Below are 144,179 nucleotides of genomic sequence, written 5' to 3'. Positions count from 1 at the left end.
TCACGTGATGGACTAGACCCAAACTAATAGACGTAGCATGTTGATCGTGTCATTTTGTTGCTACTGTTTTCTGCGTGTCAAGTATTTGTTCCTATGACCATGAGATCATATAACTCACTAACACCGGAGGAATACTTTGTGTGTATCAAACATCGCAACGTAACTGGGTGACTATAAAGATGCTCTACAGGTATCTCCGAAGGTGTTCGTTGAGTTAGTATGGATCAAGACTGGGATTTGTCACTCCGTGTGACGGAGAGGTATCTCGGGGCCCACTCGGTAATACAACATCACACACAAGCCTTGCAAGCAATGTGACTTAGTGTAAGTTACGGGATCTTGTATTACGGAACGAGTAAAGAGACTTGCCGGTAAACGAGATTGAAATAGGTATGCGGATACCGACGATCGAATCTCGGGCAAGTAACATACCGAAGGACAAAGGGAATGACATACGGGATTATATGAATCCTTGGCACTGAGGTTCAAACGATAATATCTTCGTAGAATATGTAGGATCCAATATGGGCATCCAGGTCCCGCTATTGGATATTGACCGAGGAGTCTCTCGGGTCATGTCTACATAGTTCTCGAACTCGTAGGGTCTGCACACTTAAGGTTCGACGTTGTTTTATGCGTATTTGAGTTATATGGTTGGTTACCGAATGTTATTCGGAGTCCCGGATGAGATCACGGACGTCACGAGGGTTTCCGGAATGGTCCGGAAACGAAGATTGATATATAGGATGACCTCATTTGATTACCGGAAGGTTTTCGGAGTTACCGGGAATGTACCGGGAATGACGAATGGGTTCCGGGAGTTTACCGGGGGGGGGGGGGGGGCAACCCACCCCGGGGAAGCCCATAGGCCTTGAGGGTGGCGCACCAGCCCTTAGTGGGCTGGTGGGACAGCCCAAAAGGGCCCTATGCGCATTGGAAGAAAAATCAAAGAGAAAAAAAAGGAGGAGGTGGGAAAGGAAAGAGGGACTCCACCCACCAAACCAAGTAGGACTCGGTTTGAGGGGGAGTCCTTCCCCCCTTTGGCTCGGCCGACCCCCTTGGGGCTCCTTGAGCCCCAAGGCAAGGCTCCCCCTCTCCCAACTATATATACGGAGGTTTTAGGGCTGAGTTGAGACGACTTTTTCACGGCAGCCTGACCACATACCTCCACGGTTATTCCTCTAGATCGCGTTTCAGCGGAGCTCGGGCGGAGCCCTGCTGAGACAAGGTCATCACCAACCTCCGGAGCGCCGTCACGCTGCCGGAGAACTCTTCTACCTCTCCGTCTCTCTTGCTGGATCAACAAGGCCGAGATCATCGTCGAGTTGTACGTGTGCTGAACGCGGAGGTGCCGTCCGTTCGGTACTAGATCGTGGGACTGTTCGCGGGATTGTTCGAGGGGCGGATCGAGGGACGTGAGGACGTTCCACTACATCAACCGCGTCCACTAACGCTTCTGCTGTACGGTCTACAAGGGTACGTAGATCACACATCCCCTCACGTAGATGGACATCACCATGATAGGTCTTCGTGCGCGTAGGAATTTTTTTGTTTCCCATGCGACGTTCCCCAACAGTGGCATCATGAGCTAGGTTCATGCGTAGATGTCTTCTCGAGTAGAACACAAAAGTTTTTGTGGGCGGTGATGTGCGTTTTGCTGCCCTCCTTAGTCTTTTCTTGATTCCGCGGTATTGTTGGATTGAAGCGGCTTGGACCGACATTACTCGTACGCTTACGAGAGACTGGTTTCATCGCTACGAGTAACCCCGTTGCTCAAAGATGACTGGCAAGTGTCGGTTTCTCCAACTTTAGTTGAATTGGATTTGACCGAGGAGGTCCTTGGATGAGGTTAAATAGCAACTCATATATCTCCGTTGTGGTGTTTGCGTAAGTAAGATGCGATCCTACTAGATACCCATGGTCACCACGTAAAACATGCAACAACAAAATTAGAGGACGTCTAACTTGTTTTTGCAGGGTATGCTTGTGATGTGATATGGCCAACGATTTGATGTGATATATTGGATGTATGAGATGATCATGTTGTAATAGATAATATCGACTTGCACGTCTATGGTACGGCAACCGGCAGGAGCCATAGGGTTGTCTTTATACTAATGTTTGTGCTTGCAGATGCGTTTACTATTTTGCTAGGATGTAGCTTTAGTAGTAATAGCATGAGTAGCACGACAACCCCGATGGCGGCACGTTGATGGAGATCATGGTGTGGCGCCGATGACAAGAAGATCGTGCCGGTGCTTTGGTGATGGAGATCAAGGAGCACGTGATGATGGCCATATCATGTCACTTATGAATTGCATGTGATGTTAATCCTTTTATGCACCTTATTTTGCTTAGAACGACGGTAGCATTATGAGGTGATCTCTCACTAAAATTTCAAGACGAAATTGTGTTCTCCCCGACTGTGCACCGTTGCCTCGGAACACATGAGACCGAAAGGTCGATCATGAATCATATAGATGATATGATTAGCATAGGGATGCTTACCACTAAAACTATACTCAACTCACGTGATGATCGGACTTGAGCTAGTGTAAGTGGATCATGAACCACTCAAATGACTAGAGAGATATACTTTTTGAGTGGGAGTTTAGCGTATAATTTGATTAAGTTAAACTCTAATTATCTTGAACATAGTCTAAGTCCACTTTGAATATATTTGTGTTGTAGATCATGGCTCACGCGACAGTCACCCTGAATTTTAATACGTTCCTAGAGAAAGCTAAGTTGAAAGATGATGGAAGCAACTTTGTAGACTGGGCTCGTAATCTTAAGCTAATCTTACAAGCTCGGAAGAAGGATTATGTCCTTAATGCTGCGCTAGGAGATGAACCACCCGCTACGGCTGATCAGGATGTTAAGAACGCTTGGTTAGCACGTAAGGAGGACTACTCAATAGTTCAATGTGCAGTCTTGTATGGCTTAGAACCGGGACTTCAACGTCGCTTTGAGCGTCATGGAGCATTTGAGATGTTCCAAGAGTTAAAGTTTATCTTTCAGAAGAACGCCCGGATCGAGAGGTATGAGACCTCCGATAAATTCTATGCTTGCAAGATGGAGGGGAACTCGTCTGTCAGTGAACATGTGCTCAAAATGTCTGGGTACTCAAACCGTTTAGCTGAGCTGGGGATTGAACTCCCGCAAGAGGCTATCACTGACAGAATCATTCAATCACTGCCGCCAAGCTATAAAGGCTTTGTGTTGAACTACAACATGCAAGGGATGAACAAGTCACCCGGCGAGTTGTTTGCGATGCTGAAAGTCGCAGAGTCTAATCTCCGTAAAGAGCATCAAGTGTTGATGGTGAATAAGACCACTAGTTTCAAGAGAAACGGCAAAGGCAAGAAGGGTAATTCAAAGAAGAGCGGCAAGCCTGTTGCCAATCCGACGAAGAAACCCAAAGTTGGACCTAAGCCTGAAACAGAGTGTTACTATTGCAAGGGTATGGGTCACTGGAAGCGCAATTGCCCCAAGTATCTGTCAGATAAGAAGGCGGCCAAAGAAAAATCAGGTATATTTGATATACATGTTATTGATGTGTACTTAACCGGCTCTCGTAGTAGTGCCTGGGTATTCGATACCGGTTCTGTTGCTCATATTTGCAACTCGAAACAGGAACTACGGAATAGACGAAGGCTGGCGAAAGATGAAGTGACGATGCGCGTAGGAAATGGTTCCAAGGTTGATGCAATCGCCGTCGGCACAGTTTCACTTCAGTTACCATCAGGATTAGTTATGAACTTAAATCATTGTTATTTAGTGCTTGCGTTGAGCATGAACATTATATCTGGATCTTGTTTATTGCGAGACGGTTACTCTTTTAAGTCAGAGAATAATGGTTGTTCTATTTCTATGAGTAACATCTTTTATGGTCATGCACCCAATATGAGAGGATTGTTCATATTGAATCTTGATAGCGATACACACATACATAACATTGAGACCAAAAGAGTTAGAGTTAACAATGATAGCGCCATATTTTTGTGGCACTGTCGCTTAGGTCATATTGGTGTAAAGCGCATGAAGAAACTCCATGCCGATGGACTTTTGGAGTCACTTGACTTTGATTCACTTGACACGTGCGAACCATGCATCATGGGCAAGATGACTAAAACTCCGTTCTCCGGAACAATGGAGCGTGCAAGTGACTTGTTGGAAATCATACATACCGATGTGTGTGGTCCGATGAGCGTAGAGGCACGCGGCGGATATCGTTATTTTCTCACCTTCACTGACGATTTGAGTAGATATGGTTATGTCTACTTAATGAAGCACAAGTCTGAAACATTTGAAAAGTTCAAGCAATTTCAGAGTGAAGTTGAAAATCATCGTAACAAGAAGATCAAGTTCCTACGGTCTGATCGTGGGGGTGAATATCTGAGTTTCGAGTTTGGTGCTCACTTAAGACAATGTGGCATTGTTTCACAGTTGACACCGCCTGGAACACCACAGCGTAATGGTGTGTCCGAACGTCGTAATCGTACTTTATTAGAGATGGTGCGATCTATGATGTCTCTTACTGATTTGCCGTTATCGTTTTGGGGTTATGCATTAGAAACAGCTGCATTCACTTTAAATAGGGCACCATCAAAATCCGTTGAGACGACACCATATGAACTGTGGTATGGCAAAAGGCCAAAGTTGTCGTTTCTTAAAGTTTGGGGATGTGATGCTTATGTCAAAAAGCTTCAGCCTGAAAAGCTGGAACCCAAAGCGGAAAAGTGCATCTTCATAGGTTACCCAAAAGAGACAATTGGGTACACCTTCTATCTCAAATCCGAGGGCAAAGTGTTTGTTGCTAAAACGGAGCTTTTCTCGAGAAGGAGTTTCTCTCGAGAGAATTGAGTGGGAGGAAGATAGAACTTGACGAGGTTGTCGAACCTCTCATCCCTCTGGATGGTGGCGCAGGGCAAGGGGAAACCTCTGTCGTTGCGACGCCGGTTGAGGAGGAAGTTAATGATGACGATCATGAAACTTCGGTTCAAGTTTCTGTCGAACCACGCAGGTCGACGATACCACGTGCTGCTCCAGAGTGGTACGGTAATCCCGTCTTATCAATCATGTTGTTGGACAACAATGAACCTGCAAATTATGAAGAAGCAATGGGGGGCCCAGATTCCAACAAATGACTAGAAGCCATGAAGTCCGAGATAGGATCCATGTATGAGAACAAAGTGTGGACTTTGGAGGTACTGCCTGAGGGCCGCAAGGCTATTCAGAACAAATGGATCTTTAAGAGGAAGACAGACGCTGACGGCAATGTGACCGTTTATAAAGCTCGACTTGTGGCAAAGGGTTTTTCACAAGTTCAAGGAGTTGACTACGATGAGACATTCTCACCCGTAGCGATGCTTAAGTCCGTCAGAATCATGTTAGCAATAGCTGCATTTTTCGATTATGAAATCTGGCAGATGGATGTCAAAACGACGTTCCTTAACGGTTTCCTTAAGGAAGAATTGTATATGATGCAACACGAAGGTTTTGTCGATCCTAAGAATGCTAACAAGGTGTGCAAGCTCCAGCGATTCATTTATGGACTTGTGCAAGCATCTCGGAGTTGGAACAAATGCTTTGATGAGGTGATCAAAGCATTTGGGTTTATACAAGTGGTTGGAGAATCTTGTATTTACAAGAAAGTGAGTGGGAGCTCTGTGGCGTTTCTAATATTATATGTGGATGACATATTGTTGATTGGAAACAACGTGGAGTTTTTGGAGAGCATAAAGGATTACTTGAATAAAAGTTTCTCTATGAAGGACCTAGGAGAAGCTGCTTACATTCTAGGCATTAAGATCTATAGGGATAGATAAAAACGCCTGATAGGACTTTCACAAAGCACATACCTTGATAAAGTTTTGAAGAGGTTCAAAATGGAACAGTCCAAGAATGGGTTCTTGCCAGTTTTACAAGGTACGAGATTGAGTAAGACTCAGTGCCCAGCAACTGATGAGGATAGAGAGCATATGCGCTCCGTCCCCTATGCTTCAGCCATAGGCTCTATCATGTATGCAATGTTGTGCACTACACCGGACGTTAGCCTGGCCATAAGTATGGCAGGTAGGTTCCAGAGTAATCCAGGAGTGGATCACTGGACGGCGGTCAAGAATATCCTGAAGTACCTGAAAAGGACTAAGGAGATGTTTCTCGTGTATGGAGGTGACGAAGAGCTCGCCGTAAAAGGTTACGTCGATGCAAGCTTTGACACAGATCCGGACGACTCTAAGTCGCAAACCGGATACGTATTTATTCTTAATGGAGGTGCGGTAAGCTGGTGCAGTTCCAAGCAAAGCGTCGTAGAAGATTCTACATGTGAAGCGGAGTACATGGCTGCCTCGGAGGCGGCTAAGGAGGGTGTCTGGATGAAGCAATTCATGACGGATCTTGGAGTGGTGCCAAGCGCACTCAATCCAATAACCTTGTTCTGTGACAACATGGGTGCCATTGCCTTAGCAAAGGAACCACGGTTTCACAAGAAGTCCAGACACATCAAACGACGCTTCAACCTCATCCGCGACTACGTCGAAGGGGAGGACGTAAATATATGCAAAGTGCACACGGATCTGGATGTAGCAGACCCGTTGACTAAACCTCTTCCACGGGCAAAGCATGATCAACACCAGAACTGTATGGGTGTTAGATTTATTACAATGTAATTCACATGATAATGTGAGGGCTAGATTATTGACTCTAGTGCAAGTGGGAGACTGTTGGAATTATGCCCTAGAGGCAATAATAAATATAGTTATTATTATAATTCCTGTATCAAGATAATCGTTTATTATCCATGCTATAATTGTATTGAATGAAGACTCATTTACATGTGTGGATACATAGACAAAACACTGTCCCTAGCAAGCCTCTAGTTGGCTAGCCAGTTGATCAAAGATAGTCAGTGTCTTCTGATTATGAACAAGGTGTTGTTGCTTGATAACTGGATCACGTCATTAGGAGAATCACGTGATGGACTAGACCCAAACTAATAGACGTAGCATGTTGATCGTGTCATTTTGTTGCTACTGTTTTCTGCGTGTCAAGTATTTGTTCCTATGACCATGAGATCATATAACTCACTAACACCGGAGGAATACTTTGTGTGTATCAAACGTCGCAACGTAACTGGGTGACTATAAAGATGCTCTACAGGTATCTCCGAAGGTGTTCGTTGAGTTAGTATGGATCAAGACTGGGATTTGTCACTCCGTGTGACGGAGAGGTATCTCGGGGCCCACTCGGTAATACAACATCACACACAAGCCTTGCAAGCAATGTGACTTAGTGTAAGTTACGGGATCTTGTATTACGGAACGAGTAAAGAGACTTGCCGGTAAACGAGATTGAAATAGGTATGCGGATATTGACGATCGAATCTCGGGCAAGTAACATACCGAAGGACAAAGGGAATGACATACGGGATTATATGAATCCTTGGCACTGAGGTTCAAACGATAATATCTTCGTAGAATATGTAGGATCCAATATGGGCATCCAGGTCCCGCTATTGGATATTGACCGAGGAGTCTCTCGGGTCATGTCTACATAGTTCTCGAACTCGTAGGGTCTGCACACTTAAGGTTCGACGTTGTTTTATGCGTATTTGAGTTATATGGTTGGTTACCGAATGTTATTCGGAGTCCCGGATGAGATCACGGACGTCACGAGGGTTTCCGGAATGGTCCGGAAACGAAGATTGATATATAGGATGACCTCATTTGATTACCGGAAGGTTTTCGGAGTTACCGGGAATGTACCGGGAATGACGAATGGGTTCCGGGAGTTTACCGGGGGGGGGGGGGGGGGCAACCCACCCCGGGGAAGCCCATAGGCCTTGAGGGCGGCGCACCAGCCCTTAGTGGGCTGGTGGGACAGCCCAAAAGGGCCCTATGCGCATTGGAAGAAAAATCAAAGAGAAAAAAAAGGAGGAGGTGGGAAAGGAAAGAGGGACTCCACCCACCAAACCAAGTAGGACTCGGTTTGAGGAGGAGTCCTTCCCCCCTTTGGCTCGGCCGACCCCCTTGGGGCTCCTTGAGCCCCAAGGCAAGGCTCCCCCTCTCCCACCTATATATACGGAGGTTTTAGGGCTGAGTTGAGACGACTTTTTCACGGCAGCCCGACCACATACCTCCACGGTTATTCCTCTAGATCGCGTTTCTGCGGAGCTCGAGCGGAGCCCTGCTGAGACAAGGTCATCACCAACCTCCGGAGCGCCGTCACGCTGTCGGAGAACTATTCTACCTCTCCGTCTCTCTTGCTGGATCAAGAAGGCCGAGATCATCGTCGAGCTGTACGTGTGCTGAACGCGGAGGTGCCGTCCGTTCGGTACTAGATCGTGGGACTGTTCGCGGGATTGTTCGCGGGGCGGATCAAGGGACGTGAGGACGTTCCACTACATCAACCGCGTTCACTAACGCTTGTGCTGTACGGTCTACAAGGGTACGTAGATCACACATCTCCTCTCGTAGATGGACATCACCATGATAGGTCTTCGTGCGCGTAGGAAATTTTTTGTTTCCCATGCGACGTTCCCCAACAGGAAGGGGGACGGGGGCTTTTCAAATACAAAATTCATGATCCGAAAATCGACAATGTAACCCGGTGCAACGCACGAGGACTTTTATCGTCTTAATAAAACACCTATTGCTTCTGTGGTACGTCATGGAAATTGCTCCTCAAGTTTGCATAAATTACCCACCATGCCACCGGTAAGTAATAGGAAACGTTTCACAGAGCGAAAAATCTCGGACTGGGCCGGCCCATGTACAAACCTCCTATATTACGCTCTGCGCCCTGGTAGAATATCCAGCATACTGTATGAGTCGGCCCATGCACAGGCGCCAGTTTTTTAAGTTCTGTTTATTTTTTTCTCTTCAGTTCCATTTTATTTTTCTATTTTAAATAATTTTAAACTTAAAATAACCTTTAAACTTTTAATAAACTTCAAATTTTAAATCAATATATTTAAAAAAACAAAAATGTTTGTGACTTCAAAAACTGCTCGGAGTTTTTGTAAAAAGTGCTCGCATATACAATAAAATGTTTGCAAGTTTGGAAAAATGTTTGTAAAATAAGAAAAGTCCATGATTTCAAATAAAACTCCATGTATTAAAAAATATTAAAAGCATTTAACAAAATGCTTTCTAATTCAAAATATGTTAATGCATTTAAAAAATGTCCTAAAATTTTAAAAATAGCTAATGCCTGTTTTGATAGTTTCTTTAATTATTTAAATTTTCCCGTCCATTTTTGTTTACTTCTAATTTAAATAATTTACAATTAGAAAAGAATTTTCATATTCAAAATAGGAATTTTGAATTAAAATGTTGACGAAAACATAAAATGTTTGGTTTCTTTTTTTATTAAAATTTTTCCGTTCCATTTTTGTTTACTTCTAATTTAAATAATTTAGAATTACAAAAGCATTTGCACATTAAAAAATAGAAATTTTGAATTAAAATTTTGAAGAAAACATAAAATGTTTGTGGATTCAAAAAAGGTGCAGGATTTTTATAATTTCATTTGCAAATTCCAAAACAATGTCCGTGAATTTAATAAATATATTAGAGACTTATAAAAATGTTTGTTTATTCAGAAAAACTTCATGCGTTTCAAAAATGTTTGTGAATTTAAAGTAAAATCCTCCAAAATTAAAAATTATGTCCGTCTTTTCTAGAATTGGACGCCAATTCAAAAGAAAATATTCAAACCGTTCGAAATATAAAACATATTCATGATTTTTAGTAAATGTTGGTAAATTATAAAAAATGTTCTCGATTTTAAAATTGTTCTCATATTTGTAAAATTGTTCACGAAAGATCTAATGTATATAATCAAACATTAATGATTCTAAGTCGTTGTGAAAATACACCCGTGTGATTTTTGAAGAATTAACTGTTGGATGGATCGGAATATTATTGTATGTTTTTTTTTTTGAAATTAACAATAATTCTTTGAGTTACCAAGATTTTTGACAACCATGATTTTTTTTTTGAAAATGTAATGATTGCTTGAACTTGTGAATAAATTTAAAAGAAAATCACTTTCTTGCATTTATGCACAAAATTTCAAAATCAAGCGATGATGTGCAAACATAATGTGGTCATCATCATTGAAGATTATGGTTTTTTTCTTCCGTTGTAACGTACGAGCCATTTTGCTAGTCTCTCCGTAATAATAAAGTAAATACGGTTTCTGTTCATCCGTCTTGGAAATTACCCCAAAAGTTTGCATAAATTACCCATCATGCCACCTGTAAGTAATATAAAACGTTTAAAAAACAAAATATCTTGAACTGGGCCGGCCCATGTAAAAACGCCCTATATTACGCTCTGCATGCTGGTAGATTATCCAACACACCGTATGGCCCGGCCCATGCACAGACGCCTGCTTTTAATTCCATTTATTTATTTATTTTCAGTTCCGTTTTATTTTTTTATTTTGAATAATTTAGAACTTCAAATAATATTTAAAAAATTGATAAACTGAAAATTATAAATCAACACATTTAAAAAATTAAAATGTTTGCAATTTTCAAAAAAACTGCTCGGAGTTTTGTAAAAAATACTCGCATATACAATAAAATGTTTGCAATTTTCGAAAAAATATTTATACAATAAGAAAAGTCCATGATATCAAATAATATTCCATGTATTAAAATTTATTAAATGCATTTAACAAAATGCTTTCTAATTCAAAATATGTTAATGCATTTAAAAAATGTCCTAATATTTTAAAAATAGCTAATGGCTGTATGGATAGTTTCTTTTTTATTTAAAATTTTCCGTTCCATTTTTGTTTATTTATAATTTCAATAATTTAGAAGTACAAAAACTTTTGCATAATAAAAAATAGGAATTTTGAATTAAAATGCTGACGAATTTTTATTTGGAACTAAAAATAGGATTCAAAAAAAGCGCCGGATTTTTATATTTATTTTTGCTAATTCCAAAATAGTGTCCATGAATTTAATAAATATATTGCTGAGTTATAAAAATGTTTTTTTATTCAGAAAACTTCATGTGTTTCAAAAAATGTTTGTGAATTTAAAATAAAATCCTCCAATATACCTCTGTGAATTTTGAATAATTAACTGTTGGATGCATTGGATTATTATTGTATGTTTTCTAAAAAAAATCATGAAATGCAGAATAAATCTTTGAGTTACCAAGATTTTTGAAAATGTAAAGATTGCTTCAACTCGTGAATAAATTTAAAAGATTTTTTTTTCTTGCATTTGTGTACAAAATTTCTAAATCAACCGATGATATGTGAACATAATGTGTTCATCATCATTGGAGATTATGTTTTTTTTTCTTCCGTGGCAACGCACGGGCCATTTTGCTAGTATTAATAAAGCACCTATTGCTTTTGTGGTACGTCATGGAAACTGTCCCAGAAGTTTGCATAAATTACCTACGATGCCACCGGTAAGTAATAGAAAACGATTCACAAAGCGAAAAATCTCGGAATGGGCAGGCCCATGTAAAAACCTCATATATTACGCTCTGCATTCTGGGAGAATATCCAACACACCGTATGGGCCGGCCCTTGCAAATGCCCAATTATTTTAGTTTCGTTTATTTATTTCTCTTCAATTACATTTTATTTTTCTATTTTAAATAATTTATAAATTCAAGTAACCTTTAAAATTTTAACAAACTTAAACTTTTAAATCAACATATTTTATAAAATAAAATGTTTGTGAAATCGAAAATTGCTAGGAGTTTTTGTAAAAAATGCTCGCATATACAATAAAATGTTTGCAAGTTTGAAAAAATGTTTGTAAAATAAGAAAAGTCCATGATTTCAAATCAAACTCCATGTATTAAAAATTATTAAATAGCTAATGCCTGTTTTGATAATTTCTTTTTTTTTTACATTTTTCCGTTCCATTTTTTTCCTTCTAATTTAAATAATTTAGAATTACAAAAGCATTTGCATATTAAAAAATAGTAATTTTGAATTAAAATTTGACAAAAACATAAAATGTTTGTGGATTCAAAAAAGGCGCCAGATTTTTATATTTTTTTTGCAAATTACAAAACAATGTCCGTGAATTTAATAAATATTTTACTGACTTATAAAAATGTTTGTTTATTCAGAAAAACTGCATGCGTTTCAAAAATGTTTGTGAATTTAAAGTAAAATCCTCCAACATCAAAAAATATGTTCGTCTTTTCTAGAATTGGTCGACAATTCAAAAGAAAATATTTAAACCCGTTTGAAATATAAAAAATATTCACGATTTTTAGTAAATGTTTGTAAATTGTAAAAAATATTCTTGATTTTAAAATTGTTCTCATATTTATAAAATTGTTCATGAAAGATCTACTATATATAGTTAAACATTAATGCTTCTAAGTCTTTGTGAAAATATACCCGTGTGATTTTTGAAGAATTAACTGTTGGATGGATCGGATAATTATTGTATGCATTCTAGAAAAAATTCTTGAAATTAAGAATAATTCTTTGAGTTACCAAGATTTTTAACAACCATGATTTTTGTTTTTGAAAATGTAAAGATTGCTTCAACTTGTGAATAGATTTAAAAGAAGAAGCATTTTCTTGCATTTGTGCATAAAATTTTAAAATCAAGCGATGATGTGTCAACATAATGTGGTCATCATCATTGAAGGTTATATTTTTTTAATCCGTTGTAAAGCACGGGTCATTTTGCTAGTAATAATAAAGTAAATACTGTTTCTGGTCGTACGTCGTGACTATTTTACAAAAAAGCCCCTTACATTGTACATATTCAACCCACACTACCAATTTAAGTGGAAAAACGATTCAGTTTTACAAACCCCCTTCTCTTCAGTTCACGGCTGCACGTCTCCTCTTCTCGTCTTATCCATTCCGGTTGCTCATTGGCGTCTCCGGCATGTCGCCGACGACCGCCATCGCCGGGCCAGGCGTTGATGGAGATGCCCCGCGCCGCCATCGCCGTGTTGTTCTTCCTGTCTCCACCAGCCGTGAGAGGAGGAACAAGAGGGGAGTCGCGGCGGGTGATAACTGATTGCAATCTCTGGCGATAGCTAGACGAATGCTGATGACAACAAACCTTCCCTTGCAACGGCACCAGAAGAATGCTGCTAGCACTCCCCGGCAATGGAACTAGAAGAATGTTGTTGATGGCCCACCAACGCATGGGTTCGCAGCAGTTTTCGAGGGTAGAGTATTCGACACAAATTTGTTGATCGCCTATAGGAGGTGAGAGAATACTCCCGAGTATTAGCAGCTGAATTTGTCAGATTCAACCACACCTGAAAGATTAGTATCTGCAAGCACAGTAGTAACAACAAAGTAATATGATAACAACGGTGTCAGGAACGATCTGTTGACAGCAGACTATTCCTAACGATTGTATCAATGGCGCCTCCGTTGCCGCGTTGACGGAAGTTGTCAGTTCCCGTCAACGTCCGGTGAACCAACAATGTAGCAGGTAGCAGCAGTGTAACGAGCAATAGCAGTGGCAAGGAACAGCAGTAGTGACAGCAGTAGCAAGTAGAAACAGTAGCAAGCGACAGTAATAGCAACAGTAGCAGCAGAGCAAGACAAGTAACAGCAGTAGCAACAGTAGTAGCAGCAGCAACAGAGCAAGACAAGTAACAGCAGTAGGACAAACTCGTAGGCAATGGGTCGGTGATTTGTTTGGATGATATTCATCATGCAACAGCTATAACACGGAGAGATATGTGGCTAGCTCTCGTTCGTCAATGTGATGTAGGCATGCATTCCGTGTGTCGTCATACGTGCTTAGGGAAAAGAACTTGCATGACATCTATTTTCCATCCCTCCCGTGGCAGCAGGGTCCAAAAGGAAACTACAGGATATTAAGGTTCTCCTTTTAATAAAGAACCGGACCAACACATTAGCACTTGGTGAACACATGAACTCGTCAAACTATGGTCATCACCGGGAGTGGTTCCGGTTATTGTCACTCCGGGGTTGCCGGATCATAACACATAGTAGGTAACTACAACTTGCAAGATCGGATCTAAAACACACATATATTGGTGACAACATAATAATTTCAGATCTGAAATCATGGCACTCGGGCCCTAGTGACAAGCATTAAGCATGGCAAAGTAGTAGCAACATCAATCTCAGAACATAGTGGATACTAGGGATCAATCCCCATCAAAACTAACTCGATTACATGATAGATCTCATCCTACTCATCACCATAGATTACTCACGAACGACAAAGAGCTTCATGGAATTGGAGAGGGAAGAAGGTTGATGATGACGATGGCGGCGATTTCCCCTCTCCGGAGCCCAATACGGACTCCAGATCTGCCCTCCAGATGAAGAACAGGTGGTGGCGGCGCCTCCGTATCGCAAACGTGACGAAAACTTCTCTCTTTTATTTTTCCTGGGACGAAAGGGGACTTATAGAGCTGAGGTTGGGGGCGGCAGAGCCGTGTGGGCCCCACAAGCCTGCCCACCACCACCAGGGGGGTGGTGGCGGGGTAAGGGCTTCTAGCCCGCTGGCCCACCCCCTGAGGTGGAACTTGGCACAGATATTTTTGATGTTTTCCAAAACTTGATGCCTAATATTTATGCAGCTTCTCCAAGGTCCTTCATTGAAAAACTCTTGTTCAAATAGGCCTTTATGCTCTCCAACATCTCTATATTATTCCCGATCAATAATATGTCATCCACATATAGTATGAGGAAAGCTACAGAGCTCCCACTCACTTTCTTGTACAGACAGGCTTCTCCGTAAACCTGTATGAACCCAAACATTTTAATCACCTCATTAAAGCGAATGTTCCAACTACGAGATGCTTGCACCAGCCCATAAATGGAGCGCTGGAGCTTGCACACTTTGTTAGCACCCTTAGGGTCGACAAAACCTTCTGGTTGCATCATATACAACTCTTCCTTAAGGTTCCCGTTAAGGAACGCTGTTTTGACATCCATTTGCCAAATTTAGTAATCATAAAAGGCGGAAATTGCTAACATGATTCGGACTGATTTCAGCTTCGCTACGGGAGAGAAAGTCTCTTCGTAGTCAATTCCTTGAATTTGTCGAAAACCCTTTGCGACAAGTCGAGCTTTATAAACGGTTACATTACCGTTTGCATCAGTCTTCTTCTTGAAGATCCATTTATTTTCTATGGCTCGTCGGTCATCTGGCAAGTCCACCAAAGTCCATACTTTGTTCTCATACATGGATCCTATCTCGGATTTCATAGCTTCAAGCCATTTGTTGGAATCCGGGCCTGCCATCGCTTCTTCATAGTTCGAAGGTTCACCGTTGTCTAACAACATGATTTCCATCACAGGGTTGCCGTACCACTCTGGTGCGGAGCGTGCCCTTGTGGACCTTCGCGGTTCAGTAGTAACTTGATCCGAAGCTTCATGATCATCATCATTAACTTCCTCTTCAGTTGGTGTAGGCGCCACAGGAACAACTTCCCGCGCTGCGCTACTATCCTGTTCGAGAGGGGGTGTAATTACCTCATCAAGTTCTACCTTCCTCCCACTTACTTCTTTCGAGAGAAACTCTTTCTCTAGAAAGGATCCGTTCTTGGCAACAAAGGTTTTACCTTCGGATCTAAGATAGAAGGTATACCCAATAGTTTCCTTAGGGTATCCTATGAATACACATTTCTCCGCTTTGGGTTCGAGCTTTTCTGGTTGAAGTTTCTTCACATAAGCATCGCAGCCCCAAACTTTAAGAAACGAAAACTTAGGTTTCTTGCCAAACCATAGTTCATACGGTGTCGTCTCAACGGATTTAGACGGTGCCCTATTTAAAGTGAATGCTGCAGTTTCTAATGCGTATCCCCAAAATGATAGCGGTAAGTCGGTAAGAGACATCATAGATCGTACCATATCTAATAAAGTGCAATTACGACGTTCAGACACTCCGTTGCGTTGCGGTGTGCCAGGCGGCGTCAGTTGTGAAACGATTCCACACTTCCTTAGGTGTGTGCCAAACTCGTGACTCAAATATTCTCCTCCACGATCATATCGTAGACACTTAATTTTTCTGTCACGTTGATTTTCGACCTCACTCTGAAATTCCTTAAACTTTTCAAACGTCTCATATTTTTGCTTCATCAAGTAGATATACCCATACCTACTCAAATCATCGGTGAGAGTGAGAACATAACGATAGCCACCGCGAGCTTCAACGTTCATTGGACCACACACATCAGTATGTATTATTTCCAATAAGTCGGTTGCTCTCTCCATTATTCCTGAGAATGGAGTCTTAGTCATCTTGCCCATGAGGCACGGTTCGCATGTGTCAAATGATTCAAAGTCAAGAGATTCTAACAGTCCATCAGTATGGAGCTTCTTCATGCGCTTAACACCGATATGACCAAGGCGGCAGTGCCACAAGTATGTGGGACTATCATTATCAACTTTACATCTTTTGGTACTCACACTATGAATATGTGTAACATCACGATCGAGATTCATCAAGAATAAATCATTCACCAACGGAGCATGGCCATAAAACATATCACTCATATAAATAGAACAACCATTATTCTCTGACTTAAATGAGTACCGTCTCGCATTAAGCAAGACCCTGATACAATATTCATGCTCAAAGCTGGTACTAAATAACAATTATTGAGGTTTAAAACTAATCCCGACGGTAGATGTAGAGGTAGCGTGCCGACGGCGATCACTCGACCTTGGAGCTATTCCCGACGCACATCGTCACCTCGTCCTTGGCCAGTCTCCGCTTATTCCGCAGTTCCTGCTTTGAGTTGCAAATGTGAGCAACAACACCGGTATCAAATACCCAGGAGCTACTACGAGCGCTGGTAAGGTACACATCAATAACATGTATATCACATATACCTTTAACGTTGCCGGCCTTCTTGTCCGCTAAGTATTTGGGGCAGTTCCGCTTCGAGTGACCCTTTCCCTTGCAATAGAAGCACTCAGTCTCAGGCTTGGGTCCATTCTTTTTCTTCTTCCCGGCATATGGCTTACCGGGCGCGGCAACGGCTTTGCCGTCTTTCTTGAAGTTCTTCTTACCCTTGCCCTTCTTGAAACTAGTGGTCTTGTTGACCATCAACACTTGATGCTCTTTCTTGATTTCTACTTCTGCAGACTTGAGCATCGAGTACAACTCGGGCATGGTCTTCTCCATCCCTTGCATGTTGTAGTTCAGCACAAAACCTTTGTAGCTTGGTGGGAGAGAATGGAGGATTCTGTCAATTATAGCATCATCCGGAAGTTCGACTCCAAGTGAAGTCACACGACCATGTAACCCAGACATTTTGAGTATGTGATCACTGACAGAACTGTTCTCCTCCATCTTACAGCTAAAGAACTTGTCGGAGACTTCATATCTCTCGACACGGGCATGAGCTTCAAAAACTAGCTTCAGCTCTTGGAACATCTCATATGCACCGTGTTGCTCAAAACGCCTTTGGAGCCCCGTTTCTAAACTGTATAACATGCCACACCTAACCAGAGAGTAGTCATCACTCCGCGTTTGCGAGACGTTCAGAATGTCCTGGGCTGCCGCGGGAGCAGGAGGGTCACCTAGCGGCGCATCAAGGACATAAGCCTTTTTAGCTGCTTCAAGGATGAGTTCAAGTTGCGAACCCAATCCGCATAGTTGCTACCATCATCTTTCAGCTTGTTTTTCTCTAGGAATGCGTTGAAATTGAGGTTGACGTTGGCCATCTACAATATTTATAAAGACAACTTTTAGACTAAGTTCATGACAATTAAGTTCATTTAATCAAATTAAGTATGAACTCCCACTTAAATCGACATCCCTGTAGTCATCTAAGTGATACATGATCCATGTTGACTAACCCGTGTTCGATCATCACTTGAGACGGGCTAGTCACCATGGTGAGCAACTTCATGCTGGTCGTATTCAACCATACGACTCATGTTCGACCTTTCGGTCTCTTGTATTCGAGGTCATGTCTGTACATGCTAAGCTCGTCGAGTCAACCTAGATGTTTCGCGTGTGTAAATCTGGCTTACACCCGTTGTATGCGAACGTTAGAATCTATCACACCCGATCATCACGTGGTGCTTTGAGACAACGATCCTTCGCAATGGTGCACACTTAGGGGAATACGTTCTCGAAATTTTAAGAGCGATCATCTTATTACGCTACCGTCGTTCTAAGCAATAAGATGAAAAACATGATAAACATCACAATGCAATCATATAGTGACATGATATGGCCATTATCATCTTTGCTCTTTCAATCTCCATCTTCAGGCATCGCATGATCATCATTGTCACCGGCATGACACCATGATCTCCATCATCATGATCTCCATCGTCGTGTCTCCATGAAGTCGCCACGCCAACTACTACTATCACTACTACTATAGCTAACTGTTAGCAATGAAGTAAAAGTAGTAACCACATGGCGTTGCATCTCATACAATAAATTAAGACAACTCCTATGGCTCCTGCCGGTTGTCATACTCATCGACATGCAAGTCGTGAAACCTATTACAATAACACAATACCGCCGGAAAAGAATAAGACTAGTAGCGGCAAGCAATTGACAAATCATCGCCCACAACCTTTTGTGTTCTACTCGTGCATAGAATCTACGCATAAAAAACCTGGCTCGGATGCCACTGTTGGGGAACGTAGCATAAATTCAAAATTTTCCTATGCCATATTCAAATCTTCCTATGGAGAGACCAGCAACGAGAGAGGGGTGAGTGCATCTTCATACATTTGAAGATCGCTAAGCGGAAGCGTTGCAAGAACGCGGTTGATGGAGTCGTACTCGCGGCGATTCCGATCGCGGTGTGATTCCGATCTAGTGCCGAACCACGGCACCTCCGCGTTCAACACACGTGCAGCCCGGTGACGTCTCCCGCACCTTGATCCAGCAAGGAGGAGGGAGAGGTTGGGGAAGATCTCCGGCAGCACGACGACGTGGTGTCGATGGAGATACGAGGTCTCCCGGCAGGGCTTCGCCAAGCACCGACAGAGAGGAGGAGAAAGAAGAGCAGGGCTGCGCCGAGGGAGATGGAAAACTGTGTGTAAAACAGCCCCAAAACCCCCACTATATATAGGAGGAGGGGAGGGGGTACCACCCCTAGGGTTCCCACCCTAGGTGGTGCGGCAGCCCCCCCCAGATGGGAGGTGCGGCGGCCAGGGCAGGGGGAGGGGTGGCGCACCCCTAGGTGGGCCTTAGGCCCACCAGCGCCTAGGGTTTCCCCCCCTCTCCACCTCCTGCGCCTTGGGCTAAGTGTGGGGGGCGCACCAGCCCACCTAGGGGCTGGTTCCCTCCCGCACTTGGCCCATCTAGCCTCCCGGGGTCGTGGCCCCCTTCCGGTGGACCCCCGGGGCCACTTCCGGTGGTCCCGGTGGTCCCGATACGTTACCGGTGACGCCCGAAACACTTCCGGTGTCCAAAACCATTCGTCCTATATATCAATCTTTACCTCTGGACCATTCTGGAGCTACTCGTGACGTCCAGGATCTCATCCGGGACCCCGAACAACTTTCGATAACCTCGTATAACAATTCCCTATAACCCTAGCGTCATCGAACCTTAAGTGTGTAGACCCTACGGGTTCGGGAGACAAGCAGACAAGACCGAGACACCTCTCCGGCCAATAACCATCAGCGGGGTCTGGATACCCATGGTGGCTCCCACTTGCTCCATGATGATCTCATCGGATGAACCACGATGTCAAGGATTCAATCAATGCCGTATACAATTCCCTTTGTCTGTCCGTATAGAACTTGCCCGAGATTCGATCGTCGGTAGCACGTCATCGTGTGACTAACTCCTTAGTCACATTGAGCTCATGATGATGTTCTACCGAGTGGGCCCAGAGATACCTCTCCGTCACGCGGAGTGACAAATCCCGATCTCGATTCGTACCAACCCAACAGACACTTTCAGAGGTACCCGTAGTGCACCTTTATAGTCACCTAGTTACGTTGTGACGTTTGATACACCCAAAGCACTCCTACGGCATCCGGGAGTTGCACAATCTCACGGTCGAAGGAAAAGACACTTGACATTAAAAAAGCTTTAGCATACGAACAATACGATCTAGTGCTACGCTTAGGATTGGGTCTTGTCCATCACATCATTCTCCCAATGATGTGATCCCGTTATCAATGACATCTAATGCCCATGACCAGGAAACCATGATCATCTATTGACTAACGAGCTAGCCAACTAGAGGCCTGCTAGGGACACATTGTGATCTATTTATTCACACATGTATTACTGTTTCCTGTTAATACAATTATCGCATGAACAATAGACGATTATCATGAACAAGGAAATATGATAATAATCATTTTATTATTGCCTCTAGGGCATATTTCCAATAGTGTTTACTAGTGGCTTCTCTCATGAAAGCAAGTAGACGGTGGGTGAACAAATTACTGTCGAGCAATTGATAGAACCGCGCAAAGTCGTGACGATATCTATGCAATGATTATATCTATAGGCATCACGTCCAAAACAAGTAGATCGATACTTTCTGCATCTACTACTATTACTCCACACGTCGACCGCTATCCAGCATGCATCTAGTGTATTAAGTCCATAAGAACAGAGTAACGCCTTAAGCAAGATCACATGATGTAGAGGGATAATCTCAAACCAATGATAAAAACCCCATTTTTTTTACCCTTGATGGCAACTACTTGATGTGTGCCTTGCTGCCCCTACTGTCACTGGGAAAGGTCACCACATGGTAGAACCCAAAACCAAACACTTCTCTCATTGCAAGAATCATAGATGTAGTTGGCCAAATAAAACCCAAGACTCGGAGAGACTTACAAGGATATCAAATCATGCATATAAGAAATCAGCAAAGTCTCAAATATATATCATAGATAATCTGATCACAAATTCACAATTCATCGGATCTCGACAAACACACCGCCAAAGAAGATTACATCGGATAGATCTCCATGAAGATCATGGAGAACTTTGTATTGAAGATCCAAGAGAGAGAAGAAGCCATCTAGCTACTAACTACGGACATGTAGGTCTGAAGTGAACTACTCACGAGTCATTGGAGGGGCGATGATGATGATGAAGAAGCTCTCCAACTCCAAAGTCCCCTCCGACAGGGCACCGAGAAGGGTCTCCAGATGAGATCTCGCGGAAAAGGTACATAAAACATCCAAAGAAGACAAGATAGCAGCGTGAAACCATTAAAAATTGTAGATACGTTTGAGACGTCTCACCCCTCCTCACCTCGCTTCTAGATCAGTATCGAGATCTACAGTCCATAGGTGAGCCCCCGTGGAGATGGCAGGCCGTTACCGTAGGCGGACGAGCCCCCTGCACAGGATTCGTGCCCGGTTTCTGCGGACAAGCGTCGCCCGCCGGTGGCTGCCCCGGAGGCGACACTGTCTATCCCCATCCCCTGCCACATGCGTTCTTGTAATGCCCCAAGTGTAACATTGCCATATTTGGAACCTTGCCATGTGTGGGTCCATGATGTCATTTTATGGAGTTATCATTTCATGTGTTATTTCATGTGCTCATGCCTTGTCTTCCCTTTGCATCATGCATCCATATCATTCATGCCATCCTTGTGTGTTGTTGTGTTGATCCTTATGTGTGTGGTGTGATGAGTGCAAGTGGTGTGAAGTGATGTGCAAAGGGTGGCTTCCAACTTTGCCTATTTATCCAAAGCTAGGTTTCAACTAAACCTCTCCTTCTTGATTTTCTTAAGTTCAAGTTTTGCTTGCTCAACCCCTGTTTGAAAAATGTATATCTTATAGAGTATTTGCTGGTGCATGTGGTGCTATGTCTAGGGATTTTTAAAGCTATGCTTAAGAGGGGTATTTATTTACAAAACAGATTATGTAATTCTGTTTTGTAAATATTTCTTTGCTCCAAAAATCCTCTTTTCATTTTATTTAAATAGGTCATAATTCCCTTATGACCAGGGTCATTTTTATTTTATTTTTGGAGCCATAGAATTACCTAGGAGTTTATTGGTTGTTGGTGTTTGTTTTTAAATGGAAAACCCAGTGGGTTTTCTCTCTTTTGCTTGGCGCCACCCGAGTGGGCTTACTCCCCTCGCTGGCCCAGCTGCTTTCCCTCGCGCGGTAGCCCATTCCCCGTTCCTCTTTTGTTGACGCCGTGTCTTCTTCCCTCTGCTTTCCATTAGAGTATCAGAGAGAGAGCGAGAGAGAGGCTCGACGCCATGGCTTCACGGACGTCGAGGCGGCCCCCTCGACCCCTATATATTCCCTCGACGTCTGGGCCTCTAGGTTTCCTCCAAGCCGTCGCCACCTCCTTTCCATCTTCCTCCTCCCTCTCCGTGACGTCGACAGAAGGCGGCCGAGCTCCTCCTCCACCATGGCCGACAGAGAGTCCGTTCCCGCAGCTAGGAAACGCCGATCGCCTCTGCTTCCACGACGTCGACGACGACCCACTTCTTCCTACTCTGCTCCGATGACTTCTTCCACAGCGACTTCTTCCTCTTCGACGCCTTCTTCCTCTCCGTCAGCACGTCCTCCTCGACGCGTGGGTGAGCAGCCGATCTCCTCCCCGTGCCCCTGCTAGTAGGATCTCTCCTAGAGCCTTAGTTGCGCGCCGTAGTTCCTCTCTGTCGCCGGTGCTGCCGTGCTCGTGGAGCCGTAGCTGCAATGCGCCTCTCGTCGTGTTTAGGGGTGAAATGGATCCGCCGCGAGTCCCTCTTCCTCCCCGCAACTAGCCGCTCCTCGATTTAGACCGTAGCTTTGCCGGCAGCCGTCCCCTGTTCCGGCCACCGTCGACCTATATCAGGTCCATAGGGGGATGCTCAAAAGAGCAAGGCCCCCCTCTCTGATAAGTACCGCACGTCTAGCAGAGTGGTAGGTGGTGTTTTGGCGCAGCAGTAGGTCGTGGGTTCGAACCCAGTGGTGCCCCCTTTTGTTTTCTTGGTTTTGTGGCACAGTAGCTCGACAGGGGAAACATACCCTGTTTCCCTTCCCCTCTCTATCGAGCCTAGGGGCAGTAGTGTAGTGTTTGTGTAGGTTTGCTGTGGCTAGCAGGTCTTGGGTTCGATCCCAAGCCACCCCTTTTAATTTTTTATTATTTCTTCTTTGTTGTTTTATAGTAGTGTATGTTGTTGCATTGCTTGGGCAGCAATATATTTTTGCCTAAGATCATTTCCAGTAGGTTTTCTCCTTATTTTAGCTAGTGTGGATGTGTAGGTGAGTGTTTCATGTGTTGATGTAGATTTGAGGTTGTATGTGTGTGCATGCATCCATGTGGTGTGTGCTTGTGTGTGTGTGCCACACATACATGTGCATGTGAGTAGAATGGAGTTGTAGGTGTGAAGGTTTGTAGATGTTTGAGCAAGCATGTGTATGTGTGTAGGGATTTAGTGTGCGCATGTGTGTGTATTAGAACTAATATGTGTAGGTGCTAGTGTGTGCTTGCATGGTTGTATGTGAGTGTGTGTGGTGATGTGCTATGGCACACATACATGAGGTCTAACCCTCATGTTCACCATTGGAGTTGTGGGTGTGAGCTTGTGCATGTGTGGATGATGAAATAGTGAGCACCTCATGTGATATGGCACTATTTGAGACTATATGATTCTATGTTGTTTTTCCTTTCAACTTTGTGCCTACATGTTGTATGCAAGTACCTAGGTATCATATATGTTTTTGGGGTAGAATCATCCCAGGAATCCACTTGTGGAATCAGATTTTACTTTGGAGCAACTTCATAAACTGTCATTTTTTCTGTCTTGATGCTATGTTTAGAGCTTGGTGCCATGTGGTGTGATGAGCCTATGAGGATTATTCCTTGATGTGGCAGTAGTGGGTGAACCCCTCTACAACATGGTAGTTTTTTTTTATGCTTAGGAGTTTGTATGTGCAAGTTGTGCCTTGTCAAAGTTGACATGTGGCTGAAATTGTCAGCTTGGTGAAAAGTTTGAGAAACTGTTGTTATTTTCTTCCCTTGTTGTTGTGGTTGCAAAAGCTCATGTGTTGGGAATCAGCCCTTGAAATCAACTAGAGAGTTGGAGATTTTGTGTTTGTCTAGCTCTCTGTTAAATTTCATGCACTTTCACTTCCTGTAGATATTATTTTGGAGGATGTCAAAATGCTTCAGAGCTTAAGCAGCTGGTGAAAATCTGAGATTTTCACTAAGTCCCTGAAATATGTTATTTTTGTCCAAGTTAGCACCTATAGATCTTCGTGTGTGTGACTCCTTTGTATTATCTTCTTGCTCAGGCTTGTAGAGCTTTTGAATAGCTTTTGCCACATATCTTGTTTGGCACACTTGGGTGGTTGTAGGTGCTTTGCATGTTGCTCACAAACTGCTAGGATGCTGTTTAGGACAGATTGCATGTATTAGTTGTTTTGGAAGCTTGTGATAGTATTGTTGGTGGTGTGGTGAGTTTCTTTGCACCACCCCACCTATATTTGTTTGTTTGATCATGTGGCAACCTGGAAATACCAGAAGAGTGCCATTGGAGTGTGGTTGTGATGGATTTGAACCGTAGGACTCCATATCTTGTTTCGTAGTTTCCGGTTGATCCATAGCTTCGTTCTCAAAATTCTTTATATGCTTTTGCATCGTTTTCTCGTGATGCACCTGTTCATGCCATCTTCATGCATGTCAAGATAGCTTAGTGTGAAGTTCTGTCCAGAAGTTTATCTTCTCTTGTCATGCATATGCAAGAGACTAGAATAGAGATGCATGCTTCATTCTCATCTCATGCATCATGTGTTTGTTGCATCATGTTGTGTTGGTGTTCATTGGCTGTTATTTTTATCTTGGGTAGCACCGGGATCGGAGAGCGAGTACGTGGATTCTGGAGAGTACGTGCAGGACGAACAAGAGCAGTTCCAAGCTGAAGACATCACAAGCAAGATTGTCGTGACCTTGATACCATATCTAGCCTTGTTATGCTTAGAATCATGTTTCCTTCGATATATGCTCGTTGCCTACCACTTGGTATAATTGCCTCCTGATATTGCCATGAAACCCAAACACCTTCCCCTCCTAGCTAATGTTGTATGGCTAAGTAGGCTTGCTCAGCTTCTAATGATAGCTTTGCTAGTTGCAGGTGCCAGCTGTCTCATGTGATAACATGAGGATTTGATATCATTATGTTTTAAACTACTATTTAATTAATGCACCTATATACTTGGTAAATGATGGAAGGCCTAGCCTTTTGCCGGGTGATTTGTTCTGTTATTGCCGCCTTAGTTTCCAGCTACCGGTGTTTGATTCCATAACTGATCGCTCCTAACACGTTCGGGGTTGTTATGGGGACCCCCTTGATAAATCGTGTAGTGTTAAGACTTGTCCGGCAGGACCCAACATTGGTTTTAATTTGCTAATCACCTAATAATAATTTGCATAGGGAATAGCTACCCGAGGATTTAATCAACAACCCGGGCCAGTGCTCCTCATGAGTGTTGGTCCAAACTAGAGTCGTGTGTGGGGCCAACCCGGGGCAACTCGGGAGATGTCTATCAGGCCACTGTACGCCGTGCTCATCTGTCGTGTCCTGAGACTGAGATACGCGGCTCTTATCGGGGTCGTCGACACGACGGGAGGTTCTGCTAGTCTTGTCTTACCTTAGCGATATATCTTGCGTATAGGAATCTCGGTGAAGCTTTGGTTCTCCCGAGAGTTGAGGTTTTCCTCTAAGGAATCCGACGAGATCACGAGATTCGTGATAGAGGATTACTTTGCGGCCCGTGACCGTTTGTGATGGACTAGTTGGAGCACCCCTGCAGGGTTCAATCTTTTGGAAAGCCGTGCCCGCGGTTATGTGGCAACATGGAGTATTTGTTAACATCCGGTTATAGATAACTTGAACTAACTCTAATAAAACTGCCAACTGTGTGCATAACCGTGATTGTCTCTTTCGAAGACCTCTCTTCGATCGGGAACACGGTGGGGTTATGTTTGACGTAGGTAGGTGTTCAGGATCACTTAGTGATCACCTAGTCTTCGACCGCTCGCGTAGACCACCACATCTATAACTTTGATCTTCATAAGTTAGCCACCATAAATGCTTAGGATGATGCAACCTAAACACTGAACCTTCCTCACCTAATAACTTGACTATTTTCGGTACCAAGGTCATCGATTGCTGAGTCCCCGTGGCTCACAGATTACTTCAATACCCCAACAGGTACAGGTACGCCCGACGCAGGTGATCCAGATGGCACGCAGCTGGCGTGGCAGTACGGTGAGGAGAACGACCGCCTGTACGTGAACTATCCAGAAGACCGAGGCCGTGGTCGTGATCGTGGGCAAGCATGCGGGATAGCATAAGTCTTTTCCTTGTGTTATGTAGTCCGTAGCGGAACTACCTTATCTGAATAAATGTGTGGATGTAAACTCTGATATTATCTATGTGAGATGGCAATTGAATGCCCTATTTGTCAATCTTAAATTATGTATGTGCTATGTTTATCTCGCTTGCGAAATGCTTAGATGCGCTTCTTTCCCTTTTGGGGCATCGCCCCCTAAATAGGAAATGACCGCATCTTAGTCGTTACAGTTCTGGTGAAATTGCAGTCGATGTTTGTAACTAATCGTCTAATCCTCACCTTAATTTCTTCAGACATCTCGGCTTTTCTCGATCTCTTAGCCCATTCACCTCCGTAGGAAGAACTGGATTGATGCTCCTCTATCTTGCTCACAGTTTCCCATTCTTGAATTGCAATATTAATGTTTGGCTTCAATGCTTGAGCCCAATTTTTTTGCTTCAAACGATTCACTCAGGTCCTATGCAACGTGTTTTCAAACATGGTGTGTGATGTTTGTGTAATTTTGGTTGTTCTTTTGTGCGATTCAATCGGATGTTCTACACATTGACGTGTGTGTATATGTGTTCTTGTGCAGCCAAGCTGTTCATGTCCAAGAGGTTCTTGACTACATCTGCCTCTTCCCTGATCATCGGCCTCGGACCAGGAGCATCTTCTATGTTGCAAGCAAATATGATCAAACACCTCAACCATCTTGTGCACGGTAAGAAAAAAGCATGTATTCATCAATCAATGGTCGGTAGCAAGTAGCTCGAAGTAGACAACAACTTTGTACTCTATTGCCTGTTTCCACTACCTGTAAACATATCAGTATGTGTGGCTTAACCTATATAGACTAACTGTGCTCATAAAATAGTTGGGTTCGTGTTCCATTGTTGTCGTTCAACCTTCTTTAGAACCCTAAACAATAGGCTCTTTCTAATCTTTGTTATTCAAATAACATTGCAGAAGGTCGGAAGCCAATTAAAATGGTTTCAGTACAGCCGTACAACCAGTTGCTAGAAAAGGAAATTACCTTCCATATAGCCATCAGGTTCAGGAAAGGATATTTTAGTGTGAAATTGCCTGATACATACATAGTATTTTCACTCTGTTCAAATAGCATCTGGAGGAATTCCTGGTGATTTAAATTTAACAGCTAGACTGAAGATGAATGAGATGTTGATGTTCCCAGTCATATAAGAAATTTGCATTTCTCTCTGTAGTTAACCTTTTTTTAGACGCTCGGTGTAATAACCTTGGCTTCAGACTTGGTATGATACTCCATTTGAGATGCATTGCATGGTGATGCAGATAATCTTATTAGCACGCAATAAGATGCTCGCTTTAGGTTCATAAATTTAAAAATATGATGCTCGCTATGATTTGGTTTGCGGGTGAAATTTCTAGAACGTGGGAAGGATAGACAAGGCAAGAAACTGAGAAAGAGGGTGAGAGCCCACATAGGGATGTCATGTTTGATGCACATGTTGATGAAGTGGAACAATTTGTGTTCTCTCAAAGATATGGTGAGTAGAGCACGGTGCGAGGGTTTGTTTCTCCCGTTGCAATGCACGGGCATTTGTGCTAGTATAGATAAAAAAGCAAACCAACGCGTGGTTGGATGGTTAGAGGGACAGTGATATCCCCAACCCACCAGGGTTTAAATCCTGATACTTGCATTAGTTCTGAATTTATTTCAGGATTTCCAGTGATACACTTCAGTGGGAGGAGACGTTCCTGTCGACGACGAGGCGTGTACGGTGACTTCATAAATCTCAAGATGATATGCCGGTTTAGTCACTCGGAGGTGCTCACAGAGATAGGATGTGCGTGTGGGCGTTCATAGGGATGAGTGTATGCGCGTTTGTATAAGCGCTTGCATCTGTACTATGTTCCAAAAAAAGTATATATATGTAAAATGTTTGAGCCACCTAGGTGCCTGGGCACCTCGATCGGGTCTAACCCATTAGTGCATTTTCTATAAATTTTGATTTGTTTTCTAGTATTTGCATGCAAGACTTTCCATATGTGAGATGGAATCAAGTGTTTTAAATTCTCTTAATTAGTACATCTCCTTTTATTGTTTTTCTTCTTTCATGCATTCTCATGTAGACGTTGTACACTATGTATGTGTAGATATATAATGAAACTAATCTGGTATCATGCCCTCGTATTTGCATAGACATACATCTAGAAAAAAGTTATGTATACCATACCCACTTTGTGACTACGTATAATACCTATGTATTATTGGGTATGTACTCATAAATTTTATGCTAGGGTATGTATACACGTACATGTATGTATGTGTAATTTGTTTTCATGTAATAAAACGTTTGTTGGTACACACATATCTGATACCCATGCATACATATTATTAGACAACAGTAGCTTGATGTGTATTCTATCTAATTAAAATACGTACATGTTGGTGTTGATATTATACCTAATGAAAATATACACATACCTAATGTATTTTATGTAATAAAAAATATATACATATCAATGGTATTATACCTATGAAAATATTCTGGAATATACCTGACAATAATATATCATTTGTTGGGTATTATATCTAATAAAAATATTTATTGGTGGTATTATACCTCATGAAAATATTTATGTATTGGATACATATTATTAGACTGCGATACCAATTGTTTGTTATCATACCTCTTAAAAATATTCATGTATGGGTGTCATACCTAATCAAAATATACACATGCTCAGGTGTTTATTCAATAAAAATATAAACATACTCCCTCCGTGTCAAAATAAGTGTCCATGACCAGGTGCCCGACACAGTGCCATAAGGCCGAACAAAAATAGAAGTACGACCCAATGTCAGTTTGGTGGACATCGTGCTCGTGCGTTCATCAACCAACTTTTATACGTCTGTATTTTGTGCATGAGGGGAGAGGATCAAGCATCATTGTCTCGTGTCGCGTCGTCGGAGCTAGCTTTCGACAGCGGTCACATGTGTCGCGCGGCCAACCAAGCTGCATGTCAAGGATTGACCTTCTATGCCTCGCCTTGAGGCATGCATGCTTTTCCTTGTCTTACTCATTCTGGCAGCTCAACCTTCAGTAATTGCATCCCTATTGATGTGTCAGCTTGTTGATTGTCACAACTCACACACAAAAAACTTTATCTATATGGTGTTAAAAAACCATGTGGGACTAATAGTTCTATTCTGGACCCTAGTTTTCCAGGCAGCCATTATTTAGCTCAGTTTGTTCAAGAGGTTCTGAGTTCAATCCCTCAAAACTGCATTATTTGTTTGCACCGTTTTTAATAGACTACAGGTTAAACCTACAAAAACAGCAGGGACCTTTTTATAAATGTCATGACGGACTAAGAATACCTATTTTTTTTAATAGTATAGCAAAAGGGTCCGTGCGTTGCAACGGGAGAAAAGAATACCACATACTCTTAATTTACAAAAAGGTCTATAATTTAAATATTTGTAGCTACCACGCAAACAAAGATGATCTTAGCCTAAAAAACGCAATTCAAGATTCCACATGTATTTTATTTAAATATATCTTGCATGTAGATTTAATACGTACAGAGAAACGGTCAAGTGATCTTCAGTTTTGTCTCTAATCCCGATTTTGCTGAGATATTCATCCACAATTCAAATTGGTACCGGTATGAAAGAAAGACGGGTAATGCATATTGATTAAGATTGCATCCTAGATAATATTTTTAAAATGGTTAACAGGTAAAATAACATCATATTTAAATTATATATATTTTTCTAATCAAAATCCATATATAACATACTAAATTTGGAGTTACGGTTTAGAAGATATGAGCATTTAAAAAAATATTTGATATGTACTGCAAGTTTAATGTCAAAAACATCAGGGGTTTTTCATAAAATAACATGACGAACTAAGAATATCTATTTCTTTTATTAGTATGTATAGCAAATATGCCCGTGCGTTGCAACGGAAGACAAAAATATTACGTTATAGCCAAATAAGTATGGCTCAATACCCCGACATATTTTTTTTGAGGGGAAATACCCCGACATATGAGCATCCTCTTTTTTCTACTTAACACGGTGGCCCACTATGTTGCCACTTATCTTTTCTCCCATCCATGTTAATGATGGTCGTGGTGTTCATGTGATCAAATTTTGTTGATTGATGTCCACTATCTTTTTTTCTGAAATGCATGGACAATTTTTTACTCATTCTATGAACTTTTTTTTAAATGGGGAATAAATTTTGAATTCATAATTTTTTACATTTTTCTCAACGTTGTTTTTTTACTTCATAGACATTTTCTTCGAATTCACTGATATGTTTTGAATAAATGGTCATTTTAAAAATCATGAACATTTTATATTTCCTGAATATATTTTTCAAAATTGTGAATCATTTTATAACATGTGAACAGTTTTTAAAAATCATCAATTTTTTAAACCGTGAACGTTTTATTATTTCCTGAACCTATGTTTCAATTTCCAAACATTCTATGATTTCATGAACAATTTTTTTCAGAACTCAAAAAATTAGAATTTTGAAAGATCATGAATTAATTTAAAGAAGAACAAAATAAATTGAAATAATAAAACATGGGCTGGCCCATGAACTCGTGTTTGCTGCTATAAAAAGAGAAAATAAGTGTTCATGTGATCAAGTTTTGTCATTGATGTAAACTTATCGTTTTTCTGAAATGCATGATTTTTTTTATTAAGTTAACATTTTTTGAATCGATGAATTGTTTTGTAAATGGGGAACAAATTTCGGTATTCGTAATTTTTTTAGTTTTTCTCAACATTTTTTAAAATTTATTGACATTTTGTGAATTATTTTATAATATGGGAACATTTTGTTAAAACCATCAACATTTTTTGAATCTGTGATTTATTTTATTTTATGAACCTTTGTTTTAATGTACAAACATTCTATGATTTCATGAACATTTTTCTTGAAAACTAAAAAAGTTGGAATTTTGGAAAATCACGAATTAATTTAAAGAAAAAATATATATTGAAATATTAAAACATGGGCTGGTCCATTAATCCAGGTATGCTGCTGTATACAAAGAGAAAAACTTATCGTTTTTCTGAAATGCATGAACATTTTTTTATTCAGTTAACATTTTTTGAATCGATGATTTTTTTTGTAAATGGGGAACAAATTTGGGTATTTGATTTTTTTTAGTTTTTCTCAACATTTTTCAAAATTCATAGACATTTTGTGAATTATTTTATAATATGCGAACATTTTGTTAAAACCATCAACATTTTCTGAATCTGTGAACATTTTTTGATTTTATGAACCTTTGTTTTAATGTACAAACATTCTATGATTTCATGAACATTTTTTTTGAAAACTAAAAAAAATGGAGTTTTGGAAAATCACGAATTAATTTAAAGAAAAAAATAGATATTGAAATATTAAAACATGGGCTGGTCCATTAATCCAGGTTTGCTGCTATATACAAAAAGAAATAATAGGGATGAAAAAAAGTTGTGCCTACCAGGGATCGTACCTGGGTGTGTTGTGTAGAAGAGAGGCACTCTAGCGACCAAACCGCGGGCGTGCACATGGTTCTTTAAGTTCTCATAGCTTAATAACCGCATGCGACAACGATTTTGACAGAAAAAATCTCAACCGTTTTTTCACTTATGGATGACGTACGGGAGAAACAGTAGCTGCTTTATTATTAGAGAAAGATATAATAAGTATAAGTATAAGTATAAGAATAAGTAGGTATAGATAGATATATGAGTGCGGACGTTTGGAGCTCGGCCTTCATGGAGGCCGAAATTTTTGAATAATTCAAAATTCAAACTTTTCGGTTTAAAAAAAATCTAAAAAAAATATGGAAGTAAAGAAGGATGTTATGCGTATGTGTGTAAAAATTTAGGATGAAATACCTTGAAATACGATCTGCACAAAAAAGACAAATTCATGACCTGAAATGATGAATAGTGTCATGCGTAAAAAAGCCTCAGATTTGTCTTTTTTGCACAGCCCTCATTTTAATGTATTTTTTTCTGAAAATTTACACACATGTGTGTTACGCCTTCACTTATCCCTGTATTTTTTTCAGAATTTTTTGAAATGTAAAAATATAAATTTTCATGAAATTTGAGTTTCAAATTTAAAGGGCTCCATGGTGCTAGGGAGCCAAAAGCAATTTCCGTACATATATGACGGTCGTAGTTGGCTGTAACGTATATAGGCTGCAGTGGGAGGCCGGCAATTGACATCTGCATAATAAGTTCTTTCGCCCCTAATTTCATCTGCTGGATTTGACCGCCTGGTTGTCCTTTGTACTTCATGGAGCCGTACTGGATTGGTTGATGGATATTGCCTTCGCGTGAACTGTAGTACACACATGTACTACAAGTAGTACTATCGGTAGATCAATCGTCTTTCCGTGAACACGGTGACTTGGCGGATACGCGGATCGCTTGCTCTCGGAGCCTCGATGACTTGGAGCTGATGTAGATCTTCGAGCCGGCTCTTGCGGATATGGCGGGTCATAAGCTTCTCGATCCCTAGAAGAGATCCCTTCAAGAATATAATTTTATCGTACGCGCGTTACCCCACGGTGGGGTCAACTGTCGTGGTTTTGTCACGTCAAGATGTCCTCGTGAGTGAACTTAGGTATGAGACCATCGCAACTATGTGGCGGCTTGAGAGGAGATATCGGAACCGAGAGACGCGAGTTACCCAGGTTCGACCCTTTTGATGGATGTAAAAGCCTACGTCCTGCTTTGTGTGTATTGATGATGAGGATGATCTCGATTACAAGGTGTGGTTTTTGCTACCTCTATTCTCGAGAGCCTCTAATATGTCTATCTCTAATGACTTGACCCTCTTGGGCTCCTTACCCCTCCTTATATAAGCTGGAGGGACGGCTTACATATAGTGTCCTACTCAGACTAGGACTAATCTTTCTTGACTCCTAATTCGGGTCTTGCTTCTCTTGTGAGGGAATCTTTCCTCTTCTGGCTTCTTATCGTGGACGGCTTACCAAGGGCTTCTTACCGAAGGCAACTTACCGCGGGCTTCTTACCGAGGGCTTCTCATCTTCGGGACTCATCTTCAGGACTCATCTTCGGGGGCCTTCTTATCTTTGGGCGACTTAAGCCCAGAGATGACTTAACGTCAGGGCGGCTTAAGTCCAGAGATGACTTAATGTCAGGGCGACTTAAGCCAAGAGAGGACTTAACAACAGGGCGACTTAAGCCTATAGATGACTTAATGTCAGGGAAACTTAAGCCCAGAGAGGACTTAACATCAGGCCGACTTAAACCCATAGATGACTTAATGTCAGGGCGGCTTAAGTCCAGAGATGACTTAACGTTTGAGCGGCTTAAGCCCAGAGGGGACTTAACATCAAGGCGGCTTAAGTCCAGAGATGACTTAACGTCTGGACGGCTTGAGTCCATAGATGACTTAACGTCTGGGCGGCTTAAGCCTAGAGAGTACTTAACATCAGGGCGGCTTAAGTCCAGAGATGACTTAATGTTTGGGCGGCTTGAGTCGTGAGATGACTTAACCTCATGAGCTGGGTCTTGGTCATGGGGAATATCCCCGACAAAGAGGATTGTTATTTCAAATCCAGATTTCCTCTTCCTTCACTTGTAAGATGCATACAATCTCAACAAAAAAAAAACATTTGATTATATCAAAAAACATTAAGCGACACACAGAAAAAATATATTTCATGTTCCAAGGCCGACAACACCAAACATGCATGCTATTGCCTCGAAGCGGCTTAGTAAATAGTTCAAATGGTCACAATTGTTCAAACGGTAATGTAACTAGCTTTTGTTCCAATATAGCACTAAAATAGAAGTTCTAACTAGCTTCTAACAAAGTCCTCCAGATTTTACCCAAACGTCAACATCTTGCCCGCTAGAAGAAGATCCCGGTTCCACATCAACACATCCACCATTTCCCACAGAAGATTATCCTACCTTAGTGCCATCATAGCCCAAGTAAGCATCCATCCCAGCAAATCCATCGTAGGATGGTTTATCTGATAGAACATGATTCCATTTTTGATAGCCAACTGCGTCATCACCAACATCATTTCCACTAGAATACACCAGCAATGGAGAAGCCTCCAAATTATACTCGATTGTTGATTTTAGGCTAGCTGAGTTATTCGGTTGGTATGCTGTATTACAAGGAGTTACATGGTCCTCGACGTTCAAATATTGTGGTTGTGGTAGCTTGTGTACCTAATAAGGTATTGTTTGTAGCTGGGAAGCGAACTGTTGTACTGAAGTAGCTGGTGGAGCATGGAACATTTGTGGTACCTGAGGAATAGGTAGTGCAATAGTCTTTTCTAGCGGTATTGGTAATGAATCTGAAGGCAGTCGGTGTTGCAAAATATGGTAAGTGCATGGTGAGTGAATCGACAAAGAGATGGTGTTCGGGCGATCCAATAGTGGACCGCTTGATGGTAGCATGTTCTGTGGCATGCTTGCACCAACAGTCATTGCTTTAAAACCCTGATGCAATGGAGGCATCACACGTCTTATGTCCTCATGGACACGAGAGAGCTCGTTGAAGAGCTTGTTGATGTCTTCAAGTTTGAGATCTTCTTCCTTCAAGAAGATAAGGTTTGCCACCATGCCAAGGTATAGTTCTTGGATCTGTTTCATGTGATGGATGGAGAGTTGGTTTCTCTTATCCTTTACCATATATTCCATATCTAGCCCAGACACCTCACTCTGTAGGAATACAATCCTAGTGATTGTTGCCTCGTCTCCGAGCGGAACTATTAGTGGAGCTCCTGGTAGGAAAGCATCAACAAAGGGTGTAGTTGATCGCGTTCCAAGTGAGTGCATCTTACCATTGTTGGCTTCTAGGATGACAACAACTCTAGTACCGGTGACGACATTGAGGTCAGCAGCGCTCTTGAACAAACCCCTACGCCGCTTGAAGAAGGAGACATCACGCTCTTTGTCATTAGGAATGTATGCACCACCTGACCGCCTCTCCCTCCTTGGCATATTGGATCCTATGACGACGATGAAACTTACTACTATACACAAAAACCACAAGGATCTACAATATGCTAGATATTTAGCAAAACTACTAGCTGACGACATGTTAGTGTGGGATATGCGAAGATATATGCTCCCCTTATATAGAAGTATCACCCCAAGGACACTATACAATTTTGAAGTTCCATTTTTATGGGCATGTTGGGTCCACTTGTCATAGACATTTATAGAATAGTGTACAAGATACTTTGGTGCGAATAATACTTTTTGCATAACATGGATGATAGTTAAAGTTCATCCTTATCTATACATCTAAATTTATTATAAATTGATATAGAAGCATTGCTATTTGAGTTGGATTGGATCTTTTAATCTTTAGTAAGCATTAACATACATAATATCTAAGCATACTACTTTTGTATAGTATTGATTGTTAGCCATATTTTCATACATGAGTACCTTAACATAATTCTTTGGAACTTCTAATGTATAAGTTTTTCTATATGTGTGTATTCTCATCCTTATTTAGAACCATTAACACACTTCCAAACAAAATATAAAATTATAACCATTAAACAATTTCTATGTGAGTACATACATATCCTTACCCGGTGACGGAGTCCTGGCCTAGCGGGTGCTCGGCATGTCAGGTGTCTACTAATGGGCCAGGCCGGATGTCGGGGGGATAACCCATGGGTAGGCTCATCAAGCCTGCTCCTTCATTTCCGACCCAAAGGACATGAACGTATACAGATTCCCAAGGCCCAAGTCTTCCGGCCGGCTAGGCAGCGCCTGCCGGCTAGAGGATGAGGCGACCATTCCTCTGGCCGGCCAGGCAAGCCCCGCCGGCTGGAGTCGAGGCGGCTACCTCTCCCGAGCCGGCCTGGTCCCGCCAGCCCGGCTCGGAAGGAGGCAGCCGCGCCCAAGTCGGCTAGCCAAGCAAGCTAGCCGGCCGAAGATCACAAGTCACATCAGATCATAGGTCAGGATAAGACCTTAAGATTAAAGGTAGCTACGCGTCAGCAAAAGGTACTGGATCGGGGCGCCCGACAGGTACGAGCGTCGGCGGCCACGCCGCTGACCTACCCCGGCTCTGATCCATCACCTAGCATAGTGTCAGACCGTCACACTCCCACTCCATTACTGCACTCGGTGTGGGAAACAGTGGAGGCGGCCGTACTACCTGCCCATGAAGAATCTCGCGGGGCGACGCTTGACGTACAACGCGTGCTCGGCGTCAACCTTACGCGAGAGCCTCATTGGCCAGCCGGAGGGTCCCACTGCCAATTGAGACCATGCAGCCGGCGGGTCCCTCAAGCGACAAGACAAGACTCAAGTGGGCCCCTGGCCAACCGGCGAGGCTGCCAGCCGGGTCCCACACTTCTACCCTTTATCCATATTGTAGGTTGGCAGGTTCGTCTATAAAACCCCCCGGTCGCCCTCCATGCAAGGGGGTCGATCATTCCACAACCGAACATCACTATACGCTCACCGACCACAGAGAGAGGCAGAGACGAGCCGGCTGCTCCCCTCTTCCTCCTCCCAACACAGCTCCAGGAGCAACCCTGTACTCTGTTCATACACATCAAACACTCTGGCAGGATTATGGGTGTTATCTCTACGGAGAGCCCTGAACCTAGGTACATCGTGCGTCCCATGCGTGTACCAACCTCGTTCTCAGCGTCCACCTTTGTCCCTTCGGTTCTCACTGACTTTAGCCTACATATGGCATATGTTGTGAGTATTCACCGACATTTGGCGCCCACCGTGGGGCCGATCGCGGCATCGACTGGCTTTACGCACTAGGCGGGGCCCTGCACCTACACCACCGGATGCATCGCGTCCGGATCAGTTTGCATGCCCGTGGAGCCCGCTTTCGACGAGGCAAAACCCATGATGATCGACGTCCCCTCCCGCCATGCGGATTCAGACAAAGATTCTGATGACGAGGCGCTCCCTAGCGTCGTCGTCGCTGCTATGGAGAACCTCAGCGTTCTCTTCAGCGACCTACGTCTCAACGACGGTCCGCGCTACTTCGGCGAGGACTTCGACGTTGAGGCGCTCTGCGCTAGCTTCAGCAGGCTCTCTATTGCTAAGATGCCTGCCCACGACGTATATTCCAGCAACGTCCTCATCTTTGACGGCCCTCCACCGTCGGTGGGGTTCTACACCCCATACCACATTGCTGCCGTCTCCAACACCGTGGAAGTGATGGTTATCGGTGCCGGCACCAGCACACCTCCCGGCAAGGCCTCAGCAGGCGCTAGCGAGCCCGCCGCTGCCACCGCCGATACTCTTCGGGACGCCATCGCCGGCCTGAAGACACCCGTCACCGCTTCTGCCAACCCCGTTGATGCTCGGACCTCGCTGGAGGAGGCTCGCAAGCGTATCCTGGAGGAAGGCATTGTCGTAGCTTCGGCAAAACGTCGGATGGAGGCTACGCAGCGCGAGTATAACTCCGTGATACGTCTCAAACGTATCTATAATTTTTGATGATTTCACGCTGTTATCTTGTCTTCTTTGGTTGTTTTATGTACCTTTTATATCTTTTTTGGGACTAACTTATTAATTCAGTGCCAAGTCCTAGTTCCTGTTTTTTCCGTGTTTTTGACTCTTTTCAGATCTGATTTTGGAACGGAGTCCAAACGGAAGAAAAACCCCGAAATGATTTTTTCTCGAACGAAAGAAGATCAGGGGGCCTTTGGGCCAAGCCAGGTGGGCTCCAGGGAGCCCACAAGCCCCCACTCCACCACTAGGGGGGAGGCGGCGATGGGCAGGCTTGTGGCCTCCCTGGCCGCCCCCTGACCTAGGTCTTTGGCCTATAAATTCCCAAGTAGTCTCAAAAGGGGTAGTTATCCAAAGGGATACGAAAACTTCCACCTTTATGTGCATTGAATAGTTAGAAAAGTTTGATTCATCTCAATTAGTTTTGAGTTGTGGTTATGGTAATATTGAAGTCATGCTAGTAAGGTGTTGTGGATCTAGAAATACTTGTGTTGAAGTTAGTGATTCCCGTAGCATGCATGTATGGTGAACCGCTATGTGATGAAATCTGAGCATGATTAGTATATTGATTGTCATCCTTTGCGTGGCGGCCGGGATCGCGCGATGGTTTATACCTACCAACCCTTCCCCTAGGAGTATGCGTTGGATGCTTTGTTTCGATTACTAATAAAACTTTTGCAACAAGTATATGAGTTCTTCATGACTAATGTTGAGTCCATGGTTTATATGCACTTTCACCTTCCACCATCACTATCTTCTTAGTGCCGTGCAACTTTCGCCGGTGCACAAAACCCACCATTAGCCTCCCTCAAAACAGCCACCATACCTACCTACTATGGCCTTTTCAAAGTCATTCCGAGATATATTGCCATGCAACTACCACCATGACATGTGCCACCACGTCTACATTGCCATTGCATGATCGTAAGATAGCTAGCATGATGTTTCCATTGATGTCTATGCCATGCTAGATCATTGCCACGGTACACTACCGAAGGCATTCCATATAGAGTCATCGTTACTTTAGGTTTTGAGTTGAAAGTGTGATGATCATCATTAATGGAGCATTGTCCCATGTGAGGAAATAAAAGAGGCCAAAGAAGCCCACCAAATATAAAAAAAGTAAAAAAAAGAGGCCAAAGAGCCCACCAAGAAAAAGAGAAAAAGAGAGAAGGGACAATGCTACCACTTTTTCCACACTTGTGTATATTAAGCACCATGATCTTCATGATTGAGAGTCTCTCGTTTTGTCACCACCATATAGCTAGTGGGAAATTTTCATTATATAACTTGGCTTGTATATTCCAATGACAGGCTTCATCAAAATTGCCTTAGGTCTTCGTCAACAAGCAAGTTGGAGGCACACCCACTAGTTTTCTTTAAGAGCTTTCACATACTCGTAGCTCTAGTGCATCATTTGTATGGCAATCCCTGCTCATTCACATTGATATCTATTGATGAACATCTCCACAACTCATTGATATGCCTAGTTAATGTGACTATCTTCTCCTTTTTTGTCTTGTAACCTCCACCACATTCCACACCATCTATAGTGCTATAACCATGGCTCACGCTCATGTATTGCGTGAGAGTTGAAAAGGTTTGAGAAAGTAAAGCTGTGAAACAATTACTTGGCCAATATCAGGGTTATGCATGATTTAAATTCGTTGTGCAATGATGATAGAGCATAGTCAGACTATATGCTTTTGTAGGGATAACTTTCTTTTGGCCTTGTTATTTTGAAAGTTCATGATTACCTTGCTAGTTTGCTTGAATTATTATTGTTTCCACGTCAATAGCAAACTATTATTTTGAATCTAATAGATCTGAACATTCACGTCACATAAGAGGAATTACAAAGGACACCTATGCTAGGTAGCATGAAAGCATCAAAAATTCATTCTTTATCACTTCCCTACTCGAGGACGAGCAGGAGTTAAGCTTGGGGATGCTTGATACGTCTCAAACATATCTATCACTTTTGATGATTTCACGCTGTTATCTTGTCTTATTTGGTTGTTTTATGTACCTTTTATATCTTTTTTGGGACTAACTTATTAATTCAGTGCCAAGTGCGAGTTCTTGTTTTTTTCCGTATTTTTGACTCTTTTCAGATCTGATTTTGGAACGGAGTCCAAACGGAAGAAAACCCCCGAAATGAGTTTTTCCCGAACGGAAGAAGATCAGGGGGCCTTTGGGCCAAGCCAGCCCCCACTCCGCCACCAGGGGAGGCGGCGGTGGGCAGCCTTGTGGCCTCCCTGGCCACCCCCTGACCTAGGTCTTTGGCCTATAAATTCCCAAATATTCCGCAAAAAATCAGGGGAGCCTCGAAAATACTTTTCCGCCGCCGCAAGCTTCCGTTTCCGCGAGATCTCATCTCGAGACCCTTCCCGGCGCCCTGCCGGAGGGGATTTTGGAGTTGGAGGGCTTCTTCATCATCATCATCACCCCTCCAATGACTCGTGAGTAGTTCACTTTAGACCTACGGGTCCGTAGTTAGTAGCTAGATGGCTTCTTCTCTCTCTTGGATCGTCAATACAAAGTTCTCCATGATCTTCATGGAGATCTATCCGATGTAATCTTCTTTGGCGGTGTGTTTGTCGAGATCCGATGAATTGTGGATTTGTGATCAGATTATCTATGATATATATTTGAGTCTTTGCTGATTTCTTATATGCATGATTTGATATCCTTGTAAGTCTCTCCGAGTCTTGGGTTTTGTTTGGCCAACTAGATCTATGATTCTTGCAATGGGAGAAGTGCTTGGTTTTGGGTTCTACCATGCGGTGACCTTTCCCAGTGACAGTAGGGGCAGCAAGGCACACATCAAGTAGTTGCCATCAAGGGTAAAAAATGGGGTTTTTATCATTGGTTTGAGATTATCCCTCTACATCATGTCATCTTGCTTAAGGCGTTACTCTGTTCTTATGGACTTAATACACTAGATGCATGCTGGATAGCGGTCGACGTGTGGAGTAATAGTAGTAGATGCAGAAAGTATCGGTCTACTTGTTTTGGACGTGATGCCTATAGATATAATCATTGCATAGATATCGTCACGACTTTGCGCGGTTCTATCAATTGCTCGACAGTAATTTGTTCACCCACCGTCTACTTGCTTTCATGAGAGAAGCCACTAGTAAACACTACGGCCCCCGGGTCTATTCACATCCATCGTTTACACCTCCGATTTTACTTTGCTTTGTTACTTTGTTGCTTTTAGTTCGCACTTGGCAAACAATCTATAAGGGATTGACAACCCCTTCATAGCGTTGGGAGCAAGCTTTTGTGTTTGTGCAGGATCTTGTGATACTCCTCCATCGGATTGATACCTCGGTTCTCAAACTGAGGGAAATACTTACCGTCACTGTGCTACATCACCCTTTCCGCTTCAAGGGAACACCAACGCAAGGCTCCAAGGCCACGGGGGAAATCCTTTGCATACTTGCCTAGGAAGTCCCTTAAGGCGTAGCCGGAGCTGAAGGATTCCTGGTGCCGTCGACACACCTGTTTCTGGTGCCATTGGAAGGACTTTTGTGAATTAGCATAGCTGACATCACTCCGCATACGGCCTTACTCCGATTTCCGAGGCCCCTAGACGGCTTGGATCGGTCCGCAGCCGCGGCCGGTTCATCGCCGAAGTCCTAAGTGGCGATCTGCCCACCTACGAGACCCCTGCAGCCAACAAGCGAGCGGGTCAGGCAGCCATGGAGGAGATGGCGAACCTGGAAGGCGATGAGCGTGCTTTCCAGGAGAAGCGGGTCAAGGACCTCCTTGACGCCATCAACCAGCAACATGCTCGATGCGACCCCAGTCAGGCTCAGTCGAAGTCCCCGGGACCCAACTCCGGGGCACGCTGCAACCCTAGCGGTCAGCATCATGCAGAAGGATCTTCCTCACATCGCCCTTCCGGCCGGAGGGGCGAGGGAAGCCAAGACCGGCGCTCTCAGCGCCAGAGCGAGCACACTTCGGGCTTGCATCGCGGAGGCGACGAGGGCAATTCGGAGTGTGAGATTCTTCCCCCGCGAAGAACTCACGTCTCTAGTTCGCGAGGCGCCTCCCCTCTCGCCACTAGGGCTGGCGCTCACGCCACCCAGGATGATCGGGACGCTCGCCGGCGTCTCATCGTCCTAGCCCAGTCAGCCCTCCTAGAGGAAGACGGTCCCGTCGGTCCGACCTGCTTCGGCCCCCGGATCCGAGGGGAGCCGTTCCCCCGAGGCTTCACCCTGCCTCGGGACACGCCAAAATACAATGGCATGGCCAAGCCAGAGGACTGCTTGATTGACTACACCACGGCCGTCGGCATTGCCAGGGGCAACAAGCGTGTAGCAGTCCGCTACATGCCACTCATGTTGACCGGCTCGGCCCGGACTTGGCTTAACAGCCTCCCGGCCGGAAGTGTCAACTCCTGGGTGGACTTCAAGGAGGCGTTCGTCCGCAACTTCAGTGGCACCTACAAGCGCCCTGGCTGGCCCCGCGAGCTGGCCATGTGCATCCAGAAGGCCGACGAACCCCTTTGCGACTACGTCACCCGGTGGACTGAGCTCCATAATTCCTGCAAGGGGGTGCATCAGGTACAAGTCATCCAGTACTTCATCGACGGTTGACGAGACGACACCCTCCTCAAGCACAAGCTCATGTGCTCCGAGCCCACCTCTCTGGCGGTGCTCATGGCCAAGGCGGACAAATATGCCATGGCCGACTCGGCAATGCGCGTCAAGGTGACCGCCTCGAACAAGGTTGTACCTACACCGGCTACTCCCAAGCCGGCTGGGGACAACCGAGGCGGCCAGAACAACTACAAGCGCAAGGCGGATCAGATGGATCCCCGCTCCAACATCAAGTTGGTGGCCAGCGTGGAGGGCGAAACATCGGCTCCTCAAGCCGGCCCTCCACGAAAGCGTCCCAACAGAAGCAACACCAACTGTATGCCCAAGCAGTCCTTCGAGCAGCCGCTGGACGCCCCATGCAAGATACATTCTGCGGCGTAGCCGTCTTCCCACACCCTTCGACATTGCAGCTTTGCGCGCTGGCTGTCGCAAGGGGATGGCCTGCCGGCTCCTCCAGGTGCGCAGGCGGCCCCTCGTGCACCGACTCCCAACCACGCTCCGGCTCCGCCGCAGCCGCCTCGCGACAACGGCCACCACCAAGACGACTACCCTCATCAAGACGGAGCGTTCGTCGTCTTCACCAGTGAAGGCGACGACAAGCACAGCCTGCGCCAGAGGCGCGGCGCGAGGTAAACGCCACTGTCCCCCCCGGTTCCCCAGTACATGCATTGGTCCGACAAACCAATCACATGGAGCCGGGTGGACCATCCAGCGGTGATGCCCAACCCGAGGTCATACGCACTCGTCCTCGACCCCACCTTCGCCTCCAAGAGGCTCACCTGCCGATTCTCCCGAGTGTTGGTCGACGGAGGCAGCAGCATCAACATCCTCTACCTCGACACTCTCCTCAAGATCGGACTCAAGGAGACGGACGTCCTACCGACCAGTACTGTCTTCCATGGCATCGTGCCTGGGCAGTCCTGCTCGCCCATTGGCAAGATCCAGCTGGACGTCCTCTTCGGCGACAAAGCCCACTTCCACTGAGAGTCCATATGGTTCGAGGTAGTGGATCTCAGTAGCCCGTATCACGCGCTACTGGGAAGACCGGCTCTGGCCAAGTTTATGGCTATTCCGCATTACGCCTACCTGAAGATGAAGATGTCGGGTCCCAAGGGCATCATCACTGTTGTTGGCGACTACAAGAAGTCGCTCGAGTGTGCCCAAGATAGCAGCCGCCTCGCCGACGCCTTGGTGATTGCTGAGGAGAAGCGGCAGATCGACCGGCTCGTGGCCCAGGCTACTGAGCCGCCGACGATTCCTTCTCCTCCGTCCCAATCGGCCGGCGAGGGCTCTTTCAAGCTGGCTAAAGAGACCAAGAGGGTCCCACTCGACCCTGCCAACCCAAAGCAGTGCGTCACCATCGGGGCAGGCCTCAGCCCCAAATAGGAAGGCGATCTCGTCGACTTCCTCTATGAGAATCGGGACATCTTTGCATGGTCCCCCAAGGACATGCTGGGTGTTCCGAGGAAGTACGCCGAGCACAAACTTCACGTGCGACCGGATGCAAAGCCGGTGAAACAACCCTTGCGCCGCTTCGCCGAGGGGAAGCGACGCACAATCGGAGAAGAGATCACCCGGCTCCTTGCAGCCGGCTTCATCATGGAGGTTTTCCACCCGGACTGGCTGGCTAATCCAGTCCTGGTGCTGAAGAAGAACAACACATGGCGAATGTGTATTGACTACACTAGGCTGAATAAGGCCTGTCCGAAAGACCCTTTTGCGTTGCCTAGGATAAATCAAGTGATCGACTCCACCGCAGGCTGCGAACTGCTGTCATTTCTGGATGCTTATTCGGGCTACCATGAAATCAAGCTGGATCCAGCTGATCGCCCGAAGACCTCCTTCATCACGCCCTTCGGGGCCTACTGCTACACCACCATGACGTTCGGTCTGAAGAACGCAGGTGCGACGTTCCAACGCTGCATGCAGCAGTGCCTACTGCCACAGATAGGCAGAAACATCAACGTCTATGTGGATGACATCGTTGTCAAGATGAAGCAACACTTCAGCCTCCTCGACGACTTGCGGGAGACGTTCGCCAATCTGCGTGAGTACAAGATCCGGCTCAACCCGGAGAAGTGCATCTTCGGGGTTCCAGGCGGCAAACTCTTGGGGTTCTTCGTGTCCTCCCGCGGTACCGAAGCGAACCCCAAGAAGATCGATACCATCAAGCGGATGGTGCGTCCGGCTCGATTCCTCGACGTCCAGAAGTTCGCCGGCTCCTTGGCGTCCCTTAGCCGGTTCGTCAGCCGGCTTGGCGAGAAGGCCCTTCCACTCTACCAACTCATGAAGAAGACAGCGAAGTTCGAGTGGAACGACCAGGCGGACGAAGCCTTCCGCGACCTCAGGCGGGTAATCTCGAGCCTGCCAATCTTGGCAGCGCTGTCTGAAAGGGAACCCATACTCATATACATTGCGGCGACTACTCGCGTGGTTAGCGTAGTGTTGGTAGTTCAGCGTAAAGAGGAGGGCAAGGCACTGCCAGTGCAGCGCCCCGTCTATTACCTTAGCGAGGTCTTGTCCGCCTCTAAGAAGAACTATCCGCATTATCAAAAAATGTGTTATGGTGTTTACCTTGCTGCAAAGAAGTTGAAGCAATACTTCCAGGAGCATGCCATCCCCGTGGTAAGCACTGCTCCACTTTCAGAGATTATGGGCAACCGTGATGCCATGGGCAGGATTGCCAAATGGTCCATCGCTATGGCGGATCACGATATTCGGTACGAGCCCCGTACCGCCATCAAATCTCAGGTGGTGGCCGACTTCTTAGTCGACTGGGCCGAGACCCAGTTTGAGCCACCGCCTCGAGACTCCACGCATTGGCGGATGCACTTCGACGGCTCGAAGATGCGGCAGGACTGGGAGCCGGCACCGTCTTGACGTCTTCGAAAGGGGACCAGCTCAAGTATGCTCTCGAGATCCATTTCGCCGCCTCCAACAACATCACCGAGTACGAAGCACTGGCTCATGGCCTCCGGCTTGCCAAGGAGACCGGCATCCGGTGGCTCATATGCTTCGGCGATTCAGACTTGGTGGTGCAACAGGTCTGTGGCGAATGGGACGCCAGGGACGCCAACATGGCAAGCTACCGCTTCCTCATTCAGTAGCTCAGCAGCCCCTTCGAGGGCTGTGAGTTTCACCACGTTCCCAGGGCAGAAAATGAGGCGGCCGATACACTGGCGAAGATCGGCTCCACGAGACATGCCATTCCAGCCAGCGTCTCCCTCGAGCAACTCCATAAGCCGTCTATCAAGCCGTCTCCCGAGTCGGCATCGATCTTTGTGCCGGCTGACTCTACGATGCAAGCGCCGTCGGCTCCATCAGCTACGCCAGCTGCGCTGACTACGCCGACTCCAATAGCTGCACCGGCTGAATCCACGGTGCAAGCACCGTCGGCTCCACCAACTACGCCAGCTCTATTTGCCCCGCCGACTCCAATGGCGGCACCGGCTACGAAAACAACCCCGACTCTGCCTGGACTCGAATCTTGTCGTCTCGACACCCAGTGGGTGGACGTCATGGAGGTAGACGGTGAGCCGGCTGCCGCGACAGCACCGGATACACCTTGTCTCGAGCCCACAGCCACGGCTCCATCAAGCTCGGGGGCTGTAGAAGCCCCCAACAGTCAAGACGAGGCGGAGGCGACCCTTGTGTCGGATCCATCATGGGCTCAAACTATTCTGGCCTTCCTTCTTCGTGGCGAACTTCCTCAGAACGAGGCGAAGGCGAGACAGATCCAGCGCAGGTCTGCCGCCTACGCCATCATCAATCGCGAACTGGTACGGCGCAGCGTGACCGGCGTGTTCCAACGCTGCGTTGAATCAGAAAAGGGACATGAGTTCCTCAGAGACATTCACCACAGGGAGTGTGGGCATCACGCCGCCTCCAGAACCCTGTTGGCCAAGGCATTCCGCCATGGATTCTACTGGCCCACGGCTCTTGAGGAGGTCGTGGATCTGGTCGACAAGTGCGAAGGCTGCCAATTCTTCAGCGCGAAAGGCCATATGCCGCCTTCGGCCCTCAAAACCATCCCTCTATCATGGCCATTCGCCGTCTGGGGACTGGACATGGTAGGGCCCTTCAAGACAGCTCGCGGTTGGATGACGCATCTCTTGGTGGCCGTCGATAAGTTCACCAAGTGGATCGAAGCCAGACCTATCAAGAAGCTTGATGGCCCCACCGCTGTCAAGTTCATCACAGACATATCTGTTCGATATGGCGTTCCCCACAGCATCATCACCGACAACGGCACCAATTTCGCCAAGGGCGCTCTAGCGCTCTACTGTTCCAAGGTAGGCATCTGGCTCGATTTGGCATCAGTGGCGCACCCTCAGTCGAACGGCCAAGCAGAGAGGGCCAACGGCCTGATTCTGGCCGGCATCAAGCCAAGACTGGTGGCACCACTGGTCAGATCAGCCAGCTGCTGGATTGAAGAACTGCCAGCTGTGATATGGAGCCTCTGCACCACGCCCAACCGGTCGACCGGCTTCACTCCATTCTTTCTGGTATACGGGTCCGAGGCTATTATTCCCATGGATATCGAGTTCGTCTCACCTCAGGTCACCCTGTACACAGAAACGGAGGCGAAGGAGGCAAGAGAAGACGGTGTGGATCTCCTCAGAGAAGCAAGGGACTTGACCTTGAGCCGGACGGCCATCTATCAACAGAAGCTGAGATACTACCACAGCAAAAAGATCAAGCCTCTCTCTTTCAGGGAGGGAGACTTGGTCCTCAGAAGAATCCAGCGCACTGTCGGCCAGCACAAACTCTCATCCCCATGGGAGGGACCCTTCATCATCACTAGGGCGTTGCACAACAACGCTTACTACTTGATCGATGCCCAAAAGCCAAGGAAGCGCAAGAGGGACGACTCCGGCCAAGAAACGGAATGTCCATGGAATGCGGCGCTGCTTCGCCCATTCTATTGCTAAAAGGCAAGAATCAAGCAAGGGAAAGAGCATGCACATGTATCTTTCTTCCTTTTCAGGGAACAACAACAAATGCAATAAAAAGAGCATGCTTCATGTTTCTTTTTATTGAGAGTTTTCGCTCAGTGTACGCCCCCTGACTGGCTTCAATAAGCTCGGGGGCTACACTGCGTACACCTCTTGCTGGCTTTATCAAGCTCGGAGGCTACGCAACGCATGCCCCTTGCTGGCTTTAACAAGCTCGGGGGCTCGCTATCCGCTCGGACGCCTTCCCTATTGTAAAAGAACACATAGTGTAACCAGCTGATCCCTGGTCACCTCGTACGAGCCTGCGGGCTGGCTCCGGCCGCCTGGTTTGTGTGGTGACGCCAGGTCAGGTCGGATACATGCAAAGTTCGGCTACAAAGGGTCGCCGGCTCGGGCTGGCTCGATTATATATACGATCTCATTCAAGCCGGCCTCTGTCGGTTTATATCTTGTTCTTTAAGTCTTGATGGCTTCGAAAAAGGAGTCAACCAGGAATCAAAAGACAAGAATATAAGACAACACGCTTGGCAATACAAATATAATGTTGAATATATACATCCAAAAAAGCATTGGCCCACGGCCCACGTTCATTACATCCCTCCGGGGGTAGAACAAAACACACATGACACCGGCTACGGGGTTGCGGCCTCATCGGTCGCCCCGGCCGCTGCTCCTGATGTGGTAGCATCACCATCTCCGGCTGCTCCCGAGGCGGTTGCACCATCTCCTTCGTGAGGGCTCCCGGCTCTGTCCGCACCGGAGTCGGCGTACGCCGCACCGCTGGAGGCGGCAGCAGATTCCATAGCTCGGACCGCCTCGTCGGAGCTTCCATCAGGGTCATAGGGCTGAAGGTCGTGCAGATCTTCAGCGATCACACCACCATTTTCACCCCGCTCCAAAACAAAGTCGTCCCAGGCTGCGTACTCGGCGATGTCGCTGGCCCTCACACGAAGCGCCTCCTTCATGCCTTGTAGCTCCGCCTCCGAGCCATCACGCTGGGCGGCAAGCTTGCCCAAGTCCAGGTTCCGATACCAGGACTTGGCCAAGCGCAGGGCCATGTAAGCCCCAGCCCGCGCGGCAGAGGCGCGCCAGGCATCCAGGTGTCCTCCGCCTACTGCAAGCCAGCGGGCGAGCCGACTCATTGATGTTGGCTCCATGCCTTCCGGCCACAAGGCCGCCACCATCGACGAGCATGCAATCTGGAGCTAAGCCACAGACTCGCCCAAGGCGCGCAGGCGGGCCCGAAGGCCCACCCCGATCTCCTCCACGCTCCAGCCGGAGGTAGTGTCTACCTCCTGCCCGGCCGCGCGCCGCTCCTCGCGGCTCACCTCGACGGCGGTGTCGGCCGCGATCTGGGTCTCAGGAAAGAGACCTGGAATGGCAGCAGCCATGACGTAAGAACACAGTAAAAAGAGGAGACGGCCAAAAAGACCAAAAACAAGAGTCTCACGATGGAAGGCGCCATCGGTCTCATGGGAGCTCTCGAGGACCTCGCGCTCCCGCACCTTACTCGCATGAGTAAGGCGAGCAACCTCCTCCTGGAGAGTCGCCGCAGACTCCAAGGCCTTGGCCAGCTGTGTTTGCTTCTGAACAAGGGCCTCCTCCTTCTCCCTCAAGGCGGCGTCCTTGAGGTCCATCTCCTTGAGATGAAGCGACGCGAGGTGATCCACGTCGGCGGAGTAGGAGGCCTCCTTCTCCTGCAGCGTAGCACGCAGTCGCTCCAGCTCGACCCGGCTGGCCGCCTCGAGCTCCTTCTTCTCCGTCTGAAGAAGGACCAGCTGCTCCTGGAGCTGGTTGCCGGCGTTACGCAGGGCGTCCTGCTCCGTGGCAGCTTTGCCCAGCTGGACTTCGAGCTCGGCGATCCGGCCATCAGCTCCCAGGTGCTGGGTCCGCAGCTCGTTATAAGCCTGCGCCTAAGCGTCATAAAGCTCCTGCAAAAAAGCAAAAAGGAACATGATTAAGATTCGGCCTGGTTAAGACTTAACCAGACTGATTCTCGGGGGCTACACCCAGTGGCTGCGCTAGCGCGCCCCCATTGAAGAAATAATACAGGGAAAAGGACCTCCAAGAGATTCGGACCTGTCGACGGTCGACCGGCCCGATTCTCGGGGGCTACACCCAGTGGGTGCGCTGTCGCGCCCCCACTAACGCAAAAGGAAGAAAAAAGTTCAAAAGCCAAAGAGGAAACACCTACCTGGGTGCGGGCATCCAGGCGCTCCATGTCGCCGCACACCACGTGCGCCGACTGCTCCACCTTGGACCGGCTGCTCGTAAACATCGTCACCAGCTCCGGGACGCCGGAAAGCGCGGTGCCGGCGGGCAGTCGCAGGCGGGCCAGGTTTGACGCCCGCCATGTCTTCATGGGCCGGCTCCCAGCTTGGCCCCCAGCTCCTGGCGCAACAGGGTCGTGCTAGGAAATGACGATGGCACCGGCTCCTGGTGCCGGCTCGACGGCCGGCTCTGGCGCCATCCCGGCTGACGCTACCTCCTCTGCGGGAGGCGGATGGGCTGTTGGGGAACGTCGCATGGGAAACAAAAAATTTCCTACGCGCACGAAGACCTATCATGGTGATGTCCATCTACGAGAGGGGATGAGTGATCTACGTACCCTTGTAGACCGTACAGCAGAAGCGTTAGTGAACGCGGTTGATGTAGTGGAACGTCCTCACGTCCCTCGATCCGCCCCGCGAACAATCCCGCGATTAGTCCCACGATCTAGTACCGAACAGACGGCACCTACGCGTTCAGCACACGTACAGCTCGACGATGATCTCGGCCTTCTTGATCCAGCAAGAGAGACAGAGAGGTAGAAGAGTTCTCCGGCAGCGTGACGGCGCTCCAGAGGTTGGTGATGACCTCGTCTCAGCAGGGCTTCGCCCGAGCTCCGCAGAAACGCGATCTAGAGGAAAAACCGTGGAGGTATGTGGTCAGGCTGCCGTGGAAAAGTCGTCTGAAATCAGCCCTAAAACCTCCGTATATATAGGTGGGAGAGGGGGGGGCCTTGCCTTGGGGCTCAAGGAGCCCCAAGGGGGTCGGCCGAGCCAAGGGGGGAAGGTCTCCCCCCCAAACCGAGTTGGACTTGGTTTGGTGGGTGGGAGTCCTTCCTTCCCTTCCCACCTCCTCTTTGATTTTTCTTCCAATGCGCATAGGGCCCTTTTGGGCTGTCCCACCAGCCCACTAAGGGCTGGTGCGCCACCCTCAAGGCCTATGGGCTTCCCCGGGGTGGGTTGCCCCCCCGGTGAACTCCCGGAACCCATTCGTCATTCCCGGTACATTCCCGGTAACTCCGAAAACCTTCCGGTAATCAAATGAGGTCATCCTATATATCAATCTTCGTTTCCGGACCATTCCGGAAACCCTCGTGACGTCCGTGATCTCATCCGGGACTCCGAACAACATTCGGTAACCAACCATATAACTCAAATACGCATAAAACAACGTCGAACCTTAAGTGTGCAGACCCTGCGGGTTCGAGAACTATGTAGACATGACCCGAGAGACTCCTCGGTCAATATCCAATAGCGGGACCTGGATGCCCATATTGGGTCCTACATATTCTACGAAGATCTTATCGTTTGAACCTCAGTGCCAAGGATTCATATAATCCCGTATGTCATTCCCTTTGTCCTTCGGTATGTTACTTGCCCGAGATTCGATCGTCAGTATCCGCATACCTATTTCAATCTCGTTTACCGGCAAGTCTCTTTACTCATTCCGTAATACAAGATCCCGCAACTTACACTATGTCACATTGCTTGCAAGGCTTATGTGTGATGTTGTATTACCGAGTGGGCCCCGAGATACCTCTCCGTCACACGGAGTGACAAATCCCAGTCTTGATCCATACTAACTCAATGAACACCTTCGGAGATACCTGTAGAGCATCTTTATAGTCACCCAGTTACGTTGCGACGTTTGATACACACATAGCATTCCTCCGGTGTCCGTGAGTTATATGATCTCATGGTCATAGGAACAAATACTTGACACGCAGAAAACAGTAGCAGCAAAATGACACGATCAACATGCTACGTCTATTAGTTTGGGTCTAGTCCATCACGTGATTCTCCTAATGACGTGATCCAGTTATCAAGAAACAACACCTTGTTCATAATCAGAAGACACTGACTATCTTTGATCAACTGGCTAGCCAACTAGAGGCTTGCTAGGGACAGTGTTTTGTCTATGTATCCACACATGCAAATGAGTCTTCATTCAATACAATTATAGCATGGATAATAAACGATTATCTTGATACATGAATTATAATAATAACTATATTTATTATTGCCTCTAGGGCATAATTCCAACATGGGCCGCATCCGGCGCTTCCATGGCCGCCCCTGGTGCGTTAGGGGCCATGTGCGGCGCAGCTAGGTCCAGCTCCGGCGCGTCGGGTGCCGCCTCGGCCCTGGGGGAGTCAGGGACCATTTCCAGGTCCACGTGCGCCGAGGATTCTGGTTCCGAAGGCTGGGCCCTCGGCCCTTGGGGCCGGCCTTGAAGCGGCCTCGCTGGCTGGCTCCTCCGCGTGAGCATGTGCGGAGGGGTCATGTCTAGCCTTCGCATGCTTCTCCACCTGCCTCTCGGCCCGGTTGGGGCGAGACTGGCTCACGACCGCTTTCCCCGCGGCCACGTCCCACCGGGGCTTGGACTCCGTATCAAGCTCCCTCTCGGCAGCATCGGCTGCTGCCCAGCCAGCCCGCTCGGCTGCGGAGGCGGTGTCCTCTTCCACATCCTCCGCCTCCCTGTCAAGCAAAGCTCCTAAGAAACAAAGCTCCTTGCAAGAAAAACGAATAAAAGGGGAAGGAAATCTTACCCCGCTACCACAGGGACCTGCCTCCGGCCAGCACCGCGGCGTCTCTTCGTGTCGCCTGCTCGCTGTCCGGCTCGAGGACCCGGCACCGGCCGCTTAGGAGCCGGTCGGGAACCTGTGCCACCCTTGCCCTTCTTCCCGGCTGCCTCGTCAGCAGTGGTCGCTCTGCCCCTTTGGCGCCTGCCGCGCGTCAGTGGCGGGCTGGTGACCTCTTCCACCCCATTGGAGTCCTCCTCGAAGGCTGCACCAGAAATGAATGAGGGAATCTTGTCGTCATCCGTCCAGTCAGCAACGGAGGGTCGTGCGTACTCACCAGACGGCTCTGTCCCTTCCGACTCCAGGGGATTCTCCGAGCCGGCGGAGGAGTCCGAGCGGGATTCAATCATGCCCTCGTCCTCAATCTTCGAGGCGTCGGACACATCCACGTCAAGAGCGGGCGGACTGAGGGACCCCTGCAGGTTCTCGAACAGCTGCGGAAAAGGATTCAATCGTCGGCTCAGCAACATGACTAGCTCCAAGGCAAACAACAAAGAGTAAAGAAGCCACCTACCATCGGAGGCGGATGGACCCTGTTGAAGGGGGACATCCCCCACGTCCATTCCCCGCTCTCATCCATGCGGGCGATGGAGATCAGGTTCACCCTTCGCGCTACAGTGCCGGGGGTGAACCTCTTGGTGGATAGCCAGCATGGATCATGCCGGCCGCTCATCTGGCAGACCAGATGCGGCCGCCTTTGCAAGGGCGGGATCCGGCGGGCCACCATGGTGGTGAGCAGGTCGCGGCCCAGGAGGCTGCTCTTCTCCAAAATGTCGAGGTGGGCACAGATCAGCGCCACCTCGGGAATCGGCTTGGGGGTCTTCGCATCCCAGTTCCGCCTCGTCGGCGGAGCGATGTCGAACGGGGGCATGTTGAGGGCATCGTGGGTAGGGTCGGCGCTTTTCACATAGAAGAAACCCTTCTGCCAATTCTTGATGGATTCTTGCAGAGGCATCTGGGGGAAGCCCGACTTCGAGCGGTGGTGCACCAACGCGGCCCCGCACGGTGTCATTGGGCGCGACCCCTGGAGCTTCTCCACCTTGGATTTCTCCATGGCGATGGATTGCTGCTTGAAGAAAAACAGGTTGCGCCACAGGTCGACGTGGGGCTCGATCGCCACGAAGCCCTCGCAGAGGACCACGAAGGCCGACAGCTGCAGAATGGCGTTCGGTGCCAAGTGATGCGGCTGCGGGCCAAAGAAGTGGAGTCATTCGGTGAAGAAAGCGTTGGCCGGAAGCCCGAAGCCCCGGTAGAAATGCTCGACAAAGACCACGACCTCTCCCGCGGCGGGTGCGGGAGCGGTCTCGGCGCCAGGGAGTCGCACCAACACTTGGGAGGCCGGGGGCAGTAGTCGGTGGTGACGGAGCGCCTCGATGTGCCCCTCGCCGACATCACTGCCCAGCCAGGCTACATGCGAGGACGCCTTCTGCGCCGACGGGCCTCTTAGAGGAAGAACCACCGGCCATGGCTGCGGGTGAAGGGAACCCGAAGGGGTTGGCGACTTCGCGGTGACGAAGACGAAGAAGACAAAGGATGCGAGCTCTTTCTCTCTGGGCGCAGGGAGGAAGAGAGCGCGGATGCGGAGGAAGGAGGGGGGCGAATGGCCTCCTCGGAACCCTCGCATCCCATTTAAACCCCCACGAAGCGTCATGGGGAGGGGATCCGGTGCGCGTCGGACCCCCATGAACCCCGTGTATTACGGGCGGTAGCGCTTCCCTAAGCCCAACCGTCGCGGAGTAAATCCATAGAGGATCTCCCGCGCGGAGGCCGAGGGGGCGTCGTGGCGGGCCCCAGGCCCGGTCCAGTCATCAGTAATCACCATCATTACGCCAGGCGGGGCCTGGCACGTGGCATTCTCCAAGCGAATTGCGACGAGGCCTAGGCGTCGCTTCGAAGCCAATCGGTTCCGAAGCCGGCGCCCTTCGTCACGAGTGGCGGCAAAAAATATCAAGACAAATCAACAAGCCGGTGAGGCTGCCCACCCGCAGACGGCAGGCCTCGCCAGCTTCGGGGACTACTGTCGGGGGATAACCCCGGGGTAGGCTCATCAAGCCTACTCCTTAATTTCCGACCCAAAGGACATGAACGTATACAGATTCCAAAGGCCCAAGTCTTCCGGCCGGCTAGGCAGCGCCTGCCGGCTAGAGGACGACGCGGCCATTCCTCTGGCCGGCGAGGCAACCCCCACCCGGCTCGAGTCGAGGCGGCTAGCTCTCCTGAGCCGGCCTAGTCCTGCCAGCCCGGCTCGGAAGGAGGCAGCCGCGCCCAACCCGGCTAGCCAAGCAGGCTAGCCGGACGAAGATCACAAGTCACATCAGATCGTAGGTCAGGATAAGACCTTACGATTAAAGGTAGCTACGCGTCAGCAAAAGGTACTGGATCGGGGCGCCCGGCAGGTACGAGCGTCGGCGGCCACACCGCTGACCTACCCCGGCTCTGATCCATCACCTAGCATTGTGTCGGACCGTCACACTCCCACTCCATTACTGCACTCAGCGTGGGGAACAGTGGAGGCGGTCGTACTACCTGCCCATCTCGCGGGGCGACGCTTGACGTACAACGCGTGCTCGGCGTCAACCTTACGCGAGAGCCTCATTGGCTAGCCGGCGGGTCCCACTGCCAATCGAGACCATGCAGCCGGCGGGTCCTTCAAGCGACAAGACAAGACTCAAGTGGGTCCCTGGCCAGCCGGCGAGGCTGCCAGCCGGGTCCCACACTTGTACCCTTTATCCATATTGTAGGCCGGCGGGTTCGTCTATAAAACCCCCCGGTCGCCCTCCATGCTAGGGGGTCGATCATTCCACAACCGAACAACACTATACGCTCACCAACCACAGAGAGAGGCAGAGACGAGCCGGCTGCTCCCCTCTCCTCCTCCCAACACAGCTCCAGGAGCAACCCTGTACTCTGTTCATACACATCAAACACTCCGGCAGGATTAGGGGTGTTATCTCTACGGAGAGCCCTGAACCTGGGTACATCGTGTGTTCCATGCGTGTACCAACCTCGTTCCCAGCGTCCACCTTTGTCCCTTCGGTTCTCACCGACTTTAGCCTACCTATGGCATATGTTGTGAGTATTCACCGACATCGAAGACGCCCCTCCCTTTGTAATCCTATCACCTACGGGCCTCTTTCTTTGCACTACAAGATTCAAGAAGGAATAACCCAAATACTTGGCGTATACTCCAAGACATAGAGATAAACCTCGACACATTTGCCCCGTATATGCAGCCGACCATATGTAAACCCTGGGTACCCAATATCTATATAAAACGAGGTGCCCGGGTCATAGAGGCCAAATTGTTCATATATGACCTCGTGGTAGATCACTTGTACTTTGTACCCCATCCACAATCCACAGAACAAAGCACGACAAAAGATTTTACCACTTAGAGAGGGCCCAAACCTGGATAAACATCGTGTCCCCTGTGTCCCTATTACCATGTAGCCAAGACCACTAAATCGGATCCCCTACTAAGATCCGCAATATTTAGCTTTGATATTGGTGGACTATGCATGCCCCTATGGGAAATCAAAGCGGCTCGATGGCATCAAGCGACAATGACCAGATCAACACCGATGTAGTTTCTCCATCACACCTCGACTGCCCCGAGCTACCGAAGAAGATTGAGGCACCAACCCCCCATCAATACACTAATCTCGGTAATACGAGCATCATCGTCGCATACGTGCTCACGACATTAGATCTCGTCGAGGGATCATAGATAACCTCCGCCCGAATGCTGGTCTTGAACCAGCCATGGATTGAAAGTTATGCATCACTAGACCAAGCATGAAGCTTGGATCCAATGATACACTATGGTAGCCAGGGTATCATGTCACTTGTGGAACTAGGGAAAATGTCTGATCGGCCTCAAGAAAATATTCTCGGGAGGCCGATGTCAGATCATACCGGAATTAGATTTTCTCTCCCACCCACCCCCGTGTCCAATACTGTCCTAACAACTCAGGGCCAACCTACATATAGGATCTAGCCCTAGTCATGCAATAGTCCAACGAAATGGTCTATCAATTCTGTACACATTTTGTTTGTACAAAGCAAGATTCCAGATTGCATAGATCACGAAGCCCTTGCGACATTCCGTTTCAGCGTTCACAATGGAAGGATACACAAAACTATTTCACAAAAGTGCCTTAGAACATTCAATGAACTTTCCAACATGGTAGCAAACTATTGCGCCATGAAGGACATCTGGACAACCAATTAATGGTGCTAGAACGACAACTTGGAATTATCTGAGATCGTAGGGGACATGCGCCCATGCCGCAATCGACGGTCCAAGCACGACTCGGTCCTCTAGGACAACAAGCAGCCTTCTTGGAAGAAAGGTCGGTCCAATATCGACAGGGTTAAATCGGAGCTTGATACCATGCTCGACGAATCATGTGCCACCCATTCCGCCTCTTCGGACAAATTAGAGACCCACAAGCTCAGAAATTGCTAGGTCGCCAAGTGGCAAAGTGAGGATTAGACCTTCTAGATAATCTTTGCACTCTCAAAGGCTGAGATGAGACACTCCGTATCCGCAAAGGCAATACCCATTTGAGGTCAGGAATGTCTTTGTGATATACGGGACGCAAGCTTCCAAAATGCAATGCAAAGGGCTCTTCAAGAGGTCTATCATCTTGAGTGTGTGCCAACACGCGAAAGCCGATGGTTGTACGTACCGATCATCTTTTGATCATGAAGGTCAACCGATAGGAGCTCACAACCGAGGAGCGAAAGCACTCATTCTATACCCCATATTTGATGGTTATCATCTCGCCAAAGTCCTAATGGACGGGGCAGCAACCTCAACCTCATCTACAATGCTACTTGAGAAAAGATGTAGTTCGATAGATCTCGCATCGAGCCCAGCAAAACAACCTTGAAGAGGACCCTCCTTGGAAAGGAAGCGCGGTGCACCAGAAAAGTTACACTAGATGTAATATTTGGATCGCACAACAATTATCGGGTCGAGGAATTAGTCTTTGACATCATCCCATTCTGAAGTGGCCATCATGGTTTGCTTCAACGACCGGTATTTTCCAAACTTCTTGTGATCCCCCACTATGCATGCATGAAGCTGGAGATGTCGGAGCCGAACGGAGTGATCACAATAAATAATAATCCAGAACGGTTGTTTAGGGATGAGTATAAGATCACAACTCTAGCCCTGGAAGCACAATCCGAGGACTTAGCGGACGGCGGTTGTCATCCTCGATAAGTGCTCCAAGCCAACATCGTTCAAACTTGCCAATGAGATAGACAAAATCTATGTTCACCCCAATGATCCTACAAAGACTGCTTCCATTGGCACTAGCTTGGACGCCACGCTAGAGAAGGTGTTCGAGAGCTTTCGTTTAGAGAACCAAAATATTTTTTCTTGGCATCCTTGTGACATGCCAGGAAGCATAGTATAAACATAATTGAGGTTTTAAGCCAATTAAACAAACATTGTGACCGTTCTCGGAACCCAAGCGACAAGCCATGGGGGAGAATTGGCCAAAATACTAGAAGCTGGCTTCATCCGAGAAGTAGAACATTCAGACTGGTTGGCAAACCTGGTCATGGTATCGAAAAAAGGAAGTCCTGGCGCATCTGCGTCGACTTTAAAGAGTTAACAAAGCCTGTCCAAAGGACCCATTCCCTTTACCTCGAATTGTGTGAATTCTCGATGTTGCGGCTAGACATGACCTATTGTGCATTTTCAATGCACATTCAGGACATCATAAATTTAAGATGAAGGAACCCAACCAGGAGGGCTACCACCTTCATCACCGCCTATCACCCGTTTTGATTGAACACTATGTCATTTTGACTGAAAATGCCGGTGCTACATATCAATGAATGATACAAACTTGCGTGCACCCACAAATCAGAAAAATGGCTGAGGCATGTATGGATGATGTGGTTGTTAAAAACAGGTAGGCGGGCACATTAATCGATGACCTGTATTAGATGTTTAAAAATCTCCAAGAGTATAACATCATGTTTAACCAGGAAAAATGTGTCTTCGATGCCTCATCCGGAAAGCTTCTCGGATTCATAGTATCTCAATGAGATATTGAGTAAACCCTGATAAAATTAGGGCACTAGCTCAACTCAAAACACCTGCCGAGCTCTGGGATTTACATAGATTGGCAGGATGTGTCGCTTCCCTGAGTCGGTTCATATCTCGCCTCGGGGAGAAGGCACCTCCTATACCGGCTGCTAAAGAAGACTAGGGACTTCAAGGGGACAACTTAGGCTAGCACAACCTTGGAAGAAATTGAATCACTTCTAGCTTCAAATCTTGTCTTGGCAGCCCCTCACCCTAGTGAGCCGATGCTACCACAATATTCGACAACCAACGAGGTTGTCAACGCCATCCTCGTTGTTGAGCGCGACATGGAGGGACACAAATTTTATGGTCCAACGGCCTGTTTACCACAATCCCGAGGTGCTAAGCCCATGTAAAACGAGGTATCCACGCTAATAGAAAATAGCTTACGCTGTGTTTATGGCTTCTCAAAAACTATGGCACTACTTCCAGGAATGCTCAATAATAGTGGCTTCCGAGGTGCCTCTCAACAACATCATAAAAAACCAAGATGCCACCGGACGTATAGCCAAGTTGCCAGTTGAACTCCTTCCCATTGAAATCTTGTAACAACCACGCCGGGCTATCAAATTCCCAGTGTTGGCTGATTCCATCACCGAATGGACGAAGGCCAACTCCCTAAAGAGCATGTGGTTTACTCAAACTGGATCATGTACTACGATGGTTTAAAAATGCTTGCTGGCCTCGGAGTAGGGGTAGTTCTAATCTCGCCTACTAGGGATGCCATGAAGTGTGTACTTCATATTTTGGACACGGATTCCAACAAAGCACCGGAATATGAGGCCCTGCTCCATGGACTTTAGATGGCGGTATACATGGGAATCCAACATCTAGAGGTCCGAGGTGATTCAAACCACGCAATATCATAGATCAACAGCAATTTCAACACAAAGGAATCAAATATGGTAGCCTATAGGGATGTAATGATAAATGTCGGCTCCTTTCGAGGGCCTAGAGTTCCACCATGTCCAATGGAGGCAAGTCGGAAACCGATGCCACAACCCTACGAATTGTCTTTCCCGAGATGGAAGTATAGATAGGATCCCATGCATGAACAGTAAAATCATTTAAAATGCTAGAAAAGTTTAAAAAATTCTAACTTTTTTGTGATAAGAGATGATTGAATGCGTGATGTGCATGCCAAATTTGAGAACATTGACTTCTGAGAAGCTCTTAACAAAAAAGATAAAAACAAGGTCTGTGAAAAAGTTTACTTTTTTCCACTGTTTCAACTTGATTTTGTTTTTTTGCTGAGAGTTGCTCAAATGCCCAAATGCTCTGAAATTTGCCACCAACATTGGGCACGCATGCACCTCTTACCAGAAAAAAATCAAATCTTTTTGAAATTATTTTCTATTTTATTTTATTTTATTGTTCACCGGGTGCATCTGAGCTCGGTTTCAGGGTTGAATTATAGATATAGATATGTTATTATTAACAACGAAAATGTGCAAGAGCTCTATTTGCCTAAGCCATTCTATGAGTCGCTTACTTTTTGTGCTTTTACATGTGAATCGGTGCAATTTCAACCCAATCATAACGACTACAACATGACATTCTGTACAACAACATATTGTAATTGTCTTTAGCTATGCCAACCCTATTTATAAGTATGATCTGATGTTTAACAACATGAGCATAAAAGAGCCATAAGAGGGCCACACTTGTAAACCAACTACATCAATCAGCAGAGTTCCTTGCTAAACGAAAAGTGAGACCATGACTAAGTCTCGATCGATAAAGATGTGAAACAGGAGAGGATGAATGATCCGACAACATCGAGAAGAGTTCGGCGGCCACGCTCTTCGACCAGAGTCTCTGCTTCCTGTTCGACGACCCGCGTGCGCACCCCCCCCCCCTCTCCCCTGCGCGACATCTGGATAACCCATGTGCGGGGCACGCCCCCATTACCTTTGCTTTTTTTTCCTTTTTTCTCAATAATTCGGGATATAAAATAGCTTCAAATAATTTTAAGAAAATAAGTACATGACTTCAAATAATGTTCACGGTTTCAAAACGAATGATTGGCAATTTAAAATATTCACGGTTTAAAAGAATGTTCTTGAATTTGGAAAACAAAGTTCACAATTTAAAATTTTCCATGATATCTTTTTTCATGAAGTCCAAAAATGTTCATGATTTAAGATAATGTGCCGGATTTTTCAAACAGGTTAACAAATTACAAAATGGCAATGAATTAAAAAAAATTATAATTCGAAAAAATGTTCAGGATTTCGAAAATTATTCGTGAATTTGTAAAATGTTCATGTTTTAAAAGAATGTTAAATATCTTCGAAAATGTTCACTATGTCCATAAAATATTTGTGAATCTAAAAAGTGTTAGTTATTACTAAGAACGTTAACGGTTAAAAGAATATTCAAAAGGTTCATGATTTTGAAAAAAAATGCTGCACTTTAGATATATTTACGAATTTAAAAGTTTCTCAAAAAAAAATATGTCCAGTAATTTGAATAACAATAATGAAAATGAAAACAGAGAAGAAAAGAAAGTAAAACAAGAAAAAAAAACAGAATAAGAAACATAAAAGAAAAGAAAAAAGTAACCTTCCCAAAACCGGTTGGGACGGGGGGAAGGTGACCAAAGCGAGAACAAGGGCGGGGAGCACACGGACGACGCGGTAATGGCAGTTACCTAGGCGCTCCTGCGACTCCGCCGGCGACGACGGGCTTCCTAGGTTTCTTGCCCTAGTTTGAGGGCGGCGATCCACTCGATCCCGTCTCTCCTCTTTCCCCGTTGCCTCCTTCCTTCTCCTATCTCCGAGTCCACGCGCTGCTGGGTGTGGCACTCTCCGAGATGGCGCAGGAAGTAGCAAGTTCTGGAGTTCCCGTTCCCAGTGGTGCCCCGGTACCTAGGGGAGTTCTATCGATCTGCGCTTCGGATATTGCTGCCGGTGGTACTGCCTCGCCTACGAAGGATCCTCAGTCTTCATCTGTGGGAGAGAACGTGGCTGCGATGCTTGATCGTCTAAACCTCACGTCTCAGGAATCATCAGCGCTTATTATCGAGGAAGAGGATGAAGACTACCCAGGTTGTCCATCTTGGGCGATTGTCGGAAAGGTTCTGGCTCCTAACACCCTGCATATTTCAACAATCGGATCAGTTCTTCGGCCGGCTTGGGGTAATCCTAGGGGGCTGCAGTTTCATCCGTTGGGACCGAACAGGTTCATGGCTGAATTTGGATGCAAGGCAGACAAAGATCGGGTGTTGCTGGGTTCTCCTTGGATGATTAACAGGCACTGCATTTTGTTCAAGGAGTTTGATCCAATCCTTCGTCCGAGTGATGTTCGTTTTGATACTCTGTCGTTGTGGGCTCATATTATGAATCTGCCTTTTAGATTTATGAATGATGTTCGAGGGAAAGCCTTGGCATCTAAGTTGGGCAAGGTGGAAAAGATGGATGTTGATGACAAAGGCCGTGCATGGGGTGATTTCCTACGTGTCAGGGTTTCTGTTGATGTTAATCTTCCCTTGATGCGATGTGTGTCGGTGTTTTCCCAGAAGCGGAATACTACTGATGTCTACCAGGTGAAATATGAAAGACTACCGTTATTCTGTTTCTCCTGTGGTTGTGTGGGGCACTCGTCCGTCTTGTGTCTGTCGCCAGGTGAATGTGATGCTGAAGGTTTGCTTCCATACCACAGTTCAAGATTGTGTGTCCAAGATGACAAGAAGAAGATGCCAGTAGGAGCTAAATCAAGCCAGAACTCTTCTTCAAAGCATAATGCTTCAGGGTCTCGTGGTGGTGCATCTGTTAATAGGCAGCATGGGGGCGGCATGGGGCAGCATGGGGTGCGTGCAAATGATTCTGTGGGTGAGGGTATTCCTCCCCCGAAACCAAGGAAACCTAGAGCTACCCGAGCGAAGAAGGTTGCTTCTACTGATGTGTATATGAGGAGGTCTGATGGTTCGGCAGGTGATGTGTGTGCAGGGGAACTTGCTACATCTAGTGGGCAAAAGCGCAAAGAGGACCAGCCGATTGTGCTAGTGCAGCAGGATGTGCAGGACACTTCTCCTTTGCCTATGATTCTGGTTGGTAACAAGGGATCGCTGACAAATATTCAGACTATCACATCTGACGATGGTCATCTTCAAGCTGGAGTGACTAATAAGAAGCAAAGAACAACACCCTCTAATGGATCGGCGGATCAGGCAGCGGCTGCGGAGCAGCCCTGCCAGACGCAATGAATCTCTTATGCTGGAACTGTCGAGGGCTCGGGTCGGACTCGACAGTTGGCGAACTTCGCTGGTTAGTGAGGTTCTTCCGACCATCCTTCCTCTTACTATCAGAAACGAAGATGAAGGATTCTAGGGTTCAAAATTTCGTGTGGTCTCTTGGATACTCGTGTAGTTTTGTTGTGAGCAGTGTTGGTCTCAGTGGAGGTCTCGCATTATTTTGGCAGCATCAATACACTGTCTCTCTCAAGGGTTTCAACTCTCATTTCATTGATGTTATTATAGCACAGTAAGACTGCGTCCCTTGGCGTGCGACCTTTGTGTATGGTGAGCCTCGCCGTGAGTTTCGTCACGATTTCTGGAGATTGATATCTCGGCTACGGTCAGAATGGAGTGGACCATGGATATGCTGCGGTGATTTTAATGAGGTTCTATGCACTGATGAACATATTGGGATTGCGGATCGATCGGATGCTCAGATGTCTCAGTTTCGTGACTGCTTGGATGGATGCGGTTTGGTAGATCTCGGTTTTGTTGGACCAAAGTACACATGCAATAATAGACAGGCTGGTGATGATCTGGTGAAAGTAAGGCTTGATCGAGTTGTGGCCAATGGTGAATTCATGCAGCTGTTCAGCAATTTCAAGGTAGAGAATGTCATCACGTCTACGTCTGATCACTTTGCAATTTCTATCAATCTATCTACCATGGCTGAGGAGAGGAGGTCAGCTCCGGTGCAACATCATTTTCGTTTTGAAGCAGCTTGGCTAAGAGCACCCGAATATAGGGAGGTAATGGAAAAGGCATGGGTTGATGGGCAGGACAATTCTTTATCCCTTTAATCCACATGTGATAATCTAAGGCGACTTGCTGTTTCTCTTAAGAGGTGGAGTTATGTTTCTTTCGGCTCTGTTCGTAAAGGAATTCTGAAATTAGAGCGTAAGCTGAAGGAACTTCGGGGTTCATCACAGCCTAATACTCTGGAGGTACGAAGGACTGAGCAATCTCTATGTGAATTATTTGAAAGGGAAGAGGTAATGGCACGGCAAACATCAAGAGTCGAGTGGCTTCGAGAGGGAGATAGGAATACTGCTTTCTTTCATGCACGGGCTTCTGCGAGGAAACGTACCAATAGGATCAATAGTCTGGTCCGTGATGATGGATCCAAGTGTGAAGACAGGGACGAGATAAAAGGTATGGTTCACCATTTCTATGGTAATTTATTCAGTGATAGGAGAAGTGATAGGAGGAGTGTGGAGGCTTTGAAAGAAACACTTCAATTATATTGTCAGGGGTGGGGTCAAAAGATAAATCTTGATAAATCTTCCATTTTCTTTGGTAATGGTTATCCAGAGGAGATCAAGAATGAGGTTAAACATAGCCTGGGTGTTTTTAATCAGTCTCTCCAGGATTCATATCTTGGTATGCCAACTGAGGTTGGGCGATCACCTACAATGACTTTCAGATATTTGTATGATCGTATGTGGAAGCGCATCAATGGTATGTCTGATCGACCTTTATCTAGAAAGGGAGTGGAGATCTTATTAAAGACTGTGGTTCAGGCAATTCCTACATTTGTGATGAGTTGTTTCCGTTTACCTGTTGGTACATGTGAGCAAATGAGGAGAACTATCTCTGATCAGTGGTGGGGGTTTGCTGATGGTAAAAGGAAAATGCATTGGAAATCTTGGGATTGGTTGACATGTCCGAAGTCTATGGGTGGAATGGGGTTCAGAGATATGTGCATGTTTAATCAAGCAATGTTGGGCAAACAATGTTGGCATTTACTTACAGATCCAGATTCTCTGTGTGCGAGGGTTCTTAAAGGCCGTTATTTCCCAAACACTGATTTCTGGGATGCAAAATGTCCACGATCTGCTTCCTACACATGGCGGAGTATTCTTCATGGTATGGAGTTGGTTAAATCTGGAATCCGTTGGGGTGTGGGAAATGGGTCTACAATCAAGATTCAAGAGGATAATTGGATCCCGGGAGTGAATTCTCAGGTCTTGCATTTGCTTTCTCCTCTTTCGGCCGGCCAGAAGGTTAGTTCTCTTTTTGCTGAAGATGGTTTGCATTGGAACGAACAGCTAGTTAGGTCAATTTTCGATGCTGCTGTGGCGGAACAAGTGCTTCAACTTCCTATCAGTCGTTTTGGTGACAGTGATTTTGTTTCCTGGCCTCATACTCGGTCTGGTACATTTTCGGTCCGTTCAGCATATCACTTGGCTAGAATGACAAAGGTTTATTCATCCCGTAGTATCACAGGCCGTGGTATGTCCTCTAATTTCCATTGCGAAACCAGTTCATGGAACAAACTGTGGGCGATCAAGGCACCGGGGAAAATGATAATTACTCTATGGAGGTTTGCTCATGATTGCCTCCCATCTGGGATGCAGCTTCACCGGAGACATATTCCTGCATCTAAGGTTTGTGTTCATTGTTCTGTTGAGGAGCGTATTGAACATGTTTTGCTTTTTGTCCATATGCACAAGCTGTTTGGTCTGATATCAAAGGTTATTTCGATGTGCATCTTTGTCGGAATGGATTTACAAATTGCAAATCATGGATTTTTGATTTCCTGGACCGATGCGATGACCTTGCAGCTACTGTTTTAGCAGTCACATGTTGGCATATTTGGGATGCTCATAACAAACTCAGAGAAGAAAATATTCACCAGCACCCGTCTAGTCTTGCTCTCAAAATCAAAGCTTATGTTGATATGATTGTGGAGCACTTGTTCATTAACAGACCTAACTATAGGCGTGAACCTTTTTCAATAGCATCTTGGGTTCCGCCGCCGGCAGGTAAAGTGATGATTAATGTGGACGCTGCTCTCTTTTCCAATACCAGGAGCATGGGGCAGGTGTAGTGATGCGAGATCAGTTGGGAGCTTGTATTGTTTCCTACGGTATTGGTGTGCCTGATGTTTACAATCCTGAGTTGGCAGAGGCAATTGCTATCAAGAGAGGCTTGCTATTTGCTTTGGATGAAGGTATCCACGAGATCGTTCTTGCTTCAGATTGTTTGACTGTGATTCAACGTATAAATTCTTTGGTCATGGATTGATCTTCTTGTGGTCCTGTGATTCAAGACATCAAGCATATTAGAGCTTCTTTCAGTAGTTGTTCTATATTTCATGTGCGCCGAGAGCAAAATGTTTCTGCACATTTGTTGGCTAGATCTTGTAATCAGTTAGGGTGTCGTGTTTGGCGTGGTATGGCTCTCGAATGCATCCGGGAATCAATTTGTATGGACATTTTGCCATAATCTATAAAGTGGTGTGTTATCAAAAAAAAAAAAAAAAAAAACCGGTTGGGACGAAGTCGATAAACTGGATCGCCACTACAACGATACGCGACCCGCGCGCTAGGATTCCCCTGTCGTGTATACGAGCTCCTATTTAGTGATGTACGTGCCGGGAGCTCCTACGCAGCACTGCATGCTGCCCAGTTTTTTTTAATCTATTCTTTTTTGTTGATTCAGCAGAAAAAAAGTCCAGATTTTTTATTTAATACGAAAAAATATATAAAAAGGTTTAAATGTTTTAAAAAAAGGTTCATCATTTTGAAAAAAATCATATATTTAAAAAAGGTTCATCAGTTTTGAAAAAAGTTCTTCAATTTGAAAAAACGTTCATTGAAATTGGAGAAAAAAGTACATCCAATTGGGTAAAATTTCACTATTTTTTTTTTAAATTTCAATAAATTCGAAAAAGGTTATAGAAATAGGAAATCTTCAACCATCGATTAGACGGAACGACCCAATCTTCAAACATCAATAAGTTCTTCAAAGAATTCATGTACTATTATTAAAAAGCTAATTGCACTATAAATAGTTCATAAACATTCAAAATGTTCATCAATTTTGATATTTAAAAACGTTCATATAAAAAAATCGTCAACCATCGATTAGACGGACCGACCCATTTACGAAAGACACAAGCGTCAGTTAACATAAAATGCACACTAACTTAAGCGTATGGCGCCAAATAGGAAATACCGTACGCGCCACTGAACCAGGAAGCGCGTCCACCAGTTCCCGCGCGCTTCCTCATGGGACGGCCCATGTGTGAGGCGGGAAAGTGGGAATATTTTTACTTAGCTTTCGTTTAAACTTTTCTCCATTGTAAAACTAATTCGAGATTTCGAAAAAGCTAAAATTGTGAATTTTTCGCAAATTCAGAAATCAATTCATGATTTAGAAAAATGGATTGGGAAACGATAAATGCTCCTGGATTCAAAAAAATTACAGGAAATCAAAAACATTTTTGAATTAAAAAATGTTCACAATTTCAAAATAATTAACTTTTTTTATAATTTGTTGAATGTTTTTTAAACTGATAAACATATCTTGAATTTTATGAGAAAAATTTGACATTTTTAAGTCTGATGTGCAATATTTGAAATTTTGTAGTCTGATGTACAATATGTGAATTTTATGTACAATTTATGAATTTTAGAACATTTTTGTATATTCGAGAAAAAAATTTAATTCGATGAAAAAATTGGGCGAAATTGATTCGCCAAAAAATAGAAATGTTAAAAAGTACACAATATCAAAGCATGTTAATAAATTTTCAAAACGTTGACGAAAATTTAAAATTATTCAAGAATTTAAAAACTTTTGTTGATTCCAAAACAATGTCCATGTATGGGCTGTACCATATCCTATTTTTTATTTTGTAGTTCTTTTTGATTTTCCTGTTTTTCTTATTATTTTTCTGTTGTCCTTTTTATTCTTCGAGTTTTGCTTTTTTTTGCAAATGTTCTTTCCAAATTCAATAAAAGTTTGGTGTTCATCGAATTCAAAATATATTCGTCAATGTATAAAAATGTTCAACAAATAAGAAATTATCATAAATTAAATTAACAGATCATCATGTTAACAATGCATCAAAATTAAAAAGCATTGAAGTCAAAAATATATTCATTAAATTAAAAATTTGTTCATCGAATTTAAATAGTTTTGTTCATTTTGAATTTGTTCACAGAATTCAAAATTTGTTCATCTTTTTTTCTTAAAAAATCTTGAATATAGTTTTGTTTATTAAGTTCAAAAGACAATTCATCCAATTGAAAATTTGTTTATCAAATAAATATTTTTCATCATTATTAGAAAACGTTGATTCAAATTCATAAAATGTTCATTATGTTGAAATCACGTTATTTTGTACCATTCATTTTTTTAAAATTTGGAACTTTTTAATATTCTAAATTATTTTGAAGAAGAAAAAATTAAAAAGAACAAGATTAAAAAAAAAGAGGCGTCCATCCCTGCTCATCGGCAAGCCAACTAGGGGCGCACCGGAGGGGAGGGGTTGTGTGCAACCCTAGCAAACTATGTGTTGCCTCTGCGTTCACACAACCTGTTGTGCTCGGGATCCATGGTTGGATAGACCTTTGAGATGGCCCGTGAAAAGACCTCGATGACGTCTAGAGGGGGGGGTGAATAGGCTATTTAAAAACTTCTTCGGATTTGGCTTGAAACTAATGCGGAAATAAACTAAAAGGGTACTTGTCAAGCACAAATTCTAAATGCACTAGGCACTGCAACGTGTATCAACAACACGATCTACCAAGATGGACACAATACAATTACTAACAAGCACAAGTACGTTACACAAACTTACTTGAGCTATATCACACGACAAGTAGGTGAACAACACAAGATACTAGATCACACTATATCACACGATATATCAAAAGCTGCAAGTATGAACGTGTGGATATAGAAGGTATGCTTGAATGATTAATCTCGTACAAGAAATAGCCAACACAATATAATGAGCACAAACAATATGCAATGTATGTATGCTCAAGTAACACAAGTAAACCACAAGTAAGGAGTTAGGGTTAAGGATAATCAAGGTCACTGAGACGAAGATGTATCCCGATGTTCACTTCCTTGGAGGGAAGCTAGTCACCGTTAGAGAGGTGGATGTTACCACGAAGGCACACCAACGCCACGAAGGCTCACCCTATTCTCCCTTTGAGATAACACCACGAAGGCGTTTCTCAACCACTAGTGGTAAGCCTTTGAGGTGGCTTCCAAACCCTCACAAACTTTTCGGGGGGTAATCACACGGATTGATTCCTCTCCGAAGAACTCCTACCGCCTAGGAGTCTCCAACCTCCAAGAGTAACAAGATCACGGGGAATGCTCAAAACTTGCTCAAATCTCAAATAGCTTGGGTTGAGAGGAGGAGAGGGAGACGATCTATCTTTTGATTGGAACAACTCTCAAAGGGGCTCACAAATGCTCTTGGGATCTAAGATTTGGTGTGAACAAATGTCTGTGAGGTAGAAGTGTGTTCTTATGAGGATAAGGCTGTGTTGGGCACCCTCTCACGAAGTGGGAGGTGGTATTTATAGTGGGGAGAGAAAAACATCCATTGGGGACACTTTAAGTCACACAGGGTCCGGACATCCGGCAGTTCTCGGAAGTCCGGGAGTTCGCAAGGGGTCGGACGTCCGACAGGGGTCGGTCGTCCGAGGGCTGTAGCTATGACTGGAAACACTGTGAATTGAACAGCGACCGGACGTCCGGAGAAGGCCGGAAATCCAAGTTATTCGACTCAACTTCTTCTGGTGGGAGGTTCCGGATTTCCGAAAGGGGACGGACGTCCGGCCCTCGGACGTCTGGAGGGAGCCGGAAATCCGAGTTATAGAGCTCATGTTCTTCTGGTGCAGGGCTCTGGATTTCCGAAGCTCGTCGGACGTCCGGCCCTCGGATGTCCGGAGGGAGCCGGAATTCCGAGTTATATGACTCAAAAACTTCTGGTGGAGGGCTCCGGATTTCCGAAGCCTGCCGGTCGTCCGACCCTCGGACGTTCGGAGGGAGCCGGAAGTCCGAGGCAATAGACCTGTTTTGAGATAGGAACAGAGTAGAGAATATGTGGTCTGAGCAAAACAGTGGAGATGTAGTTTGAGCAAGTTCATCGCAAAACCTGTGATCCCCTCTTAATAGTGCGGGATCCCTAAAGACTCAAGAATTGTAAAGGGGGTACCGATGATCCATACTTGAGTATATAATTTTATTCGCTGATCATCACTCCGCACCACTAACGTCAAAGGGACTGATACCTTTGAGTTAGCCCTTTCACTTGAGCTTGATGTTGTTGTTCCTTCTTGGCCCAAGTTGAAAGCAAGACATGATGCAGTCTTCAAGTAGCTCTCCCATACACAATGTGGAAAGCCTAGCTTATGTATTCATCTTCATTTGTCCACCATGTGAACATCCACAAGAATCAAGCATGTAGTGCTCAGGAATGCTTATCTTGATCTTGTCCTTGTTAGCACATGAGTTTGTCCTTATTAACACATGATCATTAACAATAGTTTCAATGATATATTCATGCTGATCCACTTGAACTTGCACACCACAATCTTGATGACGATCACCACTTGACGTCATCCTTCATGAGTTGTATGAGATCTTCCTTTTGACGCAAGTCCATGGAAGTACACCTAACCCCCACATAGGAATCTCACAAAGACCATGGGTTAGTACACAAACACGTAATGGACAATGCTTATCATACCATGGGATCACTTGATCCCTCTCGGTACATCTTATACGTTTTGTGTGTTGATCATCTTGATTTACTCTTTGTCTGAGATCCTGATCAACCTGGTGTCTCTATGACCATTCTTTGGATAATACCTTGAATACGATCTTGGTCATCATATAAACTCCTTGAACCCAACAGATGGATTTCAAGAAGTGCCTATGGACAAATCCTATAAATACAACTTAAGGCAACCATTAGTCCATAGGAATTGTCATCAATTACCAAAACCACATATGGAGATATATGCTCTAACAGCCCGCTAAACTCAATTCCTGCGCTATCGGGGTCTTCCATGATGTTCTTTTCTTCGCGGCATCATGTCACTCTTGGCGTGCTGCATTATGCTCATACCTAAACAAATCTGCCTTTTGCACCAGATTCCGAGCTCTCCTCGTCCAATTCAATGCATGTGCTGAAGCTCCTAATCTCCCATCTAACAATGATCATCACGAGCTACGCACACGTGAGGTCATTGATCCAAATGACAAGAACATTGCCCTTTGCTGCCATTCCTCAAGAAATTTATCACGAGATGTATTTTGCTGGCATTTCCTGTGGTAAACTAATTTGATACCATGCTGGATATTGTCTTATTGTTGATGTATTCAGCGTTCCGAGGTTTAATTTCTCCCCCGCGACTACCATTCAACGGTGATTTTGAGTCTGGGAGGGAGTTCTACTTTATTGGCACTTTGACGGCTCCCCTTGCATCACCCAACTCACACCTCCTTGTCAGTACTGCAACCTCCCTGTTTGATTGGCTACCGGGAAGTGACTCTTGGTCTGAACTCCAGCTTTCTCATGCATCGATAGAACAGACTGTGGAATTCAATGGTTAGCTCATCGCCATGGACGATTGTTATAAGATTCACACTTTGTAGTTGTCCCCCCAGCTTGGTCTGCAGGAGATAATAAGTAAGTGGGTTGGTGACCTGGCCCCAAGCTCGTATGCAACACCATGGCTAGTGGTCTGCGGTGATATGATTCTCATGGTTTCCTGTTTCGAGAAAATGAGCCCGGGCTGCTCAGTACTACCACCTTGACATGTCGACCAGCCCTGCAAAATGGGTGGAGGTAAAACATGGATAATTGGGCACTCTTTGTTGGGGTTGACGTGAGGAGTCGGTCTTTTTTTCGCATGAGCCTGGAAAGATGGGGAGGGGGAGCAAGTGGCATAAATAGATTCCATCGGATAAAAGAGAAAGTGACATAAATCTTGAAGGTATTATGTCAGCGAGGAGGACGATGCTCCTTGCCAACGTAGGAACCCCTCACAACTGAAATGAGGTGTGTCTCGACCTTTGCCAGTTGCATCTCCGTTGTGTCTTCAATCAATCTCTCCGACAAGCTGAATAACATGTGGGGCTTTCGTTACCTCAGATATTTCCTTCAGGTTTTTATGCTAGGCCTGGCTCAGTGCAACCCACTAAACAAGAGAATTTGGACAAAGGGCTTAATGGGACGATGGTCCTAGCTGCGAAGACTTCAGTTAAATAATTTTAGTTCCATAGCACGAGAGAATAGCTCCAAGACAATATATAAAAGGGGGATTTTATCAATCATGTCATGCTCTAGCTAGCAATTTATACAGTAGCACTAGATGCAAGAGTACTAGATGCAAAGCTTGTTGATATGATTACAAACTATAACTTCAACAATAAGTATAGAGTTGAGGTCAACCCTTAAAATTTGAAGTTTTTTTGAAAAGGAGGATTACCTCCGGCCTCTGCATCATGATGATGCATGCTGCCATTTTATTAACAAAGCTGTTCAAAACAAGTGCAATCCCCAACGGGACCAACAAGGTCTCACCAAAATAGGAAAAATTACATGCCACCAACGGCCGAATAAAGATAGACTATGATGACTAAACACCTAGCCTATTAGTATGTTGTCATCCATATCAGTTGAATATATCCAGTGCTACCGTCTTTCACCGGCTGCACCCAATAACAATAATCTTCCTGGACTCCGCAGGCGTGAGTAACGACCACATACGGATCCAAGCAGTAGCTCTGTAGATGTTTCTTCTAATTTTGATATTTCAAACATTTTCTTAAAATATATTTTTTTAAATATCATAGATTTTTTAAAAATCCTAAACATTTTTGGAAGTTATGAATGTTTTTGAAAAATAGAAACTATTTAAAATTTATAAATTCTTTTAGAAGCATTTTTTTTCGAATTCAAACATAAACTTATGATTAAAAATATAAAATAACCTTGCAAAAAAACAAAAAGAAACATAAAATAGAAAAAAAGAAACAGAAACATAAAAACGAAAACCAAAAAAAAGTGAAAAAAAACGGATCAGGAAAGTTCCCAAAACCGGTGGCTAAGTAAACTGGGCCGGCCAATTAACGTATGGGGTGTGTGTGCGGAACATCGACTCCTTGCCGCACCATGTTGCGAATAGCATATTTCAATGTTAGGGATGGCGAGCGTCTTTTTAGAGCCTGGCAGCAATCACTTCCATGCGTATTTACTTGACACATTCTTAATGAACATCACATATCGCGTTCTGAGCGTTTTTTTGGATTTTATTTATTTCCTTTTTTCACACGACATTTTTTGTCTTTTAGGTTTGTTTTTCTTTTTTTCGTGTTTCAGTTTTTCATCAGCATTTATTAGCTTTTGATCGAATTTTTTATTTCAGAAAAAGTTTTTAAAGAAAATACATATTTTTTTCTTTTCCGAAAAGCAAGGTTTTGCTTTTGTGAGAGTGTCTTTGCTTTCCTGAGAGACATGACTATGCTCCTCGGAAACGGAAAAAACATCTTTTCTGCTTTTTTTCGTGAAAGACACAGTTTTGCTTTCGTGAGAGGCACGGTCGTTCCTCTTGAAAACGAAAGAAAACATGTTTTCTATTTTACGAATGGTACGGTTTTGATTCCGTGAAAGACTGGGCGCACTCACACCTCGATCCTGGAATACATGCAAGTCTACCTTCCAGAGGCCATAAAACCTTCCGTGGAAAAGTGGAGGCCACCAAGAGACGACATGGTGAAGATCAATCTCAACGGGTCATTTGTATCGGGCGAGGATCATGCGGGGTGGGGTGTAGCGGCCCGCACCCACAATGAAGGTCTAATCGCTGCTCGTGTCAGAAGACATTGCTATGTCACATGTTGTCGCCCTAACTGCTAAGGCTGAGTTTGAAACGGAGGCTATGGATCTCCGGAAGGTCGATTCGTCGCCCTACGTGGCCATCATCAAGGACAACGAAATTTCAATTGAAATTATGGTTTCCTAAATATGTAATAGTAGTTTGTTGCCGTAGCGCAAAATTTAGTTGCACATGAGCTGGCGAGTGTTGGCCGACTGTATCCTGCGAACCATTATGTGGAGTTTGAGTCGGATGTTCCAGCCCTCGTCGCTGCATGTGTCTCGAGGGATCTATTCGGACACAGTTAAGTAATAAAGCTATGCTCCCTCGCAAAAAAGAAAGTAATAAAGCTATGCTCTGCCCTACAAAAAGTTATCAATACAAGGGAGTGCGCTTCCTTTCAAAGGTCACTCCTTTACTTTTTAGGTTGTGACAAGTGACGAACTGCATGTGTGTCACCCTGTCGCAACCTGAAAGTTATTTCCTTTTTTGGAGATCCTTTTATTTAAAACATTTTATCTCTTAAACCGTGCGTCATAATCTCGAATAATTTTCACTGTTGGATTTCTCGCATCGAGATTTTCAAAACTAGATCTATTCTTGATATGTTTTGACGAATATTTTTTCATGAAAAAAAATCATGCATCTGGTGAAAGAAAAAAAATGCATTTTATTTTTTGTTTGCAAGAAGCACGGTCGTGTCTCTTGCGGAAGCAAAACCGTGCCTCTCGCATAATGAAAAAAGAAAATATATACATATTTAAATTTCTGAGAGGCACGGTCATATCTCTCGTGAAAACAAATCCGTGCATTCCGGGGAAGCAAAACCATGCCTCTCGAACTTTTTTCCCCTTTTTCGAGAGGTGACCATGCCTCTTGCGGAAGCAACTCCATGGCTCGTAAGAAAGGAAAAAACACATTTTTTCACGTAATTTGTTTTCTATCCAGAAGCTAAGAAAGACCAGTGAAAAACCCAAAAGCCAAAATCTAAAAAAAAATCTAAAAAACCAATAATATGTGCAAGAAAATAAGAACAAATAATAAAGCAAAACGGTTTCTGGTCGTCCGTCTTGAAAATTACCCCTAAAGTTTGCATAAATTACCCACCATGCCACCGGTAAGTAATAGAAAACGTTTCACAAAGCGAAAAATCTTGGACTGTGCTGGCCCATGTAAAAACGTCCTATATTACACTCTGCACGTTGGGAGAATATCCAACACACCGTAAGGGCCGGCCCATGCACAGACGCGTGCTTTTAGTTCCGTTTATTTATTTATTTTCAGTTTGTTTTTATTTTATTTTAAATAATTTAGAACTTCAAATAATCTTTAAAACTTCAATAAACTGAAAATTATAAATCGACATATTTATAAAATTAAAATGTTTGTGACTTCAAAAACTGCTCGGAGTTTTGTAAAAAATGCTCGCATATATAATAAAATGTTTGCAATTTTAGAAAAATATTTGTACAATAAGAAAAGTCCATGATCTCAAATACAATTCCATGTATTAAAAATTATTAAAGGCTTTTAACAAAATCCTTTCTAATTCAAAATATGTTAATGCATTTAAAAAATGTCCTAAAATTTTAAAAATAGCTAATGCCTGTTTTGATAGTTTATTTTTTTATTTAAAATTTTCCGTTCCATTTTTGTTTATTTATAATTTAAATAATTTCGAATTAGAAAAACTTTTGCATACTAAAAAATAGGAATTTCGAATTAAAATGCTGATGAATTTTTATTTTGATCTAAAAATAGGATTTAAAAAAAGCGCCGGATTATTATATTTTTTTGCAAATTCCAAAACAATGTCCATGAATTTAATAAATATATTACTGATTTATAAAAATGTTTGTTTATTCAGAAAAATTCATGCGTTTCAAAAAATGTTTGTGAATTTAAGATAAAATCCGCCAACATCAAAAATTATGTTCGTCTTTTCTTGAATTGGCCGCCAATTTAAAAGAAAATATTTAAACCCGTTCGAAATATAAAAAATATTCACGATTTTTAGTAAATGTTTCTAAATTGTAAAAAATGTTCTCGATTATAAATTGTTCACATATTTGTAAAATTGTTCACGAAAGATCTAATGTATGTAATTAAACTTTAATGCTTCTAAGTCTATGTGACAATATACCTGTGTGAATTTTGAAGAATTCACTGTTGGATAGATCGGATTATTATTGTATGTTCTCTAAAAAAAATCTTGAAATTCAGAATAAAACTTTGAGTTACCAAGATTTTTGACAACTATGATATATATTTTTTGAAAATGTAAAGATTGCTTCAACTTGTGAATAAATTTAAAAGAAGAAACATTTTCTTGCATTTTTGCACAAATTTTTTAAATCAAGCAATGATATGTGAACATAATGTGGTCATCATCATTGAAGATTGTTATTTTTTCTTCAGTGACAACGCACGGGCCATTTTGCTAGTAAGAACAAAAAACAAATTCAAAAAGAAGACACGGAACGTGACACACGACCACGGCTAATAACGCTTTAAATGACTGTGTCTGAAAATGACACTTGAAAAGATCCCGAAGAAGCAGTCCTCTCAGTTTTGGGCTAGCCCATTTTCCTTTTTTTTCCTTTTTCTAAACTACCGGACAAAAGTGTCTGATTACATACATGTTCTGTCTCATTTGGTCTTTCTTTCCCTTTTTTCTTTTTCTTCCTTCCTTTCTTTATTTTTTTGTTCCTTTTTCTAATTTGACAAAAATAGTTCAGTGAATTTTATGAACGTTTTTTTTGAATTCAATGAAAAACGTTCACCAGATTTTTATAAACGTTTTGTCAAATTTGATGAACTCTTTTTCTAATTTGATGAACTTTTATCAAAGCCGATGAATATTTTTTCATATTTGATGTGCATATTTCATAATTGGTGATTTTTTCCAAATTTAGTGAACTTTGTTTGAAGTTCAATGAACTTTATTCCAAATTCGATGACATTTGTTACAGTTGATGAACTTTTTTGCAATTCGTTGAACCTTTTTTAAAATAGATGTTTTTTTAATGAAATTTGGTGAATTTTTAAATTCGTTTAACATTTTTTTTGTAAAAAATTAAATTGGTGAATTTTTTGACATTCACAAATATTTATTTGTTGCTAATTACTTACTTTTTTTTAAAGTCAATGGTTAACCATGCAATTGGTCAACTGTAACCAATCAAGACTGCACTCGAGCGACCGCGAGGGGGGGGGGGGAGTGGCAGCTCATCACAAGCAGTTCATCACAAGCACAATTCTTTCGAGCCGGAATAGATACCCAAAGCCGTGCTGGACAATTCGGAAAACTATTTCGCGTGAGAATTTGTTCGAGATCATGTGGCAGTTCATCACAAGCACAATTCACACAAACGGAGACGAGTTCATAAAACATAGGTCATACTAACATACCGTAAGAAACACATACTAATGGAAACCTAACCCTAACCCTAGTTCGCAGCTGTGCTCGCCGCCATGCTCACTCGTCGTGGCCAACGTAATGCTTGACAACTTTGGAAAAGCAAGTTAGAAATATTCACTCTTCGTGCAACTGTAATATTGGTAAAATTCTCCCACGAAAGTTGTATCAGAAGCTAGTCAACATTGGTAGAATTCTGGTGACCAGACGCATGCATGATCGCCCCACAGATCATCACTTACAGGAGCGAGGAAACGTGCTGGGAAGGACCCAGGTTGACTCCAATATGCGGTACCGGCTTCCAGTATTCCCCAACTGCAAACGTGTTGGATGGTCGTTATGCTTTTGCCATATCTGACTGTATATGGAATGTCCAGGAGTAAGAAGATTTCAACACATGATGTAAAATTTTGTGCCCTAAAATGATTTTAGGGTAGGAGATTTGGGCACCGTGGCTGCTGTTGCTTTTCAAGATGTCAAAAAACCGGGGCCCTTCTTCTCTAATCAATAATTTTATACATGCAGTTCTTAAATACTTCCTCCATTTCTAAATATTTGTCTTTTTAAAGATTCAACTACGGACTACATATGAAGCAAAATGAGTGAACTTACACCCTAAAATATGTCTATATACATCCGTATGTAGACCGTAGTGAAATTTCTAAAAAGAAAAATATTTAGGAACGGAGGGAATACACGCCAGGGGTTTACAATAAGGGGTTGGTTGGTGGGTATCTTCCGTTCCCACCCTGAGATGGGTGTGCATTTTTTGTCACATCTTTTATTTATATATGGCAATCAGCAGGAGGAGTGTTTGCAGAAAAAAATGCAAAGGCACGATATCATGGTCGGCTTTGATCTTCCGGCTATCTCCTTGACACCTGACGAGGAGATGACAGTCGTATAACCACGACCATGATACTAGGGATGGAACCAAGAGTTAACATGTTAGGCGACCACCATCCATATAGGAATATGTAAGTACATTATAAAGATATAGCTTAAATTGAAGTGAAGATGTCTAATGAAATTTTATTTCCGTTCTATTTACCGAATCCCCAAAAATTGGCATCTAAGAATCATCTTGACACAATCATCCATGAGAGAAACGACACGGATGCATTGCATATATCACTAGCTCATTTGATCTAAAAATATAACGCTGACTCAAAAATAAGGCAGCAAAACCAAACAAGCATAAAACACACAAATTAAAATCTAGTGTTTTCTATAATGAAAAGAATGTGGTATTCACTGTAAGCATTGCATATAACACTAGCTCATTTGATCTGAAAATGTAACGCTAGCTCAAATATAAGGTAGCAAAACCAACCAAGAGTAACACGCCCAAGATAGAAGCTAGTGTTCTCTAGAATGAAAAGAATGTGGCAATCACTGTAAGTATTTGGACAGCGATTAGATCCTAGTCCTCAAGCACACGCCCAAGATAGAAGCTAGTGTTTTTGTTTTCTTAACTGAGTACACGCAATGCTTGCCACCGCAACAAAATATACAAATGGTCTTAGGAGCCCTCTAGAGCGAACATGTTACTTTTTCAGGGTGCAGAACGTAAATAGACCCGGACGGGCCAAGGGAGCTCTCAGCAGCCCACGAGGAGGAGCGGGCCCTAAGCAGGCTGAAAAAGGGATGCAGCCATGGGAACTAACGGGCCCAAGTGTCATGGGCCGGTAAAAACGAAATAAGAAAAAGCGCCGTTGCCGGGGATCGAACCCGGGTCACCCGCGTGACAGGCGGGAATACTTACCACTATACTACAACGACTTAATTGATTTTAGATGCTCAAAATGGTTTACTTAAAAGTGCTGAGTACCAACATGTGGATCTGTTCTCGTGCTGGTTGCAGGTTGCATATTCCGAAGTAAATCGTCTCTCTTAAGCCCAATGAGTGAGAGGAACAGTCCTGAGATGTGACTTGCTCAGGAAAGAGGAGACACTCACACAATTTCGATCAACACAAGGAAAAGCAATGGTTCTAGAAACAAGCAGAGTAAGGACCTTCAACGCCCAAAAAATGGCGCTCGTGTGGCATCAAGGCTCAGGCCGCCTCACGCATCTCTTGGTAGACAATCCTCGAGTTTGACGCAAAGGTCTCATATTCATGGGTTAAGTTCTAGCTTGTAACCGGCGCATACACGCGTGCAGGTAACGCCCCGCTTCATCAAACAAAACCTGGACGCCGCTGGAGGAGACTGCACTAGATGAACGTGATTCGGTATCTCCCTGTGAACCCGACACTGCTATAACAGAAAAAAATGCATCTTCACATAACTTTGTTGTTTTTAGATGATAATTTAGATACACTTGTTACCAACGAAGCCAATGAGTATTTGGAACTTTTGAAAGATGTGATGTCGTAGATATGGATTCTTCTCATTCTGTCGATATGTAATAATCTCCCACTCATTTTTGATCAAATCAGTCCGTATTTTTGTCGCTATCTGTGCCCCCTGGGTATACCTTTGGGAAAATCATATGCTGCGTATAGCAACATAATCATGATATTTACATCATTGCTCACCAATTCTATATGCATGTTTTCTCCTTAGTTGGTCACACTATTCTTTTGTTTCACTATGAATACTTATTTCTCTCACGACTGTTTACTTTTTGGGCTTGGCCTGCCTAGCTAAATGGGAGTTTCGCCCCCCCTACGGGAAGCTATGGCAGACATGCCGGAATTTTTGGAGGACTTATACTAGTCCATTGATTTTTTTGAGTGCATTTATTTTTAGTGCATTTTATAGAATTTTTATGAGGCTTTAAAGTATCCTCATTCTTTACAATTAATCAAAGGATGTCTATGCAATGAATGTGATGCACATTACAACTCTTGATTAATATTCACTAAATTGGGTTGCCTTTCCCCCTCCCACGACGGTCAGCGAGCTTCTCCATATCCTTTCTCCGCGACATATCTGAATGGCGCTCCAGTGTCCTCAATCCTGGCACACCCTCAAGATGGCTGCTTTTGCAGATGAGGACGAGAAGATTGAGGAGGACCCTAACTCCCGCGGGGATAGAAGGTCTGGAGGGAAGCAAACTTGTCCTAATGGAATGTATCATGCGTGTCGGATCACAACTGTTCACTCGCATGCAACCCCAAACATTGGCATTGGACGGGATATCGCCATTGTCGGGGTAGCCCACTTTGTTCATCGGCGAGGAGGAGTCAAATGACAAAGAGGAGATGTCAGGTGACAAGTGTTGCATTTTTATGGAGGACACAACTGTTGTTCTCGGGCGAGAATGAAATTTGGTAGAGTGATCTTGGCTGATATGGATAAATAGGAAGAAAAAGATGGGCGAAGAGCTGCAAGAGTTTTGGAAGGACGTCGGGTCACCCAACTTGATGTCCCGTGTCTGGGAGCGGAGCGGTAGCTGTACTATCGCGCGGTAAGGTCATGTTCGCCTAATAGTTCACCATATGTATGCAGGGATCATGGCCGGCCGGAGCACGTCACATGGTGTCGTTCATCCTTGTTGGAATCGACTTCGATCGAGGTGAAGTGACCTCATCAACCTACTTCCTTGCCGCCGGTGATCACCTAGTAGGGCTTGAGAGGCGTGTGCTAGTTCGTCCTTGGAGGGGATCGCTCCCAGCCTCCCCTGTGATACCACCAATGACACTTGTTATATTCATGCCAGCATCGGCTGGACCACCTTGAGCGGTGGTCATGACTATTTTGTCTACCTCATCCACTCAAGGCGAGGAAATGACGGCTAAGTCCCCATTCGTAATGAAAACATCATTAAGGAAGATTTGTATTCCAGACGGGTTCAAACTCATCACCAACTTAGTTTTTTTTTACCACATCATCCACTTAGTTATAGAGTTTGTTCACCTCATATCAGTAAGGTGTGTGTGTGTGTGTGTGTGTGTGTGTGTGTTGTGTTCGGGCCAGGTCGGTCAGGCCCAGTCGGGCTTTTTCGGGCTCGCACCGGGTTTGGGCTCAATATTCAGGCCTGACGGTCGGGCTTGGGTTTTCAACACCGGGTTTTTTTTGGCCTGGCCAGGCTGAAGAATGCCCAGGTATAACTGCGCCCTCCCTTGTCAAAATCGAAAAAGGTAGGATGAAGAACTTGTCATTTTTTTTACTTTTAGGGAAAACTCTACCTCGTTTAATCGATTGAATGCCATTTTTTACCATGTATACATTTTTTGTTCGATTGAATATGAGGTGACCATGGAAATTGTGGATTGTGGTACATGAGTAGTGTTTGTGATCTAGGGGTGATTTTTCTAATTCAGGGGGATCGGCCCTCAGTGACAAAACATTTCTTTACCGAGACAAATAGTGTCAATCTTGGGGACACATCATCGTAACTTTTTGAACATGACTCTGTTCATAGGCTCCAAATGCAGAAGGAGATCATTACCTAGCCGAGTAGATTCGATTCATCATGTTGTATCCGAACCTAATGGTTCCAGCAGAGCGAGATTTCTAGGTGTCACAGCGATTGATCGTTCGAATTAGGAAGCCAGGTTGAAAGAGGATATGGCGAGAACACGTGACTTGTACATGTTGCCGGTGAAATGCTCTTGTTCATGCAACTTGTTACAAACTATGTGCATTTTTTGCTTGATGTGCTAAACGTTTAAATAAAATTATGGAAACCAAGAAAATATCCAGGTTGAAAGAGGTAATCAAAGTGTTTAAATATGGAAACCAAGAAAATTATGAAGGCCAAGATATGTCGACTCTGAGTTTCCGCGTCGCGTGCCCACCCACCCTCATGTCCATATGGAGTGCGCTCCATATGGCGAATGGCAATCACAAATATGATGAATCTGTTAGAGTTGCTCTTATGGTCACTGATACTGTTGGGCCAACTCTAATCGATCCCCAATAAGTTAATGGAGTAAAAGGCTTAGCGGGGTATGTATACTTCACTAAGTTTTGACCGGACCTAGCTGATCCCCTAAACTTAGCGGAGTATTTTTTTTTTCATTTGCATTTAATTTCGACCACCTAAACACATTTCTTGGCTTCTTTATTTCATTCAACGACATTGGATTACATAATAATTCACTAATTCTTTGCTAGAAGAGCAAGACGAACGGAAACAAGAACTACAATTAGACATTTTCGTAATAATCCGTTTGCTATACAGTGTACATTTCTGGAGGCAAAAACTTGTGCTACATGTTGACGTGTTGTTGTTTTTGCTGAACCTTGTTAATTGCTTCCATTTTGCATAAAAGAGACAGGGGTTTACATCCTGAAACAATGCCTCCGTTGGTTCTTCGGATCGCTCTTCGGCATCGTGTGTGTGCTTTTATTTAACTACTCCGTACTATGTAGGTTGATATCCTTTTAAAAACAGAGGTAATAAAATGCAATCAGATTTGCTTGCTGAAGCTAGGTACAGATGCAGAGCTATTTGGTTGTTGAACAATCTGTCTGCCTGGTTTTTCTTGGTGCAAATTCTGAACTTTGTGCTGAATGCACATATGCAGCTTATATGTTTGTTGGCTGAACTTGGCATGCGAATGCACAACATTGTGCACTATATACTAACCTGAATGCATACCTGCTTTTAGGTAATGCTATGGACTTGCATCCCCACTCAGATTCTTGCAACTATACACGCCAAAATGGTGTGCGGTGTTCAGTTCAAAAATTTGTAACCTCCTTAAGCTATGGTCTTAATATTCACATTTCCACCCAGTATACTCTGTTGCAGTACGAACACCTTAGGTATCTACTCCCTCTGTACCAGTATACTCTGTTATATGCTAAAGCACATCACTTGAACAATTAACAACCACAGCACCAATACTCCGTTGCAGTACGAACACCTTAGGTATCTACTCCCACTGTACCAGTTCTTCCCAACTATAGTTATTTAGGTATAGAGGGAGTAGTATGAAAGGAAGTTGCAGCCCAGACCATGTTTTCAAGTTGCCCAAGTAGAAGAAAACTTTACAATCTGTAGTAGATGAAAAATAAAACATACGGCTCCCTTATAATTGCCACAAAAAAAAAGGAGAGTGCGGAATCAGTGATCTGCTTAACAGTGAAAACTTCTAAGTTCTGAGACAAGCAAAAAGAACATTCAGTAAACTACCCATCATGCAACTGCAACATGGTAGAATACGCCCACAAAAGCTGTATCAGAAGCTAATGACAGGTCATATCCTTAATTGCGTTAAGATCATCGCTGACCGGAGCGAGGAAATGTGCCAGGAAGGATCCAGGTTGACTCTAATCTATGGAACTGGATTCCAGTATTTACGAGCTGCAAACATCTTGCAAGGTCGTTATATTTTTTCCATAGTTTGACTGCAGCCCATGGTTGTTCAGACTGATAACATGGGAAGTATATGTGGTTGCTTTTCCCTCCCCATCTCTCCGGGTTCATGCATGGTAACGCCTCACATCGCATGTCGGCGCTGATAAAAATGGCCCAGTTATCCAACCTGTCCAACTTCACCCACCTTGCCTTCTTGTTCACGGCGTCCAGTGACTCGAGCTTGAAGGCCTTGAACTGGATGGGCTCCAACTCCGAGCATATCTTTCTTCCTGCCTCAAGTTTGATCAAGATAAGTGCATCGCCGCATGCCACAAGCCATGTTTTTTTATTTGTCCAATAGAGATCTTCGGTTCTATCTTCCTCAAACATGATTTTAAACTTCTGAATTATGAGACTAGGTGACAAGTGTACGATGCAGAAGGACCCAAAAGATCCAAGGGCATATGTTTTGCCCTTGAAGGCCGCAATTTGTTCAATCTTAAGAAGAAGAACTTTAGGACAGTGTTCAGACCAATAGTCGCTTCCGATCCGCCACTTGAACAGATAGATTCTACTGCCGGCAAGGAGATGCGAGTCTGCGGATGCAACAGGGGCAGTCAAGGTGACATAGCTAAAGCGAGTGAAGTTATCTGACTTGAGGCGAGGAGGCACAACCTTAGCGCCACTGAACGCATTAACAATGCAGAACCCATCTTCATCACAGAAGATGAGATGACCGTAGGAGCAGCGCAGAAAGGACATTCTTCTGAGGTCACTCAAGGAAAGCAAACTTTGCCAGGATGAGGCGGCAGCGGAATCAGCCAATCTCCACGGATCAGACAATTTCCACGTGCATTCCTGGAAGACGATCCATTGGTGAAACCAGGGAGATCGTTGGCTGCTGGTACTCGGGTGTAGGAGGAGAGGCTGCAAAGAGGGCGTGCATGCTGACAATACATCACGCCAAGGACGACAGGTGGCACCGAAGGCAAGGAGGTCTCGGAAGGAGCCGAGGCGAGCAACTAATGATTGGAGAAAATCTTCTGGGAGCTCTGCCCATCTTGGCGGCCTGGATGCAGCAAAGTCAGAGGAGGCAGATGCATAGCGGGTTCTCTTAGCCCCGATTCGCATGGTGGCGCGCTCCCTGTACAACGCAGCATATTCAGGACAAAAGGTTAGGCATGTGAAACAGTCAAAATTGTATGAAGAAGAACAGGAGCTGCCAAGACTTTGGGTCTCTTTCTCCTCTAATAGATACGGCAGCGCTCCTGCCAAAGTTTTGAAAAAAAAAAAAAAAAAGAACAGGAGCTACCAAGATTTTAAAAAAAAACATGACTGTTGCGTGTTGTTACGGCATCAACGCCACACTACCCTTCACATCACAAACTGAACTGAACAAAGGTACTGATCACTTTGACTTGTCACTCCCGGGAATCTTAGAATAAAATCAACAGCGATCCAGGGACATAATTGCTGAAGTTTCATAAAAATTTTGTGTACACTGAAAATACATCATAATGGCCTGTTTCTCAAACTGAATAAATGTCTGGTGCCGAGTTCTTGATACTGACACCTGTTGTCAAACTGAATCAGGCCAAACAAAAAAGAATGACAGGCAAAGCAAATATGATTCTCCTGGCATGGCAAATCAGGTGTGACTGACACCCTCTATTATTGCCTGCAATGTTGGAGATCTAGAGCAGGGACAGTCTCAATCTGGACTGTTTCTCTTCAAGAATAGCAAAATCAATCTTTGTCTAATATCGACCTAATTTAGTTCCATATATGGAGGTGTAACAACTAACTTTGTGGATGGATCTAATACAACATCCGCAGGCGAACACAACGAGATGAGATGCAAAAAGAAATTAATAACCAGAAGAAAAAGAAGGGCTTGGGGCATTACGTCGGCGAGGAGGACGAGAAAGCGGTGGCCGGCGCCGAGGAAGGTGGGCGCGCGTCGATCTCCGGCGGCTGCGCCTCCATGCGCGCCGCCGTTAGGTATGTTACAGGTCAGTTTTTCTTTTTCCACATCGATGATAATATCTCCTTCCGTTATAACTGCGGCCCGGCCCGGCCCAGGACAGGACTCATGGGCTGAGTTTGGGGCGATGGACTTAGCAGTCTCAATATTTAGGGGCAGCTATATCATAAACCATAGTTTGGGGCGATTGCAAGGTGGTTGTGGTTGACATCATGAACAAGAATCTGACAAGTTACGATACAATTCTACATAAAATCATAGACCATAGTGTCTCTTTTGAGAGTTGTAGTTTTACGTATGAGTATAGGAGCTCGAATTTTGAGCCTCATAATTTAACGAAGCATGTCCTGAGATTAAGGGTTGGCCGCCATGTTCGATTAGGCAATCCTTGGTTCCTTATCTTTTGTACCCATGAATATTGATTAATAAAGCTTCACAAGATTGTAAAAAGATAAATATATCTCACCTTAAGTGAGCCCATAGAAGGGAAAAGGCGAGAAGGAGGGATCGGATCCCTGTCCGCTTTGAACATAGCAAGCATGACTAGCCACCTCACCCACCCATAGTTCGTGATATGTACAAGGGCGCGAACTACTTGAAGTAAGTCACACCGGTATTCTCCGTTTTTTCTTTCTTCTTCTACTTTTTTCTGCTTTTTTACATTTGTTTCATCGTTTTAATTTATTTTCTTTGTTTATTTTTTTCCATTTTACATTTTTATATACATGATTAATATTTTTTTCAAATATTTTTTCAACATTTTTCAATTACTTGTTTGGTTTTTCTTTTTTCTTTTCTCCATTTTTTGTTTGACTATTTTCTCCATGTATTATTTTCTTCTGTTTTTTCCTTTGGTTTGTTTTTGTTTTCAGTCTATATTTTAGTATATGCCAAAACACAATAATAGTTGGTCAACATTTTTTGTATACACGTTTAACATTGTTCGAACATTTATTCAACATTTTTCAAATAATTGCTCGACATTGTAATACTCCTTTAACAGTTTTCAAATACTCGTTTAACATTGTTTTATACATATTCAACATTTTTCAAAATACCTGATCAACATTTTCAATACTTATTTGATATATTTTTAATAATTTTGCAAATTCATGTTCAACACTTTTTAATTCTTATTGATTATTCAACATTTTTAAGCATGTGTTCAACATTTTAAAAAAAAAGAGTGTTTTTATAATATATATTTAAATTATTTTAAAGTATAAAAATAAAATATAAAACAGAAAGCAGGCCGGTGTTTCCCTAGGCCGGATCAAGTGGTGGTTCCTATCAGCAAGGGGTATGCTCATGTCTCGCTTAATGCGAGACATAGGGCACCCCTCAAAATTCTCTCTCAAAAATATGTAGTCTAAAAAAAATCTTCACTATGTTCTAAAGAAAGAGCAAATACCCTTCACTAAAAAAGCTGCTTGTTTCAAAAAACAAATGCCCTTATACCAATCAGGCCCGACCCTGAGGAGGGGCGAGCGGGGCGGCCGCCCCGCCCCCGTCCTAATCGAGGGGCTCCATCACAGGTCTGTGTGTGCGACCACGGAGCAACCAGCAATCACTATCCCGACCGCGAGGAGCCGAGGATGCCACCATTAGAGCACTTGGGAGTAGTTGTGTGTCTCTCAACGAAGAAGAAAGCCAATACGTTTTCTTGGAACGATCTGGGCTTTGGGCCTTACCATTTCTAGCCAAAGCGTTAAGTTGTTTGTCGTGAGATGTATCGGACCGTGTAGAAGCACACATGTACAAAGCCTGGAAATCAAAAAAAAAAAAAGACATGAATTAGCTTTATATTTTTTTTGTTGGGCCATTTTAAGAAAATGGAATTAGTTTTTAATGCTACTGTTTTTATAACCCATACTTTCTTAGTCTAGTTTGTGGCCAAATTTTGAAGCAAAAAATGATAAGAACCAAAAACCAAGAAATATCAATGATAATTCATGCGTTTTTGAAAGGTGTATTTCATGTCATAAATTGAAGGTCGATAGTTCTAGTAGCTTTAGTTAGTGATGTACATTTTGTAATATCCTAATTTCCACGACAAGTAATTCCGTCAGAGGGAGTACTTTGGTATTTTGTTATTAGATTATACATTTTATACCATAAAACTTCCTCTTCATGCCATCAGTTTCTCCATGCCAATACTTTGTTCTCAGCCATGGCATGCGAACATGACTTAGCTCGTTGGATGATGAAGAAATTTGGCTTGATCTCATATGCACTCGCTCAGTTCTTGCGAGTAATGTTTGATCCCCTGCGCGCCTGCACGAAACGCCTCATCACCGCTCCCCATGCATCCATGTTGGGATGGAAGTAAATGGGAGGAGATCACATTGCACCAATTGACCACTTCAATGACGTGATTTCAATGTATATGTCTAGTTATTTTCTTTTGATACCATCACCACAACTTTGTATGCAGAATCTTCCATTAGGGTCCATATTCTAGTTTTGACCCGGGCTCTCGAAATCTCAAGACTGGCCCTGATACCAGCCTTGGAAGAATCGAGAGCTTTTACACTTTACTCTTTTAAAAAGGCAATACTAGCTTTCAACATGATTATCTGCCCCCTCCCCCCCCCCCCCCCCCCCCCCGCGCGCGCGAACACACACCCACACACCCACAAGGAGTTTTCCACATGTGAATGTGCTTTTGATGACTCATGGAACTTTTACAAAGTCAGTAATAGAGAAAACAATCTAACTCGATATGCATACACAAGACAACAACTTTAGTATCGCAAGGCAAATAATATATAGCTCCCATGGCAATCCTTTTTTATATAGAAAATCAATCAAACTCGGCGTACAAAAGATAACAACTTCAGTTTCACAAGCCAAAGCATAGCTCCATGTCACTCCTTTTTTTATATGGAAAGCAATCAAGCTCGGTGTACACAAAACAACTTCAGTTTCACAAGCCAAAATCATAGCTCCATGACAATCCTTGACATGTAAAGAAAAATTTATGAGTCATTCAACACGCTACTGATGCCATTTGTACCACCAATTAACACAACGATACAAAACCAGTTTATAGGAAAGAATAAGATGGAGTGCCGGACATGCGAATCTGATTTACACCTAACAATTCGTACATGATAGCAAAATTAATTTCACAAAATGACGCAAGCCAAATATACGCTTGACATGAAAAGTGATCAATGATGAGTCATATCGATTATCCAGGCCAGGCTTCATCCGACATCTAGATGATATCTGTTGAAAAGTATTTCTGCTGATCATCCCAGATTGGACTTGTAGCGCTACCTAACACAAAGAGTCTAAGATGATCAGTTTGAAAAGCACGCAAAAAGCATTAGCAAAGCAAGCTAGGGATGCAATGCAGAAGATGGTGCCATGGTAGTTATAAATAGGCCTGCATCATAAAGACCATCCTTCATCACCCTTCACACAAACATAAACATTGAAGCGCGAGCTTGTAGCTCCCGCAAAAAAAGAAGAAGAAGCAAGAGCTAAGCACCATGAAGACCATGTTCATCGTCGCTCTCATCGCCCTCGCGGTGATCAGCTCTGTTGCGCAACTGGACACTACCTGCATCCAGGGCTATGGGCAATGCCAGCAGCAACCGCAGCACATGAACACATGCGCTGCTTTCCTACAACAGTGCAGCCCGACGCCATATGTACAGTCACAGATGTGGCAAGCAAGCGGTTGCCAGTTGATGCGACAACAGTGCTGCCAGCCGCTGGCCCAGATCTCAGAGCAGAATAGGTGCCAGGCCGTCTGTAGCGTGGCACAGGTCATCATGCAGAAGCAGCAACAGCAGCAAGGGCAAAGTTTCGTCCAGCCTCAGCAACAAGTTCCGGTTGAGATAACCAGGATGGTGCTTCAGACCCTTCCATCGATGTGCAGGGTGAACATCCCGCAACATTGCGTCGACACCCCGTGCAGCACCATCACTCAGAGCCCCTACAACATCCCTATGGCCGCTACCTGTGTTGGTGGTACTTGCTAAGATCTATGCTGCGCTAGCTAGATCGATCACCATTTAGGTCAGATGATGGATGAAGGGTGAAAAATAAAATAAAAGTGCTATACATCATCATGTGTGGCCAGTACTGTTGCAAGTGCAACATAGAAATAAGAAACCTTTGTTTCTTAATAAAGCTTTTGTCTGAACAAAATTGCATGTTCTGCATGATAAATGAGATCACAGAAGCATCTCACCTACTGACCTTCTTACATGGCAAAGTTATGGCCATCCTCCACAGCAGGTTTAGTTTCAGATACTGAGGATGGTACTTCACCCCATTCCCGTGATGTGCAGCGTGTACATCCCGCATTGCTGCATTTCCATGCCCTGGAGTGGCACCTGTGGCCCCTACTTGTGCCGGTGGTGGCTGCTAAAATTTGTGTTGTGCTGCAAGATCGATCAGTGATCAGTTGATCGATGAAGCGGTGAAAAAATACAAGTCCCATGCATCATCGTGTGTGACCAGTACTATTGCAACTTGGAAATAAGAAACATCAGCTCCTGAATAAAGGTGTTGTCCAAATAAAATGGCATGGTTTGCACGATTGATGAAATCTCAGAAGCATCTTACCAAAATGAACCATCAATCTATTGTACGTCTCCCACTAAATCAAAACAAATTCAGGACACGAAAGGAGAAATAAAAGAGCGGCACAACGAACGTATAGAGAGAGACCAGCTCAAAGAGCACACAGCCACAAACATGTATGAGCAATATAAAGAATTACCGGATTTGAAACAATGTTGACATATTCAGTATGTGTTTTTGTGTTCAGTCACTGAATTAATGCCAACCAAGTTGCTACATAAGAAGTCAATCCCCGTAGAGCCACTGCATGATGATCACTCCATGGAGAAAATATAGATAATATTTTTGTGCATAATACATTTGCAAAGTCAAGAAACCATGGAAGTTACAAAACCTAGTGGATAACCGAATAGTATCTAAAGGCATAAGGTATATTTTCATAATTTCGCTCCTACTTATACATTTATTTTGTATGCCACATGATTGTCTTTTTATCTCGTATATGAATGGATATTGGCACAACCGCATATTTTATTTTACTGTTTTATACCATTAGGAACACCTTCTACTCTAGGAGTTGTTCATTTTCCACGAAACAAATGAAATCTATGACACATCTCACTGAATTGAACAATCATGTATTCTGTATGTCTCCCAATTAAACCAAAAGTTCACAACATGAAGAGATAGACGGTACACACCAAAATGCTACATCAGACTTTCCACATGTAAAACCACTGTTGAGGAAATCGTTAACGGGTAGCTGCTCGCTCGGCTTGGTATTAATGATTAACAGTTGAATCGGTCTATTAACTGAATTAATTGGCCGACCATTAATCGGTGGAATTTTAAATTCCATAGAATAAAATTTTGAATTGAGAAAAAAATCTACATTGGAAATACGAAGAAAATGGCACAATTCATTTATGCATCAACAATCATCCATGTGGGCAGAAGAATCATCAACAAACATGTATACAACAACACTTTTTTTACTGAATCCGCCCTGAAAGCAACTCTGGGAGATAACGGCCACGCGACAACGACATACAGAGGGAAGGTAACGAACAGCCACATAGGGTGTATGAACGGATTGGTTTCTGAAGGATGGGAAGTAGCGGCGTGTTGATGAAGAAGAGAAAGGCGTGTTGATGAAGAAGAGAAAGCGGCGACACACAAGGGGGGGGGGGGGGAATGGGTAGCACACGGACGAGGACCTGGCCAACCGCCATCTAGGTCGGGAGGGGATGAGAGGAGCGTGAGGGGGCGGGTGAAGGAAGGGCTAGGAGGGATTATGGGTGAAATAATCAGGCTTTATTTTCCCATGAGTTAACCTACCGACAACAATTAATCGGCATCTAACAAACCATTGAATCGGTCTGTCATACCATTTAATCGTCTTGGTAAGTTAACGCAATGAATATGTGTTATTCGATTCGGCCATCCAATGAGTAACGATTAAATGGCCAATTAACTCATTAATCGGATGAATTCTTAAACAGTGTGTAAAACTCATTTGATGACTCATGGCATTTTATCTCCTATCGGCTTATACAAGACTACAAAACCAGTTCCAAGAAGCAATTAAACTCGGCGTACAAAAAACAACAAATTCAGTTTCACACGCCCGAAGCATAGCTCCATGACAATCTTTTACAGGTAAAGGGAAATTTATGAGTCATCAATGCTCTACTGATGCCGTTTGTATTACCAAAGTAGTACAAGGAAAACAAAATCCAAGATAACAAAACCAGTTTTCAGGAAACAATGAGATGGGAGTGCGGGGCATGCCAATCTGATTTATATCTAACAACTCGTACAAGATAACAAAATGAATTTCACAAAAAGACTCAATCCGGATATACGCTTGACATGTAAAGTGATCAGTGATGAGTCATATGGATTATCGTGGTCAGGTGCAAGCTGATTTATATCTAACAACTCATACAAGATAGCAAAATGAATTTCACAAAAAGACTCAATCCAGATATACGGTTGACATGTAAAGTGCTCAGTGATGAGTCATATGGATCATCGAGGTCAGACGCGAGCTAACTGACATCTACACGATATGTGTTGAAAAGTATATTTGACGACCATCCAAGATTGGACTTGTAGCCCAACCTAACACAAGTGTGTCAGATGATCAGTTGGAAAAGCACACAAAACCTTTAGCATAGGAACCTACAGATGCAATGCACCAAATGATGCCATGGTAGCTATAAATAGGCCCGCACCATGAAGATCCTCCCTCATCACCCTTCACACAAACACAAGCATCAAAGCAAACTTGTAGCCAGCCACCATGAAGACCATGCTGATCCTCGCGCTCATCGCCTTCGCGGCGACCAGCGCCGTTGCACAGCTGGACACTACCTGTAGCCAGGGCTACGGACAGTGCCAGCAACAGCCGCAGCAACAGATGAACACATGTGCTGCCTTCCTGCAGCAGTGCAGCCGGACACCATACGTCCAGTCACAGATGTGGCAGGCAAGCGGTTGCCAGTTGATGCGGCAACAATGCTGCCAGCCGCTGGCCCATATCTCGGAGCAGGCTCGGTGCCAGGCCGTCTGTAGCATGGCACAGGTCATCATGCGGCAACAGCAAGGGCAGAGTTTCACTCAGCCTCAGCAGCAGCAATCGCAAAGTTTCGGCCAGCCTCAGCAGCAGGTTCCGGTTGAGGTAATGAGGATGGTGCTTCAGACCCTTCCGTCGATGTGCAGCGTGAACATCCCGCAATATTGCACCACCACCCCGTGCAGCACCATCACCCCCACCATCTACAGCATCCCCATGGCAGCTACCTGTGCCGGTGGTGTCTGCTAAGATCTGTAATGTGCTAGCTAGATCGATCACCGTTTAGTTGATCGATGAAGAGCTACAAAATAAAAGTGCCATACGTCATCATGTGTGGCCGGTACTATTGCAACTTGGAAATAATAAACCTCTGTTTCTGAATAAAGCTTTTGTCCGAATAAAATTGCATGTTTTGTTTTGCATGATAAATGAAATCTCAGAAGCCTCTCACCTTACCGAACCTTTTTTACATGGTGGAGTTACGGCCAGCCTCTGCAGCAGGTTCAGTTCGAGATAATGAGCATGGTGCTTCACACCCTCCTGTCGATGCGCAGCTCATATATCTCAGGATTATTGTACCACCACCCCTCAACAGCATGCCTGTGGCCACTACCTGTGCTGTGCTAACTGGATCAATACATGTTCAGTTGATCGATGAAGTGGTGAGAAAATAAAAGTGCCATACTTCATTGTGTGTGGCCAGTACTATTGCAACTTGGAAATAACAAACATCTGCTCCTGAATAAAGCTGTTGGCTGAATATAATTGCATGTTTTGTACGGTAGATGAAATCTCAGCAGCATCTTACTGGAATGAACCATCACTCTATACTGTATGCCTCCCATTATATCAAAAGAAAATCAAAACAGTGATGGCACATACAGAATGTGCTTTCTTGTACAAGCTGCTACATAAGAATTCTATTATTCCTCATAGAGGCAGTGCAGGACGATCACTTCCTGGAGACAATATAGATAAATATTCTTGTACACAATACATTTGCCAAGTCAAGAAACCATGGGAGTTACAGAACATAGTGGCTAGCTGAATAATATAAAAACAGGAATCGACAGGACTGGCATTGTGAAAGACTAAGAAAAGCCCTGCAACTGCAACAAGCAATGATGACCAATCATTGGTCAACCCCGTAGACCAAACTGGGAAGCACCCAGAGGCTATTTAGTGGACTGCAATGGGCAGTGGCTGCGGAACTGAATGACATACGGTGAGTCGAGCTGGGCACCGGCTGTCCAATCTCCATTGCAGTCCATGGTTCATCAAAATCTTCTGATTTTGTTGGAACGTAAATATAGTTACTCTTTCCACCCCATCTTTCGGGGTTCATGCAAGAAAATGTAGGGTTTCTCCTATCATTGGTGAGGAAGAGAGCCCAATTGTCCAACTTATCCATCTTTACCCACTTAGCTGGTTCGACCGAGAAGTTGAGGCAAAAGACTTGAAAGGTGCCAGGGAAGCCAAACAGTTGGTCCATGCTTACCGAGAGATCAACCAAGAGAAGCATGTCACCACAGACCACCAACCATGGCTTAGAATGCAGGCCCACGAGCATGCTATCTTCCCACATAACTGCTACTTCCTGCGTGCTGAGCTCAGGTGCTATGCGTATGGTATGTAGCCTTTGAACAAAGTCCATGGCGAACATCTGGCCTTTGAAGAACACAATCTGATGGATGAGTTCACCATCAAGAGGGTCCTCTGTCCAGAAATTTGTTCCAACCTGCCACTGGAGCATGGACATCCTCGAGAAAAGGATGAGACGCGAACTGGGCGAATTCAGTGGAGCCATAAGGATACCAAGGTAGATCAAAGTGCTGCTCTCAGAATGGAATTTTGGCGGCTTCACCTTAGTGCCAGTGTACACATCGACGAGATGGCAGTGTCTCCTATCAGAGAAGATAAGATAACCATATGAGCAGCCCAGATAGCGCATGGGATGTGGAGTAATTCCAGGTGCTGAACAACGATGGGATAAATTTTTCTTGGAAGGATCGACAAGCTGTGATTTCCGATCAGAGTTGTAACTCTCTTGGCTTATATCTGGTTTGAGGTGGAGAGGTGGGAAGCTGAATGTATATACAGATGGGAAGGAGAAGGCAGCAGCGTGCCATGAGTGACAGGTGCCACGGAACGCAAGGAAGTCATGAAATGAGCTAATGAGAGAAATGATTTGGTGGAGCAGGCTGTCTAAAAGGTTTTCCCAGGCATGAGATCCCGATGAGGGTGAGGAAATAGATCCAGAGGCATCACAGATTTTCTTAGAGTGCCTTGCTGCAGCAGCAACTTCCCTGTCATGGAGAAAATCCAAGGGTCAGAAGAAAGAACCCAAGCTGATATTCTGTACAACAACATATATATATATATATATATATATATATATATATATATATATATATATATATATATATTATCTTTGGTATGCAAAACAAAACAATTTAATTGTTCAGAGTTCCCCTTCAACAATAGATATACTAATTGTTCAACAACATATATATATAATACATCAGTTGATCCGCAGATAATTTAATTGTACAGTAGAGATCGTGTCCAATATCAATTTCACTCAGGATGTCAGGATTCAGGACAGGATCCGTTCAATAAGCTCTGGATTGAGAAACACAAGAGATAAGCAAGGCTACTAGGGTAAGGGTAAGGGCGCGCGAGGGGAGCGTGCTCACCTGGACGAGCTGAGGCTGGCTGGTGCCGGCGGCGGCGAGGGTTCGGCGGCCTGCTGCGGCCGCGCTCTCCGGTGGCGGTGGCGGCGGCGGTTCCCGGCCATGCGCGCACGTACGTGCGGTGGCGTCAGCTCAACCAGCGGCTCCGGATCGGCGCCGCCTGCTTGTCGTCGGCGAGCGGCGGCGGTCGTCCCTCACTTTTTTTGGGGGATGGAGAGAGAGATGTCCGAGATGAGGTCATCCTTTTTCTTTTACTCGGGCCAGCCAGCGTCTCGGCCTTTAATGCTAGCGTGGCCCAGCCCAAGCACGGTTTTCGGCTTAGGCCCATGGTAAGCCCACAGGGAGCCCGGAGCATCTAAATGGGCCGCTCCAAAAGGAAGCGACTGGCTTCCTTTGTTCCTTTGTATTCGTTGGTTTTTTCTGTTCAGAGTTTTATATTTCAAAATATACTAATTATACATATTTTGAAAATCGCTTTAAATAATCTTTTCAAATTATGATCGATCATAAGAATTATTTATGTAATTTAAAAAATTTCTTGTGTGATTATTAAAAAATATTCATAGGATTCAAAAATTTGTTCATGACATTTTAAATCGAGTCTTCAACTGTTTCAGAAATATGGTCCTAACATTATAGAGTAACTTTTCATATAATGTAAAAAAATCAATTAGTTTTGGAAAAAATGTTTTATACCATTCAAAAATAATTCCTTGGCATTTTAGAAAATGTTTGTAGCACTCCAAAATTCCTCTTTTTATATCTATACCTAATCTTTACCTAATAATAATAATAATAATAATAATAATAATAATAATCTATACTACTAATAAAAGATCCAACATAAACTTCCCTACGTCCACACATCAAGTACACACAGAACAACAAAGAACGATCTGGACCACACGATTAGGAAAGAATATGAAAACTAGCCCGTATCCACCGTCAGGCCAGGACCACAGTGTGCATTTAGCAATTACATTATGACTGACCGTGCTCCACCTCCAAGTATACAGAGGATGGAAAGAAAACAAAGGAGCCAATCAAGTGCACAAAAATAGGAGTAATAAACGGCCGACGCCGTGGCCTGCAACATCGCCCTGGCCTCCGCCTCCAGGTCCCCCTCCCCGTCTGCCTCCTCCCCCTCGCCGTTCGCCTCCACCTCCCCCACCCCGTCCGCCTCCTCCTCCCACTCCCCTGGCCTGAAGCTTCTCCATCGCCAACTGGACAAGGAGCAGGGCGGTCCAGTTCGGACTCCCCCTCCCCGTTCGCGTCCTCCTTCCCCTTCCCCGTCGCCCTCCTCCTCCCCCTCCCCGTCCGCCTCCTCCTCCTCCACCTCCGTTGGCCTGCTGCGTCGCCATCGCCATGAGACCAAGGATCAGGCTGTAGAAAAAAAAAAGAAAGCTCAGTTGCACAGTTATATGTGAAACTGTAGAGATTACAATTTAGCATCAGGTAATGTATTATATATTTAGCAGACATCATACATGTATTATATGTTTCTTATTTTGTAATTGTGAAATAATAGTTTAATAGTAGTATAGATATAGATGAACAGTGCTTAAATACTCTCAATGAACACGAACATGGAGTGGATGGATCCCCCCCATCATCTCTTCTTAAGTACATTTTTTATACAGGCTGATCAAATTATTGATATTGCAAAACGATTAAACATATTAAAGCACTGTATGAAAGGCTAATTCACTGTATGAATCTTCGCGCAAGCATCATGGAGCAAAACGATTGAAGGTTAATTATCCCTATGCTGTCCAAGCCGATGAAACAGAGTTTCCAAAGAAACAACAACCTGCTGCCAATGGGTTTTCATGCATCTTCTCAAACACTGCTGTATGAAACTAGGAATGCCAAAAAGTGCATGTATTATCCAATGTGTTCTTATGAATAGTCAAACATCGGAATCATCGAGAAATATGTTATGATGCTCACCTACAGATTTGAGAAGAATGCATGTGACCAAAAACATCATGTGTCCACTGTCAATTGAGATCTGTTTGCAATGAACGAACAAAAATGCAAGTGCTAAATTATCTGGAATGATGCAAAGTTACAGACGACAATTCAGCAAAGCTTAACTGTTAATCCAGCACAGCAAATAAGTTTGATGTTTGGAAGTAATTTTCAGAAGTTTTGAAACAACTAAAATATTTAGAATATGTTTAGCAGACATCATACATGTATTATATGAACTACCTGTTTCTGATTTTCTAATCCTGAAATAATAGTTTATTAGTAGTAGAGATGAACAGTGCTTAAATACTCTCAATTAACACAAACATGGAGTGGATGGATTCCCCCCCTGTCATCTCTTCCTAAGTACATTTGTTTCTATATCAATCAAATTACTGATAATGCACAGCAGGAGCTAGATGTGCTCTTTGTCTCCTTTTTCCCATTTGTCTTTGCACTCATAGGGTATGCTTTCCAATGGCAAGGGGCGCATACCAAGTGGTTCATAAACCTGAATATGAGACTGTTCTTCTAACCTCTAGGGAAAAAGCTCCTTAACTTAAACACCAAGGTATGTAGCTCAGCTTCTCGGGTTCCATGCATAAGGAGTTCTTGGTGTTTATGTATTACTCTAAAAGGTTCATATTTCACAGTCTAGGTTGTGCCAAAAGAATGTTTGATACTAAACAGATTAAAACACTGTATGAAAGCCTAATTCACCTGGTTGTGATGAATCTTCGCGCAAGCATCATGGAGCAAAACGATTGAAGGTTAATTATCCCTATGCTGTCCAAGCCGATGAAACAGAGTTTCCAAAGAAACAACAGCCTGCTGCCAATGGGTTTTCATGCATCTTCTCAAACACTGCTGTATGAAAGTAGGAATGCCAAAAAGTGCATGTATTATCCAATGTGTTCTTATGAATAGTCAAACATCGGAATCATCGAGAAATATGTTATGATGCTCACCTACAGATTTGAGAAGAATGCATGTGACCAAAAACATCATGTGTCCACTGTCAATTGAGATCTGTTTGCAATGAACGAACAAAAATGCAAGTGCTAAATTATCTGGAATGATGCAAAGTTACAGGCGACAATTCAACAAAGCTTAACTGTTAATCCAGCACAGCAAATAAGTTTGATGTTTGGAAGTAACTTTCAGAAGTTTTGAAACAACTAAAATATTTAGAATATGTTTAGCAGACATCATACATGTATTATATGAACTACCTGTTTCTGATTTTCTAATCCTGAAATAATAGTTTATTAGTAGTATAGATGAACAGTGCTTAAATACTCTCAATTAACACGAACATGGAGTGGATGGATTCCCCCCCCCCTATCATCTCTTCCTAAGTACATTTGTTTCTATATCAATCAAATTACTGATAATGCACAGCAGGAGCTAGATGTGCTATTTGTCTCCTTTTTCCCATTTGTCTTTATACTCATAGGGTATGCTTTCCATTGGCAAGGGGCGCAAACCAAGTGGTTCATAAACCTGAATATGAGTCTGTACTACTAACCTCTAGGGAAAAAGCTCCTTAACTTAAACACCAAGGTATGTAGCTCAGCTTCTCGGGTTCCATGCATAAGAGCACATACAAAAAGGTTCATATTTCACTGTATGAAATCCTAATTCACCTGGTTGTGATGAATCTTCCCGCAAGCATCATCGAGCAAAACGATTGTAGGTTAATTATCCCTATCCTCTCCAAGGCAATGAAACAGAGTTTGTAAGGAACAACAACCTGCTGCCAATGGGCTTCATGCATCTTCTCAAACACTACTGTATGTAACTAGGAATTCGAATAATTGCATGTATTATCCAATTTGTTGTTATGAATAGTCAAACATCGGAATCATCGAGAAATATGTTATGATGCTCACCTACAGATTTCCTTCAACATTATGAGTTACACTAATATGAGAAGCATGCATGTGACCAAAAACTGTGCAAATGACTGCTATTGGACTCAAATTTTAATGACAGGGATATTCATTTGAAGGCTAAGATATGTCTGATTCCAACGGTGCGGGGGCGCGCACTCCATTTCGAGATATCAGTAACAACCAAAATTCGGGTAACTATCAACAACCTTTCCTAACTTATAATAATGTTATTTTTGTTCATGTCCCAACTTGCTCTGTGAATTTATGCAGACCCTAAAGAATTAAAGAGGCAGAGAAACAGAGAGTACTATGCACGCAATAAATATGACATTCTTAAGAGACGTCGTGAGACCCGTGATAAGAAAGCTGCTTCAACAGCAGTGGTTACTGATCAGCAAAATGAAACAAATATGTTTGTGCCTATGTCTGTAGGTAAGAAATAGGTCATATTGCATTAATATGTGTTGTTCATACCTATGTTGAGATGTAATGCACCAAACTAACACTAAGGTGCCATAGATATGGACACGATTGAGCTGCAGGGACAAATGGTTGGCGAACATTGTTCGCACAATGTGGATGGTGCATGGAGTAGACAACTTCAAGCTGAACAAGAAAATGAAACACAAACCCAGTTGTCCATGCCCATTGGTAATGATGCTCACAACAGTAGATACAACCTTATGTGTTCATACTAATTACCTTTCTATGCAGACCCAAAGGAGTTGAGGAGGCAAAGGGACAGGGAGCGATATGCACGGAACAGGGATGAGATATTAAAACGCCAACGCATATCACGTGAAAAGAGAAAGATTGCAAGTCAACTCCTGAACGATGCTAGCACTGTGTCACTCACACCAACTACAGGTCAAACCGGTGTCACCGAACTACAAAGGCTGACATATGATGTTACAGGTTTGTGGGTTAGCATGTAATATGATTGTGTGTTCTTGGCTCATCTATCATGACCAAACCAATGTTTACTGCACTGTTGCTGAAATTTTATCGCAGGCTTATCAAGTATGCAAAATTCATCTCATGCACGCGTCCCGGATAACCCAGAGATTAATTTAACAAACGAGGAGGATTCCAATTGGTTGCATAGGAATGATGCGTATCAGAGGCGGCAACGAAATGGTTGCTCAGAAATCGCTATTGATGTGCCTCTAGGCCGGCTAATTCAACCAACTAGCAGCATCATCAGAGATATTTCAGAAGGTATATTTAACTGGCTTTGTTATGTGGGTCATGACATTTTGGGTTTCGATTAGATCGTGGCTGTGATCATTCCTGGATGAATAATTATTTTGCATGCAGGGCATCTCACCCAAAATTCAGTTGTTCATGCACCCCAGTTGAGCATACTACATGGTATAGTTGAGTGATATAATCATTTTGTATGTGCCCAACATGTTTTCTTTTGGCATAAATCAGGGTTCTCTACCGTATGTTCAGGTATACAACCTTCAAACGGATCCAATCAACCTGTAAATAGGCCATGTAATGATGCGAGAAGACATGCTGAACCGGCTTCGCATGGTACTGAAAACACTAATAACTTGTAATGGGATATTGCGACTTTCATATGGTATAATGATCGTGTGATTTTCTACCAGGCGAGGACGAGGATGATGATCCATATGGAATTTTTGAGCCCGTTGTTGAACATACCGGTTTACAAGGTAAAACACATACTTACGTTCACGTATAGAGTTCGCCAACCATTAGTTAAGAACTACTGTCTGACCAATATATACCCTGGTAGACTGCTTGGAACCACTGCAATGTGGAGAACGTGCATACCATGAGCCTGATGAAGAAGCTAGAATTTATATGGGTCAAGGTGTGTCCATTGTGTATTTTTTTTCATTGTTTAGCACCCTCAAGTGCAAATTTTATAAGTGTTTACTGATGATGTCATGCTTGTGTCTACCGTTGTAGATGTTGCTTTCGAGTCGTTCCAAGATGGACGTCATATCACACGAGCAGCACCCGTAGCGCGTACAAATGAATTAATATACCGGAACCTACCTACGAAGCACCACGTCCTAAGAAAGGTTGCGGATTGTCGACACTGTGGGGCATTGCGGTTTCCATTTGAGGGCCCAGCATTTTGTTGCAGAAAAGGAAAAGTCGGATTATTTACGCCAGATGTTCCAGAAGAATTGAGACGGTTGTTCACAAGTCAAGATGATAAGGACGCTAAATATTTCAGAGAGCATATTCGGTATTTCAACTCGCACTTCTCATTCACAAGTCTAGGAGTCACCCTTGATCGTCGAGTAAGCACTGCGGCAGGAAGTGGCGTATATACATTCCGTGCATGTGGTGGGTTGTACCACGCTCTTGATGATCTGGTGCCGGGTGATAATGGCCCTCGGCATTTGCAGCTATATATTTATGATACAGATCAAAACTTGGTTCACAGGGCTAATAGGTCTCCAGATCTTAATATAGACCTCATACGAAAGATTCTGACAATACTAGAGCGTAACCCGTACGCACAAACTTTCAGAAGGCTTGGGTCGGTTCCAAATCTAGATGAGTACAAAATCTCACTAAACACGGATATCAAGTTGGATCAGCGAAGGCATAATGCGCCAACGACCTCCCAAGTGGCAGCCATATGGTTTGAAGGCAGTGACCCACAAAATTGCTTCGACAGGAGTGTAGTCGTCCATGCGAAAAAAGGTAACCGGCCACTATATATTAGAGCATACTATGGGTGCTACGACCCATTGTCATATCCACTATTCTTCCCATGTGGAGAGACTGGTTGGAATCGTTGCATTCCTTATATTACACAACAGGATGACGCGACCCATGGGGCCACGGCCCATGCTTTACCTTCAGGTATGATTCATCATTGCTAAATATCCAATTTGTATGTTGTCGACCATTATAGGTAAAACCACCATACTGATATTTATGTTCGGTATCTTAAGATGATGAGGAGAACCGAGATGAGGATTTTGCTGACAATGAAGGAGATGTAAAAGAAACCAGGAAATTTGTTACTGCAAGGGAATACTATTGCTTCAAGCTACAAGTCAGGAGAAAGCTTTTTAACATAGTCTTCTTCGGGGGGCGACTTTTCCAACAATGGGCTGTTGACATGTATATTAAGATCGAGACTATGCGGCTTGACTGGTACTCAAAGCCGGAAAATAAAAAGGTCATCCGCGCTGACCTGTACCAGGTAATGTGCTTGTGTTTATTGTAATACATCATAATATAACTATGTGGTGGATAACACATGCTTTGAGTATAACCTGGTATGCTATTACAGGGTCTTGTTGACACCGTCGTTGCCGGTGAGTCACGCGGTGATCGAATTGGCAAAAGAATCGTGCTTCCATGGACATTTCCTGGTGGTGATCGTGACATGCAGCGGAGGTTCTTGGATGCTATGGAAATAGTGCAGCGGTCGGGTAAACCCGATTATTTTATCACGATGACTTGCAATCCATATTGGCAGGAGATAATCGAGGAACTGTTGCCTGGACAAATGCCGCAGGACCGCCCAGACCTGGTTGCAAGAGTATATAGTGCAAAACAGCGAGATATGATGGACTTACTAACTAAGGGGAAGCATTTCGGAGAAGTCGCTGCCTATGTACATGTCACCGAGTTTCAGAAGCGAGGTCTCCCGCATGACCATGTACTTCTAATCATGAAAGCAAAAAGCAAGTTATCGACTCCAGATGACTATGACCGGGTGATATGTGCAGAGATACCCGACAAACAGAAACACCCAATTCTACATGATCTGGTCGTCAAACACATGTTGCACGGACCATGTGGTGAGTTGAAAAAAAGTTGCCCATGCATGGTTGATGGACAATGTCGGTTCCATTACCCCCGAGAGTTTTGCGATGCCACACAACAAGGGAAAGACTCATATCCCATCTACAGGAGGAGGGACGATGGGCAGCGAATTAGGATCCGAGGAGCAGATTTGGACAATAGGTGGGTGGTCCCTTACAACCCTTCTCTGCTTATGCGATATAACTGCCACATTAATGTAGAAGCATGCTCCAGCATCAAGGCAGTCAAGTACTTGTTCAAGTACATCTATAAAGGGCATGATCGTACATCCTTTGCATGCGAGCAAGATATCATCAATGATGGTGGAATCATCAATGAAATCCGGCAATATAGGGATGCACGCTATGTATCTCCTCCAGAGGCTATATTCAGGATTTTTCGTTTTAAACTGTTTGGTGTAAGTCCAGCTGTGCTTCAACTCCAGCTTCATTTGCCAAATATGCATACAGTTGCATTTAAAGCTTGTGAAAATCTGGAAGATGTTGTAGCACGACCGTCTTCTTCCAAGACCATGCTTACAGAATACTTTGAGATGAACCGGAAGTTTCCAGTAGCACGGAACTTATTGTACAGAGAGTTTCCAGAACATTACAGATGGATAGCTGGAAAAAAAAGTGGCAGACTAGAAAAACTAAGAGATTACAGATTGGAAGACTTGTGTATGCACACCCTGCTGAAGGAGAAAGATACTACTTGCGTGTGCTCCTAAGTCATGTCCGAGGTCCAACTTCATTCGATGCTTTAAAAACTGTAAATGGCAATCCATCAAGTTCGTTCAGGGAGGCATGTGAGCAGTTAGGCCTGATTGAGCACGATAGAACTATCGATGATTGCATGATGGAGGCAGCCACATTTCAGATGCCTTCTGCCCTCAGACGGTTATTTGTGACAATACTGGTGTTTTGTGAGGTAACAGATATCCGCAAGCTATGGGACAAACATCTAGCATCGATGTCTGAGGATTACCGTCGTAATCAATCCAATGATGCAGCACTTGAGCAGATGGTCCTCAGAGATATTAGGGATATGTTGCAATCCATGGGGAAGGATATTGCAGGATATGGACTTCCGGAATTGCTTGACACTGATGGTTGTGATGACGGTGAGTACAAAGAGGTAACAGAGGAGAGGGAAATCAACGTGGACAAAGAGCACCTAGATTTATTTAGCACTTTGAACAATGTTTAGCAGACATCATACATGTATTATATGAACTACCTGTTTCTGATTTTCTAATCCTGAAATAATAGTTTATTAGTAGTATAGATGAACAGTGCTTAAATACTCTCAATTAACACGAACATGGAGTGGATGGATTCCCCCCCCCCTATCATCTCTTCCTAAGTACATTTGTTTCTATATCAATCAAATTACTGATAATGCACAGCAGGAGCTAGATGTGCTATTTGTCTCCTTTTTCCCATTTGTCTTTATACTCATAGGGTATGCTTTCCATTGGCAAGGGGCGCAAACCAAGTGGTTCATAAACCTGAATATGAGTCTGTACTACTAACCTCTAGGGAAAAAGCTCCTTAACTTAAACACCAAGGTATGTAGCTCAGCTTCTCGGGTTCCATGCATAAGGGCACATACAAAAAGGTTCATATTTCACTGTATGAAAGCCTAATTCACCTGGTTGTGATGAATCTTCCCGCAAGCATCATCGAGCAAAACGATTGTAGGTTAATTATCCCTATCCTCTCCAAGGCAATGAAACAGAGTTTGTAAGGAACAACAACCTGCTGCCAATGGGCTTCATGCATCTTCTCAAACACTACTGTATGTAACTAGGAATTCGAATAATTGCATGTATTATCCAATTTGTTGTTATGAATAGTCAAACATCGGAATCATCGAGAAATATGTTATGATGCTCACCTACAGATTTCCTTCAACATTATGAGTTACACTAATATGAGAAGCATGCATGTGACCAAAAACTGTGCAAATGACTGCTATTGGACTCAAATTTTAATGACAGGGATATTCATTTGAAGGCTAAGATATGTCTGATTCCAACGGTGCGGGGGCGCGCACTCCATTTCGAGATATCAGTAACAACCAAAATTCGGGTAACTATCAACAACCTTTCCTAACTTATAATAATGTTATTTTTGTTCATGTCCCAACTTGCTCTGTGAATTTATGCAGACCCTAAAGAATTAAAGAGGCAGAGAAACAGAGAGTACTATGCACGCAATAAATATGACATTCTTAAGAGACGTCGTGAGGCCCGTGATAAGAAAGCTGCTTCAACAGCAGTGGTTACTGATCAGCAAAATGAAACAAATATGTTTGTGCCTATGTCTGTAGGTAAGAAATAGGTCATATTGCATTAATATGTGTTGTTCATACCTATGTTGAGATGTAATGCACCAAACTAACACTAAGGTGCCATAGATATGGACACGATTGAGCTGCAGGGACAAATGGTTGGCGAACATTGTTCGCACAATGTGGATGGTGCATGGAGTAGACAACTTCAAGCTGAACAAGAAAATGAAACACAAACCCAGTTGTCCATGCCCATTGGTAATGATGCTCACAACAGTAGATACAACCTTATGTGTTCATACTAATTACCTTTCTATGCAGACCCAAAGGAGTTGAGGAGGCAAAGGGACAGGGAGCGATATGCACGGAACAGGGATGAGATATTAAAACGCCAACGCATATCACGTGAAAAGAGAAAGATTGCAAGTCAACTCCTGAACGATGCTAGCACTGTGTCACTCACACCAACTACAGGTCAAACCGGTGTCACCGAACTACAAAGGCTGACATATGATGTTACAGGTTTGTGGGTTAGCATGTAATATGATTGTGTGTTCTTGGCTCATCTATCATGACCAAACCAATGTTTACTGCACTGTTGCTGAAATTTTATCGCAGGCTTATCAAGTATGCAAAATTCATCTCATGCACGCGTCCCGGATAACCCAGAGATTAATTTAACAAACGAGGAGGATTCCAATTGGTTGCATAGGAATGATGCGTATCAGAGGCGGCAACGAAATGGTTGCTCAGAAATCGCTATTGATGTGCCTCTAGGCCGGCTAATTCAACCAACTAGCAGCATCATCAGAGATATTTCAGAAGGTATATTTAACTGGCTTTGTTATGTGGGTCATGACATTTTGGGTTTCGATTAGATCGTGGCTGTGATCATTCCTGGATGAATAATTATTTTGCATGCAGGGCATCTCACCCAAAATTCAGTTGTTCATGCACCCCAGTTGAGCATACTACATGGTATAGTTGAGTGATATAATCATTTTGTATGTGCCCAACATGTTTTCTTTTGGCATAAATCAGGGTTCTCTACCGTATGTTCAGGTATACAACCTTCAAACGGATCCAATCAACCTGTAAATAGGCCATGTAATGATGCGAGAAGACATGCTGAACCGGCTTCGCATGGTACTGAAAACACTAATAACTTGTAATGGGATATTGCGACTTTCATATGGTATAATGATCGTGTGATTTTCTACCAGGCGAGGACGAGGATGATGATCCATATGGAATTTTTGAGCCCGTTGTTGAACATACCGGTTTACAAGGTAAAACACATACTTACGTTCACGTATAGAGTTCGCCAACCATTAGTTAAGAACTACTGTCTGACCAATATATACCCTGGTAGACTGCTTGGAACCACTGCAATGTGGAGAACGTGCATACCATGAGCCTGATGAAGAAGCTAGAATTTATATGGGTCAAGGTGTGTCCATTGTGTATTTTTTTTCATTGTTTAGCACCCTCAAGTGCAAATTTTATAAGTGTTTACTGATGATGTCATGCTTGTGTCTACCGTTGTAGATGTTGCTTTCGAGTCGTTCCAAGATGGACGTCATATCACACGAGCAGCACCCGTAGCGCGTACAAATGAATTAATATACCGGAACCTACCTACGAAGCACCACGTCCTAAGAAAGGTTGCGGATTGTCGACACTGTGGGGCATTGCGGTTTCCATTTGAGGGCCCAGCATTTTGTTGCAGAAAAGGAAAAGTCGGATTATTTACGCCAGATGTTCCAGAAGAATTGAGACGGTTGTTCACAAGTCAAGATGATGAGGACGCTAAATATTTCAGAGAGCATATTCGGTATTTCAACTCGCACTTCTCATTCACAAGTCTAGGAGTCACCCTTGATCGTCGAGTAAGCACTGCGGCAGGAAGTGGCGTATATACATTCCGTGCATGTGGTGGGTTGTACCACGCTCTTGATGATCTGGTGCCGGGTGATAATGGCCCTCGGCATTTGCAGCTATATATTTATGATACAGATCAAAACTTGGTTCACAGGGCTAATAGGTCTCCAGATCTTAATATAGACCTCATACGAAAGATTCTGACAATACTAGAGCGTAACCCGTACGCACAAACTTTCAGAAGGCTTGGGTCGGTTCCAAATCTAGATGAGTACAAAATCTCACTAAACACGGATATCAAGTTGGATCAGCGAAGGCATAATGCGCCAACGACCTCCCAAGTGGCAGCCATATGGTTTGAAGGCAGTGACCCACAAAATTGCTTCGACAGGAGTGTAGTCGTCCATGCGAAAAAAGGTAACCGGCCACTATATATTAGAGCATACTATGGGTGCTACGACCCATTGTCATATCCACTATTCTTCCCATGTGGAGAGACTGGTTGGAATCGTTGCATTCCTTATATTACACAACAGGATGACGCGACCCATGGGGCCACGGCCCATGCTTTACCTTCAGGTATGATTCATCATTGCTAAATATCCAATTTGTATGTTGTCGACCATTATAGGTAAAACCACCATACTGATATTTATGTTCGGTATCTTAAGATGATGAGGAGAACCGAGATGAGGATTTTGCTGACAATGAAGGAGATGTAAAAGAAACCAGGAAATTTGTTACTGCAAGGGAATACTATTGCTTCAAGCTACAAGTCAGGAGAAAGCTTTTTAACATAGTCTTCTTCGGGGGGCGACTTTTCCAACAATGGGCTGTTGACATGTATATTAAGATCGAGACTATGCGGCTTGACTGGTACTCAAAGCCGGAAAATAAAAAGGTCATCCGCGCTGACCTGTACCAGGTAATGTGCTTGTGTTTATTGTAATACATCATAATATAACTATGTGGTGGATAACACATGCTTTGAGTATAACCTGGTATGCTATTACAGGGTCTTGTTGACACCGTCGTTGCCGGTGAGTCACGCGGTGATCGAATTGGCAAAAGAATCGTGCTTCCATGGACATTTCCTGGTGGTGATCGTGACATGCAGCGGAGGTTCTTGGATGCTATGGAAATAGTGCAGCGGTCGGGTAAACCCGATTATTTTATCACGATGACTTGCAATCCATATTGGCAGGAGATAATCGAGGAACTGTTGCCTGGACAAATGCCGCAGGACCGCCCAGACCTGGTTGCAAGAGTATATAGTGCAAAACAGCGAGATATGATGGACTTACTAACTAAGGGGAAGCATTTCGGAGAAGTCGCTGCCTATGTACATGTCACCGAGTTTCAGAAGCGAGGTCTCCCGCATGACCATGTACTTCTAATCATGAAAGCAAAAAGCAAGTTATCGACTCCAGATGACTATGACCGGGTGATATGTGCAGAGATACCCGACAAACAGAAACACCCAATTCTACATGATCTGGTCGTCAAACACATGTTGCACGGACCATGTGGTGAGTTGAAAAAAAGTTGCCCATGCATGGTTGATGGACAATGTCGGTTCCATTACCCCCGAGAGTTTTGCGATGCCACACAACAAGGGAAAGACTCATATCCCATCTACAGGAGGAGGGACGATGGGCAGCGAATTAGGATCCGAGGAGCAGATTTGGACAATAGGTGGGTGGTCCCTTACAACCCTTCTCTGCTTATGCGATATAACTGCCACATTAATGTAGAAGCATGCTCCAGCATCAAGGCAGTCAAGTACTTGTTCAAGTACATCTATAAAGGGCATGATCGTACATCCTTTGCATGCGAGCAAGATATCATCAATGATGGTGGAATCATCAATGAAATCCGGCAATATAGGGATGCACGCTATGTATCTCCTCCAGAGGCTATATTCAGGATTTTTCGTTTTAAACTGTTTGGTGTAAGTCCAGCTGTGCTTCAACTCCAGCTTCATTTGCCAAATATGCATACAGTTGCATTTAAAGCTTGTGAAAATCTGGAAGATGTTGTAGCACGACCGTCTTCTTCCAAGACCATGCTTACAGAATACTTTGAGATGAACCGGAAGTTTCCAGTAGCACGGAACTTATTGTACAGAGAGTTTCCAGAACATTACAGATGGATAGCTGGAAAAAAAAGTGGCAGACTAGAAAAACTAAGAGATTACAGATTGGAAGACTTGTGTATGCACACCCTGCTGAAGGAGAAAGATACTACTTGCGTGTGCTCCTAAGTCATGTCCGAGGTCCAACTTCATTCGATGCTTTAAAAACTGTAAATGGCAATCCATCAAGTTCGTTCAGGGAGGCATGTGAGCAGTTAGGCCTGATTGAGCACGATAGAACTATCGATGATTGCATGATGGAGGCAGCCACATTTCAGATGCCTTCTGCCCTCAGACGGTTATTTGTGACAATACTGGTGTTTTGTGAGGTAACAGATATCCGCAAGCTATGGGACAAACATCTAGCATCGATGTCTGAGGATTACCGTCGTAATCAATCCAATGATGCAGCACTTGAGCAGATGGTCCTCAGAGATATTAGGGATATGTTGCAATCCATGGGGAAGGATATTGCAGGATATGGACTTCCGGAATTGCTTGACACTGATGGTTGTGATGACGGTGAGTACAAAGAGGTAACAGAGGAGAGGGAAATCAACGTGGACAAAGAGCACCTAGATTTATTTAGCACTTTGAACAATGTTTAGCAGACATCATACATGTATTATATGAACTACCTGTTTCTGATTTTCTAATCCTGAAATAATAGTTTATTAGTAGTATAGATGAACAGTGCTTAAATACTCTTAATTAACACGAACATGGAGTGGATGGATTCCCCCCCCCCCTATCATCTCTTCCTAAGTACATTTGTTTCTATATCAATCAAATTACTGATAATGCACAGCAGGAGCTAGATGTGCTATTTGTCTCCTTTTTCCCATTTGTCTTTATACTCATAGGGTATGCTTTCCATTGGCAAGGGGCGCAAACCAAGTGGTTCATAAACCTGAATATGAGTCTGTACTACTAACCTCTAGGGAAAAAGCTCCTTAACTTAAACACCAAGGTATGTAGCTCAGCTTCTCGGGTTCCATGCATAAGGGCACATACAAAAAGGTTCATATTTCACTGTATGAAAGCCTAATTCACCTGGTTGTGATGAATCTTCCCGCAAGCATCATCGAGCAAAACGATTGTAGGTTAATTATCCCTATCCTCTCCAAGGCAATGAAACAGAGTTTGTAAGGAACAACAACCTGCTGCCAATGGGCTTCATGCATCTTCTCAAACACTACTGTATGTAACTAGGAATTCGAATAATTGCATGTATTATCCAATTTGTTGTTATGAATAGTCAAACATCGGAATCATCGAGAAATATGTTATGATGCTCACCTACAGATTTCCTTCAACATTATGAGTTACACTAATATGAGAAGCATGCATGTGACCAAAAACTGTGCAAATGACTGCTATTGGACTCAAATTTTAATGACAGGGATATTCATTTGAAGGCTAAGATATGTCTGATTCCAACGGTGCGGGGGCGCGCACTCCATTTCGAGATATCAGTAACAACCAAAATTCGGGTAACTATCAACAACCTTTCCTAACTTATAATAATGTTATTTTTGTTCATGTCCCAACTTGCTCTGTGAATTTATGCAGACCCTAAAGAATTAAAGAGGCAGAGAAACAGAGAGTACTATGCACGCAATAAATATGACATTCTTAAGAGACGTCGTGAGGCCCGTGATAAGAAAGCTGCTTCAACAGCAGTGGTTACTGATCAGCAAAATGAAACAAATATGTTTGTGCCTATGTCTGTAGGTAAGAAATAGGTCATATTGCATTAATATGTGTTGTTCATACCTATGTTGAGATGTAATGCACCAAACTAACACTAAGGTGCCATAGATATGGACACGATTGAGCTGCAGGGACAAATGGTTGGCGAACATTGTTCGCACAATGTGGATGGTGCATGGAGTAGACAACTTCAAGCTGAACAAGAAAATGAAACACAAACCCAGTTGTCCATGCCCATTGGTAATGATGCTCACAACAGTAGATACAACCTTATGTGTTCATACTAATTACCTTTCTATGCAGACCCAAAGGAGTTGAGGAGGCAAAGGGACAGGGAGCGATATGCACGGAACAGGGATGAGATATTAAAACGCCAACGCATATCACGTGAAAAGAGAAAGATTGCAAGTCAACTCCTGAACGATGCTAGCACTGTGTCACTCACACCAACTACAGGTCAAACCGGTGTCACCGAACTACAAAGGCTGACATATGATGTTACAGGTTTGTGGGTTAGCATGTAATATGATTGTGTGTTCTTGGCTCATCTATCATGACCAAACCAATGTTTACTGCACTGTTGCTGAAATTTTATCGCAGGCTTATCAAGTATGCAAAATTCATCTCATGCACGCGTCCCGGATAACCCAGAGATTAATTTAACAAACGAGGAGGATTCCAATTGGTTGCATAGGAATGATGCGTATCAGAGGCGGCAACGAAATGGTTGCTCAGAAATCGCTATTGATGTGCCTCTAGGCCGGCTAATTCAACCAACTAGCAGCAGCATCAGAGATATTTCAGAAGGTATATTTAACTGGCTTTGTTATGTGGGTCATGACATTTTGGGTTTCGATTAGATCGTGGCTGTGATCATTCCTGGATGAATAATTATTTTGCATGCAGGGCATCTCACCCAAAATTCAGTTGTTCATGCACCCCAGTTGAGCATACTACATGGTATAGTTGAGTGATATAATCATTTTGTATGTGCCCAACATGTTTTCTTTTGGCATAAATCAGGGTTCTCTACCGTATGTTCAGGTATACAACCTTCAAACGGATCCAATCAACCTGTAAATAGGCCATGTAATGATGCGAGAAGACATGCTGAACCGGCTTCGCATGGTACTGAAAACACTAATAACTTGTAATGGGATATTGCGACTTCCATATGGTATAATGATCGTGTGATTTTCTACCAGGCGAGGACGAGGATGATGATCCATATGGAATTTTTGAGCCTGTTGTTGAACATACTGGTTTACAAGGTAAAACACATACTTACGTTCACGTATAGAGTTCGCCAACCATTAGTTAAGAACTACTGTCTGACCAATATATACCCTGGTAGACTGCTTGGAACCACTGCAATGTGGAGAACGTGCATACCATGAGCCTGATGAAGAAGCTAGAATTTATATGGGTCAAGGTGTGTCCATTGTGTATTTTTTTTTCATTGTTTAGCACCCTCAAGTGCAAATTTTATAAGTGTTTACTGATGATGTCATGCTTGTGTCTACCGTTGTAGATGTTGCTTTCGAGTCGTTCCAAGATGGACGTCATATCACACGAGCAGCACCCGTAGCGCGTACAAATGAATTAATATACCGGAACCTACCTACGAAGCACCACGTCCTAAGAAAGGTTGCGGATTGTCGACACTGTGGGGCATTGCGGTTTCCATTTGAGGGCCCAGCATTTTGTTGCAGAAAAGGAAAAGTCGGATTATTTACGCCAGATGTTCCAGAAGAATTGAGACGGTTGTTCACAAGTCAAGATGATGAGGACGCTAAATATTTCAGAGAGCATATTCGGTATTTCAACTCGCACTTCTCATTCACAAGTCTAGGAGTCACCCTTGATCGTCGAGTAAGCACTGCGGCAGGAAGTGGCGTATATACATTCCGTGCATGTGGTGGGTTGTACCACGCTCTTGATGATCTGGTGCCGGGTGATAATGGCCCTCGGCATTTGCAGCTATATATTTATGATACAGATCAAAACTTGGTTCATAGGGCTAATAGGTCTCCAGATCTTAATATAGACCTCATACGAAAGATTCTAACAATACTAGAGCGTAACCCGTACGCACAAACTTTCAGAAGGCTTGGGTCGGTTCCAAATCTAGATGAGTACAAAATCTCACTAAACACGGATATCAAGTTGGATCAGCGAAGGCATAATGCGCCAACGACCTCCCAAGTGGCAGCCATATGGTTTGAAGGCAGTGACCCACAAAATTGCTTCGACAGGAGTGTAGTCGTCCATGCGAAAAAAGGTAACCGGCCACTATATATTAGAGCATACTATGGGTGCTACGACCCATTGTCATATCCACTATTCTTCCCATGTGGAGAGACTGGTTGGAATCGTTGCATTCCTTATATTACACAACAGGATGACGCGACCCATGGGGCCACGGCCCATGCTTTACCTTCAGGTATGATTCATCATTGCTAAATATCCAATTTGTATGTTGTCGACCATTATAGGTAAAACCACCATACTGATATTTATGTTCGGTATCTTAAGATGATGAGGAGAACCGAGATGAGGATTTTGCTGACAATGAAGGAGATGTAAAAGAAACCAGGAAATTTGTTACTGCAAGGGAATACTATTGCTTCAAGCTACAAGTCAGGAGAAAGCTTTTTAACATAGTCTTCTTCGGGGGGCGACTTTTCCAACAATGGGCTGTTGACATGTATATTAAGATCGAGACTATGCGGCTTGACTGGTACTCAAAGCCGGAAAATAAAAAGGTCATCCGCGCTGACCTGTACCAGGTAATGTGCTTGTGTTTATTGTAATACATCATAATATAACTATGTGGTGGATAACACATGCTTTGAGTATAACCTGGTATGCTATTACAGGGTCTTGTTGACACCGTCGTTGCCGGTGAGTCACGCGGTGATCGAATTGGCAAAAGAATCGTGCTTCCATGGACATTTCCTGGTGGTGATCGTGACATGCAGCGGAGGTTCTTGGATGCTATGGAAATAGTGCAGCGGTCGGGTAAACCCGATTATTTTATCACGATGACTTGCAATCCATATTGGCAGGAGATAATCGAGGAACTGTTGCCTGGACAAATGCCGCAGGACCGCCCAGACCTGGTTGCAAGAGTATATAGTGCAAAACAGCGAGATATGATGGACTTACTAACTAAGGGGAAGCATTTCGGAGAAGTCGCTGCCTATGTACATGTCACCGAGTTTCAGAAGCGAGGTCTCCCGCATGACCATGTACTTCTAATCATGAAAGCAAAAAGCAAGTTATCGACTCCAGATGACTATGACCGGGTGATATGTGCAGAGATACCCGACAAACAGAAACACCCAATTCTACATGATCTGGTCGTCAAACACATGTTGCACGGACCATGTGGTGAGTTGAAAAAAAGTTGCCCATGCATGGTTGATGGACAATGTCGGTTCCATTACCCCCGAGAGTTTTGCGATGCCACACAACAAGGGAAAGACTCATATCCCATCTACAGGAGGAGGGACGATGGGCAGCGAATTAGGATCCGAGGAGCAGATTTGGACAATAGGTGGGTGGTCCCTTACAACCCTTCTCTGCTTATGCGATATAACTGCCACATTAATGTAGAAGCATGCTCCAGCATCAAGGCAGTCAAGTACTTGTTCAAGTACATCTATAAAGGGCATGATCGTACATCCTTTGCATGCGAGCAAGATATCATCAATGATGGTGGAATCATCAATGAAATCCGGCAATATAGGGATGCACGCTATGTATCTCCTCCAGAGGCTATATTCAGGATTTTTCGTTTTAAACTGTTTGGTGTAAGTCCAGCTGTGCTTCAACTCCAGCTTCATTTGCCAAATATGCATACAGTTGCATTTAAAGCTTGTGAAAATCTGGAAGATGTTGTAGCACGACCGTCTTCTTCCAAGACCATGCTTACAGAATACTTTGAGATGAACCAGAAGTTTCCAGTAGCACGGAACTTATTGTACAGAGAGTTTCCAGAACATTACAGATGGATAGCTGGAAAAAAAAGTGGCAGACTAGAAAAACTAAGAGATTACAGATTGGAAGACTTGTGTATGCACACCCTGCTGAAGGAGAAAGATACTACTTGCGTGTGCTCCTAAGTCATGTCCGAGGTCCAACTTCATTCGATGCTTTAAAAACTGTAAATGGCAATCCATCAAGTTCGTTCAGGGAGGCATGTGAGCAGTTAGGCCTGATTGAGCACGATAGAACTATCGATGATTGCATGATGGAGGCAGCCACATTTCAGATGCCTTCTGCCCTCAGACGGTTATTTGCGACAATACTGGTGTTTTGTGAGGTAACAGATATCCGCAAGCTATGGGACAAACATCTAGCATCGATGTCTGAGGATTACCGTCGTAATCAATCCAATGATGCAGCACTTGAGCAGATGGTCCTCAGAGATATTAGGGATATGTTGCAATCCATGGGGAAGGATATTGCAGGATATGGACTTCCGGAATTGCTTGACACTGATGGTTGTGATGACGGTGAGTACAAAGAGGTAACAGAGGAGAGGGAAATCAACGTGGACAAAGAGCACCTAGATTTATTTAGCACTTTGAACAATGAGCAGCTTGCTAGTTACACTGACATAATGGATCATGTGATGACACAAGAAAGCCACATATTCTTTGTTGACGGTCCAGGAGGCACTGGCAAGACATACTTATACAAGGCATTGCTTGCTAAGGTGCGTTCAATGGGCCAGATAGCGATCGCAACTGCTACATCTGGGATAGCGGCGTCGATAATGCCCGGAGGACGGACTGCGCACTCCAGGTTCAAAATTCCAATTAAGCTCACCAACAACACCATGTGTAGTTTCACTAAGCAGAGTGGTACAACGGAGTTGCTTAAACAGGCGTCATTGATTATCTGGGACGAGGTTGCTTTGACAAAACGTCAAGCAGTTGAGACGCTTGATAGATCGCTTCAGGATATAATGGGATGTCGTTTGCCGTTTGGTGGGAAGGTTGTAGTCTTTGGTGGGGATTTTAGGCAGGTCCTTCCTGTTGTGACACGTGGGACAAGAGCACAGATCACAGATGCTACACTTCTAAGATCCTATCTGTGGGAAAAGATCCGCAAGATACGCCTCACACGCAATATGCGGGCACAGGCTGATCCTTGGTTCTCCGAATACCTCCTGAGGATTGGCAATGGTACAGAAGAGACAATTGGTGACGACTATGTGCGTCTCCCTAACGACATTGTGATTGCCTATACCGAGGATGAGACAGCTATGAACAAGCTCATCGAAGATATCTTCCCATCGTTGCATGCCAATGCTAAATCGAGAGAGTACATGAGCACACGTGCTATTCTTTCGACCAAGAACGATCATGTCGATGCCCTGAATGAGAAGATGATCTCAAGGTTTCCAGGCGAAGAAAAGATATACCATAGTTTCGACTCCATCGAGGATGACATGCAGAATAATTACACGATTGATTTTCTAAACTCGATCACACCAAATGGCTTGCCCCCGCATGTATTGAGATTAAAGGTCAATTGTCCGGTCATTCTGCTACGGAACCTCGACCCATATAATGGCCTATGCAATGGAACACGGCTTATGATTAGAGCCTTCCAGGATAATGCAATCGACGCAGAGATTGTTGGTGGTCAGCATGCTGGAAAGAGGGTGTTCATACCTAGGATCCCTATGTCGCCCTCGGAGGACATATCACTTCCTTTCAAACTAAAAAGAAAACAGTTCCCCATCCGCCTGAGTTTTGCAATGACGATTAACAAGGCGCAGGGTCAAACGATCCCGAACGTCGGTATTTACCTTCCCGAGCCAGTATTCTCACATGGTCAGCTATATGTTGCATTGTCAAGGGGGGTGTCGAGGGAGACGACACGCATTTTGGCCAAGCAAAACAAGGAGGTTGATAAATCTGGGAAAAGCACCAAGAACATTGTCTATAGAGATGTTTTGAGAGATGAGGGAGGTGCGTTATTCCATTATGTATTTGCACACATGAATATGTTAATTTATCTGAAAGTACTCCTACATTTAACGTTAATTTTTTTCATTTACAGGCTAAACTAATAACAACAAGTAGCGGATGAGGGGGTAACACAAGAGTATCTTCTTCCATGCAGCAAAAGGTAAGAGCCTTTATGTGCTTCTGTATGTCATCCCCCTTTTATATAAATGTGTGCTACTGTTTTGAACTGTTGTGCAACTATTTGTGCTAAATGACCTAAGGGTATGCTAAATGAGCTAAACATTTTGGTTCAACAAGTATATTATGATCCTAAATATGTACTATTCCGCAGTATATGTATGCATGCACATCTTCCACATATTCTTTGTCAAATTTTATAATAATATTTTATAATCAGTTTGTATGTCTTATTATAATCCGAACGGAAATTTTTGTGACAGTTACTTTTTTAGCTATGTGAGTGCAGTATAGTTAATCCTCTGAAACCAGTAAACTATAGCTGCTTGCTCTGTTTTCAGGCAAACAGCGGGCCAGACAACGGTGGGGATCAGGCGCAGGGGCAGGGGGAGCTGGACCAGGAGCTGGAGGAGACGAGCACGTTGATCATTATATAGAATTTCTCAACATATACCAATCATATTGACAGTCCAGTCTAACCTTATCAACCTTCAGCGTCGATGAATTTGGGATACTATTAGGACTCCTCAGTATGCTAATGTAGGATGTACTCCTGTCACATTTGAGTTGCTGCTGATAGAATATTGATAGAAGAACTTGTTTGTTTATAAAACTGTCAATTGGAAAGATTATTGGCTCATTGTTCGGAGTGCAACTAATATATCTTTTCTTTGTTAACTCATTATTTTGACCAACAGCATGCGTTCGAATATGGTAAATATGGGAGGCATGGCAAGCATATTCTTGTTACATGGTAACACTTACTTTTCATCTGCTATAGCAGCAATATTATGCTGCTGTAGCAGCAATATTAGACACGATCAGCAACAATAATAATAAAACATAGCAACGAAACTCACGTTGATGGTTTCCGTTGTGCTCGAACAACCGAAATTACTTCCGTGATATCTCAGGAATATGAACTATCTGCCAAGACAAAATGATACAAGGATTATATTTTGGTACAGAAAAAGATAACTTTTTTTTATATAAAAATGTATAACAATGAGCACATAAAAAATCAAAGAAACTATCCGATGAGCCGAAACAAATATTAGTATACTAGAGTGTATTACGAAAAAATTCCATCAATTATATATGTATGGGATATATATAAAAAGGAAAAACGATATGCATGGGGTATAATAAAAGATATAGATCCACGATCCCTAAAATTTTGGATCTCCCTCCCTAGAATCCCGCAGTCCACGATATCTTTCCCACAACGCGGCAGTCCACGATCTCATTGACCCTCATCTGTCCTCATCGCCCTTCCACTCTCCTGGACCTTCCCTCTTCGCCCTCATCTCTCCTCCACCTCTCTTGCACTCTCCTGGTCCTTGCCCCCGCTGCCCGTGCTGTCTCGAGTAGACATCAGCCCCTCCCGGTTAGCTGCCCTAAATCTGCTGTGCAAGCCGTCGTCGCACCGGTGGCGGCTTCACGGGCAGACCTCGGCACATCCCCGTGCGCTGCCCTATCTCCAGTGTCCACACCGTCCTCGCCCTGGTGGCCGCACCGTCTCAAGTACACAGGTAAGGAAGAGTACGTACTGCTCTTATTTGTACTGTATGGAGTATATTATAAAATATAGTCTGGAGTATATGTGTATTTACTTTTGAAACTGGAGTATAGAATTTTATTAGTTCCAAAAAATCATAGAACCTCTTTTCTTTTTATAGAGTGCAGTGTATATATTTTCAAAAAAGTATGCAATATTTCCCTTTCCAATTAGTATTGAGTGTACAGTATTAAATTTTTACACGAGTACGAGCATGGAGCAAGGCATTAACGAAGACATGGTTGCACATTTATATCGCATATATTCATACATACATGTATGTATGCTGCTATGTATGGTGCTCGGAATCAGAATCAGAACATTTCATAAAAGTAGCAGCAAGTAGATCAATGTATATTTCTTTCGGAGAATGACAGGTAAAAAATGTTTTCTGCATGAACATGTAAATAGTTAGAATTTTGTTGCAAAAACTGAAGCAATTGGCTATAATATTTTTAATCATTCTTCATAGTAAACATGGGTACAGCAAGATACTCACTTGGATTAATACTTAAGCTGAAGACAAACAGAGCATTAGAATTCGAGCTTCAGCAGGTTGTATAAATATATGGACATTTTGATCACTAAATAAGGGGGTAATTCAACTTAAGTATTTGGCTACAGAGTTTTTCTAAAAGGACATTTAACTTTCAGCAAGCATGAACAAACAAGAACAAGTGTGCAATGTATCTAAGAACAAGTCACTGAACAATACAAAAAGAACCTGCAAGTTTTGGCACACCGAGCTTATCGCAAAACTCGGACGAGGAACTAATACTAATATATACACTGGTTTTCAGGAAAACATGGACGCGGAAGGCAAGGACAAGCATGCGGAAAATATGGTTATTGAAGGCATGATAACGAAAGACGAGGATGTGAACCATGAGTCATCAAACAGAATAGAACAACAAGCCATCATGGATGATACAGAAAACATACATATCAATGAGGTCATTAATATATTATCACATGTCATTATTATTTTCATTATGGCGGGACAAAACATGAAGTTCATTTGTGCTATGATATCAAATATAAAACTGTTTGCTCACCTTCATAATATTCTTTCATTTATTTGGATATTCATTTCTAAACAAAGCATGGACGAGGAACTAATACTAAATATGCTTTGGTTTTCAGGAAAACATGGACGAGGAAGGCAAGGACAAGCATGCGGAAAATATGGTTATTGAAGGCATGATAACGAAAGACGAGGATGTGAACCCCGAGTCATCAAAGAGAATAGAACAACAAGCCATCATGGATGATACAGAAAACATACATATTAATAAGGTAATTATTATATTTTCACAGGTCATTATTATTGTTATTCTGGCGGGACAAAACAATATGTTATTTGTGCTATGATATCAAATATAAAACTGTTTATGAATCCTTTGTAATATTCTCTCTTTTATATATAGTACATACTGTATAATATTATATTATTGTGTCTTTCATTTACTAATCAAGGAAGAATCAAGCGGAATAAATGACAAAGATGAAGTAGAGAAAAAGTATAGCACGCAGTCCACTGATTGCGAAGTGACACATGCATGCTTTCTTTTCAAAGTATCCCAAATAGTTATAATATAATTAAATTATATTCTGCATAGGGATTACTCTTTGTAATGTTGCTCTCAGGAATTAACAAGGCAGGGAACAAGTGAACAAAAGCAGCCTACTCAAGACATTGAATTAGCACAAATGTTCGACACCGAAGGGGGGGAAACTATAGGGGACAACTTGGCAGATTCAAATGTACGAGCCGGTAAAGATGAAGAGGAGAAAAAGAAGAGCACACAGTCCACTCATTCCGAGGTGGCAATTTCATCTTTTCTTTTTCAACTATGTCCTAAATAAATAGTTCTAATGCGAAAGTCAACTATCCTCAGGAAATAACCTTCAAGGAAACAACTGAACAAATGCATCAAGTCCAGGACGAGGAATTAGAACAGACATGGGGCACCGAAGGGGCAGAAACTATATGGGATAATCTGGCAGATTCAAATGGAATAGCCGGCAAAGATGAATTGGAGGAAAATAAGAGCACGCAGTCCACTAATGATTCTGGACTCTCTGAAGTGACAGAGGTATCCTTTCAATTCCAACTATGTTCCAAATAGTTCTAATTCTAATTCTATTATATCTTGCATACAGATGATTCTTTAATATTTTGCTCTCAGGAATTAACAGACAACGAAACAAGTAAACCAATGGAGGCATGTGGGGACGAAGAATTAGAACAAACGTCCGGCATGGAACGGGCAGAAATTATAGGGGACAAGCTGCCAATGGGAGTGCAAACATGGAAGCCTATCCGACTACATAACAAACCTAAGAAGGCACAACACTACGTGGTGGCTCCAGAAGGCACGGTCAAATCTTTCTATGCCCTGGTGTTGCTACATTTGTTTTCCTCGTTATTAATAAATGTTATTACTTCCATCATGATAGATTACGCCTGCACCGGCGATGATTGGAACGTGATTGAAAATATCATGTCTGAACCAAATGATAAAATAACTTTAGTGAGCATTGACGACTCAAATCTCCAAAGAAGACAGTTGGAACGTCTTTTATTACCCGGAGAATTTCTTGGCGACGAAGTAAGTATATGTAGCTTTATGACGAGACGATGCTATTTGAACATGAGTTACTTTTTTGTCCTATAACCAAGGTGTGCACTTCGTATTACAGATCATAGACGCATACATACATTGCATAAGTGCTAAAGAGCATCTAAAGATGAGGACAGGTGGAAGTGTGTTCTTAGAGAATGCATGCATCTCTAAGCTGATAAAGGAATTTAAGTTTATACGGGATGACACACTAAGATGGGTGTTAGACAGAGCTACAACTTATTTGGAACATGATATGGTGAGTCTCAGTTCTTCACATATTTCTCATATTAATCATGGATGAATGTTTCTACAGATGGGACCTAAACTAACAAAAACTCTTTTTACAGATATATGTTACAGTAAACATTAAAGACTTTCATTGGTACCTAGCAGTTATAAATAGCCGGGTGCGACGTATCCAGGTGCTCGACTCGCTAGGCCCAGGAATGAACCGCAAAGACCTCACTGCTATGGTTAGTTATTAGTCTCAGTGCACCATCTTTTGATAAGACGATTTCTGTTATTCATCGGTTGGGATGCTAATACGTTGTCATTTATTCATGCAACAGCTAGAAGGACTGGAAAATGTATTCCAATATGCATCGCTTCAAAATGAACTAAAATTTGATAAGTGGAAAGACGTAAACATTACAGCATGGCCAAGGGAAGAATATATTAAGAGCAGTCTGCAGACAGATGGGTATACCTCTTTCGAATCAAACTTGATAGCTCCCATCCCCTTTCGGCACCTCCTTCTCCTTCACGATATCTGAACCATTAATATTAATACATATGTTGTAAGAATGTCATCCTTTGTCGTCTCAGGTTTTATAATAACTACAATTAGTACAAGTGAGAATTCTATGTTTACATATATGCGGAATATCTTAAACTCTATTTGTAAATACAACATATAAAAGGACAGTTTTCGAGAATACCTTAAACTCTATTTCTATAAATTCATTTGCATATAAAAACACTTTAAAAATTGATAAAACAATGATGGATATATTTAAATTCTTTAATCATATATAGGTCATCTTGTGGTCTCTGGATGATAAATTTTATGGAGTACTTCACTGGAAATGATTTGTCTGACACTCCTACGCAGGTAAATTTTATCCTAATACTTATTCTATGTTCTGTCATAACTTAACTCTTATTTCTATTTTAATAGGATCATATGAAAGATTTTAGAACAAAACTAGCTGTCATTTTAGTGGACTCGGAGTTGAATGATGATAATATAAGAAATCGAGACATGGAAGATGACGAAAACAATATAGATCCCACGGATTGTATGATTCTGGATGAACCCCCTCAAAATCTCAAAACATCGAATACATCATCAGATGTTGAGTTCATCTCACAGTCATATATCCTTTCACCGTATGTGAACCCAACAAACGATGACTTAATAGACGAACTATGCTTGTTCATCAGTATGGTTGATGATGACGCTTTACTAGAGTAAGCCATGTTCTTTTAGTTCATTGCTGCTGTCTAATAAATTACTCTGATGTCATTATAATTGACAAAATTTTGATTTTACAGGACCGAATGGGTGAAAAGCTCTGATCCTTACCCTATCAGCTTAAAGTTGAGACAAATAAAAAAAACTAAACAACGATGAATATATGGATATTGATTGCTTTAACATGGCTGTGCGGATACTAGCGCGCCACGAAGTCCAACTTCTCAGAGACATTCCATCTCACTACATGGATCAAAACTTTTGTGTAAGTTACTATAATTGCCTTTTACATTTTCTTTTCCTCATAGAACTATTGTTTTCTTATTTCTATTTTAGTCCATGTTCCACTATGCACGAGACCCAAGTCATCATGAAAATATGGACAATGCTACGTTTAAACGATTGTTTCATAGCTGGCCTGACAGCAAAGAGTATAATATCTCACAGTGTGATATGGTAAGATTTTAAATTTTCATTTCTAACAGTGGTTTATTTGCTTTAAATTAACATCAAAGGTATTTATAAATGTATGCATCATTGCAGATTTTTTTGCCTTGGGATATTTTTGGACTGTTTCTATTGTTTGTCTTGGATCAAGATAAAAAAGTTATCTCTATTTTTGATCCGATACCAATACCTACTTTGGGAAAGAATATACTTAAAACAGTGGTCAGTAACCTAAACCTCGCACTCCAAGTTGCAAACCCTGCATTCAAGGACGACATCTCCAAATGGGAATGTATAGTTCCGGTTGTTCCAACAAACTCACACTGGTATGAATCTTTTTAATGCATTATAATATTAAATAATTCTTTCATTCAACGCACGTTTGGAGATTTATTTCATACATGTAGTGCCTTGTCAGGGTATTTGGTTTTTAACTACATGCACTCATTGTGCGATGGAGAGCTATATTTTCCTGTACCCCAGGTGAGTATTTACACCATGCTTATTTTTATACACATTGCACATACAAACTTGTTATAACAATGTTCTCTAATGCATATGTAGGACTGTTTTGAACTGAGGAAGCGATTTCTGGTGCATATTTTAAAGTATGAAGAAAATGAATCTAAAAACAATATCCCATACATTGAAGGAAGCATCATAGATCGCATCTATAGATGGACTTTCATTGCTTGAAAAGATGGACCATCAAGACGTGCTTAGTCCTGATTTTTAAAACATATTTCTGTAAAAAATATTGTGTGGTCATTAATTTTCTGCGGAGACATGTTTCCTGATCGTATGTTACGCACGTTCTCATATTGTTTTAAATAAAGGTCATATTGTTTTATATAAGACACCGATAAATTGCTTGATAAAAAAACTCAAATATGTTTTACTATTGATTATTATAGGTGTGTTGGAACACAAATATGTCACAATTTTGAAAATACAATTTCAGTGACATAAAAACATTTTGTACCTGTCTGACAAAAATCAGAAATTTATTTAGGGATCATCTTCTATAAATCAACAGTAGTTACTACTAAGTTAATGAAGGGATCATCTTCTATAAATCAACAGTAGTTACTACTAAGTTATGTAGAAATTTGTTATCAAGTAGAACAAAGAGTTGTGACATAAGCTTGATTGGTTGTTACAGAAGATAAGCCCCAAAACATATGAAGGTGCATTAAGTAAGCATGCACTAATGATCTCCAGTAGCTATGGTTTTATGGAAACTAGGAAGCTTAATTCATATATGAGACAAAAATTAACACAAATTACTGAAAAACCCATGATACTGGAGTACCAGTGATATTCATAGGGTAAGAGACAGCTTTCATTGAGACAATGACGACCAAGCAAAATGAAGCTGGCAAATGCACATGCATCAATTGCGTAAAATAAATACATTTTGCGTGAAATAATACCTGGTGGAATTCAATAAGCAGATCACTGGAGACTAAGTATCTTTGAACTGACAAAGCAGCTATACATCCAGATCCAGCTGCAGTAACGGCTTGCCTCCATTCATGATCCTGCAGGCAAAGATGTGTGAAAACAAAAAATATTCGTGAGAATGGGCTGAAATAATAAACAGAATATCTGAATATCTACATTTCATGGATAGGTATCTAATGATGAGTGGGTGCAAGTCTTATGTCTTAGAAAACAAATACATTGCCTTTCACTTAGGAATTTTACAGAGTACTGGGTCAGGAGTTCATTACCTGCGAAATGAATAGACAGGAGCAGCTACAAGAATCGATTTAGGGTTCATTACGGCCTCCAGGATAGCAGGCTTGCACCTCTCAGGTCTGCAGATAGCTACCGCCTGCCATAGACTTGCATGTTCCAGAAGATTCGAACATTGCTGCCGTCTGCACATCTTGCCCTTTGCCTCTCGAGCTATCCCATCTTGCTATTCGACTTCAATGTGCAAAAACAAGAAGTATATTGCTATCAAGTTCATCTGTGCTATTCGACTTTCAAGGGCTAAAAAATTAGAACGCATGAAATTTACATATGCCAAGTTGATCACCTAAGCATTGGGTTAACACAGTGGTGCTAATTTTCTTTTTCGTCCAAAACGGAACCATCCTGTCTTGAGTTTCCTATAAACAACAGTAGAATGCATAAGAATTCTACTACTAATTAACAACACACAAAGTATGACGACGAAGCTTCAGAAACTTAGCAGAGCCGGGAGCGCGAGGCGGATGAGGATCTGATGGGAGGAGCTCGCCGACGAGAGGATATCAACCTATAATTAAATAATTTTAATTGTAATAACAAATTTTGACAGAAGTTTAAACTTGAAGTTCTTTTTTTGGGGGGACAAAGGTAGCAAGCCGCTGCTGCACTATATGTTGGAATTATGCCCTAGAGGCAATAATAAATATAGTTATTATTATAATTCCTGTATCAAGATAATAGTTTATTATCCATGCTATAATTGTATTGAATGAAGACTCATTTACATGTGTGGATACATAGACAAAACACCGTCCCTAGCATGCCTCTAGTTGGCTAGCCAGTTGATCGATGATAGTCAATGTCTTCTGATTATGAACAAGGTGTTGTTGCTTGATAACTGGATCACGTCATTAGGAGAATCACGTGATGGACTAGACCCAAACTAATAGACGTAGCATGTTGATCGTGTCATTTTGTTGCTACTGTTTTCTGCGTGTCAAGTATTTATTCCTATGACCATGAGATCATATAACTCACTGACACCGGAGGAATGCTTTGTGTGTATCAAACGTCGCAACGTAACTGGGTGACTATAAAGATGCTCTACAGGTATCTCCGAAGGTGTTGGTTGAGTTAGTATGGATCAAGACTGGGATTTGTCACTCCGTGTGACGGAGAGGTTTCTCGGGGCCCACTCGGTAATACAACATCACACACAAGCCTTGCAAGCAATGTAACTTAGTGTAAGTTGCGGGATCTTGTATTACGGAACGAGTAAAGAGACTTGCCGGTAAACGAGATTAAAATAGGTATACGGATACTAACGATCGAATCTCGGGCAAGTAACATACCGAAGGACAAAGGGAATGACATACAGGATTATATGAATCCTTGGCACTGAGGTTCAAACGATAAGATCTTCGTAGAATATGTAGGATCCAATATGGGCATCCAGGTCCCGCTATTGGATATTGACCGAGGAGTCTCTTGGGTCATGTCTGCATAGTTCTCGAACCCGCAGGGTCTGCACACTTAAGGTTCGACGTTGTTTTATGCGTATTAGAGTTATATGGTTGGTTACCGAATGTTGTTCGGAGTCCCGGATGAGATCACAGACGTCACGAGGGTTTCCGGAATGGTCCGGAAACGAAGATTGATATATAGGATGACCTCATTTGATTACCGGAAGGTTTTCGGAGTTACCGGGAATGTACCGGGAATGACGAATGGGTTCCGGGGGTTCACCGGGGGGGGGGGGGGGCAACCCACCCCGGGGAATCCCTTAGGCCTTTGGAGAGACACATCAGCCCTTAGTGGGCTGGTGGGACAGCCCACAAGTGCCCTATGCGCCAAGGAGAAGAAAATCAAGAGAGAAAGAAAAAAAAAAGGAGGAGGTGGGAAGGAAGGGGGACTCCCTCCCACCAAACCTAGTCCAACTCGGTTTGGGGGGGGGGGGAGAGTCCTCCCCCTTGGACTCGGCCGACCCCCTTGGGGCTCCTTGAGCCCCAAGGCAAGGCCCCCTCCCTCCCACCTATATATACGGAGGTTTTAGGGCTGATTTGAGACGATTTTTCCACGGCAGCCCGACCACATACCTCCACGGTTTTTCCTCTAGATCGCGTTTCTGCGGAGCTCGGGCGGAGCCCTGCTGAGACAAGGTCATCACCAACCTCCGGAGCGCCGTCACGCTGCCGGAGAACTCTTCTACCTCTCCGTCTCTCTTGCTGGATCAAGAAGGCCGAGATCATCGTCGAGCTGTACGTGTGCTGAACGCGGAGGTGCCGTCCGTTCGGTACTAGATCGTGGGACTGATCGCGGGATTGTTCGCGGGGCGGATCGAGGGACGTGAGGACGTTCCACTACATCAACCGCGTTCTCTAACGCTTCTGCTGTACGGTCTACGAGGGTACGTAGATCACTCATCCCTTCTCGTAGATGGACATCACCATGATAGGTCTTCGTGCGCGTAGGAAATTTTTTGTTTCCCATGCGACGTTCCCCAACACTATATTATATGCGAGGAAATTATTACAGAGTATTGGGTCAGGAGTTCATTACCTGGGAAATGAATACACAGGAGCAGCTACAAGAATCGATTTAGGGTTCATTACGGCCTACAGGATAGCACTTAAATTAAATTTATTTGTAAAATTAAGGTAGATGTGAAGAAGATGTTAAGATACATTTTGCTTAGCTAGATTTAAGGTGGCTGACAAGTAAATTTAATTTAAGTAGATATTAAGATGTTCAAATTTCATTTACAAAAATTTAAGAACTAACCTTGTTCAAAATTGGTTTTAATGTTCTAGAGGGACCACATGTTGGAGAAGTATATAGAACCAAAATGAGCCTTGGGCTTCCATGGTATAACTTGCGGAGTGCATACTTCAAAGATAGCAAAGCTCAGGATGAAATTTGACATGAGCACCTGCATTTATATGAGGCACACTACGCATAAATATGTCTGGCACCTGTCCCTTGTGCTTTGTGTGAGTAATGTCAAAGCCCATCTCAACATCTTTGCCTTCAATCTCCTTCTTTTTCTCTTCGCGAACAGGCTGAAATTTAATCAAGTAGAGCAAAGAGTTGTGACATAAGCTTGATTGGTTGTTACAGAAGATAAGCCCCAAAACATATGAAGGTGCATTAAGTAAGGATGCACTAATGATCTCCAGTAGCTATAGTTTTATGGAAACTAGGAAGCTTAATTAATATATGAGACAAAAATTAACACAAATTACTGAAACACCCATGATACTGGAGTACCAGTGATATTCATAGGGTAAGAGACAGCTTTCATTGAGACAATGACGACCAAGCAAAATGAAGCTTGCAAATGCACATGCATCAATTGCGTAAAATAAATACATTTTGCATGAAATAATACCTGGTGGAATTCAATAAGAAGATCACTGGAGACTAAGTATCTTTCAACTGACAAAGCAGCTATACATCCAGATCCAGCTGCAGTAGTGGCTTGCCTCCATTCATGATCCTGCAGGCGAAGATGTGTGAAAACAAAAAATATTCTATCGCATGGGCTGAAATAATAAACAGAATATGGACGCGCCGCCGCCGCGCAGGGCCGTTGCGCCCGCCATCCTTCGTCCGACGCCGCGCCGCCGCGGACGCGCCCGCCGAGGTCCCGCCACGCCACCAGCACCTTCGACCTCTTCTACAACGACGGCGTCGGATCCGGCCTCCGCCCGCTCCCCGAGAGCATGTCCGGGGAGGAGATGAGGTGGGACAGTACACAGGCGACGGAGCGGACGCGGAGCAGCTCCGGCAGCGCGAGGCGGATGAGGATCTGATGGGAGGAGCTCGCCGACGAGAGGATAAGGTTTCGGTGGGGAGAGGAGTGTGCTGTGCACTGAGAGGAGAGGATAAGGTTTGGGTGGGGAGAGTGCTGTGGTGTGCACAGAGAGGAGAGGAGACGATAGGGTGGGGAGAGGCTTGGGAACCTCCCGCGGTTCGTGCGCACGGAGGGGGGGCGCCGGGCTGGCCTGCCCTGGCTGCGACGACGGCTTCCTGGTGCAGATGGACGCGCCGCCGCCGCGCAGGGCCGTTGCGCCCGCCATCCTTCGTCCGACGACGCGTCGCCGCGGACGCGCCCGCCGAGGTCCCGCCACGCCACCAGCGCAACCAGCACCTTCGACCTCTTCTACAACGACGGTGCCGGATCCGGCCTCCGCCCGCTGCCCGAGAGCATGTCCGGGGAGGAGATGAGGTGGGACAGTGCACAGGCGACGGAGCGGACGCGGAGAAGCTCCGGCAGCGCGAGGCGGATGACGATCTGATGGGCGGAGAGGATAAGGTTTCGATGCGGAGAGGAGTGTGCTGTGCACTGAGAGGAGAGGATAAGGTTTGGGTGGGGAGAGGAGAGGAGACGATAGGGTGGGGAGAGGGGGAGTGGGTGAGACTATGTGGGGGGATCGGTGGGGGGGGGGGGGGTTGGTTTGTGAGGGTTTTTTTTCACGAAATTGTTAGGTTTTTTTATAACGAGAGTGCGTGTCTTTTTTTATACCGGGAGTATGTTCTTAATTTTCTTTTTTACCTTTTTCTGTGTCTACAATGTTTATTTGTACATTGTAGTGCATAAAAATATATATTTAGTGATCAAAATATCCATATGTGATTTTTGTGCGTTGCACGTGCATGCTTACTAGTAATAATAATAATCTTTACCTAATAATAAAGAGGCTGTCGCTTCCGTCGGAAAACCCATCGAGGTGATTTTATAAAAAAGCCCTTACTGTTTATGACATTAAACTCATAGTATATATTAAATATTTTTTTAAATACTCATATCTTTTAAACCGTAACTCCAAATTTAACATATTATACATGGAATTTGATTAAAAAAATATGTAGAATTTAAATATGATATTATTTTATCTGTGAAACGTTTAATAAAAATACTATCTAGGGTGCAATCTTAATAAATAAGTCATTATTCGTCTTTCTTTCATACCGGTACTCATCCGGATTGGGGATGAACACGTCAACAAAATCAGGATTAGAGATGCCACTTGACTGATTTTTTGTACGTATTAAATCTACATACAAGCCGTGTTAAAATAGAAGACCTGTGAAATTTTAAACTACATTTTTGTAGGATAAGACCATCTTTATTTGTGTCGTAACTACAAATTCTCAGATTATAGACCATTTTTTATAAATTAAGAGCGTGTGGTATTTCTTTCTCCCATTGCAACGCATGGGCCCTTTGGCTAGTAATAATAAAGAGGCTATTGCTTCCGTCGGAAAACCCACCGCAGCATTTTTATAAAAAAGCCCCTGTAATTTTTATTATTCAACCCGCGCTCCATCATTATTTTAATAAATCAAAATGATTATAAAAAGATTAAAAGCGTGTGGTATTTTTTTCTCCCGTTGCAACGCACGGGCCTTTTTCTAGTTAGATCAAAGTGAGATGAGATAGGGTAGCCACATAGGTATGGCTAAGCACATCTCTAAGTTTGTACTTCTAATCTTAATCCATAGGGCACGCCCCAATATCACCCACCCCAGGCAACCCCAAAACAATACTAAAGAATGACTTTATAATATTTAATTTCTAATCTTAATTAGTAGTCACCCTAATTGGAGTTCCTGTATGTTTGTAAATTATACTAGACTAGAAGGGTTGGAGCGCTTTGTTGCTTTGCTGATATTATTGGGTTTTTATGAAAAAAATACTCCCTCTGTTTCGAAATAAGGCCTAAATATCGAACGAATGTCAAATTTTTTGATAGGTAAAATTGAACTTTTTCATGGTAATTTTTATTGATGTGAGGATGGCAATAAAGTTTGCGAGCATTGCAATTTCTGGGGAAAAAACATGCCATGCCCCCCTCCCCAACTAAACAATCATGGGTGTCAAGACGGTCAAACACACACTCGCCTTATGAAGAAGCAGAGCTGCTGAATTTCCTTGGTCAGTCACTCAATGTGTTAGACATCTCAGGGAACCACTTGATTCAATACTACTATTGCTAGCTCCCACCTGGTTTTGAAACTCAACGACGGTAATGGCCACCTGAAGTAAATCCTATTCAGAATAATGATCTCATACAAGTGTATCAAAATTCTGTGCAACTACAACTTGCATGCTAGATCTAGAGGTAGGCAGTGTTGTCAGTTACCATAAACCAACCCTAGGGAGCAACCTGAGGTTCTCCAGTTCATTGTAATGACCCCCATCCCCTGGCAATAGGCCGTCTAGCGTATGGACTACCATAAATGTCGTCAACTGTGCATGTCGCTATTTGAGCGAGCTTTATCTCAGCCCAAGCTTCCTCAAGAGGCCTCACAAAGTAGATGCAGTTGGTCTTGCCTTTCATTGTTGCGGTTTTAGCTATCTATCGGTTTCTCTCCTTCAGTAGCAAAGTATATGTGTGCATGCATTCGTCAAATTTTATGGAGACTTCCCACAATTTGTATCAAGCGAGGTCTAAGATTTTAAGCCACACTTCCCCAGGAGGCGACCCCCTATTAGCACATTGGGATGGGCCATCTAGTCATTGGTTAGTGAAGCGATGAGGAGCAGTGGCGATAGAGGAGTGAGGAGAAGACGACGAGGATGCTATCATCAGTGAGGCGATGAGTGACCCCCGCTCAATGGTACTAGAAGGAGACGATAAAATTACAAGCCATCATCAAGCTGTGCATTTCAGTTTTTGCTAGGTGTGTCCAAGAGCTCACTTTTGTGAAAGTTGAGTAGCATCACTTGTAAAGGAAAATTTTGAGCAAGACCGGGTAGAAAAAAGAAAATTTGACCTTGCGTGCCCGTTCATGATCAAGAGTTTCTGCCGAGTTCATATACGATGAACTTGAGTTGCACATATATGATGCATTATGTTGCCGCTAGATAGTGGGTGTCATTCAGTAACATATGGTACGGGTGACAAAGTGAAGGTTTTAAGGTGTGACAAGTGAAGAGTCTCTGTGTATGCAGGCTGATAAGAAGACGAAGACCAGCGTAAAGATGTATGCGCACTAGTTAAATTGAGTTCATACTACAGTACACTGATGACACTATTCTATTTATGAAACATGATGTTGCAAAGACCAAAAATATGAAATTGGTCCTTTGTTTGTTTGAACAGTTGTCTGGCTTGAAGATAAATTTTCACAAAAGTGAACTGTTTTTGCTTTGTGAAGGCCAAAGAAGAGCAGGATACATATAAACAACTATTCGGGTGCGCCTAAGGTAGATTGTCGTTCAGCTATCTAGGCATACCAATACATCATCGAAAGTTATCTAACAAGGAATGAAAGTGTATCGAGGACTGGTTCGAGAAAAAACTGAGTTGCTGGAAGGGCAAGCTGTTATCTTATGGAGGCAGGCTGGTCTTGATTAATTCAGTACTCACTACTCACTAGCATGTCAATGTTCCTTCTTTTCTTTTTTGAGATACCTGTTGGGGTTTGAAAAAGATTGGACTTGTATAGATCTCGTTTCTTTTGGCAGAGTGACGAGGTCAAAAGAAAATATAGACTTTCTCGCTGGGATATTATCTGTAGACCCATAGAGCAAGGAGGTCTTGGGATTGAGAATTTAGAGGTCAAGAACAAATGTCTTCTTAGCAAATGGTTGTATAGACTGTCTATAGAGTCTGAAGGCATGTGGGTACAAATTTTGAGAAATAAGTACTTGCATGCTAAAACCTTGGCTCAGTTCACTTTGAAATCCGACGACTCACCCTTTTGGAAAGGACTAATGAGAACGAAAGCATCGTTTTTTCATAGGTCTAAGTTTATCATTGACAATGGTGTGTCCACGAGGTTTCGGGAAGACACGTGGCTGGGGGAGACATCGCTAGCCACACAATATTCGGCTCTATATAATATTGTGCAGCGTAAGGAAGCCTATGTTGCGACTGTCCTACAGTCCGCTCCTCTGAACAATCAGTTCCAAAGGAGTTTGCTGGGAGAGCGATGGCTGACTTGGCTTGATCTAGTCAGGAGGCTGATGTAGGTTAATCTATCGGATGAGGTTGATAGACTCCACTAGAAACCATCTAAGAATGGCATCTTTTCGGTGAAATCGATGTACTTGGGCCTCATTGATTCAGGATCATTGCCCAAATTGATGCATATTTGGAATATGAAAGTTCCTTTAAGAATCAAAATTTTCATGTGGTTTGTTCACAAGAAAGTGATTCTCAGTAAGGATAATTTGGCAAAACGTAATTGGGCCGGAAACACAAGATGTGGCTTCTTTGATCAACTTGAGACTGTCAAACACCTGTTTCTCGACTGCTCCTTAGCAAAAATTCTTTGGAGATCCATTCACATATAGCTTTTAATATTACACCTTCAAGTAGCATTCACACGTTGTTTGGGACGTGGCTAGATGGAGTTGACATTTTCATGGCAAGACATTTTCGCATAGGAGTTTGTGCGTTACTTTGGGCTATATGGAACAGCAGAAATGACATGGTCTTTAACAAGCAAAATCATACCAATTTTTTGCAGGTTCTGTACCCGGAAACTTCTTTGATCCATACTTGGTCGTTACTCACTCCTACGGAGCACACGAAGCTTTTGGCTACTGGATCTACCCGATGGGAGATGGTAGCTCAGGATATCTACAACCAGTTTAGATGACCGTTCAATAGAAGAATAGGTGGATAGGCTTCTAGTCCTATTTTACGCCGACTGTGGCTTTTTATTTTATTTCGGAGTTTCTTCGTAAGCTCATACTGGATTGCAGAATTTTTGTTCGTTGTTTTAATAAAGAGGCCGTATGCATCTCTCTAATGCAGAGGCCGGAAGTGAGCCTCCTTTTCTAAAAAGAAAAGTTAAATTGAGTTCTTGTCCGAGACTATGCATTTGATCTGCATGTAGCACTCTAAGATGTGACCGTATGGTCGATAGTCCCGATGATGTGTTGGTTTCATGTTTAACGAATGAAAAGTTTAAATTAAGAGGTGATTGTTGTAATCCAAACATTCAGTAATACTATGTGTTTGATTTTGGTTAAATATGGAGATCAGCTTTGCCATGTAACTAGATTAGATATAAGTAAATTTGAGACCATCCAAGAGTAGTAGCATAGCTGTGTCCTAGTGCTACATGCAGAGATACATGCATGTTTAGTGATTTATGCATGTTTAGGCGACGTCGGTGTTGGAAATAATCTTGCCATGTGCCTTGTGCAAGTCATATGTGCATGACTGCATGCATGTAGTTTGCTAGCCGACCGAGTATGTTAGTTAGTTAGCTAGACGTGAGGTTGTTAGCTAGCATTTGGCGTGTGTTTGCATGTTGTCCTAGTCTTGTGCACCTCGGAGTGCTTCTAGGAGTGGGAGAGAGGGTCATGTGTTAGTGGTTAGTGGAGTATGCGTGTGTGGCTTGTGTACTGCCTATTTAGTTGACAAATGAATGAGAAGAGGCCGAGAGGGCTGGAGCCAAAATGTAGCCTTTGTGTTGGCCAAGGAAGAGTGCCTCGGCAAAGCTTTGTGCTCTTCCTTCTCGTGTGTGTGTGGGTATCCCTGTGTTCTTGAGAGAAGAGAGAGAGAGAGAGAGAGCTGTGAGAGGTAGTTTAGAGGAAAAGAAGAAGGCGCTGAGGAGCAGCGCAGCGAGAGGTAGAAGAAGACCGGCACAGCGAGAGGTGGCGCCAACAGTCGGTTTAGTTTGTGTACGTGTACGTCTAACGTTCAGGCTTAGGTCGGCTGGCTAGGTGTACAACTTGGTCCTATATATACATGGGTGTGCCCTAGTGTTGTAACAAGAAAATTGAGAAGAAATAACGAGAAATCAAAGAATACAAGACGCGCCCTTAGCTAACAAATTTTGTGTGCATGCGTTTTGTCGAATTTCATGTGATCAATCGTTAGACGAGTTGCAACAAAGCAAGTTAGGACTTCTTCTCAATTTTTTTTCTCTTTTACCCCGAACTAAAGGTTTCATGTTTTACTACATCGAGTATCTTTCATTGTGCATCAAAATGACTGAATGCATCTAAAGAAATATCTTATATATACCCCTATACAGTGGCGGATCTACGGGTGGTGGGCTCCCCACAAATAATTTGCAAAACATTTTTTACAAGTGCATTCATATGTATATTCCATACTTTATTAGCCATTCTAATGTATTTTGATGAAAAAAATGTACCCTTTATTATGTTGCCCCCATTGTTCTAAATACGCCACTGCCCGTATATGAATCTTGATCATTTGAATGCTACCTTCAGATTTTAACGCTAGGCCGAACCAGCCCAGCGAACAATAAGATTTGTTTTTGACTGAAAGAAGGGCTTGACTGATTGAGTATGGATGGGCTTAGCAGCAGACAGCAACCATGGAGGATTACAAACTCATAGCTCGTGATGCATGCGCACATACTGTACCAAAGCAAAAAAATTAGTTCAGTAAAGATCAATTTCACAAGATTAGAGCATAGCTCCATTGCAATCCTTGACATGTAAAGAGCATCCTATGAGTCACGTCGTCCTCTAGTAATGCATGGTTATCATATCAACTCATATAACATTACAAAAAAAGTTCCAGGGAACAATTAATTGAGTAAAGCATGGAGCGTGTGAATGGAAAAGCTAATTTATACCTAACACATGTACAAGAGTATAGAATGGGTTTCACAAAAAGATATGCGACCCAAACGCTTGACATGTAAAGTGATGATTGATGAGTCATATCCACGTGATATGTGTCGAAAAGTACATTCGATGATCATCCAAGATTAGACTTGTAGTGCCACCTAACACAAAAATACGAGATAATCAGTTTGAAAGCACTCGATTTCTTTTGTAAATTAATATAGGAATGGAATGCAGCAAACCAGACCATGACAACTATAAGTACGCATGTACCATGAAGATCCTCCTCCATCAACCTTCAGACAGCCACAAACAACAAACCAACTTGAGGCTAGACACCATGAAGACAGTGTTCATCCTCGCTCTTGCAGCATCCACCACCATTGCCCAGTTGGAAACCACCTGCCAGGGCTTAGGACAATGCCAACACCAACAACAACCCGGGCAAAAACTGTTGCTGGATCAGATGAAGCCATGTGTGACTTTCCTACAACATCAGTGCAACCCAATGAGAACACCATTCCCCCAAACACAGGGAGAGCAACATAGCAGTTGCCAAACCGTGCAACAACAATGCTGCCGACAACTGGCGCATATCCCAGAGCAAATCCGGTGCAAGGCCATCCATAGCATGGAAGATGCTATGATGCGACAACAACACCAACAACAATGGAAGGAGCCCCAACATCAAGCACAACTTAAGAGCATACGGATGTCGCTTCGGACCCTGCCATCTATGTGCAAGACCTATGTCCCGGTACAGTGCCAACAACAACAACAATTGGGGCAACAACAACAACAACAACTGCAGGATCAATTGAAGCCATGTGCAACCTTCCTACAACATCAGTGTATCCCATTGATAATGACATTCCCCCAAACACCGGTGCAGAAGCCTACCAGCTGCCAGAACGTGCAATCCAAATGCTGCCGGCAGCTAGCACAAATCCCAGAGCAATTCCGATGCCAAGCCATCCACGGTGTGGCAGAGGCTATCAGGCAACAACACCACCACCAACCACAACATGAAGCACAACTTGAGAGCCTAAGGATGTCACTTCACGTCATACCGTCGATGTGCAAAATCTACATCCCTGTACAATGCCCCGCCGCCACCACCACCCCCTACAACATTCTCATGGCAGCTACCTATACCGGTGGTACTTGCTAGTTGATCAATGTAGCAGTTGCAAAAAAAAATGTCATGCATCATCATGTGTGACTAGTACTAGTTGCAACATGGAAATAATGAACATGTGTTCCTGCATGAAGCATTTGTCTAAATAAATCTACGTCTTTGCATGATAGATTAAGTCCGTGAATCTTCTTATTGAACCCAACCATGACCATGCTTTGTATATCTCCCACTAAATCAATAGTTCATAGCCAGAAAAAAATATACTACACATCTTTATAGAATGAAGGCTCAAGAAGGACCTGACTTTTGAATTAAAAAAGTCTCAGCCGGCTAGGAATTACACCGACCATCCAACAAGAAAAAAAGGATGCATAAATAGTGTTGCCGAAGCAGCTTACAAGCACTAAAGGCAACAAGTACTCTAGAGATAACAAAACTATGCACTAACTTGATGTCCATGGAGTCCTCAAAACGCAAGGGGACCAGAGCAAACAGATTGAAACTTCAATTGGAGACATAGCCCATGGGCGGAGCAACACAGCCTCATCTACTTCAAGAAGTAAAAGCCGCATTGTACCAGTCCTCTCCAAATGCAAAGGGGAAAACCGTCCCTCGCTTTGGATCGTAGGGAGCCGGACAACCAGTAGATTCTCAGCCTGAACACACTACTACACTAAGAACACCATATGAAGAGCCACAATAGTGCTCATAGATCTAGTCACGAAGAGGAAAAATTGCTAAAGGTTAAGGTGCATGAACAAACATTCTAGGAAGAAGCTGAGTCAATCATAATAAGAACCATACCAGGCCCGCCTACATCAGGACCATGTCCATGCTATACGTCATACTTCTAGCGATAAAGGGGACTAAATGACCGACGAGCAAGCACAAACAGACCAGGCTTCAAACACCAAGGAAATCGGAAAATCATGAATTTTGCAAGACGAACCATCAAACATCACCTCCTTCCTTGAAGACTCTACACACCCAAATCAACTCGCGAAGCACCTGCACAGCCCCAACTAGCATGTCGCCCTGCTTCCGCCGTCACCCGGTCTTAGACAGACCAAAGTGGCACCTAGAAGAAGGTGACGATGCATGTCGCGCCACTGCCGCCGGTCTTGGACAGAAATAGTTTCTCACCCGAGTGGGAGGGAATGGGATCGTACATCGATGACAACTCTAAGAAGGGGAATAACACCGGGTAATGTTGCTGTTGTCGTGCCGGAGAACTAGCCAAGGAATTCCCTCGGTCCGAGGATGAACCTCCAGGAAATCACACCATCAATGGATTGGGCGACTTGCGGCTGTCGGCAACCAGATCTATCGGGAAAGAGCAAGAAACAAGGAGGAGGGATGCAACCTTAAGATCCCACACAATCCGGGAGGCCGAGCCCCCTGTCACTCACTACACATAATGTTGAGGAACATCCATGACACTACCCGCCGTAGATACGGTGCCGACGTGCCACCCGAGGCCACCGGCTTAGTGTCCATTATATCGCCCTCCGTGTGGACTTCGCCGGAGGCCTCCTCGAGCTGCAGGGACGAAGGAAGCGAAGGGGACGGAGGGCCGGTGGCTTGGATTCCATCGCCACCGTGTTGCCTAGAGTGGAGCGACGATGGGGCTGCCTTTGGAAGAAATTAAGCTCTGTCAGCGTCAAGACGGTGCACATGAGGAACATACACATATGAACGAGATCTATAAAAGAAAAGTTAACAATTTTAAACCAGTGTTGGCATTACAAAAATTCTTTTTTAGTACTGATAAACCTCGGAAACCGGAAATCTCAAAAGCATCTTAACAGACTAAACCATCACTTTATAAAAAATTGAAGATAGAGCTACAACTGTTCTCGAGTATGATATACTTCCTATAGTCCATCGTGCAACCATGAATTGCTGCGAGCAGAGTTTGAATCGCATCTCTACTTTAATTGGGCAAGATTAGATCCCTACTTGATTTTTTTTTCTATAAGAACCTCTGACATACTGCTATGGGACCTCCAACCATGGACGTGCGCCCTGTCTACCGGCCTCATCGCGCCCGTTCGTCGGCGAGGGGGCGGAACCGGCAGCGCTGGGAGCCCCATTCAGCGTGTGGCGTGCTGGCGATCCCCCCCTCCCCCCCCCCCCCCCTAATCTTTTTATGGAAATTGCAGGTACCACATGTCCTCACTCGACGAGGTTCTTCCGAAAAAACAGAGGGAGATACAAATTATTTGACTAAGAACAATAGACAAATACATTAGTACATATATTCAACTAGTACGCAATATTTCTGTATAAATCATTAATAAGCCAAAAGTTTGGAAGTACAAGGTGATAGATCCCGTGGATCTTAGGCTAGATGTGTTCGGATGATGTGGTAGATTAATTACCTTATCCCGTACTCGATGAGTTCCCTCCGGTGACCGTCGTGAGGTGGTGACGACGGTGGGGAAGGCGAGAGATCCGGTAGTGGCGGTGATGGACTTCCCATCGCTTCAGTGCTACCCTCTGGATCGGATTAGGGTTAGGAGTGGGGAACCAGTGGCGGCGGCGAACCTCGTAACCCTTGCCATGGTCCCCACTTCCTCTACATATAGCACTGCGCGACAGGGGCCCACCAGCCTTGCTTGGGTTGGACGCCCCCGATCAGGGCGTGAGTCAAGGTCCAATGGGCTGTTGGGCCCATTGAAAAAGAGATCAACCTAACATTCTCCCCCTTGATCTCATCATATACTTTTAACTTTACCCGTTTCATAACAGATCAATACATAGGGCATGTTTCATCGTCACGGCTCAATTGCCGATGGAACCAGACAACCACAATGTACCTCTCTATTTTTGAGACAGATTCTTTAACCTTGGGCCCTTTGTTGTCCGGAAATATTAGACTATACCATAAAACCCATGTCGACTGTGTGTTCTCCGAACGCACTGGGCGGTAAGCCTTTGATAAGCAGATCTGCAAACACTTGTTTGTAGCTTTTATGCTTTCAAGCATTTTTCCATAATTCCGGACTTTCTTCTTCATAACACATAACTCTTTGTCAGTGTGTTTGGCATCAACACTTGACTCGTTGTGACAGGAGCGAAAGATCTTAAAATGATAATCGTCGTTGTCAACCATTATCCACTCCGGGTACAGGTAGCCTTAACCACGTCGCCCGTCCCTCAGCCTCATATCAAGCTATAACATATCATTGCATCACATGAAGACAATCGTTTTACTCATTTGGAAATTTTCCACACAAAACTCCGAGTATGAAAGTTAGCGACAATTGTGGATTTCGCTATACATTTCACAAGTCCTCCTTTGTACTCACAATGTTTTGAGAGCACTTATTTCTTTCAGCATGAGGCCGATATCTTTGAATCCATTCCATTGATTTATCTATGGACCGGACATTGCCAAAACAACCCGGATATATACGTGAACTGTGTCAGGGTAATATCTTGAGCTTCCAACAACTGAAGCATATGGTACCATATCCGTTTACAATCTTTTCTTATTAACTTTTGGAACATTATAGTTTCCACTATCATTACCCTTGACTATAAGAACAGGCGTATGTTTTCTCGTATGCATACTTTAGAGATCTTTCTTAGCATGTCCATGCGACATTCCTAATACCCCCTTTTATTCTTTTGAACTTTGAGGATAAGAACTTCTTCTCTCCTCCTGCAGTAGATTGACATCACCACTAGCAAGTAGGACATCATCCACATGCATAGGAATTTGGAAACGAATTTCCCATTCTATGACTTTGCATGAATGCAATTGTCCTCTCGTTTTCTTTGCACAAAATCTTTCGATTTAAGTCATGTTTTACACCTTTACATATTTCCTTTGGAGTCACATTTGCCTTGTAGACCCTTCATAAAGTCTATGTTAGTGAAATTCAAATGATGGAATTCCACTAACATAGACTTTATAGTAGTCACAAGTATCTGATTTTCACATGCCTAGAGACCATCAAAATCTCAGGTACTGGCACTTATTTCATATGGGGTTGTCGTTGCTCTGTCATTGCCAAGAGGCAAATTCATTCTATAGTCACCCATTTCCAAAAGGCAATAGGTTTTACAGGGACCTGTATCACAAGATCCCTTGTAGAGCTAACAACAGGTGTTGTATAGGTCATACAACATGCTCCCCCAGATTACTTCATCTTCACTCAAGAAATGACGTATCTTTAAACTTTCTTCTTTATGGCACTTTTAAGCACCACTGTTGTATTTCTTTTCTTTAGGGGTATCATAATGACGGTATTCAGATGACTGTCGTACTCCCCTTGACAATCATATTCTTCATTAATGGATCACTTTAGATGCATAACGTGCATCACATCATCTAAAGTACAGAGGAGTCATGAATGTATTTCATGTCTCTTTCTCCCCCTCGAAATGTGGCAAGAACTTTTCTGCCACAATTTCGAAACCCATTCACAGCTCTTGTGAAATGAGGAAACTTCGATTATCTAGCTCATTCATCTTATCACTTCATGTAAAATGAAGTTATAAGTTAACTAGTATGGGAGTACTTTTTCCTCATTTCATTTTAGAAACTCAACAGAGTTCTTTATCATTGTCTCTTTTGCAAGTCACACTTGCATATCATTCTTGTCTTTAGGTTCGTCTGTTACTTTTATCCTTTCTGGATTTAGTGATTGCATAATGACCGTTACACATAAGGTGTACGGTCGATAATAGGAAAGCTTAATAGCTACTCCATACTTTTCTCCCATAGTGGGACACATTAACCGCACATGAGTCATCATAACTTTCTCCTGTCATACAGGATAAGACCTTTGCCAAAATTTCTCCCGCCATACACGGATTGTTGACATAATACAATGTCAACTTTACCCGGTTACGCAGGCATTCTTCCCAGACTTTTCCCGCCATGCAGGTAATTCCCTTTAAGGGACATCATAAATGCCATAACTGGCTCTTTTGACTGCATCAAATTCAGAAATAAATCTGAATTATCTTTGACACACATGTTTGATCCGACATTGGTCAAATTAAACATGCATGTTGCTTGTTTCATTTCAATCATGTTGACTGAAAAAGGAGACTTCATCATAGAGAGTACATGAAAGACATTCGTCAACCAAGACTCTCAATGATCTATCTCTTTTCTTTTCTTGAATTAATATCCAAGAGTTCTTTTCTTTTGAAGCCATTCTTTAGAGAGAATTTATTCCCTCAAGTTATGACCTTTCTTTTTCATCTTTCGGGTCACTAGTACCCAAACATTCGCTTTCATGAGTGAAAGCTTGAATAACTTTTAGTCTGAGAAAACTTAGCCAATAAACAACGGTAATGAGCATAAAAATAACCCTACGTTGGTTTGATTAAAATCATGCACATTAAACCTTTTAAAACTTTCTGGAATATTCTAAAACACCGTTGTGGCAGAATTAGAATAATACATCATCCTTCTACATTAATTCCATATCATCGTTGGGCAGAAATGGAAATAATCAATTAAACTCATAAACAATGTGATATAGTATTCTTATTGAACAACTTTGCTAAGAAATAATCATCATCATCATTGACCATATTCATTTTCTTTATCTGTGCTCCGAAAATTGATCATTTTGATACAAAATTTATCAGAGATTTAAGCTTTAAACATAAGATGACTCATACAATTATAGTATTGTTATGATCAACGTTGGTCAGGAAATAACAATACCATATTTAACTTTAAAACAAACATCATTCTATTGTCATAGCGGAAACTGTTTGAATCCTATTTCACCCATAAGGGAAAACTTTGCTAATAACAGTTCTTCCAATTAAATTTTCCCGTTGGTTCCAATTTAATTGGAGGACTAAATCTTTTTACTTTGCAGCGGAAAAACGTGAATATAAAAATTCATGCACCTTTACAGAAAAATATTCTGTTAAAATCAAAGTTTCATGAACTTTATAATTACTTTTATAAAATCGATGAACTTATCCTTTTCTGAAAAAATATTGTATTTTCAGAAACTTTTATTTTTCTTTGCAGAAACATTATGTCACTATTACAGAAAAATATATTCTATCATAATTAAAAAATTCATGAATATTATTAATGCTTTTATAAAGATCATGAACTTTTCCTTTTCTGAGAAAACTATTTTGTTCTCAGAAATCTTTTTACTTTTCTTTTCAGAAAAATAAATTAACAATTCTGTCTAAATTGACAGAAACTTTGAACATTTTCTTTTGCTATTTTCTAAACATATTTTCGTAGGAAAAAATGCCTAGAAAAGTCTTTTAAATCTGCCTATTAATAGACAGAAACCTAAAACTCCTTAAAAAAGGAAAATGGCCGAGGCCTTTTCTTGCTTGGGCCGGCTTCGGCCTGGCACCTCCTCCCGCCGGCCCGCTCGGTCCGGCCTGGGGCCACCTGGCGCGGCGAGGTGCTCCTCCCTGTGGGCTGGGCCGGCCTATTCCCACGGCCTGCCAGCCGGTCTAGGGTTTCCCTCAGGGAAATGAGAGCCGTCGGATGCATCCAACGACGCACCGCGCTCTTCGGAGGAACAAAGAGAGACGAGCCGGCTAGGGGAGGGGAACCCTAATCCCATTTTCCCCCTGCGAGCGCCGCTCTCCTCTGCTCGTTCTCGAGCGGCCCCTGCACGGTGGCCGGCTCCTCCCGCAAGCCCCTGCATGCGCCGCGCCTCTGGCTCGATCCCGAGCAGGGCGTTCCCCATCGCGCGCTACCCGGTCCTCTCTGGCATCTGCATGCGCCTCGCGCGGCACCACGTTGCCAGGGATCCGACCACCGCGGCTCTCTGTGGGGAGGAGCTACGCCGGCCGCTGGCGACGGCCACGCCACCGCGTGCCTCGCGAGCCGCGCGAGACCCCTTCCCCCTTTTCTTGCCTCTCTCGGCACTCCCTCGCGCGGTGGTTTTCTTGCCCCGCCTAGGAGAGCCCAGATCTGGCCGCCGGCGTGGGGCTAAGCCCCCACACAGCCGGTTCATCTTCTTCCCTTTTACCTTGCTCGACCAGCCCCTCCTCCCCCTTCTACTTCGTAGAGAGAGACAGAGCGCCGGCTGAGGAATAACTTGCGGCGCCGTGGTCTTCCCTTTCGCCGGTTGCGCGGTCCTTGGTGGTGAGCGCGCTGCCGTCGAGTGGGTTGGCCATGGTGCCTCTTTCCCTTTTTTTACGTGCAGGGTGTCCCGCAGCAGCATGAGATGGTGGCTCCACCTCCGTTCCCTTGCCGGCGCGCGCGAGCACCTTCAAGGTGAACGCGCCACCGTCAACGGCGCGGTGGTGGTGCCCTTTGCCCCGGTTGGGGTGTAGGCCTTTTCTTTGCATTTCCCCTCTCTTTTTTTGCTCTTTCGTATCCAATCCGATCTTTTGTTTTTTCTTTTTCTTTTGGATCTAATCAGATCCTTTCTTTGTTTTCCTTTTGGATCTTTTCAGATCCATACTTTGCCTTTGAGAAGGTAGGTTCTTCTTCCCCACACCTCAGCTTGCCGATGCGTGTGGGGATCGAGAGGAACAGGCGCGGCCTTGCGGCGGCGCTACTTTGCCGACGAGGCCCGTGGCCATCTTCGGTTTCTTTGCCCATCTAGGGTTCATATCGGGAAGGGGGAAATGTTATCCTTGTCGTGTTTCAACACATCTAAGCCTCGTGGCTCTGATACCATTGATAGATCTCGTGGATCTTATGCTAGATGTGTTCGAATGATGTGGTAAATTAATTACCTTATCCCGTACTCGATGAGTTCCCTCCGGTGACCGTCGTGGGGAAGGCGAGAGATCCGGTAGTGGCGGTGATGGACTTCCCATCGCTTCAGTGCTACCCTCTGGATCGGATTAGGGTTAGGAGTGAGGAACCAGTGGCGGCGACGAACCTCGTAACCCTTGCCATCCCACTTCCTCTACATATAGCACTGCGCGACAGGGGCCCACCAGCCTTGCTTGGGCTGAACGCCCCCGATCAGGGCGTGAGTCAAGGTCCAATGAGCCGTTGGGCCCATTGAAAAAGAGATCAACCTAACACAAGGCCGTACACAACTTTTCCAGACAAACTTATACATTAATAAAGGGGTCTTACTAACCAAAATAGCTCATGTAAGAAACTTCCCAAGACAAGACAACTACACATCTAGCAATCGATATGTTTAAGATATATTGGCTTGTGCATTTAAACTAACAATAGGAAATGCAAAGCCTCAACTATATAGAACAATGGTAAGCGCAAAGCATCCTGGACAAAAAGTGCAC

General features: G+C 43.7%; 5 protein-coding genes, 1 long non-coding RNA gene, 1 other non-coding gene and 1 pseudogene across 7 annotated transcripts; 4 read left to right on the top strand and 4 right to left on the bottom strand.

Moving 5' to 3' along the window:
• The first annotated feature begins 62,923 nt into the window (after window positions 1-62,923).
• LOC123407986 lies at window positions 62,924-71,230 on the top strand (annotated as a pseudogene).
• A 7,021-nt stretch (window positions 71,231-78,251) lies between these two features.
• TRNAD-GUC lies at window positions 78,252-78,323 on the bottom strand. Its single transcript has one exon. It is a non-coding gene; the product is annotated as a tRNA-Asp (tRNA).
• A 4,107-nt stretch (window positions 78,324-82,430) lies between these two features.
• Window positions 82,431-84,813, bottom strand: LOC123408944. The gene is made up of 2 exons (XM_045101971.1): window positions 84,703-84,813; window positions 82,431-83,940 (listed from the first exon to the last, which is right to left on the bottom strand). Exons 1-2 carry the CDS (start codon window positions 84,780-84,782, stop codon window positions 82,719-82,721), a joined length of 1,302 nt encoding a protein of 433 aa, XP_044957906.1. The 5' UTR covers window positions 84,783-84,813; the 3' UTR covers window positions 82,431-82,718.
• A 3,350-nt stretch (window positions 84,814-88,163) lies between these two features.
• On the top strand, window positions 88,164-88,941 carry LOC123411428 (avenin-like a4). Its single transcript, XM_045104366.1, has one exon. It carries the CDS (start codon window positions 88,278-88,280, stop codon window positions 88,770-88,772), a length of 495 nt encoding a protein of 164 aa, XP_044960301.1. The 5' UTR covers window positions 88,164-88,277; the 3' UTR covers window positions 88,773-88,941.
• Window positions 88,942-91,285: 2,344 nt separating this feature from the next.
• On the top strand, window positions 91,286-92,300 carry LOC123408530 (avenin-like a3). The gene has a single exon (XM_045101617.1). The coding sequence runs from the start codon at window positions 91,625-91,627 to the stop codon at window positions 92,144-92,146; it is 522 nt and encodes a 173-aa protein (XP_044957552.1). The 5' UTR covers window positions 91,286-91,624; the 3' UTR covers window positions 92,147-92,300.
• A 505-nt stretch (window positions 92,301-92,805) lies between these two features.
• Window positions 92,806-94,781, bottom strand: LOC123408528. Its single transcript, XM_045101616.1, has 2 exons — window positions 94,594-94,781; window positions 92,806-94,203 (listed from the first exon to the last, which is right to left on the bottom strand). The coding sequence occupies exons 1-2, from the start codon at window positions 94,692-94,694 to the stop codon at window positions 93,030-93,032; spliced, it is 1,275 nt and encodes a 424-aa protein (XP_044957551.1). The 5' UTR covers window positions 94,695-94,781; the 3' UTR covers window positions 92,806-93,029.
• A 32,265-nt stretch (window positions 94,782-127,046) lies between these two features.
• Window positions 127,047-127,740, bottom strand: LOC123411215. The gene is made up of 3 exons (XR_006613201.1): window positions 127,643-127,740; window positions 127,227-127,313; window positions 127,047-127,140 (listed from the first exon to the last, which is right to left on the bottom strand). It is a non-coding gene; the product is annotated as an uncharacterized LOC123411215 (long non-coding RNA).
• A 7,323-nt stretch (window positions 127,741-135,063) lies between these two features.
• LOC123410516 (avenin-like b6) lies at window positions 135,064-136,088 on the top strand. The gene has a single exon (XM_045103463.1). The coding sequence runs from the start codon at window positions 135,096-135,098 to the stop codon at window positions 135,990-135,992; it is 897 nt and encodes a 298-aa protein (XP_044959398.1). The 5' UTR covers window positions 135,064-135,095; the 3' UTR covers window positions 135,993-136,088.
• The last annotated feature ends 8,091 nt before the right edge of the window (window positions 136,089-144,179 follow it).

This window comes from Hordeum vulgare, chromosome 7H (genome assembly GCF_904849725.1).
Source record: "Hordeum vulgare subsp. vulgare chromosome 7H, MorexV3_pseudomolecules_assembly, whole genome shotgun sequence".
NCBI lineage: Eukaryota > Viridiplantae > Streptophyta > Magnoliopsida > Poales > Poaceae > Hordeum > Hordeum vulgare.
Note: the sequence above shows the minus strand (reverse complement) of the source record. Positions and strands in the feature narration are given on the sequence as shown.

What these genes read in the sequence shown, in the direction of transcription:
- LOC123408944 (XM_045101971.1), bottom strand. Translation starts at nt 84,782, where the DNA reads ATGGAGGCGCAGCCGCCGGAGATCGACGCGCGCCCACCTTCCTCGGCG. An exon ending in TTCTCGTCCTCCTCGCCGAC is followed by an intron (nt 83,941 to 84,702) that starts GTAATGCCCCAA and finishes TGCGTTGTACAG; the next exon opens with GGAGCGCGCCACCATGCGAA.
- LOC123411428 (XM_045104366.1), top strand. Translation starts at nt 88,278, where the DNA reads ATGAAGACCATGTTCATCGTCGCTCTCATCGCCCTCGCGGTGATCAGC.
- LOC123408530 (XM_045101617.1), top strand. Translation starts at nt 91,625, where the DNA reads ATGAAGACCATGCTGATCCTCGCGCTCATCGCCTTCGCGGCGACCAGC.
- LOC123408528 (XM_045101616.1), bottom strand. Translation starts at nt 94,694, where the DNA reads ATGGCCGGGAACCGCCGCCGCCACCGCCACCGGAGAGCGCGGCCGCAG. An exon ending in GCCAGCCTCAGCTCGTCCAG is followed by an intron (nt 94,204 to 94,593) that starts GTGAGCACGCTC and finishes TCTCCATGACAG; the next exon opens with GGAAGTTGCTGCTGCAGCAA.
- LOC123410516 (XM_045103463.1), top strand. Translation starts at nt 135,096, where the DNA reads ATGAAGATCCTCCTCCATCAACCTTCAGACAGCCACAAACAACAAACC.